This window comes from Poecile atricapillus, chromosome 3 (genome assembly GCF_030490865.1).
Source record: "Poecile atricapillus isolate bPoeAtr1 chromosome 3, bPoeAtr1.hap1, whole genome shotgun sequence".
Lineage (NCBI taxonomy): Eukaryota > Metazoa > Chordata > Aves > Passeriformes > Paridae > Poecile > Poecile atricapillus.
Window position 1 is genome coordinate 101,705,248 of NC_081251.1, and position 144,179 is coordinate 101,849,426.

General features: G+C 40.8%; 2 protein-coding genes and 1 long non-coding RNA gene across 5 annotated transcripts in view; 2 read left to right on the forward strand and 1 right to left on the reverse strand.

Moving 5' to 3' along the window:
* Positions 1 to 24,878: 24,878 nt before the first annotated feature.
* On the forward strand, positions 24,879 to 38,842 carry MSH6 (mutS homolog 6). The gene is made up of 10 exons (XM_058834190.1): positions 24,879 to 25,145; positions 26,382 to 26,584; positions 28,982 to 29,154; positions 30,311 to 32,849; positions 34,151 to 34,416; positions 34,962 to 35,079; positions 37,211 to 37,300; positions 37,817 to 37,971; positions 38,137 to 38,336; positions 38,686 to 38,842. The coding sequence occupies exons 1-10, from the start codon at positions 24,925 to 24,927 to the stop codon at positions 38,765 to 38,767; spliced, it is 4,047 nt and encodes a 1,348-aa protein (XP_058690173.1). The 5' UTR covers positions 24,879 to 24,924; the 3' UTR covers positions 38,768 to 38,842.
* On the reverse strand, positions 38,809 to 109,065 carry FBXO11 (F-box protein 11). 2 transcript variants are annotated; one of them, XM_058834192.1, is made up of 23 exons: positions 108,659 to 109,065; positions 74,404 to 74,531; positions 74,209 to 74,290; positions 68,463 to 68,604; positions 67,113 to 67,242; positions 66,023 to 66,106; positions 65,802 to 65,934; positions 60,664 to 60,770; positions 60,463 to 60,574; positions 55,443 to 55,549; positions 55,218 to 55,355; positions 47,111 to 47,328; positions 46,714 to 46,799; positions 46,538 to 46,632; positions 45,337 to 45,459; positions 45,149 to 45,234; positions 44,682 to 44,758; positions 44,424 to 44,567; positions 43,427 to 43,537; positions 42,147 to 42,254; positions 40,739 to 40,847; positions 40,225 to 40,323; positions 38,809 to 40,145 (listed from the first exon to the last, which is right to left on the reverse strand). In XM_058834192.1, exons 1-23 carry the CDS (start codon positions 108,768 to 108,770, stop codon positions 40,016 to 40,018), a joined length of 2,661 nt encoding a protein of 886 aa, XP_058690175.1. In that variant the 5' UTR covers positions 108,771 to 109,065; the 3' UTR covers positions 38,809 to 40,015. The 2 variants fall into 2 exon arrangements, with proteins under 2 accessions (XP_058690175.1, XP_058690174.1); XM_058834191.1 differs by having other exon boundaries at positions 68,463 to 68,607.
* Positions 109,066 to 129,501: 20,436 nt separating this feature from the next.
* LOC131577806 (uncharacterized) overlaps positions 129,502 to 144,179 on the forward strand; it is a 16,959-nt gene continuing 2,281 nt past the window's right edge. For both annotated transcript variants that reach the window (XR_009277283.1, XR_009277284.1), the window contains exon 1: positions 129,502 to 129,564. This is a non-coding gene — a long non-coding RNA (uncharacterized LOC131577806). The remainder of the gene's footprint in view (positions 129,565 to 144,179) is intronic.

A 144,179-nucleotide genomic window follows, 5' to 3' on the forward strand; every position in this document is an offset into this window, starting at 1 on the left:
GGGAAGATGAATCACTCCATCCCAGCGGCAATAATGCTTAAGGAAGAACTTTTCTTGCTTTCTAAAGCATCACTTTCAGTGTCTAACTAGTTGACTTCTCACTCCTCAGGGGGTAGGCCTGGTAGAGCAGATGCAGTTTAGGAGTATCTTATTTCTCCTGGTTATTTTAAGTCCTCCACCTTGCAGGTCTCTGCCTTGGTCTGGTAACCAGAGTGGGAAGGGAAGGAAAAACTGCTTCTGGCAGCAGAATGGGAGGAGAGTACGTGCTGTCTCCTGCCTTGCAAAGTACAACAGTGTTTCTGGTAAGAGTGTGGGTGTCCACAAGTGACTGCTGATGATGGTCTCTGTTGGAGTTAAAAACATTTTTCAATTTATGAAAAATAGCAAAGTGCCTGGCAATCCTGAATGAGTCCCACACAATCTTTTGGGGTAAGGCTACTGTAGTTTGTACTCTTCACAAATACAAGTGGCCAGAAAAAAGTGTGCAGGGATGTAGCCCTCTTCATGTGACTCAGAGCTTTAAATCTGTCCTCTTGCTTAATCCAAGAGCTGTGATTGCAGCACAACACTTTGCTGGCAAAGCACAGCTCTGCTAAAAGCAAGCTGCTTCCTATAGGCCATTCCATGCAGAGAAATCTTTTTGGAGATCTTCTTAAAAGGTTAGCAAAAGAGATCCACTACTAACTTCTGATTCACAATACAAACCCACGTTACCTGCTATGCAAATAATTCCTGCCAGGCTATGTTTCACTTCAGCAAAGTTTAAGAGCAAACTGTAGCAAAATGAAATGATTACATTACATGCCTCTGAAAAACAAGTTCTTCTATTTGACCAATAATTTGGTCAAAAAATTTATGACTGGTCAAAGTCTAGATTTTCTGGCATTGATTCGAAACCAACCTGAACCTTTGTGTGTCAACAAGTTTATACAAGGTTGGGATTGGTGTATGGCATCTGGAAAAGCAGCATAATTTAGCCCATTCAGCTACTTCTTTTTGTAAGTATGCCTCATATTTTATAAAATGTTTTCATTGTAGCCATTGTGACACCACAGATGTAAAAAACAAACAAACTGGCTGGAATACTGGAACTGGACTGAGAAAACCCCAGGACTTCAAATGATGCTTTTTCTCTTTTCTGTAAGTTACTGTAGATATCTCCTGTCCCATATACTCCTTGCTGCTTTTCAGCACATAAAGGTAAAAATGTGAAAAATCCCTGTAGTATATTAATTCCATTTTTCTCACCGTCCAAAAACTCTGAAGAGTCCACTTCAAAATGTTCTGTATTTTGCCTGTGATAGTTTCAAGTCCTTGCTACAGGATGCTGATGTCCCCAGTCCAGTATGAGGAGACAGTAACCCTGCAAACAGGAGTGCTGCAGTTCCCTGCCTGTCATTAGTACATGTCAACACTTCATTAAACTGTCCAGAGCCTGAAGCATAAGACAAATGGACTTGATTCTGCAAAACAAGCAGGAACAAAAGTAATCATTTTTCATCCTCTGTATTTTGTGGATTAATTGGACAGACATTCAACTGAGCGGGGTAAGAATCTGAAAGGACAAGAAAGGCAGCAGTTTAAAATATCATATTCCTACAGCTGGAAGTCGGGTGTCTGTGATCCATTAGGCCTTGTAAAGGCTGGGAGATTGATGTTTCCTGGCATGGGCCATGAGCTAGCCACCTCCAGACACCCTGGGAAAATCAAAAGCTATCATGAGGTCCATTAGCTGCAAACTCCAGTCTGTAAGGTCAGGGCTGAGGCACAATGGATACAAGAGCGCATGAGGCATTTAAATTGGTGTTCCATCTCTTTTGTAGACAAAAGTCGTCAATTTCTGGTGATATTTCTCTTGCTGAAAGCCATTCTGTATCCCTGAGTGTTTGTGATTTCTAAATGTAAATGTTTGGAGCTGCTGAATTGCAGTGGTGCATTATCTGTGGGCAGAGAGATCAAGGCATTCTGTGGAAACACACTGACCTCAGATCTGGGGAGAGAATAAGGGCAAGAGAAATGAAGCAGAAAAAGAAGCACATTTATGAACATAATTTTGAAAATGTAGAGCTAAAATAATATTTTGTAAAAATTAATTTATTGCAGACATTGAACATACTTTTATCAGGTTAAGAAGGAAAAGAAAATCAAGTATAGGGACTGAGCTTATTTTTAGTGTACAGGAGAAAGAGAATCTAGCAAAGAGGATAGAATTGTGGTAAAGGGATGCCAGATAATAGGGAGTGAACACAGAGGAGAAAAAGGATAATTATCATCCTGCAGCAGAAAATGAACCTTTGGGATGACAGGTGTTACTATGTAGGATGGCTCAAGCCTCTTTATCCTGTTCAAATTCATGAGTGACCAAAACCATAACTTGTTTGAAGCCATACAGTGTTCTCAAAGGAAATCTAAAGTACTATTTCATTAAAACTCTTGGCCAGTTTTTATTGGCTGAAAGACGACCTGTTTTTCCATGTCTACCTGATAAAACCTGGTTTTGACCCTTATTACCCTCCTAGACCAACAATACTACTACTGGTGCTTTAAAACACTGGGTGATGAAAAAACCTGAAATAATCAGAGTGAAAAATACAAGAACACTGAAAATCAGTGTGTGTGTGTGGGGGGGGGGGAATGCAGCTTAACTCTGCAACATTTTATGGGGAAAGAAATTGTTTAGGTAAAGTTAAACTAGATTTTCCTGAAAATCACAGATTTATTGCAGGGAGACAAAAATTGTTCAGAAAAATGGTAACAAGTGCACAGTCTGTGACTGTGAGATCCCAAAGAGATGCAGAGCTCTTTGGTCCAGCCATGTCCCACTTCCACCCCAGGGCACAATATGGGTATCCACCATCCCAACCAAGAGCAGAAAGCTGGGTGAAGGTGCAGGATTTCCAGATCTAAACAGTGTTGCTGTGTCACGAGAGAATAAGATCTTTTTTTTTTTTATCTGCTTTGTTCAAAGGGCACCATCTCATACTGTATTTCAAAATCGATCTTCTCCTGCTCTGCTTGCAGAATTTCCACCCTTAACACTGGAAATATTATAAACAAAGGCTGAGGAAGCACTCATGGCTCTAGCTCCCTGCTAAGTTTTCAAAACATAGACCTTGCTTCTTGAGAAAATGGGAGCTTTTTTCCCAGTGCCTCTGGAAATATTTTTTCTCCTGAATCTCAGTCTACTTAGAGACTGGAAAAAGACCCAGTTGGGCAAGACAAGAAAATGCAGCACCAATAGTCACAGAACTACAGCAGGTATTCACAACCATCACATAGGTTTCAGAGAGGGAAAAGCTTTCCACTGCTAGAAATTATCTCCCAGAATATTTTTATACGTTTTGACGCTTTTGACAAGCGTGAGACTAACCCTAATAAATTACTTATGAACTCAGACCTATCAGAACTCATGCAGCAGCTGTCTGAGAATCTGAGAAGGGATAGCAAGCTCCTGAACAACTGATTTAATTGAATGCAATTAGGGACTAAGAGGTATCAGATGCATGCAATCATATTCTCTCAATTTAGAAATTCATATTAACAACTCTCAGAGAGCATTTTCAGATTTGCTATTTGCTGGTGCTCAATTTTTTTGTGTGCATGAGATTTATTCCTGGGATACATCTCATTGTATTTAACCAGCAAATTCTGCTTTATTGTGTTGTTATTTATTAAAATTCTCTTCAGGGAACACAAGCCAGGCCTAGAAAATCTGAAGAGCAAGGGAGTCTCTCTGTCCAGTGGAAGCTACCTGAAAGCTAAAAAATACTTGCTTCAAGAATTTCCTGTGAGTATAAAATGCAATCCTTAAAAAACATGTTTGGGCTCATTGTGTAAGTAATTTTCATGTGTTAACTACATTTATTTGCTCTGTCTGACACATAGATTGATTACCAGCTCTATCTCCAAATTATTTTGGCACAAGTTGTGCAGCACCCTTACAGAAAATATAGTTTGAACCATATTATGAACTAAAATGTTGGAAGACCTAGTAAGTAATTCCTTCTTAGCAAATAATAAAATAGAAAGAGACATCAGATATTTACTATAGAGGACTATTATTATTTCAAAGCTTATTCTATAGAAGCAAAGTATTAAGAGAATTAGACCTGTTTGGCAAAATATTAAATCAAATTACTTTTCCCACCCATAAAATTGATTTTTTTTTTTTTTAGGTGATGATGAATCTACCTTATGTTTTACATATTACCCATTACAATTTCTTTAACCCATGTCAGAGGGTTTCTGTTTAACAGAAATAATTAAACTGAAATTACTCTGTGCAATGCAGAGTAAAATAAAGATAATAATTTAAGAATCTGAACATCAGTTTTGGCAAAGTCAAGCTGTCAGCACTCATTAAGAGCAGGCTGGAATCTTAAAGAACCAGAGAGTCTTTCTAAATAGAAAAAATTAAACCCCACACTTTGGTGAGTGCTTCCTTGGTGGGGGCCTGCGTTTGTCAGCATCACACAAAGACAAAGGAGAGCGAACATTGTGTTCCTGGAAACCTTCATCTCTTGCTTCACTGAACATGCCAGACAGCTTGAGCTCTCCACACTGCTGGGTATGCCCAGAATACCATCCATAGGTAGATTGCAAAGGAAGGCTTGGGCTCTCTAGAATGGCATGGAACTTCTATTCTCAATGTTGTCACAGAGTGTGAAAGGACAAAGACCATCCAGGATCCCTAAGAAGCATCCCCTGTGAAGGTGGGACCATCCCATGGCTGCCAGTCTGGTGTTCCTTGAAAAACTTCTGGAGCATCTGAGCTGATACAGTGGGATGCTCACATGAGACACTACCCAGCTTTTTGCAGTCCCTGCACTGTTTAAATGACTTACAGTCCTGTTGGCTCTTGCACTGATAGAGCTGTTCCTCTATAGGAACTTTTAGGGAATACTGTAAATCCTTCAGTAATTTTATGGTCAAAGCAGTATAATGCAGTTATTTTGGGCTCCATCTCACAGTTCCATACAATCACATCACATTCTGCATTTTCATGAAAAAGAAATGGCAAGTTTCTTGCCCTTACAGAAAGCTTTAAGCTTTAAAATATGAAATTGATGCAATGTCATCTGCCTGAGGGCCTGAAACAAGAGCTCTAGAGAGACTGATGCAATGTGATATGCTTGAGAGCCTGAAATATGCTCCAAGGAGTGTGAACTCCTGTATGCAACTTCATTTCATATTTATTCCTGAATCCATGGTCCCAGCATAGCTAGTGACAACCATCCCTGCAAAGAGCAGTGAAAAGGTAGGAACAGATAATTGTGGCAAGCCCTGCCTACTCACTAAATCATTGTGCCCTGCAAATTAATGTAGGCATTACAGGTTACCCTGCTGCTCTTCCTTCTTCTTTTGCAAAAAATATGAAGAGGCTTTCATTTTCCACTGCTATTTGCTCTGGTTAAGTACGACCAGGAGTGGAAGGCTCCTGAGTACCGAGTCATGGAAGGCTCATTGGCAATACTTAAGGGCTCTGAATTATTTTATTCCAGCCACCACGTATTGGGAATGTCATTTAATAAAAGGGTGTAATGAAAAGTAATGTTGAAAGTTCATGAATGTTGCATAGCTTGGTAAACTGTTATTTTTCTGTGTAAAGAGCCCTGGAAGTACCCATGGGAATAAGGGAAAGCTGAATCTGTCATGAAACCGTGTTGAACAATTAGGCACTTAAGGCTAGCAGCAGAAAAAACAGGACTCTGCAGAAAAGTAGGATTAATGAAAGCCATTCTTCCATTTGAGCCATAATGTTACCAGCCTGCTTTACTCCTACTTTATAGAATTGGCTCTTCTCCATTTTTTAAACTCAATTATGTGATATAACTGAAAGCATCATCTGGTCTTTCGGTACTTGTTACTATTTTCATCTGTTAAATCATTTAAGTATTTTTGTAATTAATGAAAGCTTTTAAGTGGGTTTTAAGTGGGGGGGGCTCTTTAGGCAAAGCTGTTGTAATTGCTCAGATTCTAATCAGCTAATAGTAGTTGGTTTGAATATTTGTGATCTGACAGTGTATTCTCAAGGGAATGAAAATGTGCTTATTTCTGATTTACTAGGAGAAACCACGACATTTAACTGACTGAGGTCTCTATCCTACAGTGAACTCCGTATAACCTTTGGTATACTACTGGCTTGCAGAATAAAGAAAATCTTAACAGGGAGTTAAAAGGAAATAGAACTGAAGGTGGGAGTCATAGTAAACCATCTCCAATACAAATAGAAACAGAAATATAATTATATAATATAACTATATGTGAAAGCACTTCTACTTCTCCGTATTTCCCTCTCAGTAGCCCCATTTATCTGGCTACATTTCCGAGGAAAAGAAGCAGAAATAAAGAGATGCTCAGACTTTATATTTTTTTAGGAAATAGGGGAAATAAATTGACAAACAATAGAAGCAGAAAGAATGGAGAACAGCAGTGTAGGCTACAGCCAGATTTGCTGCTGTTAGGTAAGAGGTTACTGTTGGAACTCTGCTCACCACCTCCCCCTCAGTGTTACTGCCTCTCCAAGATCTGCAGGCGTCACTGAACATGCAGATTTGAGTTTTGTTCTCTGACTTCAGGGAGTCACTGAGTGTGTAACCCTGCCAGCAGCTCCAACGCAGCACTGCTGCAGGGGCAGGAGCACCCACCCCAGGATCCACCCTTGGGGTGGCAGTAACCCCAAAACCCCAGCTCAGCTGCCAGGACAGCACTTCTGACCAGCTACACTGGTGTCACGCCAAACCCACCAGATTTTTACTACTGTAATAAGAGCAGAATGTGACGCATAAAAGCTGCAAACAGAACGGGAACGAAAGTGCATCAGTTTGGAGGAATAGGAAATGAAGGAGAAAAAGTTAAGAGAAAAAAAAATGAAATGAGACAGAATCTGGCTCAGATGTATAAACCATCTGTAGTGTGTATCAGTGTAGCAACAAAGATCACAGAAGCACAGAAGCACAGAATATGCTGAGTTGGAAGGGACCCATCAGGATCATTGAGTCCAACTCCTGGCCCTGCACAGCTTTGTCCAAATGCTTGTTGAACTCTATCAGGCTGGTGCTGTGACAATGTCCTGGGGAGTCTGTTCCAGCACCCAGCCACCCTCTGATATCTGATATCCTGATATCTAACTTCAACCTCCCCTGACACAACATCAGGGCTCGGGTTCTGTCACTGGTCACCACAGAGGAGAGATCTACAACAGTAGAAGCTTCAATGACAGATGGAAGCTGAAGAGACAAGATCAGTGGTTTGTTTATAACCAAGGCTTGCTCCAGGGGTTCAAAAGGTTCCAGGTTTCCAGAGAAGTCTTTGGCAGTGACCTGTGCTGCACAGGTTGCCAGTGAGTCTTCCTGTGCAACTCAGGTTTAGAGAGACTTTTTTTAACCTTTAAAGCTATAAGAAACACTACTTTTGCCAGATAAATATTTTCTAAGATGGAGCATGATTGTGCAAAGCAATCCTGGCTTTTTTCCTGCCTGAGTATGGATCTCACCATTTTGTCAATAAACCGTGAAATCCCTCAGTTCACCCTGCACAGAGGAGTGTGAATGTAGGTGCTGGGGTGACACACTGAGAGACCACTTGAGCATGAGGTCTTCCAGTTGTGATGCTCTCAGGATACCTGTTTCAGTGGGAAAAAACAACTGCTGAGTGCTCTCTCAAGAGCCAGTTGAAATGTGGGAAGGTGCTTAGCATAGAGCTAGTCCTCAGCACAGTAATCCTATAAATCCAAATAAATTAAGGGAATAAAGAGCTGTTTTTCATGGCTTGAGAGCCCCCTGTGGCTGCAGAGTTGGCAGCAGCATCTGACTTCATGTTCCAGAAATCTCACAAAAAAAATCTTTCTGGTGGAAAAGCGAGGCACATTAGATCCCTAAGCCTGGAACACATATTTCTCATTATAAACCCTAGGGGTTTTTGTCCTTTTTTGCAGGCTTGTGGATTAGTTTTGAATGTCTTACAAAAACACTGTAGCTTAGTCCTCCATATTATTGTGCCCTCAATGCATACTTGCTTTTTCCTCCTACAGTATTGGCAGTACTGGCACACCATAGGCAGTCAAAGCATTTGACATTGTGGGTTGGTTTTTACACCAAGACGGAAGGAGTCTTGTGCCAGCCCAGCTCCCTTCTGCTGGAGTTACTCTTTTTTATTTATTAAGAATCAGTATACTTTTCAAATTGGCTTCCACAGTTATGAGCCTTTCCAGCACAGCACAGCTTTGAGATGTCATTTGGACTGGGCTGGTGACTCAGACAGAAGTGTGTCTTTGCTAATTCACAGTTTATTCTGTATTTTAAAAAGCTCCACAGAAGGGGCTGTCACTGTCTGTGAGAAGAGACTTCTGAAAAGTGACTACTCACTGTCATTTCATGACTTTCACACACAAGTAAAAGGCGTGTTCTCACCTCTATAAAATAAAGGTAACATGAGAAAGCTTTAGACTGTGCCCAGAAAACCTATGAAGATGAACAACTACTGTTCTCCCCACTTTTAAAACCCCTTAATCTGGTACTGAGCCCACCCTACACTGGGGTGCCAACTCTACTGAGCTACTTTTAGTACTGTAGGGATTGACCAGACCTTACTGAAAATGTGGAATACAAGAAGAGAGGAACATCCTGGCTGGGTGCCACTGCTGGGACTATCCAGACCAAATGCTGGGTCACCAGCAGTGACAATAGGATAAACCCTGAAAGTACCAGGGCCTGGGCACTTTTTTGCAGCACATTCCTTCAGTGCTCACTGTAAAAAAAAAAAGCTGTTGGATTTGGGTTGTCCTGGTTTTAGTTAGGATAGAATTAACTTCTTGTCAATGGATGGTACAGGACTATGTTTTAGATTCAGAAGGAGAATAATGATGACAACACACTGATGTTTTGGTTTCTGCTAAGTCATGTTTATCCTAAGTCAAGGACTCTTTTTTTCCCCCCCCCCCATGCTCTGCCAGGGAGGAGGTACGGAAAACAGAAAAAACTGTGAGGGGGCATAGCTGGGATAGGAGACCCAGACTGGCTAAAGGGATTTCCACACCAAACATCATGCCCAGAATATAAATATAAACTAGGGGAGTTATCAGAAGAGGGAATGATCTGCATTCAGGAATGGGATGTGGCATCAGTCAGTGAGTGGAGAAAAATTTTATTGTGCATCATTTGTTTCTTTTTCCTTCAATTTTTAAAGTCATTATTAATTACTATTTTTATTATATTTTACTTTGTTTTCAATTATTAAATTGTTCTTATCTCAACCTTAAAGTTTTACTTTTGAGTTCAGACCTTGCTATGGAACAGCATTACATCTTTCATCTCTTTTAAACCCACCTCCTGTTAGTTTCAATTAGTGTTCCTCAGCCCCACATTGCACAACTTGCTGAATAACAGTTCCCTGTCCAGCTTAGAATGTCTTTGTAAACCTCAGCTACATCCCACTCCTCCTCCTCTCCACCCCAAACAGCCCCATTTTGTTCTTTCCATGGAAATCAGTGGCTGCATCCTTCAAAAGCCTCACTTTTATCTGCACTGAAGTATATCTGCCACCTTTTTGACCTTCATCATCTGCCACCTTTTGTGACCTTCATCATCTGGGCCTTGTTTGACTGCTAATCTCCATAAACTTGGGGATATTAGTTCCACCAGCCTTCCCAGGTTAAGGATGAAGACGTTGAATAAAGCCTGCCTCACATCAGGTTTCTGAGAGAACTACTGCTGACCCTTCTCTGCCCTGAAAATGGCAGTTTTGACTATCCTTTTTGCTTCTTATCACATAATTAGACTTCAAATCATAAAAGCAACTCTCCTCCAATCCCATGGAAACCTATTTTTTTAAATACCTTTTCATGAAGAGTCTTGTCAAAGGCTTTTTGAAAACGCAAGCACACCATGTCTACTAACAGTCTTTCCTGTAATTCAAAAATCCTCCTTGTCCTTGTAAATCATCAACACATGGGGTTACCACAAGAGAACTAAGCCCACTTGTCATTTAGTTTCAGAATTACAAGCACCTTTAAGTTATATACTTTCATTTCTCAATTCCACTGTGTAAGGAATAGTCCAGGTTCCCCTCCCACGTGGTGCACCTGCAAGCAGAAGGTGAGTGATAGATTCTCTTTTGTATATTGGCAGCTCAGAGAATTTCTAAAATGACACCTAAAGAAGCAAATATATTCTTTGTTTCAATAAAGAAGTGGAACAAATATATGTTTAAGGGGGGATTATTTGAAGTCTAGTCAAAAGAGAAGTCTGGTGTTTCTGATCGAAAGTAACAATGATTTTAGGTCAAACTAAATAGTTTTGAAATAAAATACTATTTTTTTTTAGACTTTAATATACTTTCGTGCCATCTTAAATAGTCAATTCAAGGCTAAGCATTATTTTATAATGAAAAGTATCACACCTCATTAAAATATATTATATTAAAATAAACTTTCAAAAATTTTAGGATGTTTTCTGAATTTGTTGATAAAGCTTATTGGGCAAAATACTGATCAGGATTTACAAATAATTCCAGTTGAGCCAAAAGTGCATTATCAGCAAATTAATTTTTTTGTATGAAAAATTTCAGCAAACTTTATATACAGATCTCCCCATTTGTAATCACAAAATTCTGTGTACTACAGTATCATGTGTGCTGACTGAATATCAAACTACAATGCTGTAATTCATGCACAAATAAGTCTAGTTTGAAAGTAATTCACACTTCTTCCTCTCCAAACTGTATAAAGTCAGACTTTCAAACTGCTCCTCTCACACACTCACTGACACCTTGCTCATTTTGATCCATGCTACAAAACTGAACTAAGTTGGTGATTTGAGGTTCATAGGGCTGGAGCCACTCTCATGTGGAGACAGACTGAGAGAGCTGGGTTTGTTCAGCTTGGAGAACAGAAGCTCTGGGGAGACCTTAGAGCCTCTTCCAGTACCCAAAGGGGGCTACAGGAGAGCTGGAGAGGGACTTCTCACAAGGGCAAGGAGGGTCAGGACAAGGGGAGTGGCTTCAAACCAAAAGAGAGTAAAATTAGGTTTAAATTAGATCTTAGGAGAAATTCTTTACAGTGAGGGTGGTGAGGCTCTGGCACAGGTTTCCCAGAGAAGCTGTGGATGCCCCACCTTTGGAAGTGTTCAGGGCCAGGTCAGATGGGCCTCTGAGTAACCTGGTGGAAGGTGTCCCTGCCCATGGCAGGGAGGCTGGAACTGGGTGATCTTCAAGGTTCCTTCCAACCCAAACCATTCTATCATTCTATGGATTTGCAGTAATTAGTTTTTAGATGTCAATCCTCTTAAAAGCAGATTTGTTTTGTGCCATAACTGTTTTCCTGTCCTTAAATCTGAAAATTCCTGGAGTGGGATTTATACCTGAATATACCTCGTACTACATCTAAATATTGAAAATTTTTACTTATGACATCTTAGAAATCCAAGTTACAAGAGGTTACCATCGATACTCCAATCAAAAAGTCAGCCAGAAAGAGGGATTTGCACAGGGTCTAAGTGTGGTAGAAAATCACAATCAACTATGTATGAATCACTCTTTCAGAAGACAAATGCAGGTACTTAGTGATCTAACCACATGCCTAAGGGAAATTTACATGCCAGTGATGTACTCTCCAGAATTTAATAATGCATATGCATCATTAATGTGCTATTTAGCAAACCTAGGGAATATCATTTCTCAGTCAGGCAGAATTTCTCTTAGCTTCATTTTTTCCTGTTGCCTCGCACTGCAATTCAAAATGAACAATCATCTAAGTTTTTTACTTAATAAGAATTAATTTCAAAACATTTTTAGTATTCATAGGGGAGCTCTTGCTTATCACACAGCAATTTGGGGATATATCGAACAGTACAGATATTAACTGACTTACCTTTTAGCCAACAGCAAAAAGACTAGGGAAAGTGGGGACAAAAAGTTAAGGATGTAAAAATGTGTAAGCAGGGGAAAAAAAGACCATTTCAGTATAGAAAAACTGAAAAACATTTAGAAGAACCGTGCTTACTGGCAGGATTTGAAAATACCACAACAGGGATGCTCCTCCTGCAAACTTCTTTACAATACTACGTAAATTTGGAATTTTCCTAAAAAAGATTACAAAAATCTGCAATATTACTCTTTTGGTTGAATTCATTCTTTTTTAACAAAACACTGGAAGAGGGGGAATATTGAGCAATCAGGCTAACCAGTACTCCTAGTGTGTTATATAGTATGCATATATATATGTGAGAAAACCCCATTTATAATGTCCTGTAAAGGACCTCAAAATCTTTTCTATTTTTTTGATTCTTAAATGTCTTTAGAAGTCCAGCTTTTGGACGCTAAAGCAGAAAAAAAAAGAGAGAACAAATATGACTGAAAGTCACTGTATTTACATGATCTGTTAGGGATGGCGATGGTGTGGCTCCCTCTACTGCAGCATCCTGGATGGCGTTGCTGGTCCCTGCCTCGGTTCCTGGCTTGGCTGTGAGAGAACAGAAGCAGTCCTTTTAAATAAAAACAAACCGACCAAAGATTACACCAGCAGGTTTTTGCTCACTCAGAAACAGCTTTATGATTCTCTGGAGTAAGTCACAAAGACATACCTCATTTCAGGCAGCAGGGCTGGCAGAAAGGCATAGACACCCTGCTTAAAAGAGACTCAGGTAAAGCTGGAGCCTTGTAGCTCCTTTTAAGGCAGGGAGGTAACTTAAGGAGAGATGGGGTATTCCTCCGGAATCATGTCTTAAAATTCCTTTCCCTCCTGCTTACACTGATTTCTCTTCTCTTTTTTCAACTACTTCTCTTTTTCTCTCCCATGTACTGATTCTTCTTGTCTCATTTTGTGTGTATTGGGGTTTTTTTTCCCCCCTCCATTTATTGCTTTGGGTTTATTCTTTTTTGATCTTTTGGTCTCACCACTTCTTTATATGGTAAAATGGTTGGAACTGAGTTGTTGTTTTTGTGACAATAACATTGACCATTGCCATAAAATCCTTAAAGTGAAGAACGCACTGGCAGCCCAAAAAGAAACTGGTTCAGCATCCTGATGCTGCATTTTTACAGTGCACCAACACCATAAAAATTAAACACGAATCACATTCTTTCCGATGAGAGGAGTATGCTGGAGCAGATCTATGCTTTTACATGTGCCCCATCTCAGTGTGACCTGATGTCACATCCCTGTTCTACACAAAGCTGCGTTGTTCTCAATCGATCAGGTGGAAGCAAGAGACTGAGGACTGGGGGCTGCAATTAGATCTGATGTGAGAAATGGTTGAAGGACAATTGGCACTTTTTTTAGGCAGATCTGCTTGAAATCAAGCAGTAAATTTAGACCTGCTTTGCAGGCACCAGGAGTGATTGCAGTGCTTGTGCAGGAGGTCGCTGCTTGGTCTCTCTGCAGCAGTGACGCTGTGGAAGTGCTGTTGCTCTGATCTTGGCACTATCAGTGAACATCTGAGATTTGAGCTTGTGTCTGACTGTGTGGTGGAAATAACTGGCAGTGGAGTTGATCACCTCCATCTGAAGCAGGTGCAGAAGGTAACAACCATCCAGCTGGTGGATGACTGTGAGCACTGAGCTCTTGTGCCCCTCCAGGCAGGCCCATTAGAAGATGTACAGCTGCCCCCTCAGGCTCTCGCTGCCTACAGGTACTTCCCACAGCTCAGTGGAGAGTTAATGGAAACAGACTCCCCTTTGTCCACCCCTGGAAAGCTGCTCTATTTTTGGGAAAGAGAACTTTCTGAATTTAACACCACATGTCTGTGTGTACAGACACTAACCCATACCCATGGGCACATGCAGCAGATGCACCCCAGGAGGGTGCAGGACTGTCCTGTTGTGCACTGCCACCTGCACAGCTGCAAGTCTCAGGGCTTGCTTTTTTTCCATTAAATTCACAACAGATGGCACCTTTCTGTGAAACCCCGTGTTTAAAATCCCCAGGATTGCATGAGAATTTATTTGAAAGGAAGGTAAGTTCTTGACTTTCATTCTTCCTGGGAAATGTTTGAAAATTAGACCATTCAGCACCTTGGACTGAAAAATCACCAGGCAAATTTAAAAGTTCATTATATTTTAAAAACTTGTTATTTTTTAATGCCCAGAGTTGGCAATGTAGCATAAGTCTGCTGTCAGCTCACAGATTTTACTTAAATTAGATACTAAAGGACTTCAGCAGTCCTTACAAAAAAAATATGGGCCATCTGTTACCAATGAGTTTCTTCTAAAATTACAAATCTCCATTGCAAGCGTGCTGCCCAGCTGTAATTGGCTGTGAGGTAAGTAAGCCACCACCTGAGGGCAGAAAAAGACAGTGAGGAGAAACATCACCCAGAAAATTATCAGAATTTACTGCATCTATTTAGTCATTTTCCAACACAAAATGCTTCAAGCTAATGAAATGCATTTTCCATTCGCAGAAAAAAAGACATGTAAAAATATATGCATTAAAAAGTACCAATTCAATGATTAATTTAAGTGTGAAGCAGGATTTTCTCTGAGAGACCCCGTGTTAAGATTTAAGGAAGAATGTAGGAGGAGACAGCAGATGCTCTGAGACAAGTGAAAATGATTGAGGTGTACTTCTATTAATACAAAACCTGCACTGTATTATTACTATGAACACAGGATGTTCAAGACACGTGGAAACAGACAAGTCAAGCAGCGATGTGGGAGTCTTCCGGCTGAAGCTGCCTTCCTGAAACTAGGAATGAAAGAGAATGTGCCAAACAGAAGACCATTAAATGTGAAGCTAAAAAAAATAGTAACGAAAAGGAAGTGAGTAAAGATGAGGCCTTGTTTCCTGGTAACCCTGTGGATAAGTCAAACTTAGTGATAGAGATTATACCTTAAATTATGCATGAATGAATGTCACAACTATAAGCTTTAACTTCTGAAGTTCAGGCAGCACTGACAGCAGCAGACTTGTCATGCAAGTAGTGTAACCTCCCAACCACTCTGTCAAATTTGTGAAAAGGAGAAATATAGATATTTGCTGTCTGGCACAGACACATGAACTCCCATTTCTAATGAAGATCACAGTTCACAGGTTATAGAATCCCATAGACAAGATACTTATCATTCATGGCTGCAGCAGTTTTGTTCACAGAAAGATAATTATCCTGCTTCAGCAAAAATATCAAAAACCCTCCAATTTTTTCAGAACTATATACATTGTACATTTTTGGTTCCTGTGTTATACATACAATGAATAGAGGTGCTGCCCATCATTTTTAACACCCAGCAACGTTCTGCCATAAGGGTTAGTTGGAGTCAGTTCTGCAGAGCAATGTAGGAATCCCATAGGAGCTATGGGGACTATTCCTTGGATGAGGAGGAGTGCCAGCGGGGTCATCCAGTATTTGAGGGGGAGAGCAGCCTGCATGGGGTCTGGATCACACCAAGGGGCTGCCTAAATGTCAACCTCAAGGTGTGCACACGAGGACTGGCTGCACAGCCTTCTCAAGATGTCACATAGCAGGCTGCCTGCTCTGTCCTGGCAAAAAGCCTTATATGTGTCTCTTCCAAATTCTCCACAGGAAAACAGACAAGAAAGTACTGCACTGATCCTAAAAATGAAGCTTCAAATAACATTTTTGCTCAGTGCAGACCACCAGGGCTGCAACTGTCAGTGCAGCACTGCAGAGTTCCATGGTGACACAATTGTCACTGGATCATGACTGGATTGTTGGCTTTAGCAGGCAGTTGAAGGAAGGGATGGAGGAGGACACCTTCTTATATTAGCTTATTTTAAATATCAATCAATCAATCAATCAATCTTAGGGTTTTTTAGATAAAAGAAAAACATGCCTGAGAAAGAATATCATTTTTAGAGCTGACCTATGGAAAGGATTAGTGTATTTGGCACTGTCCCTAATTTGTCCTCACCTGAAATGAATTCAGTTTTAAATTCTCTGCCTCTCCCAAGGTGTGCATGCCTGCTGCACAAATAGATCTAATAATTCTGTACTGTAGGCAAATTGACCCCGTGTCACTCCTTGCCTCACTGCTTCCCCAGCCTGCTTAATTGCCATATCATGAAACAGCCTCCATCCGGGTACACCTCATGTATTTTTATTCTCTTTTTACCACTACAATAGGAGATTATGAGATTAGGAGATTATGAAACTGATTGCAGGTTGTAATATAACTTACTATGTACCAAAACAATTATACTAGTAACTGTTTTCAATAATCATTATTAGGGACACACTAGAAGTACCAACTTTAGTATCTGATGCTTTGATATTTTTCCAAATATTAAAGCAGTATTGAAAAATAATGAACTGGGCTTTATGTTCAAATGTGGTAGTATCTGTCTGCAGGGATGCTACTGTTTCTGTTGAGTTATGGTGGTCCAAACTTCGTGAAAAGTAGGAGGGGAATGAGGACAGATTGATAACCACCTACAGATCAACACCTTACAGCATAACATTGTCCTCACGTCTGTGAACAGCAGCTTGGTGGAGAATATAATATTAGCACCCTGCATGGCTTCCTTCTCAATGAGAACAAAAAGAAAAACAGCTCCAAGTGGAGCTCTTGGCAGGGGCTGGAGAAGCCTATAGAGAAGAGTTACAGCAAAAATTAAGTAATGAGAAACCTTGTGTCTGTAGCATGTGAAGGGAGATATGGTGTATGCAGCAAAAATAGGAGATAACCACAGGGAGTGTCCTGCACTTGTGAGGGGTGGCAAAAAAAAAAAGTTATGGACAGGAGCAAGTGAAGTAACACACAGAGCACTGCCATGTACAGGAAGGAGAACAGATTTACCATTGTGGGGATGAGGAGGATGAAAGCCCTGATAATTCCATGGTGAGCTCTCAGCCTCCACGTTTCTCCTGTTCTATAGGGGAATATTTCCTATATTCTACCACACTCACAGGGGAAGGATCCCTGCTCTGCCTTGGGCCAAGCATGACTTGTTTCAAGGAGAGGTCATTAGTGCCACCTCAGAGATCTCAATCCCTGTCTCGCTGGAAGATTTGTGTTATGTGGCTCCCAAGCTCATCTGCTGAAAGACAACGTGATAGTGAAAACCAAGCTGCATTAAAATAGCAGTGTTATAAAACTGAGGCATCTTAACTGCCAGGTCAGAGAAATGAGTATTGAACCAGCTCCCTAGGGCACCTACAAGCACACAGGCAGTGAATTTCATGAAAACAAACTCCTATTAAACTTTTGAAATCATGTTGTGAGTACCTCTGCCCTTCTGCCCTCTGTGCTGCTTTACAAGCACTAACCCAGACATTATGGGGAAAATTCATTTCTAGACTCACCTCAGCTGTCACAAGCTCAGTGTATGCATGCTTAAAAATAAAGTTACATAACTACAAAGCTGCTAACAAAACAGAAACTTCAGGAAAGAGACCTCTCAGAGCATCTGCACAAAGAAGCCTGCAAAAAAGGCCTCAGAGTAGTAGTTCTAATGAGCTATTCATTTCCAGTAGGATGACTGGTTACCATTTCCTTCTAAAAGCACTCATTCAGAAAAGGCTCATAGTTAAACTCTCTCTCTTGCTAGGAAAACCAGTTATCCTCTGAGGTTCTGAGTCAGAGGATGGATACCATGGGGACAGGGCTCACTGGGAACAACACTCCTCCAGTGTGAAACTTAGAGCATCATGTGGTAGCAGAACAGGCCACCTCTCCCCATGTCACCTCACCCTTGTCCCAGCCTGCACCCGCATCAGAAAAACAACTTTTGGAAGACATTTCCCCAGATTTAGTGCTGAAGTCACTTGGCAATAGATCAGCTCCACATAAGGAACAAAGTTATAGATTTAAAAAGGAAATAAAAAGCCTCTTCTTGTTTTTTTTGCCACGTTTTAATTAGTTTTAATTAGTGGGAACCAATCTTCCTTCGACTCTCCGAGCAGTACCTGGCAGGGATGCAGGACTGAAGCATTTAATGTGGCCATTCTGGTTCTTCATCACCAGGCTGCTTCCCGGTTGCCTCTCTCACACATCACCAATGCTGACAGGTGACGACTCTGGTGCAAGAGGACATCAGGAATGCAAAATACAAATAATTTCTTCTTGCAGCACCGATTTACTGATTCAGTGCAGGGAAAAAGCTTGAAACCTGCTTAACCCTATCCATCCAAGCTCAAATTTATGTCCCCTGCCCTGACAGCTGCAAATATCTCATGGTATTTTATTAACAGACCATTGCCATTATCAGTCTTCACAAACCTTTAAATCAAAACTCTGTTTTCCACAAGAGATCATTTGATTTAAACAGGGATTGACTCAAGGCAATTCAGTGTCAGGTGCTATACAGGTCAGACTGATTGCAGTTGTTTTTTTCTCTGGATTTGCAAGTTATTTTTTCTTTGCAAATTGAAATTATCAAACTGTATCAGTGAAAAAATCCACAAGTGTTCATACTATTAATAGAAGTACAATAAAACAGAAGGCAGGAAACAGGATAACTGTGGGTGGCTACTACACTTTGAAATAGCAGGAGCATCTTGAACCCAACAAAATCAGCAGATGAATGTTCTTGTTCTGTGGGAGCAGGATGGAATCATGGAAAAGAGTTTGATCATCTTCAGCCCTGGCCCATTTTTATTTTGATTCCTGCCTTTTTTTTCGTTTCTGTTTTTTTTAGGACATTCTATTATTATGATCTATACCATATCACATGAAAAACATCCAAATTGGAGATGCAGTCTGTCTGCAGTTCTGGTTGGGAATTAATTTCACAGGTTATGTTTAGACTCTTCCTGATTTTTTAACTCCTGTTTCTGGTAGTTCTGCTGCATGCTGTTCCAGCAGCTCTCATCTCACTTCAGATCTGCATCTATGAGAAGGTACAATATAAGCAAAGCATTCTAAAATGTCATTTATTCAGAAAACTTACAATTCCATCTCTTCCTTTTGGTGCTTTGTCATGGAAAAGAACCCCAGTTTAAAGGTTTTAGTCATACAGTCACATTAAAGGGACCCTAAATAAACATGCAGTTCTTGCCTCATTTCTCACTGCTGTACAAGCCCTTCTAAAACTAGTACAAGGAATCTGCCTGTCTGCAGACATGCAAAAAAGCAAGCAAAGAGGAAATTAATCATCTTCTGCTGCTAAAATAAAGATGGTTTCTCAGCCCAATTACAGGACAATGAGTTACTGCATGAAGAGTCTGATTTACGTATGCTGGATGCTGACAAGTGGTAAACTTAGCGCTGGGGAAAAAATGCCCTTTAAACACACTTTTAAAACACCCTACGTTTTTCCTGGCCTATACAAAATGAGTGTATTAGAATATGTGACTTTTACCAGCCTACCAGGTTGATTATATTTAGGTCAGAATGCCTCAATACTCACAAATATTTTGTCATGGCCGTATTTTCCTAAAACTTAACATTTTCAGTGGTTGCCTTATTTGCAGTGTTCACCTCATGCTTAAGTTCTCCTTTGGAGAAACGTCTGAGGAAGGTCAACATTGTCTTCAGGACTGTCTATATCAGCATGATGAAACTGTTTCTGTGGATTGTTCCACCACAAGGTCTAAGATTGGCCTGGCAGCGTCTGCCCCCGAGGTAAGGCCTGCAAAGCACTTAGGTGAGCACCTCTGATCACCTCACCTCTGTGGAGACCAAAGCAGCTCAACTCAGCCTCAGAGAAAGGACACACATTCCTCAGATGAAGCAGTGGACTCTTTGCACCCCCCAGAAGCTATTTGCATTCCAGAGTTATTTCACTTTTTTTTTTTTTTTTAATAGCTACTGGGTGTTTGCAGCAGCCACACAAAACCAGTTAAATCCCATGATCTTTGTCCACAGTCATTTCTTGTGCCAGAAATGAAAAGAAAAAGTATTAAAAATTTTTGAGAAAATGGGTTTAGAATAAAGGAGAAAAGTGAAAACCACTACATTTATCACAGTGGGACAACTGCAAAATATTGGGATGATAAATCTTAACAGTTTTGCTCAAAGTGAGAAATTCTACCTATAATAGTTAGGCCTTTGGGTTTTGGGTTTTTTTTCTCTCTCTTTAAGAGCTTTCTGTTACCTCTGGAAGCAAATTTGTCACTCAGCTCAGCAGACATATAGACAGGGGTAGTGCATATAACTGGTGCTTCAAGCACACACCAAAGTGAAATTTCCTAGACTGCTCTTGACATTAACTCTCACAGATAACACTCTCTTAGCAAATTTTGTCTGAAGAGCTTTCAGAAGTTTGATATCAACATTTTTTTTGCCTTGAGGACCCAGCCCCTGCCTGAGCTCCCTGCAGCTTTGCCTGCCTGTAGCCCTCCCTCCTGGATTGACCCTGGATCTGATCCATGTCCTCACCTTGTCTGGGGCTGTTGTGGTGACCAGCACCCTGCTCCACCCACACAGCTCAGTGTCCATGTGGAAACCAGGAATGAGTGGTGTCCCTCAGGCTGGGACCAGTGGTATTTAATACCTTCAACAGTGACATGGATAGTGAGATCAAGTGCAGCAGCAGCAAATCTGCAGATGACACTAAGCCAAGTGGCGCAGCTGAAGTGCCTGAGGGACAAGCTGATGTCCAGGGGGACCTGGACAGGCTTGAGGCCCATAAGAGTCACATGAAGTTCAACAAGACCAAGTGCAAGGTCCTGCACAGAGGTCAGGGCACACCCCAGTACCAACATAGGCTGGGGGATAAAGGGGTTGAGAGCAGCTCTGCCATGAAGGACCTGGGGATTCTGGTGGATGAAAGATTCAATGCTGTCCCTTCCAGCCCAGGCCGTTCTGTGATTCAGATGCTGGAGGTCTGCATCAGCTGGGTCAGCAAAGGCTCTGCCTCTGCCAGGAGCAGCCTTGCTCCTGCTGCTCCCTAAACCTCCCCAATTTGCTCTTGACTGTACCTGGCAACTTCAAGAGCAAGACCTCTCACCTTCACCCCTTCACCCCTTCACCTGAGGAATGAATTTTCCTTCCTGTTAATGTATCTTCTAAAGAATATTGAGAGATAGCAAACAGTACAGAAGATGAACAACCAGGAACCTGGCCTCAAGAGCACTTTGCTATTCTGTTGTAGTTATTGTTTTAATTATTCTTCTTGATATACATGACTTCATTTTTTTTCCAGAAAGATCTCAAAATTATCTTGTTAGCCTTTTCCTTATTCCAGCAACTAACAATATGGAAATTAATTATTCTAAAATCTAGATGAAAGCCTATGTATAGGAGAGGGTCACTGTATAATCTAGAAAACCTAGGTAAAGCCAAAGTTGTTTGTTTCAAAAATTTTGAGGTATTGTCTTCAAAAAAGACAAATCCTTGCCATTTCCACTTTCCAGAATGGAAAATGTTCAGAACCACTTCGGGAGCTAAAAACCTTGGTTAAGGGCTGTGTGGGAGTATATGCGTATGCATTGTCGGGGAAGAGAGGAAAAGAATTATGATAAATACAGTATTTTTTGATGTACAGATGAGTTTTGTGTAAAGTCTGCACTACAGCAACTTTTTAATTCCCAATGGCTTTCTCTTCAAAAATAGGAAATTTAAAAAAAAGGGAGGAGGACAGAGTTGTTTGTAGAGCTTTCAGTAATAACCTTTTGGAACCTATCAAACAACTTCAGACTTCAAACTTTTCATGTTTTAATTATCTACCCCATTGAGATTGGCAGAAAAACAAGTAGAATTAAGTATTTTACTAGGGAGAAGATGATGACTCTGTCCTAAAAACCCCCTCAGCTTGAGTTAGTGTAAATGGCTGTACCAGGCACGAGTGTGGATGGAGATATTGGCACCAGGAACAAACAGGCTGAAGAGAGGGGATGTGTGTTGCCAAGCAGTAGCACCTGAGTGTCTGCCAAGAACTGATAAGCTCCAGAGACTTCACAGTCCTGCTGAATCCACAAAAACTGATAAACTGAGCACAGACACTGCCAAATCTGTCCAAATCCACTGGCATCAGCCATGGCTGTTGTACAATGCAAACTACATCCACCAAGGCTGCTGTATGCAAAACTACAAGACTGTCTATCTGTCATATCTATGGATATGAATATATAAAACACACACACATATATAAATGAAAAAAATAAAATCGTCTGGAGGGACTTCCTGACCATCCTGACACATCAACACACGCCTTGGCTTTTAAGTAACTTGCTGGGGTTGGTTTCCCACCTCCTGCTCCACCTGTCAGTGCAGATGTTTGTGAACTACATTAGGGAATAAATGCAGTGTGTAATGAGTCCCTTGCTATTAATAACAGCATAACAAAAGATATCTGATAAATGCTGTTGTGATCTGTGTTTCCTCCAGCCCGATCCCAGAGAAAAGGGGATATACACCAACGCATTATTGCAAATTTAAATTTCTACATTTTTGTGGATATCACCTTAGCAAGGGTGTCTGATCCAGACTTCCTAAATTACAGGCTTAGGTATATTTCCAGTGTGCCATTTTTCAAGTGGCTGTCACCATAAGCGGAGGCATGCCCAGACACAGACACAGGGACACCCCAGATCTGGAGAACTGGTATGGAATGGGACAAATTAAAAACTTGACAAGCCCCGCACCCAAGCTTCTGGAACATGTGGTCTGTAAAGTCTAAGGATCACAGTCCCTTCTTGACACAGTCACAGTGTTGCTAAATCAGTAACCTGTCCCTCCTCTAGCAGAGTCACCAGGACTGACTCATGCTCCTTCCCAGCCTGAAGAAACCCCAGGGCAGCCAAACTCGACCCCAACAATAAAATGGCTTCTGTGCCACTTGTACCATCTTATCTCAGGAGGCCACCAAATTGAGATGACCCTTCACGTTTTCCTATCATCTCCAGTCCTCATATGAACAGACAAGAGTCATTTCTAGGGAGAATCCACCAGGAGTCTGTTCAAAACAGTCTTTATCTTTAAAACTGGAACTGCTTTCAGCATTTGCCCAAGTTTTTCCCTTTCCTGCCTCATCCCATCTCCCTGCTTCTACATGCCAGACGGATGAATCTGTAATTTTCCAGAAAAAAGTTAAATTGTGTTGCCTATTTACATCAAATTTTGACAAAAATTCCCCACCCAAACACTTGTGCAGGTACTGGTTCTGGTGACTGTTTTTGCTAGGAGCAACACCTGCTGAGGGGGTAATCCTGCAGTGTGTTCCAATTCCAAGCACTTCACAGGCCACGTGCAGAGGAACCCACTACACTTTTCTCAGGAAAATAAATGCCTCTGTTTTTGTACTTCATTTTGAGGCAGAGACCACACCAGGTTTTTTCTGAATGCAACAGATGACAAGTTAAATGGAAGTTATGCTTTGATGTTAAAAGGAAATAGTTCTTTTAGAAGGAACAGACCTTCAAAATCTTTCCGTATCAGCTGGATTTGCAGGACCTCTTGTGGTTAAAGCCCTAACCTGCAGTTCCACGTTTTTGCTGGTGATGGGAGCGCACCTGTGGCTTTTTCTCATACAGTTGTGCAGAAAAGGGGGCTGTGGCTTGAAATGTTAAGCAGCAATGTTTAGTGGAAGGAAAAGCTGTGCTGACTGGCATCTGGTGACAGCAAATAATTTTTCTGTGGATTTAAGCTTACAAAAATAAGTTGTTAATTTTGGTACGTGCTCCTGTATCTCAAGTGTACCAGTCAAGAACCATGAAATGGAATTGTCTTAGAGTCACAGAACCTCAGAATTCCCCGAGCTGGAAGGGACCCACCAGGATCATCAAAGTCCAGCTCCTGCCCCTGCATAGGACAGTCCCAAGAGTCACACCATGTGCACCATGTGTTATAATTCATCAGAAAACTGCTTTTAAAGGACATAGCCTCACCAATTAATATGCAAAAAGCTCCCAAAACTGTAGGAAGAGATCCTGTTTTTTTGGCTGCCACTTCTTAGCTCTGCTGTGCATCTGTCAGTGAAACCAGCTGAGAAGTGGGGCCAGCAGCTGCCCAAGCTTCTTCTCTGGCCACATACCAGCCTCTCCTTTTCCCAGCACAGTGCTGCAGGGCAGGAAGAAAGTTGTCTGATGCCAGTGCATCTCTTTCCCTGAGGATGTTTTTGTGAGAAGGCTCCAGCTCATGCCACCACACCATTAACCATAACAAGCACTGTGTGGACACAGCCACCCAGTGGCCCCGTGGCAGGCAAGGAACGGGGTTTGGAGGGCAGTAGCTGTTGTCCCAAAATAGGTTCTTTGAGTTGGTATGCGAGAGGCCAATCCACACAGAGCTGAGGTATTTGAATTATTCACAGTTCTGCACAGAAAGGGGTGCTGGGTGGCAAAGCCACAATGCCAGCATGACGACTACCAAAACCTTTCACTATTTATACATTTTAGTAAACAAAGGCATTAATATTAATTGGCTAAAAGTTACATGGTTCCCTTATTAATTAGTATTCTGCCTTCTGCTTATTAATGATTCTCTCGCTTCTTCTGCTAACTAGTCCCATGCTAAGACTTTCTCTTCTCTTGGGTCCGTGAGTTGGTGAGATGGTTGCCACCATCTTCCCCTGCCAGAATTACCTTTGACCCAACTGGAGCTGATACAGCAGCTGCTGGGTTGTCTTTTTGGTTTTGGGGTCCTGCCAAATGTCCCTGTGGCAAATAAATTCTGCGTGCTTTGTGTCCACTCTCAGCGGTGCATCCTTCTCCCCAGGCATTGATAACCTTCCCCGAGGTCGGAGATCACCTCGAGCCCTAAACCTTAACCAGGTAACTCTACCCACAAGTAATTTGGCTTGTGTTCGTCACTCAGGGATTGCTCGTTAGCTGCTGTTTCACGGGATAAATCTCCTTTCCCGTCGATTAGGCTTGAAAGCATACGAAGCTCAGACATGACAGAACGTCCTTTCTCACGGAAATGTTAAGCTATTCCCCGTTCGGCGCCAAAAGGGACAGACGGGCTGGGCCGGGAGGAGCCGGTCCCTCAGCCTTTCCCGCCAAGGCTGAGGGGGGCGGGCCCGGGGCGGGGCCAGGCGCGCGGGCGGCGCGGGTTTGGCGCGCAGGGCGGCTCGCGCTTCCCGCCGCGGCCATGTCTCGCCAGAGCACCCTGCTCCGCTTCTTCTCCAAGGCCACGCCGCCGCCGGCGGCCGGCACCGAGCCCCGCACCGAGCCCCGCCGCCGCGCCTCGGGGGAGCGGAATGGCGTCCAGGCCGCGGGCAGCCCCCCGGGCGGGGCGGGCCGAGCGGCGACGCGGCGCGGCGAGAACGGCGAGAAGGGCGCGGGGGGCGGCGCGGCCGCCAAGGCCCCCAGGTACCGGCGCGGACGGGAGAGGCCGCGGAGCGCGGCCCGCGGGAGGGGAGGGGAGGGGAGGGCGGGACGGAGCTGCAGCTGCCGGCGGGAGCGGGACCCTCGGGATGTCCGTGGCGTTGTTCCCCCGTCGCTGCCCCGGTCCCCGCCGTTCCTTGGCTGTGGTGCCCGGCTGGGCCCGCGGGGCTGGCCCGCAGCGGCCTGTGCTCCCGGCGGGATAATGGCACACCTGCGAGGTCGGGGTCGTGCGGCCGGGTTTTGCTGTTTGGAAGTAGTGATGCACTCGTGTCTTAAATTATCTTTCCGTGCTGTGTCATAGAGCGACGCAGTGGGTCAGGTTGGAAGATACCACAAGTGGGGCACCTGGCCCAAAATCCCTGCTCGGGCAGGGTCACCCCGGAGCACATGGCACAGGATTGTATTCAGACAGTTTTGAATATCTCCAATGAGGGAGACTCCACCTCTCTGGGCAATCAGTTCCAGTGTGCAGTCACACACACAGTCAAGTTCTTCCTTGTGGTCTGATGGAACATTTCTGCCCTTTGTCTCTTGTCCTAACTCTTGGTGCCACCAAGGAAAGCCTGGCTCCATCTTCTTGGTAGCCCCTCATTTAGATCTTTATATATAGAGATGAAGTCCCCTCTCAGTCATCTCTTCTCGAGGCTGAACAGGCCCAGCTCACTCAGTCTTTCCTCTCAGGAGAGATGCTCCATTCCCATAATCATTTTGTTGCCCTCTGCTGGAGCTGCTCCAGGAGCTCCATGTTTCCCTCGTGCTGAACGCCGTGATGGCAGGTGCCCCACATGTCAGCAAATTGAGGGCCACAGCCTGCAGGAGACTCCCAGCCCAGGGTGCCCAGAGAAGCTGTGGATGCTCTATCCCTGGAAGTGTTCAAGGCCAGGTTGGATGGGGCTCTGAGCAACCTGGTCTAGTGGCAGGTGTCCCTGCCCATGGCAGGGGGCTGGGACTAGGTGATCTTTAGGGTCCCTTCCAACCCAAACCATTCCATGATAAAGCTCTGTCTCTGTGGGGATCCAGCAGAACTTGGAGGAACAAATCAAAAAAGTTTAAGTGGTGGTGGTGGTATGGAAGAACTGTGTAATCCAGGTTGCACCCCCTGGGAGGCTTCCAAAGATCACAGGAGGGCAAAATGCTCAGCAGCAGTGTGCAGTAACATTTATGAAGAGAGCTGTTCCAAATGTTAGTGTTCCTTAAATGACATATTTGTTGTCTCTGCAGTGTCTCCTGTGAGTATTCTCCAGGGGACTTGGTGTGGGCCAAGATGGAAGGTTATCCCTGGTGGCCGTGTCTCATATACAACCACCCCACTGAAAGGACAATAGTCAGAGGAAAAGGAAAATCCACTCGTATCCATGTGCAGTTCTTTGATGACTGCCCCACAAGGGGTTGGATCAGTGTTAAATACCTGAAGCCATATAAAGGTAAGAGATAGAAACAAACCTGTTTGAAATGGAAATATGCCACGTTTTGGAATTACAAGCTTGGAATATAGGCTATATTATTCTCCATAGAGAAAGAGCAGCAAAACCAATAGCAGAATTAAACATGTTCTGTGCTTTGTAAGTGACAAGTTTTTGAGGGTTATAGGTACATTTGTGTTTATACAGTTCCTGAAACATAAAACAGTAAGCCCTTTTGTTTATTAGATCAGAACAACTAATTAAGCAAACTTAAAGTTTGCTAATGTTTTAGAGATATTTCCTTTTTTTTCTCCCATCAGGGTAAAAATTATGTAAAAGATAAACCCAGTGTTTCTACTTTAAGCTCTGAAATGCTTAAAATATTACTAGTGTCAAACGTACTTTTTAAGCAGCAATTTAGGAACTGCAGTATGTCCAGAATTAAAAGGCTAGGCCCAGGATATTGGGTAAATAAAATTAATAAACACCAGTATTTCTTCTCAGCAGTGCAGCAGTTTTGTAAATAAAGTATATAACCTGAGAACTGAGTGTTGGTGAGGGCAGTGTTTGTAGTTACACATTAAGAGTTGGTGTTTGTGCTACTGAAGAAATGACTTGGCTAACTAGTGAAAATCAAATGTAATCAAGAGTTAACATTTTGCATAAGAAATCTCACCTTTTTAGTAATGATAATCTGTTTCCCCCTTTTTTTATAATTTTACTGTTGCTGAAAATTAAATCACTGGCTCTAAATTGTCTTGTTAGTAAAATACTTCATATGTAATACAGTATTTCTGTTGCCTCATAGGATTTTCTTGTGTCACTGAAAAAAGCTGAATTTAAACCGTTTCTGCCTTTTTACAAGTCAGAGTTCCATCTCATGATCATGTAGCCACATTTTGTCTCCTCTTTACTTCAGTGTACTGTACTTCAGCCAGTTTTAAATTAAAATGGTAATGTTATTACCATGAGTGTTAGCATAATAAATCTAATTTATTGCAAGTAAATTGGTCCATGGTAATATTTGTCCTTCTTGAAATTATTTGAAAACAATCAAAGTATTTTAAGAGCTTGTAGTTCCACTTAGAAGCAAATAAAGGTAAGGGGAATTAATCTGTTTACCAAAAGAAAATTGCCAAAAAGGAGTTTCAGCACAGATGCACAGATCAATCACAGGAGAAGTGTTGAATGCAGAACAGATTAAAAATATTTAAAATACCTGTTTTGCTTTAAATTCAAACAAAAAGCATCTTTATACACAAAGGAAGAGTGTTAGAGTCTTTGGGTAAGGAAATGGAGACATTTCTTGGGTTATTTTTTTGTACCTGAGTAAATGCAGACAGCACAGGGCCAGAATTGTAACAGGTGGGCATGGAGAAGTGGAAGTGCATAGCAGTTGGTTAAGTGAATATGCAAGTGTTGGCAGTGTGCAGCTCAATTATATATGAGAAGATTTTTTTCCTGATGTTGTTCAGTTGTATTTAATATTAATGCAAATTATTTTTAGACTGCCTCCTTGCATTTGCTAATGTGTTGCCTTTGTGCTGTAGAAGCAGTTACTTGTAACTCCCTGCTTTGCTACTGCAAACTAGGAGTTGATTGTGAGCAAGAATTTTGATTGAGTTGTTTCCGGGCTATTTGGCCTCCTCCAAGTCCATTGCCTTTGTCTGCCACTGGTTTAGAGCTGAAGATTTATTCAGTAGTGGTGGATGATGGGAGTCACAAGAGTGGGAAAAAGGACCTGAAATGAGTCTGTAGATTGGTTGGCTTTGGGTTTGTGTTGTGTGCAGGTGGTGGCAGGAGGAGCTGTGGTGCCCAGGGGCTGTGCAGGAGGATGTGGGAATGGAGCAGTTATTAATAGCAGGCTTTGTTCACTGCCCTGCAGGGTCAGGCTGAGTGGCCAGTGTGATTGGCCATCAGCTAATCTGGCTAATGAGCTGGGTGCCTGGCTGCCCTTAAAGAAGCAGTGTGGAGGCCAGCAGAGCTTTGAGGTCTGTGCCATAGGTGGCTTGTGCCTAGAAAGTGAAGATAACTCCAGCTGAACTTACCTGTCATTGGTAAAACAGCCCTGTGATCTCAGTCAGGTCTGTGTGCTGCACAAAGTGTTAAATTCAGCACTAACAACAGGCAGTGTGAGGGTGTTCAGAGCTCAGCTTAGGAGTGCTCACATGTGCTAATGAGTTACAGAAATAGGCAGGCATTTCATTTGTGAGTGTGTATACTTTCCCCAGGGGTAGTTTATCAGGCTGAAGGAGTGGGGGGGTTGCTGTATTTAAGACGTGGTGGGAATGAGTGTAGCAGCACAGAAGTTTCATTATCCAAGTAGGAATGTTAGTTGTCTGAATACATTTAAAAGTGGACTGGACACTGGCTAAATGCTAGACTGGCATCAGTTCCTAACAAATCTGGTTTTTACAGGTTCATCAGATGGAGAAACTATGAAGGGAGGTATGTTTTACAGCACAAAGCCTGAAATTAAAAGAGCCATGGTGCTGGCAGATGATGCCATGAGCAAAGATAAAACCAAGAGGCTTGAACTGGCAGTATGCAATGAACCTTCAGACACAGAGGAGGAAGAGGAAGAAATGGAGGTAAAATGTTTCTTAATTGCTGTAATTTGCAGAAATATTGCTAGAATTTAGAAGCTGTGACTTGGAACTAAGCGTAGAATGTCCTGCAATTCTCTGGTACAGTAATCACAGCTTATCTCCTCGTTAATCTTGCACACATATGTATCTATATGTCTTTTTTGTACTGCTTCTGTGTTGTCAGGTCATATGCTGGTCTCTCATCTTTTCTAGCTGGAAAGACAAGTCTCTTTGGTGTTCTGTATGGTAAGGACTGACGTCAGAATCTACTTAACTTTTCTGACTCTTCACTCATGACTCTCTGGTGACCTACTTTTTCACTCAGAAATGCTTTTTTTGGTGCATCATTTTATCTTCTGTATTTATTGTTCATAGTCCAAGTTGCCCTAAGTTTGATCTAAAGTTTTAGTGTGTCTTAATGCATAAATTTTTAGCTTCTTGACTATTCATCTAAGGCATTAAATTGAACTTTTGGAGTCCACCCTCATCTTGTGGAGTAGCATTAAAATACCAGTTCTTGCACTGTTAACACCAGTCTTGGTGGAGTAACTAAAAAGTGATGTTTTATTGTATTGTATTCATGTTGTGTTGATTCAGCTATTATTTCACTAGCACCTTATGCCTTGGAATAGATTTCTTTGGAGAGGAATGGTATGAGGAGAGTGTCAGCGGGATGGTGGTTTCCCTTAGCTCCTCATCTACCCAGTCTCCAGTGTGACAGTGCCCTGAGGGACAGGTGCCACTCCAGGCATTGTGTCACGTGCAGTGGCACTTTGTACTCATTACAGACCCTCCACTGCTGGTTTTCCATTAAAGTTTGAGGCTGAAAAAGCAAATAATGGAGCTGCTTTTCTTTCTCCTATGCGTGCCATATTCTTTTTTATGTAGTTTAAATGCTTTGTTCATCAGCATCACCTGTGCACAGTAATGGTTGAGCCTCTAAAGAACACAAATAAGAGGAATTATGCCACTGGCCAGTAGCAGTTAGTTATCCAGAAAAAACCTGAGTTTTGTTAAGGTAGATGCAATTGGCTACGGCTCTGCTGTCTCTTGCTTGAAGCATCATAGGTACTGCGTTACTTCACATTTTTGCTCTTCTTTATGCAGCAGTATCTTTATAGCCAGAATTATCTACAGACAAAATAATTTCTTTTTCCAGGACATGAGTGAAAATGCATCAGGCAACAGTGAAGACTGCAATAGTGAGGAGGATGTGAAAAGCAATAAGCGAGCGATGAGCAGGGACAGAGCTATAAAAGCCAAGAGGAGGAGAGTGTTGGATTCTGACAGTGACCACGATGGCTCTGATGTGGAGTTCAAGCCTGATGGGAAAGAAGCAGCAAGCAGTGAGGAAGCCAGTAGTGGGGTGGATGAAAACGAGTCTTCTGACACAGAGACAGAGAGTGTTGCAGAGAGCCCTGTAAAAGTCCCTTCTAAACGAAAGAGAAGAGAGGTGAAAAAGCCTGCTAAAAGGAGTAGCTTGGGAAATGAATGTTCTGAAACGCCCAAAAGAGCAGCAACAGTCTCCTCAGAAGCCAAGTCTAAACTGACATCGTTTGCAGCACCTGAAAGTTTTGAATCTCAAGCAAGTGCTTGCAGTGGAGGCACTAGTGGCTTCTCAGTGTGGGAACATGAAAAGCTTGACTGGCTGCAAGAAGGGAAGAGGAAAGATGCGCACAGGAGGCGTCAGGGTGACCCTGATTACGACCCCTGTACTCTCTATGTGCCTGAGGATTATCTCAACAAGTGCACGCCGGGCGTGCGGAGGTGGTGGCAGCTCAAAAGCCAAAACTTTGATGCTGTGATTTGCTACAAGGTTGGAAAGTTCTATGAGTTGTATCACATGGACGCAGTCACTGGTGTGAATGAGTTGGGCCTGATCTATATGAGGGGCACCTGGGCCCACTCAGGTTTTCCAGAAACTGCCTTTGGCCGATTCTCCGATGTCCTGGTGCAGAAGGGCTACAAGGTGGTGCGCGTGGAGCAGACAGAAACGCCTGAAATGATGGAAGCGCGCTGCAAGTCAACGGGCCACTCCAGCAGGTTTGACAAGGTGGTGCGCCGGGAGATCTGCAGGATCATCACCAAGGGAACCCAGACCTACAGCGTCATGGACTGCGACCCCTCTGAGAACCACAGCAAGTTCCTGCTGTGTGTGAAGGAGAAGGAGGACTCGGCCGGGACGCGCGTGTACGGGGTCTGCTTTGTCGACACCTCCGTGGGGAAGTTCCATGTTGGCCAGTTCCCAGACGACCGCCACTGCTCCAGGTTTAGGACTTTGATAGCTCACTACACCCCTGTGCAAGTGCTGTTTGAGAAGGGAAACCTGTCTGTGGACACACAGAAGATACTGAAGGGCTCACTTGTTTCTTGTATTCAGGAAGGGCTGACCTCAGGTTCCCAGTTCTGGAGTGCCTCTAAAACACTAAAAGTCCTTCTTGAGGAAGGGTATTTCAAGGAGAAGCAGAATTCTGAAAATGGATGTTCTCTGCCTTCAGTAATCAAATCTCTCACTTCAGAGAGTGACTCCCTGGGATTAACTCCTGGTGAAAACAGTGAGTTAGCTTTGTCAGCTCTTGGGGGCTGTGTCTTCTATCTCAAAAAATGTCTGATTGATCAGGAGCTGTTATCACAGGCAAACTTCGAGGAATATGTCCCTGTGGATATTGCTGCTGCAAAAAACATGAGTTCAAGTAGTTTGTTTGCCAGAACTGGCCAGCGGATGGTGCTGGATGGAGTTACCCTGATGAACTTGGAAGTCCTGCAGAATGGAACCAATGGAACCACAGAAGGTACTTTGTTGGAAAGGATTGATTCTTGTTGTACACCATTCGGCAAGCGACTACTGAAACAGTGGCTCTGTGCTCCGCTTTGTAATCCTAAATCCATCAATGATCGTTTGGATGCTGTCGAGGACCTCCTGGCAGTGCCAGATAAAATGTCTGAAGTCAGTGAGCACCTCAAGAAACTGCCTGACCTTGAGAGACTGCTCAGCAAAATTCACAGCATTGGGTCACCACTCAAAAGTCAGAACCATCCTGACAGCAGGGCCATCTTCTATGAAGAACTCAAATACAGCAAAAAAAAAATCGCTGACTTTCTGTCTGCCCTGGAGGGATTCAAAGTAATTAATGAAATTATTGATCTCATGGAGGAGGTTGCCAGCGACTTCAAATCCAGAGTCCTGAAGCAGCTGGTCACCCGCAAAGCCAAAAATCCCGACGGCCGCTTCCCTGACCTGAGTGCAGAACTCACCAGGTGGGACACTGCCTTTGATCACAACCAGGCTCGGAAGACAGGAGTGATTACCCCAAAGGCAGGTTTTGACCCCGATTATGACGGAGCACTACAGGATATCAAAACTGTCGAGGAAGATCTTCGCAAGTACCTGGATAAGCAGCGCAAGCTGCTCGGGTGCAAATCCATGCAGTACTGGGGGACAGGCAAGAACCGGTACCAGATGGAAATCCCAGAAAGTGCTGTATCTCGTAACCTGCCCGAGGAATACGAGCTGAGGTCGAGCAGGAAGGGCTACAAGCGCTACTGGACCAAGGAGATCGAGAAGATGCTGGCTGCGATGGTGAACGCCGAGGAGCGCCGCGACGCCGCCCTCAAGGACTGCATGAGGCGCCTCTTCTACAACTTCGACAAGAACAGCAAGGACTGGCAGACAGCTGTGGAGTGCATTGCTGTGCTGGGTAAGAGCTTTGCCTCCTTCTGACACACAGTAGAACTACCCATGTGGTGATGAAATCTGATCTGAGGAAGCTTGTTGCCAGCTCTTAACTTGTCGTTTGAAAGCTCTTGATTGTGGTAAGGGCTTTGATAATTAACAGTGATTCCCTGTTTCCTTCCTGTGCTAAATAGCAGTTGCTGGGCCTGTGATGTTTGCAAGCTCTTTCTCCATTCCTGTTGTGTGGTTGTAGATGTGCAGCCAAGTTTTTTTCTCAGTTCAGTGTAGTCTGGTGGGCCTCACTGCTTCCAGAGGCTTGTGTGTGGATTAGTAGCTTCTGATTAAACGGAGGTATAAAAATCTAACCTCTAGGCAAGCTCCTTTCCATCTGAGCAGGATGCTTTCTGGGCATCCTTTAAAAACAAAAGTGCCCAGTGTCAAGCCTTGAAGAAGGCAGTTACTAAGAAGGCTTCCGCAAATCTTCCTTAAATTTCTGGGATAGAACAATCTCTTGTATTCCCCGTTCAAGACTGGCATACTTCTGTTCTATGGATTTTCTGCTAACATGAGGCACTCAGGGATGTCTTTGTTCCAGGGAAAAATGAAAGCACTCTCTGAATGCCACTAGAGCAGAAAAGGGAGGGCAGGCAGGGAGTGTTGGCTGGGAATGGATTTGCTGGGAGAGCTGGGAAGCAGTCACATCAGCTACACCACAGCCCAGGGCAAGTGCTGAATTGGTTCCCAGCAGAGAGGAATTCAGTGTCCAGGCTCAGCTGTGTGTACATAAAGCCTCTAAAATCATAAACAGTCTCATTGTGTAGGTGATCAGCTTTTAGAACCTCAGGGCTCAGCTAACTGAGGGGTTTTGTGCTGCTGTTTTCTGCTAGACCAACAGAGTTAATAATTACAGTTTTCCTCTGGCAGCTTTAAAGCAGAATTAGGATTCTTCACAAAGTAATTCACTGTCACAGAAGCCGATTTCCTCCTATTTGTTCTAAATGAAAAAACAATGCAAGGAAATTGTATTTTATACATATACTTTTGAAATGAAATAATGTGGATTTTAAAGACTCTTAAACAAAAAAAAACTATAGGGGAGCATTTTCACCATGACATCTGTAGAAATCTGGAAGGAATGAGGAAAGACACTGTCAATATTCCCACCTTTTACTTGTTCTGGAGTCCCTCTTGGGTGTTTCCCTTATGAGGAAAATGGAATAAAATAGAAAATTGTTCCTACAAAATTGCTGTTCAATGAGTAAATGAATTCCAGTGTATGAAGAAATTTGAAAGCATGACTGACTGAAATTTCTCTTGATTTTGTAGATGTCTTGATGTCCCTTGCTCACTACAGTCAAGGTGGTGATGGACCCCTGTGCCGACCAGTAATCCTGCTGCCTATGGATAATGCTCCTCCCTTCCTGGAACTTCGAAATTCCCGCCATCCGTGCATCACAAAAACTTTCTTTGGGGATGATTTTATTCCCAATGACATTGTAATTGGCATCAAGGATGAGGGCAGCAGCAGTGAGGCTTCCTGTGTGTTGGTAACTGGCCCAAACATGGGTGGCAAATCCACGCTCATGAGACAGGTGATTGTCACATGTTCCAGGGCACCTCTGGGGTTTGGGTAAGGGAATTACAGGGCCTGGCTCTCATGGTGTCACAGGAGGTCCCAGAAGTGGCCTTCAGGCTGTGGAGCAATTGCACAGGCTGGTAGAAAATGCCCATGTTCAGACAGATTTTCTGCTTTATGGAGGGATAAGTTTTATTTGTCTTAGGAGAGGTGGTGGGGAAAAAGTGCTAGAGTACCGTTTATCTTTTTCCAGTGACTTACCCAGGACTTGGCAGCAGCTGGCAAAAGATGCTTCTGCAGGTTGGACAAGATGAAACTAGAGATCAGCAGGGAGGTTGCTCTATAAACACTGCTTGCTGTGATAATTTGTGTTGTGAAGGCTTTCAGAGTAGTTCCTGACAGAGATGATGATGCTGCAGCCTGGAGCTGTTAAAGCAGCAGGGAGCTTTATGTACTCCAGTCCTTGTTTTAGGGGAAACACAGCTTCGTGCCCTCACTGTGTGTGTGGAACTGAAGCTGCAAGCACTAGTGCAAATGTGAATGTCCCTGTTTGCCGTGCAGGCTGGTCTCCTGGTGGTCATGGCCCAGCTGGGGTGCTACGTGCCCGCGGAAGCCTGCAGGCTCACGCCCATCGACCGCGTGTTCACACGGCTCGGCGCCTCCGACAGGATCATGGCTGGTGAGTGTCTCACACACAGCTGCACAGAGGGCTGCTGCCACCAGTTTTCTGCCCTTGCTTCCAGTGGCAAGTTAGAAAGGGGATAGTATTTTGCAGGGAGAGCTGGGCACTCTTATTCAGAGTGGAGACAGGATTGTACTTAGCCTTCATTTTTTTCGTGTGTCTGTCTGATTTTTGACAGACTCATGGGATCACTTCCTAATGAATTTTAATATCAAAAGCCTAAACTCCCAGCTGGATGCAAGTCTGAGGAATATCTTTTTGTAGAACTGATTATATTCTACTCTCATCGATACCTTTTTCTAAGCGTTCTGGAACAGGACAGTGGTGCTGGGACAGCTGTTGCACAGGAGTTGTTTTTGTAACTTCTTGCAAGGACTATAGAAGTCCCTTGTTTCAATCAGAATGCCTTATGTTTGAAATTTGATTTCTTCTGATGAGGAAGAGAGGCAGATGTCCTTCTTGGAAGCAGTAGTTGACAGTTCTTGGAGTATTTTTTTCCTTTAATGGAGAGGAAGACATAAATGGAGGAGGACACAAAAAGTGAAATGGTAAAGTCTGCCAGTGGTGATGGGCAAAGTGCCACTGGGCTAGAATAATAAAATGATTGTTGTGGTAATAGTATCACTGCTCATTTAAGGAGGGCACAGATTTTCTGTGATCTCTCTGCTGAAAAATGTGGGTCAGTGAATATGAAAGGAGTTAAGCCCACTGAACTTGTTGCACAGAAGGAATTTGGAAATGAATCATTCCAAGTTCTTAATTAAAAAAAAATATTTACACTTCCCCAAATCAAGGCTTTTCTTTGCAGCTAGAGAATGTTAAGGCTTTCTTTGCTCAGCTTGTCTCCATTTTGTTTAATTTCACTACAAGAAAGAATCAAAAGTGTGGAAGAATACTTAATGCTTATGGTAGAGATGAGAAGGGCCCTTCCTTCATGAGAGATGGTCTAGCAAAATGAAGCTATTTTCAATTTTTTTTCAATTGACTGAGAACTACTGATTGTGAGGGTGAACACTGCACAGAACGAGCTCTGAAATCTGTTCTTGATGCATTTGTTTGCACACTGTGTAGATAGGAAAGTACAGCCAAAGCTGTTCCACAGCAATTACTTTGGATGTCAGCAGGACTTTTATGAGGTTTATTTTTTCAATAATACAATTTTAGGGCTTTATTTTCTGAAGAGAATAAATGGTTATTAAATATTGTTAAAAACATATTAAATCCTGGTAATTTCTTTAAGTAAACGCAGAAAATCAGAATTGGTGGACACCTGTTAATAATTCATGTTACAAAACTTATATTAGAGCAAAGCAGTGCTCATGCAGCATGAGTACAGGAAATAAATGCTTGCCTTTAATGGAATAAATTGCATTAATGCCTGCTACTTGTGATTATTTGTAATGATCCCCACAAAGAACAAGTAAATCCTGATTTTGTAAGTGTGACTTTATCATGTGGAAGGATGTGAATAATTGTGTACTTCTGCTCATAATCTGCTAAAACAAATTTCAGGTGTAAATTTCAAGCCTTGTATTATCTGGATTGTTGAAACTCCCACGAGATGCTTGAGCCTTAGCAGCAGAATATTGCTTTTGTCATACTTCATTAGAGGAGAACACGTACAAATAAAGCCTTTATTATCCAAATAGTTCCCTCATGACATCACAATCACAACCAAACCAGTAATTCCAGTCTCTCAGTCTTTGATTTTCTGCTTGTTTTTTTTACTGGAAAGCCACACACACCTTTGGCTTGTCCTGTGCATTTAGAGCAAGAAAGGGACAAAAATTCTCCCCATCTTGTAGCCTTTTTGCTCCACTTTTTGTCCAGCTGTTAAATTTGACTGGTGCTGTTAAAAGTAATCAGGTGTGTTGGCCTGAAAACTTAATGAAGTGTGCTTGTGCCTGTACCTGTACTCTAAAGGAACCTGTTTTTTCTGGCAAATGGGAACCTGCTGTTTTCACACCGGAAATAAAGTGTCATGGTTTTGTTCACCTTCAGTTTGCTATTGAGTTTCACTTTAGCTTAATCAAGATCCTAGTGCAGATTAAATGAGGTTTTAGTTGTGGGTTCTCAGATCTTTGACTACTTCATGGCCTTTTTTTTTTTTTTTGCATTTCCTTTAAAGGTGAAAGTACCTTCTTTGTTGAATTGAGCGAGACTTCCAGCATTCTGCAGCATGCAACAGAGCATTCCCTTGTTCTCGTGGATGAACTGGGTAATGAGACTATTTTGTAATAGATGGAAACTAAATCTGAGGGATGAAAAACTGGCTGCAAAGTTTTTGGGCTGTCTGAATAGCAACCAAGTACACAGGGCCAGTTTCATCATAATGCTGCTGGTGTTTAACTGGTGTCTCATGAACACATCGTGGGTGCTCTGGGAAGTTGTCACCACCTCCCACCCCCACTCATTATTACCTTTATTTCCAGCTGTGGTTTCCTGCTTTTCCTTTGCATAATTACTTGCAGCAAACCTCAGGAGAGCAAAAACATCTTTTTTCTGCAGTGCAGAAGAGGGTGATTGTTACAGGGCCAATACTCAGGTCACCTTTCCCTGATGCTGGTGGCTGTCACCCCATACTGCTGTGTTTATCTTGTGCACAGTGGGGAGGGGAACAAACAAACACTACAAATGCATTGCTGCATTTGTTTTTAGGGTGTCTGTCTCTCCAGCAGCATTGACTTTACTGTGTCCCTCCGAGTGTGCCAAAGCTGTCCCGTTGTGTCCCCAGGCAGAGGCACGGCCACATTTGACGGAACAGCCATAGCGAGCGCGGTGGTGCAGGAGCTGGCGGAGAGGATCCGGTGCCGGACGCTCTTCTCCACTCACTATCACTCCCTGGTGGAGGACTATTCCCACCGCGGGGCCGTGCGCCTGGGCCACATGGTACGTGTGTGAGGATGGGGCTTTTCCTGCTGGCATTTCTCCTGCTTTTCTGTCCTCTTCTGCCCTAGGAAACGGGTGTTTTGGGAGCAGCACATGATGCCCCATGCATTTCTTAGGCTGCAGGTCAATATTGCAAACTCTGACTTGTGACTTGCTCTTCCCCAGGCATGCATGGTTGAAAATGAGAGTGAAGACCCAAGCCAGGAAACAATTACGTTCCTGTACAAGTTCATTGAAGGAGCCTGCCCAAAGAGCTATGGCTTCAATGCAGCAAGACTTGCAGATATTCCAGAGGAAGTCATTCAGAAGGGGCATAGAAAAGCTAAGGAGTTCGAAAAAACAACCATCTCACTGAGAATATTTAGGTAAGGCCCTGGGTTTCTGTATCTAAATTGCAAATTGCTTATAGGAGCCCATGTTAGTATTTGGGCAGTGGCTTTTGCTCAGTCACAGCACAAGGTGTATTTACAACTACTTTTGTGAACAGCAGATCTTCAGAGGAAGGGAGGGAGGTACGGTGGGAAGGCAGATATTATGAACACTATTTTAAGCCTCGGGTCACTGCCAGTGTGAATTTGCATTTGCACACAGAGATGCTGGGGGGGGGGGGTCTGTAAAGGCTGGCAGCCATGTCTGCTAAAGCTGTTGTAGGAGTGGAAGTGTTAAGCTCTGCCCCTCGGTGTCTGTGTCAGTAAAGGTGATTGTTTTTCTTAGGTATCTGTGCCAGGTGGTGGATGGAGCGAACACTGATGCAAACGCTGTTCAGAAACTCATGGTGATGATCAGCCGGCTTTAGGAACTCGCATGGGTTTCTCAAGAAGGTGGGAGCAGACAACATTATGATCTAATAAACTTTATTTTTTAAAAATGACCATTTTTCCATTGTCTTTCCTAGGAAATTAAACCCTTTAATTCATACCTACCCTCTACATAATGGTTATTGAGTACTCCACAATATATTAAGTCTAGATGTTATGGTACATGCATACACTTTCAGGCTGTTGATTACCCACTGTCACCAATACACATAAATGGAAAAAAGCTATGAAACTGTATAGGGCTGTATATATACTTGTCTCAGCTTCATTAGAGCAGGAAATTGCTGTGATTTCCAGCAGGTTATGTAAGTAATGTCCAGACTGTTCAAAAAAAACTATGAACAGAGTAAAGTACAAGACTGTTTTGAGGAGACTTTCTACTGTGTACTTTAAAACATAGTAAAATTTCTTTCACAAAACTTAGTTACATGGGTACTTTGTTTTATAGTGCATTATAGTCTAGGAAGTCTCATTAAAACACTTGCTTTTCTTTCTTTTGTTAGGGTGGTTTGAGTACAGACTATTGCTGGGGCAGGGGAGGAGATTATTCTAACTTCAGAGGACACCAGAAAAATTGCTGGATATAATTTAAGATTAGTGTTTTCTCTTTCATAGAAAGAACGTACATACTGGGACATGAGTACAGTTACAGCAAGTCTAGGTGTGCTAACAAAACAGGACACATTCAAGTACAATAAGATTTTTTGCTTGAAATTAGAAACAAACTACATGAGATTAAAGCATTAAAATCATATTTCTCAATCTGAATAAATGTTAAAAAATCAAAAGAAATGCAGAAGTGCTAGCTCACATTTTTACCATGTTACAAAAGCAATTGGTACCCATGTCCATAAAGGCAGCAACAAAGAATGCTGCTTGTCTACAGAATAGTACTACTGCAAATTGGACTGCGTTTCAATGCTACTTGTAAAAACACCAGCTCTCAGAAGTTGGTATCTGTACAAAATTGCAGCTTATTTTTCTTCACTTCTGTCCCTTCAAAGTCTTTGTTTACACAGTAATGCTAAAACGCCCAGTTCTGTTATCCTGAGTCAACATATTGCCACTTTCTTTTTTGGTAGGTTGAGCTCCATAGTGTCAACACCTCACACATCCGCTTTAATACAGTCTCTTTCTGCAGAAATGGGCAAGTGTAACTTCCTCCAAAAAAAAAGTTTTAATAGTTATGATATTAGAATGGCAGGACTTTCTTTCTGAAAAGGAATTCAGTTGTGCTGCAATGTATTAGATTCTATAGGTGGAGCAGAGTCATATAGTGTATCTGTATCGTGTGTAGGCTCTCCGGCGAGCGTACAAGGATTGGACAGTGTTCCAGCACCACAGTCACAGAAAAACCTACAACACAGAGAGACAGCTCTTAGTGGCCATTCCCTCCTGCTCTGGGAGCAGCCCCATGCCCTGGCTGGAAACGTACCTATCATGTCTAATGAATTCTACGTCGTGTCCTTGATGGCACTTCTTGATGCAGTTCACACAGATGGCATTACGGTCTGTGGTGTTGCAGGTGTGACATCTGGAGGGAAAAGCAGCACGTTAGGCAGGAGCCAAAACCTGACCAGCTCTCAAGGGAAGTGTTCCAGGAGGCTGGAGGGCCACAAATGCACTGAAGGAAAGAGGGTGCACAGGACTGTAAAGTTTGAGAATTTTACACAAACTTGGATTTCACAGCACACTTTTTGTTACTTGAGTCACAAACACAGTCGAGCTGTGGAACCCCTTGGGCTCAGGTTCACAGAAACAATCTTTTCCTCAAGCCCAAAGCCAATTCCAGGAAATGGGAACTTGTTAAATCCTCTTCTGTTGCAGCTGAGGAAAAGCACACATTTGTGTGTTCACTGACACCCAGCAACTGTTCTAGGGGCCTTGCTGGAAGAGAAAGGGGGTTTATTGGAAAGCCTTACTATAGGTGATGGGAAAGAACCTGTTACCTGTAGAAGTCATGCATCGGGTAGCTGGTGTAGCTTGAGATCTTATATAAACACTGGCCTCTACTGACAGCTTTTTCTATGGCATCTTGATTGTTCATAATTTTGTTATCTGTTGGGGGGAAAAAAATCCAGGACTAATCACATCTGGATCAATGACCTTTTTTTTTTTTCTTTTTTATTTTTTTTCCTTGAGGCATTGAAGCAAAGGGCCCATTTGGAACAGTTAGTTGTATACCTGCATTTCAATTCTGGCATTCAAGAATATAAAATCCTCAATGCCCACATGCCTAGTGTGCCATGCACTCCTGAAGCAAGTAACACTGTTCCTCTTTGCACACCTGGCATAAAATACCTGATAGCGTCCATTTAAATACTCTTTTTGAACTTGGCTGTTAAATGCTTAGACACACACAAGCCTTCCTAGCAGGTGTAAGTTTTCTGCTGAGGAGCCTGAAACCCAATGTTTGAAAGCCTCACATTTGCCATAAGGCCTTTTACACATCCCTTAGAAAGAGGAAAAGGATGACTCTTTCCCCAGGAAAGTTTAGGAATAAGGCACTTTCCATACAATGGAAGTGGAAATTAGGTCTGACCAGTTCCAGTACCAGCTCCAGTACAAGATGTGTCCAAGGCAGAGCGAATTTGATAATCCCTCTGTTACTCAACTACCTGATAATCTGTCTAATCTCAAAGTGCACCTCAAAAAGTTTTGCCCACTCCCAGCAGCATCAGAGCACAGAGTGATGTCATCAGGAAGTCCAGGAAGCAGGGAGCCAGAGCTTGTTTTTTAAGAGGCACAATCATCCACAGGAAAGGGTTTAACAGCTACAGGCAAGTATGTAAAAATCCTGAAAACCTTTTTTTTTAATAACCTCCTGGAGCTATCTGGCACTCAAACCACCATTCTCATCTCATCCAATAGGATCCTGTCTCATGCACACTTCCCCACTATACAAGGGAATTTTATGTATGTGAACTGTTCATATTTTCTGAGAAAAGTAAGTGTTCGGAATTGTGAATGTTCATGCTTTTAGATCCTTTAAGCCAAGTGATGCATGTGTCGTTACTGGACATTTGTTTTTTGACATGAGAGAAAAAGACTTTCCATTGTACTAACTCAGAACTGGAGTATGAGATGGCCCAAAGATCAAGAACCAGTTCAGAAGGAATTTTGAGACAGAAGAGCTGATCACAGAGTTTTAATATGACAACAAAACTTTAAGTTACCTTTGAATGCATCTGTTTGTCTAAAAATCTTAACACAGCTTAGTGTGGCTCATTACCTTCAGCTGAAACTTAGTCACAACTCTGCTTAAGGTGGTACCAGCTCTGAGCCACAAAGTTCCATATACCCAAGACCCAGCACTAAACAAGTGACCAAACACAAGCCAGGAGGACTCAGGCTCACCTTTCATCGTGACATTGACACCAGATGCTAGAAATAAACCTCCAAAGCGGTTGTTGAAAATCTGATTGCCTTCTAATGTTGCAGTCGCGTGATTTGTTATTTCAATACCTTTAGTGGGTCAGGGGAAGAAAGGAGAGAAAAGAGAGTGGCAAAGTTAAATCCCTGGTGGTTGTGCATTTGTACTGTGCTCATAATCTACAGCTTGGTTGGTTGGTTGGGATTTTTTTTTAAGCCATCATAAACTCAAGGGGAAGAAAGGAAAATAACATGGCTACAAAAATGCACTGTAATTTGTTACAAAACTGAGGTTCGAAAGCGGCTGTTGAATCCTTTCAAAGAGCTACAGCTGGCATGCACCGTTTCTGGGAGGAACAAAACTCTCTTAGTTTATCTGATAATAAAATGGTACTATAATCATGTTTATTTTCAAAGGGGATGTGATTTCTGGGTGCTTAGAGCTGTCATCTTCATGTACATTTGAAAGTTCTTGTGCACATACCTTACCCTTTTAAAAATATCTTTTTTTAAAAGTTCTCAAGGTGGGCACCTAAAATTCATTTCTTTAATTCTTAGCTTTTATCAGTAACCCGTGTCTTCCAAGTCATTTGTCCAGGACTGCTCTTGACAGCAACCTATCCTTCCCCCCCACCACACTGAAACAACACCTTTAGAGGCTCTTCTCAGAAAACTTGCTTCTTCTGAAAGAAAGATGGGAGAAAACTCAAGAATGCAATTTTAGTTGAAATGGAATGGAATGCAAGACGTATGAAACTGTGATGATTAAACAGTAAAAGTGCAAAAAACCACTGTTAAACATTCTTCATCTCTTTTGGAGAAAGAAACATTCATTTTTACAAGTTTTCAACTTTGTGGAGTGAGAAAGTTGAACTTGAGATGCAATTCAAATATCTTTAAGTGTGTATTTGCTCCGTTTCCTAGGTTTTAAAGCAGTGACAAGATATTCGTACCATCATCCAGCACATCAGCTATGAGTATGTCCTAGACAACTTTACCAATTGCCTCTAAAACAAAATAATGAAAAGTATTTCACAAAAAAATGTGAAGACAGAGTATGTGTCAGTTCCTAACATGCTGTAATTCCAAGACTGCTGAAAATACACCCTGACTACAATTCTGAATTCCCAAATGACTTCTGGAATACACTGAAGGATATCCCAGCCTTTTTTAAAATGTCTGAACACCATGGGGTAAAGAAACTCAAAGAAAGCTTTCGGAGGAGCTCACTCCAAGCTTCCAAATTTGATTTAAACAGCACAAACCTGCAGCAAACCCATCGAATATTCGGTTTTTCCTTAGCACAGGGTGGCTATTGGTGCTGATAAGAACACCAGCTTGTGCATTCCTGAAGATATCATTCTCTTCCAGAAGACCTATGACAGACCAACAAATGTTACATTTGAGCTCAGGAGCGCTTCCTGACCTGTAACCTTCCTGTGGAATCTTTTCAAAGGATCTTATGTGTCATAATCCTGCTAATAATTCCTTTCATTTGGAGAACATGCACCAGTAGCACTGACATCAGTGATACCAGTTTAAAGTAGTTCTCTGTGTATAATTTTGGAAGTGTATTTTTTCAGTACACAGCATGGAATTTGCAATCATAGGCACCACTACAGAAAACTAAGTCTTTCTGCTTTCCAAATTTTTCTTTAATTTTTCTAACAGCTCTCTCTTCTTGTATTCTGACATGAGCAGACTGCCAAAGCCAAGCATTTTTTTGTTATAGGACAGGATTACTTTAAACCACTGACTTAAAATTAAAGCTCACTAAGCGCAAGTGATTATCTAAAGAATATCAGAAGCTGATATCAGGATACACAAGAGTCAGGGGATTTCAGACAGGGACCACTTCTGAATTTACAAGTATGCAAAAGATTCCTTAAAGATCTGTGGGTTTTTTTTCTCCTGAATCTAAACTGCTCAGGTGCATGATTCTGACTACATGACTTGAATTCAACACTGTTTCAGTCAAACAGCAAAGCTTACAAAAGCAAATGGGATAAAAGTACTGTCCTAAGCAGCAATCTAACATTTATCTTGGATGAGATTAATTACCTCTCTGTCTCCCACAGATTTCAGTATTACTAATGTAATTAAGGCTAAAAAGCATTAGGGTATGTTCGCTATAACTATTTTATCACTTTGGAAGACAAGAGCTATGTTTCTAAAGAGCACTTTAAAAAAAAAACACTGCTTAAACTGAAATTTAACTCTTATCCAGAACATTCAGTTAAAAACAGTAAGGGAAGAAGTTACCTCTTCCCCCATTAAATATACAGATGCCTCCATCTCTTCCATCATGGATTTTATTTCTTCTTAGTGTAGGATTACTGTCTGTTTTAATCCATACACCAGCCATTGCATTATCAAAAATTTCATTGTCTTCTATAAATCCAAGCCCTAAAATTCAAGGAAGGGTGGAAAAAAATAAAATCAAAAAGTGTAATAAATGAGAAGATAATATAACACCACAGAACACAAACAATTCTGGATAAACCGGGAAAAATAACCTACCAGAATTATAGACAAGAATACCACCATTCTGACCCCCCCAGATCTTGTTGCGTCTAATTTTGGGGTTGCTTCCAGTTCTAGAGTGAAATGTAAACAAAGAAGTCATTTAAAAGTCTTTAAAAATAAGTAATTTATAGTCATTTACTATATCCCAAGGCCAAGCATCTCAAACACCTCTAAAGAAGTGCCCCATGGATCTCACAGCTTAAAAATCTTACTAAAATATAGCTCTTTCCAAACATGCGAACGTATTTTAGCTTTACAGACTTCAAGGGCCACACATTCCAGTCAATACCCAGGCAGTATTTGTGGTAACTTTCTTGTAGGTTAAAGCAGAGGGTGTTCAGATGTATTAGATTTCAAAAAAAGTTATTTTTATAAACAAAATGACAAGAACAGCTAAAAAGACACAATAGAGCACATAACAAGCTACGTCTGTTTTGGCATAAAATCAGAATAAATGTTACCTTATCTGAACCCCTGAGTACATGTGATTATAGATGTCATTGTCTTCTAAAACGCCATGTCCATTGTCATAAAAATAAACTCCAACCTAACACATCAAGAATTATATTATTAGTTCCAAAGTAATGAGGCACAAAACCACAGGACTTTCTTTTCTGTGGCCCCCTTGTAACCGCAGAGCAAAACTCACTTGTTTCCCACTGTGTATTCTGTTTCTCCTCAAGACTGGAGTGCTCCCTGTTGTCACCCAGACTCCAGCCAATGTGTTACTGTAAACTTCATTTTCCTCAATCACACCTTGTCCTTTTTCATGCTAAATACAAGACAGTTTAAGAGTTAAGAAAGCCTGCCAATCACCAATACTCTTTTTCCTCCTGTACCCATCCCTCCCACCCCTGGCTTCTTTACTGTAGCAAAGTAATTCCTTTCCATTTGAGTCAGCTTTTTCGCTTTTTTTTTTTTTTTTTAAATAACAGCATATCATGATTTTGAATATTTGCCATGAAACAAAGAATACCCTGCATGTAAATCACTCTGTTTCAAGGCTCTGCAGTGTTATTTGTAAATGTCTGGCTGGCTGTTGGTAGGAGAGGTGCCTCCCCAGTGCTGTGCACTCACATGAAAGCCCTGGCTTGTGGTTCTTAAACCTACATCCAGCTGTGTCCCCCAGAAAGACAAAAAGCTGGCATGGCTCTGAAGGTCACCATCCCCACCACATGTCTGGGCTCAGAGGTCAAATAACCATTTTCTCAGTCAGGGGAAGAAGCTGTTCTGGTTAAATTTACTCAATGAAGAGATGAAGCTGCACACTTGCAGCTTAGATAACCTTAGATAACCTTTGGCAGAAAGACAGACATATTTCTGAAAATCTGGTATTGCTTAAGGGAACCTGACAGCTCTTTCAGTTCAGTTAGCAGAGCCCTTGCACACGTTGGGAATTGTGCTTTATTTCCCACTTTTTCAATACAACAATTGCAATTTCTATCATCCTGAAGGCAGTAAAAAAAAAATAAAAATCTCTGAGGTTACTGGTAAACACATTACACTGCAAAAGAGCTGAACAGGTTTGTTTTTTTTAAAAAAAAATATGACATACTACTATGAAAACTAAGACTTTTCAAAAAGCTTTCAACCAAGCAACAATAAAATTCTGTAATCTATCCCATTTTAAATATTTTACTCTGTAATAGGAATAATTTAATGGCATTCATAAAAGCCTTCATCTTTTAAATAGTAGCACCAGCTTCAGTCACTTACCATGAACCTGGTTTATAACATAAGAAGCTCATGTATTTTAAGCACAAACATTTCACATAGGGTACATTTTCCCCAACATTTCTAAAACTGAACACAAGTCTGTGCCTAGGTCCTAAGTCCTAGGCTGCACTTACTACATAAATTCCTCCATGTTGACCATCATGAATCTTGTTGTGTCGAACGATGGGACAGCTGTTTGTTCGAATCTGTATTCCTGCTAATGCATTACCTGTCAACAAAAGTGTTATTTAATACAACTTACACATTCATTTTTCTCAGAAATCAATATGCAGCAAGAAAATCAGCTTACCATAAATGTCATTTCCTTCAATAAGGCCTCTTCCATCACCAAAGATATAAACACCACCTTGATTTCCATTAAAAATTGCATTGCCCCTAAGAAAAAAAATCAACATTATGAAGTTATTCTAATACACTGTACAATACCACATACGTATGTAGTGGCCAGGACTGTACCCCATTCAGATTTAAAATAAAGAACTTATGTTCTGTTGCTTTCAGAAAGATTTACCTCTAAGTGCACACATAAATTAAAAATGCAGTTCAACTGAACAAAGATATTTTATTTCTACATATACAGGAGCATTTACAGCTCCTCTTAATTAAATTAAATTAAAGTACACCTATCCCATCCCCACCAAATCCTCTTCTTCTACATAGTAAAATAATAATGAGGAAAACAATACCTTATTGTCGGGTCACTGTTTGAGGTAATCCAAACACCTGCAAAATTGTTTGCATAGATTTTGTTCTCTATGAATTGTCCTCTTCCTTTTTCATGCACATAGATTCCTCCAGTCTGGCCGTGATGGATTTCACACCGCACAACTGTTGGGTTGGCATATGCTTTCACTTCAAAGCCTGCTATCCGGTTTCTATGGATGTTGCAGCTTTCAAAATAACCCTTAAAATATAAAACATGCAGTATCCTGTAAAAGTCCTTTTTAAAATGAAGGTTATTCCCTCCTCTCCCCTTGCTTTTAAATTCAATCCTCATTTAAAAGGAAACAGTACCAAAACTGACAACATGTAAGTACTTACATAGCTTATTAAAACAAATACATAATTTCATTTTTCCAAAAATAAAATACTGTTTCAAAGATACTGTGTTTGCATTGCTATTTATGACTACTCACGGAATACCAAGAAAAAATGGCAACTCTAGATATAGCACATTGAATAGGACTCAGTATCAGGTTTCCTCAGCAGCTCCTAAGGATCAGACTCCTTTCAAAGGCCATAATGTCCACAGGCCCAACACAGAAAGGACAGTGCTATGGAGAAGACTACCTGCTTGTTTTCAGACCAGGAACTATATACATTTGGCAAAAAAATATGATTTCTTTAGGAAGAAGTGTGCTAAATTTCTTTGAAACAACTGATCAAAACAACTAATACGAATGTGGGAATTCAGGAATTTTTCTAGGGTTGGATTGGTCTGAGTGGCCAAGTGGTACAATTTGTTCCTTTTTCCCTTTTTTAAAATGGTGTACACTGAGACACTGTGACAGTAGTGACAGATCTACACCACAACTCTATTTGAACAAGACCATTATAAATATTGCTATGGGCAGGGGAAAAAAAGGCCACTGCACAAAGCCATCCCAGGCACACTCCTTCCATGCCAACCAAGGAACAGCACCATGAACTGGCCCACCTGGAAGTTCATCTGGCAATATAATTGTTTCCTGCCTGATGATTTCTCCAATTCTACTTCCAGGGCTTTGCTAAGTAACTGTGTCAGTTCTTGCACAGCATTTTCCTGATGTGGTCCTAGAACATTTTAATATTCAAATTAAACCTATTCTTAAGGTGAACTTTAATGGTATTTCATACCTATTTTGCCCAACTAGAAAAACAGAAACTAAACTGAAAGACAAGAAGCATCTCTTATTAGAGATGGTAGACAACTACCAAGTGATGTGCTGCAATTTGTGGATGGCTTACATGCAAGCGCCTGAAAGCTCCAAGACTCTCTCCAGCAGGCAACCATTTTTCCTGTAGCCACCTAAGTTAGTTACTTAGACCTGCTCATCATGAGACTTGTTATACTTGTGCACTAAAAAACCCAAAAACAAACCACAAAAAACTAAACAAAAAATCCCCCACAATTACTGCTACCACTCAGAGTAACTGGATTCCATGCTTACATGATCTACTACCAGGAATGCTTCAGGCCTGGAGTTTCTACTACCTATCAGGTAGAAATTGCTCAATTTAGTGCCAACCTAGGCAGTCAGCACCCTGTTTCCACTGTGCTGTGAATTCCTATGGGACTCCATCAAGCACTGACTACAAGAAAATCAGAAATACATCCAGTTTAACAAGGAAATCCAGACAGCATACTCTTATCCCTACTCTAAGGACTGCAGTCAGGAAAGGCAGCGCATGGATTAAAGATTCTGCAAAAAAGTATTATCCATGTGCACAGCTTGGCTCCTCAGACTCCTCTTGGTAACAAATAAAGTCAAATGGAAGATGCCTACTTTCTGTAGTTTTTTTCAAGAACTTTGAAGAAATCCAATCCTAAGTGAGTCAAGATGGTTTCAGAGCTCTCAAGGAAGCTACACACTAAGAGACATGGGAATCCAAAGATCTCCTCAGAAATATGCCTTCATGCCAACAGGCAGTCTTTTGACTTATCCTGAAAACAATCACTTCTTGTCCCTAATTTTCACTTAAAATGAAGACCTCAGAGAAACTCACCTAAAATGTTAATTTGGTATATAAAGGCAAGCCTGATTCTCCTGATGGAATATACAATTTAAATTAAAATATTACTAAACATGATCTGACATATTTTTAATTACTTCACACGTTATTCTCAGAGTGCCAAATATGTTTTTGACTACACCACCCTGATGAAAGGAAAAGGGTATTTCAGGTGTGCTTCATCACAGTCATTTTGGATTCCAGGCAGAAGCTGCAAACAAACAGAGCCTTTCACATGTGGCCTGCAGGATCTCCACAAGCTTCAGCATGCACCAGTATTTAACCTGAAAAATGTTGGACTGCTGTAAGCCTTTGTGAAGGAAATGTTCCTCCAAAGGGGGAGAATAAAACAAAAGAAATCTGTATTTCAGATTCCTCCACAAGCCTGACTAGTGGGTTAGAAAGTCAAGGCTTTCTGCTGACTAAGATCCTATAACATTCAGTATCCATGAAGAGAAACTGTATTAAAGAGCCCAGTCCACCTTAATCAGCGTCGGCTTAAGCTAAAGGCCTGGCTTTGAGTTGATGCAGTTAAACCCAGTGGATTTCTGCATCTGTTGAGACCAAGTCTGACCATCACCTGTGTGCATCATTGTTAAACTCAAGTCAGCAAGACCAACAGAGCTGCTGCTTGTCAGAAATGAATGCATTTCTACCGTTCTGAGCAACCAACTCATTCCACACTTCTTATTTCCTATGCCTTTGTTTACTATAACATTCTCTGTTGACACCTGCGACTTTTTTGGTCCAAATTCATTCACCCCCTAGAAAGGACTAATACTGACTTCAGTCTTTAAGATGTCCCGAGGCAATCCCTGGTATCTTTTCAGCCACCAGAGGCATTATTCTGCCTTTGAACTACAGCCTCTCAAAGAGGTCTGGTGATGAACTTGTGGATCCCAAAAAATCACACAGGGCTTCAGACAACATTTTGTCTCTGTAAAGTCAGTATTTTTTTAAAACAAAAACTGCATTTCCAAGTATGGAGTTCCATGACGCATTATCCACAGGGAGCACCAACACTGCTAACACCAAGCTCACTGCCAGCTCCAGCTACAAGTTACCACCATCAGACACAGCCGCTCCACTCAGCACACTCGAGCTGCCCAACCCTTATGCTCTGTCCAGCTGTTGGGCAGCTCAAGGCCAGATCCTTCAGGGAGACTCTGCCAGGCAGCTATTGAGGTCAGGCAGGTCAATACCCCTCCTCTGCACAGAGGGACTGCAAGCCTTAAATTGCCTCCACCTCCTTCTAAGAATGGTTTTCAAGTGTGCTGAGTGTTTGACTTGGGCTTTTGTGGGGGTTTCTGGTAATAATTTCACAGCTAACAGAAGAACCTGGAGGGGACAGCACCAGACAGTGCCAGGATTGCTAAGGAAAAAAAGGTCCTTATGATTAATAAGAAAAAATAAAGCATGCCTGTGGAAAAAGTATTACAGTCTTACACAAAACTACCAAGTAGCTTTCTGCTTGAAAACCCTAAATATTAAGAAGTGGCTCTGTATATCAAATTTATTTACAATCCCAGGCAGAGCATTAGCTGTGGACACAAAATGACAGCTACACTGACAGCATGCGTGGGCAAGAACACTTCTGCAGCCTGGTAAGATCTGAGCAGGTAAAGGAATAGGAAACAAACATCACAACAATGATAATGCTGATGTCCCCACCTGGCACACACTGTTCAGAAAAAGATGTGATCCTGCACAGCTGGAAAAACTCAGAAAACTTTTTACATCAAGACTGATTCAGTAACTGAACTTGGATGGTTTTTTCCTTTCTGCATGTTGTCTAATCTAACAAACACAGCTTTGAAATGCTTTAGAGTTAAAACCTTTAACTGATGAGATTTTGTTGCTGCTTTTCTTCTCAGATTTCTCTGCCCTTTATTTCTAAAAGGGTGCTTTTTTTTTCTCTCTGTTTTGAAGATTACGTTACAGAAACACAGAGGCATTTCATATTAGTTTGAACAACACTGTATTAAAAGAGAAAAGATATACTTGTGTAAGAATTAACATTTCCCAAATATTTATTGACTCTGGTATTCCCAATAGGGTAGGGGAAAAAAAAGAAAAAAATTTTTAAAAAAGGACAACAGGGAAACAAATATAGAAGAAGAGTAACTGCCTATTCTTACAAAAATTTGCCTTCCAAACCCTGGAAGGGCCCTTATTTGGGAGTTAGTGCATTTTATGAATATTCAAATACAACATAAAGAAAATAACATCCAAGATGCAAAACAAACCCTTTATTTTTATGCACAGCAAAAGGCAAATTGAATTTTTAATGTAGTCTGTATAGAATCTGGCATATGCTTAATTTTTTTTTTTTTTGGACTTTATATATACTTTTTTTTTAAATTATCTGATTTGTAGTATTTAGAAGACAGAGATATAAACAAGGCATGATTAGCCTTAGACCCTTAGATCAACTTAGACCCATGCTGCTACACTTTTATTTCATCAGAAAGAAATCCCCCGAGCTTCTCATTTGGGGACAATGAGAACTGTTGTGCCTAGAGCTCAGCTTTAAACTGTAAAATTATGTTTATTCTTACATTTAATTGGAACTTCTCTGTTGTTTGCATGCAACTTCAAAATACAATTTATGACAGATGCCTGGTAACTTATCTCAGGCACCTGAGTGGTCAGGATAAGGAACCCACGGCTGTCAATGCCACACTGCATTTTTAACGCCAGCTTGTTGCGTATTTGTCACAGCACTAAGACAAATGTCAGGATATTGCCAGTTTAGAAATAAAAGGTTGAGTTTCTACAAGTATCAAAACACAAAGAACAATCTGAGAACATGAAACTGAAAAACAAAGCACTCTTGAACCTTTTGGAGACAGTGCTCCAGCACAGAAACCCACGGGAAAAAAACGTGTAGGGTAAGAATTCAGCACTGGAATGCACTTATCTCACTTCACAGTTCCAAGCAATAAAAAAAAAAAAGAAAAAATACAGAAAATATCAGAAGAGAAGTGAGAGAAGCAAAAATACAAAATCCATTAATTTGTTTAGGAATATAGGACTTGTATCAGAAGGATACCACGTCACTTTGTCAGTTAACAAGGCTATAAGTATTGCCAATGATGTAATTCCATTGACTCTTATCACTAGACATGATGCAAATGTAGAAGGTGTTGCCAGACTCTGAGACATGGGGGGGCTGAATCTTTCAAAGGAGTTTATGACTATGAAATATTTCAATAATATTTGCAGTTGAGATAAATATTATTCATTCTCTTTCATGTGCTACTGTTTCCCTTAAACAAAAGAGAAACATTTATTTCCATTCCATTTTGCTTGTGATACCACACTGATCACAGCTCTGAAACAGGCATTTCATCAGTAAGAAAAAAGATCAAATACATTTTTATTTAAAATTAATCAAGTGAATTCAGCCTAGCTTTTTAATTTTTTTAATATTTCAGTACTCATATATTTAATATTTATACTTCAGTACTTAAACAAGAAGCAGCTCCTACCCGGACTTTCCAACTAACCCTCAAGCCTACACACAGACACCTCCCCTGCAGGAGTTGCTAAAGCACTTCCCTTTACCAGTTTTTCTATAGCTGAAATCACTTCATCCCATGTTTCCAAGCCTGTGTAAGTCTTGAAGGGATGTACAGATATATGTATCCACTGAAGCAGATTAGAAGTGCTTGTACAGTATGTTAACACTGCTTAATGCAGTCCAAACAATGAGATAATATAAACCAAAGACATCTGCCACCACTCCTTGCAAACCAGCCAAACAACATCATCTCTAGAGAACAGAAAATGATGTAAAGCCATCCATCACAAGAGGGCTGCCAGCAGGGCATTCTCAGCTGGTGCAATCTTGCCCAACAGAATAAGCCCTCAGGATGTAACTATAAGAGTGGAGAAGAGGCACCTACCCAAAGAATCCCACCGTGCTTCACCTTCTACTAGCAAGATTTTATGCTGGCGGCAAAAACAGCAACCCTGTTTGCCTTCTACTGAAACCAGAAAACTACAAATCCAACAGCTACCACTAGCACGACACTGACCTTTTATCTCTGCCTCCCCAGCACCCGGGGAGGGTGAAAAAAGGAAAAAGGCCTCGCTAGATTCCAACCACAGTGGATTTCATGTTAATGCTATTTCCCATCTGCCAACTCTCATCAAAAACCTGAATAGGTCTGGGTTAGAACTTGTTGAGGGTGCACTTGATCCCACTGTCTGTATCACTGATGAATGGTACAGTACAGACCACTGAAAGACATGATTTAGCCACCGGCATCTACCCCCTGGATGCAACTATCCAAACAATTCCTCATCCACTAAGCAGTCTATCTATCGAACCCACATCTTTACCATTTAGAGAAAAGGATGTTGTAGGGGAATGTGTCAAGACCTTACAGGAGTCCACTTAAAAGACATCCATAGCCCTTCCTTTCTCCACTGATGCAGTCACCCCATCACAGAAGGTCACTGAGTTGGTCAGGCAGGACTTGTGGAGCCATGCTGGCTGTCACCAGTCACCTCCCTGTGCCCCATGAGCCTTAGCACAGCTTCCAGAAGGAGCTGTTCCATGATCTTCCCAGGCACAGAGGTGAGGCTGACAGGTTGGTACCTGCCAGGGTCCTCTTTTCTGCCCTTTATTCAAAATGGACACAATGTTTCCCTTTTCCCAGTCACCAGGGACTTCACCTGACTGTGATGACTTTTCAAATGGCATGGAGAGTGGCTTGGCACTGACATCTCACTGGGTTCCATAGACTTTTGTACATTCAGGTTCCTCAAGCGGTCACAAATGTGTTTCTTCTCTTACAGGGAGTGCCTTTGCTCCCACTGTCCCTGCCTCGAGGTTCCTCCTAAAGAGGTGTGGGAAGATAGACTGCCAGTAAAAACTGAGGCAAAATGTTGTTGAGTGACTCAGCCTTCTCCTCATCTCTTGTCACTGCTGTTGCTCATGGAAGGGGGGTGGGGTGATGTGTTGTTTTGGTTTTTTTGCCATCCTCTTCTGAAAGACATACCTGCAGAAGCCTTCCCTTCCATTCCTTGCCTTGCTAAGTTCAGCTCCATCCATGCTCTGGCCTTACTGACCCCATCCCTACACAACTGGACAGTGCCTGGACTCTTCCCAGGTCACCTGTCCCTGCTTCCACTGCCTGTGCATTTCTTTCTTGCCCAACCCAGCAGGTCTCTTGCCTTCCTTTCTTGACTTCTCACACCTGGGGATCAAGAGCTTTTGCATCCTATGTAAAGCATCCTTAGAGATCTGCCATTTTAAGAGTGCCTAAAAGAAAACTTCTTGTTTTGCCAGCTGAGTGTGGGGAATCGGGAATTTGCCGTTCAAGCAGGAAAAACAATCATTTGGCACTCTTTGTTAGACATACAGAATATTTTCCTGAAACAAATCAGCAAATCATCTTTTATTTCAGTGACAAAAATCTATTCTATTTCAAGGGCTATGAATGTCATTTCTCACTACTGTACATGTACTTGGAAGTGATGAGCTTCACCCCACACAAATAAACACATTTATGAAAGAAGGTCTGAATTCTGATAGAAATTCTGTGTCAAATTCCACAACTAATTCCCTGCTACAGAAGTCCTCTTCTTTCCAGAGAAGGTGTACATACCATTTCAGAGTTTTAACATTAAAATAAGGCTAAGTCTCCACGAAGCATGTTTTTTTAATTTCTAAATCATCTAGCACCTTATTTTTGTTCCATTTCAAAGGGAAAAGAATGAAGTATAAATGTAAGCCTACAGTTTACACCTTATTTCAAGAGGTATTTTGTCACTGCAGCATAATACAATGTAACACAATGCCAATCAATTGCAAAAAGCTTGCTTAAACCTCTTTCAGCTAAAATTGTCTTCAAGGTGAAGTCTCCCACTTAAGGGCAAGAGAACAACAGTAGGCATACTTTAAAGTATATATTAATGAGAAAATGCACATTTTTAAAACACATTTTCCCAATGACAGGCAAAATTTGAAGACTTCAGTTCTACAATGTGTATTTCTTTCTTCAAAAAAAAAGTATTATACTGGGACTGCTGCCTTCTTTTGGTCAAAGAATGTAATCAAATATAGGTTACCATTCCATGGTCAAAAGTGAAAACGCCAACATCACGTCCGTGGTGAATGTGATTCCGTCTGATAATGGGATTTCCATGGTTTTTAACCCAAATCCCTGCTAACGCATTATTGGATATCTCATTGTCCTCATATATTCCCTGAGGAGAAAAAAAAAGTAAATTAAGACAGGAATCAAGAACAGTAAACAACTTTATCAAAGTAAAGAAATTAATATGGAAAATTACCTGTGCGTGGTCTGTAATATAAAGTCCAACATTTTCACAGTCGCTGATGTTACAGTGTTTAATAGTAGGACAAGCTCCCTGGCCACTAACACATACTGCAGAGCCAACTGGAAGAAAACAGTACAGTTACCATAGCTTCAAAGCATAGTGTATTTATAAATAGTCTGGCAGTGCTTTCACAAAAAAAGTTAGTGTGAACTGATATTTTAAAAAGATCTGGTGTGCAGAGAGCCAAAGCATTGCAAGCCACTGGCAGAAAAACACTAATGTCATCATTTTGCAGATGCAAAAACCATGGTAGGAGTTGCTTTAAAATCACCCTGCCAAGGTTAAACAGCTGCCAGGACAATGGTTTATACAATAATTCATGCTTATGAAAATTTTCACTCATTTATTTCCCCGTGTTAGCCCCACCATATACTGACTGTTCATAGCAGAGGACAACAGAAATCTAACAAATTTCTCTGCTAATTACTGCCTTGTTTTGCTTCCCTTTAAATTTTCACAACTCAGTACTTTCAAGAGGCCAAACAATAATTTTGTAGCATACAAAGACACACTGCCTACCCGATATTCAGCAGGACACAGATGCACAGTCTCGAGTACAGAATAAACATCAGAAACCAACAGGTCTCTTCCCAGCTGAATTACAAAACTCCTTGAATTATTTCAGCTACCATACCATAACTCAGAAAATAAATATTTTCCAGGAAACTAGGACTCAAAACTGCTCAGGACTTCAGCAGATCAGCTCAATTCCCTGAACTCCATGAAGTGTGACAACATGAAATTCCACAGCCACTAAAATCAACAGTGATTTCTTAAAGGCAGGAGCTCATCTCAGGGAACCTGGCCTACATAACACACGTTCCCCACAATTAAACATCACCAAATAAGCAAGACAGTACCTGCTCTGTTAGTCAGTTTTTATATGTCCTTCTAGCAAAGCACCACAAAGACTAGGCTTAAATAATTAAAAGACTCATTTACAGAGAGCTTATTTTTTTTTAATTCCTAAAGAAATTATTTTGATTGTCTAGTCTGACCTTATGAATAATACAGGCTATACTAATTCCCTGAATTAAGTCCTGCTTCAACTCCAGTACCAGGAACTTCAGCACATATCTTGTAGAAACATATTTAAATTTTGATAACTTTATGATTTCCAGCAACTGAGAAACCAGCATAAAGCCTGTTAGCTGGCTAGAGGGCCATTGTCCTTTTAATTTACACTTTAATTGCTCATCTGAATTCCTCCAGCTTTGGCACCCAGTTCTCTTTATACCAGTGTATGCCATACCCAATGCACACACATGTTCAATGCAAGCAATGTGCTCCTTCAGCTTCCTCCTTGATAAAGTAGCAAATGGCAGCCACTGTGTTTTTCACTACAATCAAAGTTTTCTGCTTTACCTTATATGACTTTTCATTGAACAGTTTCTAAATTTTCCAGCATGTTGCTATGGACACCAGAAAAGAGCACTTGATTCTCAAGCAGGACTAAGAAGAGGCGTTAACACAGTCTCTACTTTGACTCGGGATTCCCACAGGTGTAACTAAGGACCACATCAGTTCTTTTGGCCACTCGACTACATGAGGGCTCACATTTAGCAGTTTATCCACAGTGACTCTTTCCTAGCTTTCCAGGAAAGGGGTCTAGCACTTAGAAATAGGAACAAAACCAAGTTGCATGTGCAACTTTGCACTTTGGCAGACTAATGTGAGTGGTGTTTGACAGTCCACCTACCAGGAAGGTCACAGCAATCCATCCTCCTGGTTATTTTTAAGATTGTAGTTATACTACATTCATATTGTATCTATAATACTCAATAGTAAAGTCCTTGTTGTTTACAGGTCTCGTTAATATGGATCTTATTTCTCTGGATATCTTCAAAATAAACACCAAAAGCAGCCTTTACAGTTACCCTGAAAGTTATTTTTCATTTATTTCGTGTAGGTTCTGGGCATTCTGTAGAACTCTAACTTTTAAGGCACTATGTGTTGATGTCAAACATTTTTCAAGGATCTGTGTAATTATACTGAGACTGCTGCCTTCTTTTGGTCAAAGAAAGTAATCAAAATGCTAACAGTATAATGCAACCACTGTAACTTTCTGTAAATACATACTCATTTGATTCATCATACATTTTAAATTCTTGATTGACGAAACCCCTGCATTTATACCTCATCATTCTACCCAGGATCAAGAGACAGTACTCCTGCCATACTTCATCCTGTGTAGTCTTGCCCCTGCAAGACTTGTCCTCCTCCAGGGACAAAGACCATCTCATCAGGGTTTCAAGTTACCACTGATACACAATAGGAAGCCAGAGAACTTCTTGGCCAGTTCTTTCTGAACTCCTGCATGATTTTAGAATGTCTATTTTTACAGCTGTTTAACCTCATCCACAGTTACTGTCAAGAGTGGAACGTGTTTCATTATCCCTCTAGGGGATGAGGGCATTTATCATTCCTGCCTATTCTCATTAAATATGGAACAAAAATTACACAACACTTCGCCATTCAAATTTTTCCATTCTATGATGGATCAGCATCACTGCTAAAACTCCCTTTGTTCCCCAGATTAAGACACAAACACTGTCTCTTTTATATAGATGTTGCATCTTGTCTTGTTTATCAAGTTCTTTGTGGCAGTAAAGTTGTGTGTTTTTATTTTGGAGGGAGGTCCCCACAGTTTCCTTCAATCCCTTATTTCCTATTTGTATTAACTGTTAATAACTTCTTCTTTCTTCTGTTTCATAATTGCTTTCACTCTCCTTCCCCTATCTCTTTTTGTGAAACTGAGGAGCTATGGATTTTTGAAGCCCAGTGTGATGTTCTAATAGCGTACCTCTATCACATTTTGCTTATTTAAATGAAAGCAATCTTTATTCTGACTCATTTCACTGGACTTAAGTATTGATTGTTTGAAATTGGTCCTTTTGGAGTACAAAGCACATGTACTACTGGTTTAAGCTTTATTTTGTTTACTTAGAATATAATGATTGCACACACTTTAGCAATATTAAAATTTGGAAAAAAAGGATCATTGCCATCCATTGATGGCAATGATTATCCATTGAGGTGAGGACTTACAGAGATTTCTTCGACAATGGATGCAACAGAACCTCTAGACTCAGGATCTTGCAATTTAAACTTTATTTGAAAATATTTCAAAAGATGCTTTGGATTGGCAGCAGGAACCTCCAGCTAAATTCACTTGCACCTATACACCTCCCATCTTTATACATGACATACATTAAGAACTTTACATATGACATAATGTAGAAATACTCTTTAATACAACTTGGACATCTACAGAAAAGGTATCAAGCATTTTTTAGGAAAGAGGTTTTGAATGCCTATGGTCACAGTACTTCAGAGATGTCAATTATCTGGAAACAGTAAATGCCTTTTCTGGCAGACTGCCATTCTTCCTCCCTTTATGCACAAACTCAGGACTTCCTGAGCAGGTAATAGCAAGGCTTGGTAGGATTAAAAAGCCAGTAAAACTTGGTAGTTAAAGTGATGACAGTAGAGCCTACATATAGCCTCCAAAACTGACCAGAAATTTTAGTTTTGGAGAAGAGAAGCAACAATTCAATACAGTAAACATTCAGAAATCCAGAGTCTTGGAGGAAGCAAAACTTCAACATTCTCAGAAGTGGAAACTGGTCATAAAAAATTAACAAAACTAAATTTTCATAAACAACTTGCACAAAAATATCAGGATCTAGTAGCTTATCTATAAGCATGCTTCAAAATGAAGTCATGCAGCTCTTCAAACTGTTTTAATAATCAAGCTGAATGAGGTCTTATCTAATTCCTCTCACGGGCTGTCAGGGTCCCCAATATTGGTATATGATATGTTCCAAAACACCTATTCTTTGTATATATTTGAGCAGCTCACTGTCCTTTGCTCCTCTTTTGTCATTTTTAACACTTCCAAGTATTCGCTGATGTGTCTCAAATAAAAGAGATCGTGATGCAAAGCACAGAGCTGCAAAGCATAGAACTGCCTTGACCAAATGCAGTGGTTTAATAGCCCAAAACCTTCAAGAAAGCACATCTTCCTCTAGAAGGCACCCACCAGGAATCCTTCCACCATTCTCATCATGGTTCCCTGCAGTACTCTTCACAGGCAGTACCAGAAAAATGTATTTTTTATATATAGTTGGAAAACCTTTGTTCTTTTTCCTTGCCTTTATGTTGAGCTGAGCAACCCCCATGCACAGCCTGCTGCACAGATCCACTCCCTCTCCCTAGCTGACCTTTGGGAAGTTCATATGGCCATTTCCACACGAAGACTCACTATTTTAATCTTCCTGAACCTCTTCTTTCTGACACTCCACTTCATCTGTCTGTGCTCAAAGATGTTCAAGTTGCCATGTCTTGTGTCTAGTGATTCCAAACTGTCATGTCTTCCTGCCAGTGACTAAACTGCCATCCAGCTTCTCACTTCCAGACACCGACCCCTTCTTTCCACACTACCTAGACTACTGATTTTTCCCAAATCAGGTGGTGTAAATTCCTCATTGTCTCTTGTGAAATGAGTCTTTCAAGGCTTCTGCCTGTAAAGCTACTACTCATCCCCTGAATATGTCAAATCATTCCACTCAGAAGTGAGCTGAGCTTAGCAGTTACATCATGTGACTGTTTAATGGCATCAATCCCAACACTGAATATCACAACAAACCAAATGAACAAGTCCCATGTGTAACCCCTTCAACTGCCCCATCCTGCTGGCTACAACTCTACACCAAACCCAGGCATGTTTATTTAACTGTCACTTCTCAATTTCAAACCAACTGCCCGAAGAGTCCAAACAGATTCTAACAGAACACCAAGTACACATTATCACAGAGGTTTTGGACACAAAGAAGTCACTCTAATAGTGATGCTCCAAGGCAATTAAGGCTTGCAGACCTGTATTGAATACCTGCATCAAAAAATAAAAATATGCCAATAGTAATCATGCTCAATTTGTTGTGCTTCTTCAAACAATAAAAAGCCCACTAACCTGTGCAAGTACTTCGAATAATACAGTGATCTATAATTGGACTGCAGTTCACGGTAATCTCTAAGCAGTGGTGTGCATTGTGGTGCTGAGCAGATTTGTCATCAGGGTTGAACTGAAAAGGAAGAAAACAAATGTTGTATTTAACTGCTCAGGCATTAAAATAAGTTTTTTGTAAGATCTGCTTAAGGGTGAGAGTCTTACCCTGATTGTCATATATCCAACATAGGCATCTTCAGAACCCTCCATAAAAACGAAGGTGGAATCTCTAGTGTTTTCTATTATAACTTTATCTGCTACTTTTCCAGGTGCTGCAAAGAAAGCAATTAGGAGATCTTAGTTTATGCCATTGAAAAAAAATCCTCAAAATACTTACAGAATTCTGTTCAAAGCAGCAAAGGAAAATTAACACTACTGTTGGCACATAAATAATCTTCCTGTCAAAAGGATCTTAAAAAAGGAAGTTTCAAAGACAATGAAGAAACTAGTCTTTAACTAAGACAATCTGGCACCAATTTAGTAATATCTAGTACTTGTGAGAAAAAAACCTCCTCTTTTACAAAGCTAGTTTTTTACCACTACTTACAATGAACTGAACAACAGCTTAAACATGGCTACCAGGCTAAAGTCAGTTTAGCTCTGTTCCAAGTACAATTTCTTCTGGTATTCCAAACCCTTTTATTGATGCTAAAAACATACATTCCATCACTGACATGAAGCACTATTTACTAATCTGCTCATGACCTACAAGTGACCTCCCCACACTTCTCAAATGTCAGATTCAGAGTTTTGAATTGGTATCCTCATTATTCTTTATGAAAAAAACCCCAAATCTTACTGAATTAGATTGAACTATACTACTGGTAGTAGTTACAGAAGGTTACAAAGTGGTTCACTTGCAAAATGCCATAATGTGTCATTTGATTTCCCCTGTTACCAGGGAGGCTAGGCTGGATTTTTTTACCCTTAATCCAAACGCAGGTGATGTTTACCTTGGGACCGCAGAAGCCAGCAGAGGGAGCACCAGTTAACCTTAGTCAACCACTCGAATAAATTCAATGACGCTCATTCACAAGCAAGATCATTTGTCTGATTCAAACCTGCGCATTAAACATGCAAGCCAGAAGCAGCCTTCCCTCAACACACCAAATACAAAGGTGGAAGTTTCACATACTACAGCAGATAACTTATCTGTGATAGCATTTTAAACTGTTCCCAACTCAACACAAACATGAGCAGATATTTCTCCTAAATTCTGTATTTTATTGAAAAGCCTACGCACAGGATTCCTCATGAGCACAACCTTTTCTGTTGTCTGTTGACATTAGTACAGACAAGCGGTGTGTCCTGTTCTTTATCACTCTGGCAGAAAGGTGTCAGTCAGAATGAAGCAACACTTTACATTATTATCCCGCTTGTTCTCACTATCTAAAAGTCCAATCTCTGCTTTCATTACTGCAGAGCTGCAAATATTTTAAGGTAGTCTGGCTCTCCTCTACACCACTACTCACTTAGTACTAGATAACAACTAAAAGAGGCTTTGATGAGGAGTTGTGTCATCACATGAAACAGATTTCTGTGGTTTGGGAACATTTCTATATATTCACCATGGAGCAAATGCAGTGGCATAAACCATGTGTTTCAGCACATGAAAAGGAACAGCACCACAGTACTGCAGGTGAACCAAACCAGGAAATAAACGGAGCCCCTAGGAGGATAGGAGAGCCATAAATCAGTATCAGAACTTTCAGGGTGGCACAGAAAAACTGCACTTCACTGAACACTATTAAACAGAGATTTATGGAATTGTTTGTACAGCACTTGGATCACGTTCTCTACGGACACCTTCCTCTCATCACAAGAGTTCCTAAACAAGTAGTAACTTCTGAGTTGGGAAGGTCCCAGAATACCCATTATGGAACATGCTTGTTAGGAAGATCACTGCACTTAGATCTCCCTAGGAAAATAGTGAAGACTTCCTTAGGCATTAGTTTCATTCCAAATGCACCAATGAAATTCTCTGCAACATTCTAGTGAATCTTCGCAAAACCATCATTCAGAGAAATATCTCTATTTCAGCTGTTGGCTTAGACCATTTTATAATAAAGAAATCAGTATTAGAATTGGGAATGGAAGAAAAGGGCCACTACTTTTGTAATCAAGCAAAACACAGCTCCCAAGAAGTCAGTTTGCTGGAACCTAAGGGAGTCATGTTCCCCAGGATCAGAATTCATGCTCTGCTTAAGGACCTGGATAGACCATTTAGAAATAATGAACAGAAAGCCTATAGTAAGGGACTGTCTAAAGAAATATGAATTAACTGGATATTGCCTCAGAATTATTTAATTTATCATAAGGAGTAAAACAATTTCACTTTTCCCTGCATTAGAAGACAAAAAAATCACTACCTTCTGCAGGAACTGTGAACTAACCTGCCCAATTGTACGAAGCAAAAACCAGATACTCTTTTAGATCTTACAGTCTACAAGATGTAAACCACAAAGGTCTAAACCAGTCCAAAATAAAGCTTTCAATTCAAAGATGCAGAATGAGTATTTGAAGAACTCAGGCATGTGAAACTACTCTTGCACTCTAAAGTAAAAAAATATCCAATTATAATAGTTTTCTTACATTTTAGATTTTTCCACCCTTAAAATGCCAATAAACATTCTTACTGGTTTTACTAATTCTTTTTTTCTTGACTGAAGGATCTTTTGATAATCCATTTTCACTTACTTTCACCTTATTTAAGTCAAGTGGAAAATAAAGGGAAAAAATGAAAGCTGTAGCTCTGAAAATACACATTCAGTCAAGATTTCCACAACATGTCTGTACAACTGCTGAAACTCAGCAACTGGGAGATTTTGTGTCTTGAGTGAGATGAGCATTCCATGGAAGGCTCCTACTCCTGCAGCAAACACACCCCCTTCTCCAAACCTGGAAAATAGAATTCTTTTTAAAAATTCAAAGGTATTTCTGTTTGCTGAACCAGATGCAACAGTTTCCTTATAGAACCTCTCCTCTTGCCTCTTTCTTAGCAATTCAGATATGCCACAGTACTAGTAATACTTCCAAAGTCTTCCTTCTGAACCAACTCCTTCCCTCAGATTTAGGGGAAGAAATAACCCCAAAATTAAACAGAACAAAAATCTCAGAACACCAGGCATTATTCTGTAAGAGCAGTAAGAACATTTTGTTTATGTGACCAAGCAGAAGCTTCTTGCAAGCTCAAGGTATGTTAAGCTGCCTTTCTAATAATGTTGTGTTTCTTCTGAAGCCAGAAGAATAAACTATTAAAGAAATTTGAGTAGAAATGCAGAGAGATTTGGTGCTGCCTTAATCCTACCATTCTGAAAAGCATGCCAGACTGAACAGAGAAGAGGTAGTTCTCCAAGGCTTAGTGGTTCACTTTAATTTGTTTTCTTTTCCAGTCAAATGAAAATTGACTCTCTCTACAATGTCACTCACCATTCAGTGGAGAAAGTCTGAGGAAGTGAAGTCAGCAGTGCCAAAAACTGAAATATAAATACATCTAGCATTGCTGGATTCCTCTTGGAGGTTTTGCTCCCCAAGACAGCTATTCTATTACAAAAATACACAATAAAGATCCCTGGCTTTTAAAGGTCTGTACTTAAGATAACTGTTTTTCTGAAAAACTTAGGTTAATTCCAGAGGAAGGGAAAGCAGAAAAGTTTGGCTTTTCAAAACTTAAAAAGAGACAGAGAACACACAGAAGATTACCCAGATATCAATGATTTCATTTCAAGTGTCATGAAGCGACTAAGAGATTTTGTATCTTAGGACAGTGCTAATCCAGTTTCTCTGGATTTTAAACACTTCATGAATATGACCTGCCCTCTCTGTACTGTCATACTCTCTTCTGTGAAACAGAAGTTCAGAGTTTTTTGTCTGTGGCCAAATCTCCATTAGCAAGCACTAATACAGGAGTGGTACCACAGAGGGAACCAGTGCTGAGGAACAGCCACCCCCAGCACATGCTGCAGGACAGGGAGGGGAGGACAGACTGACTTTGCACTAGACCTTGCCAGATCCCTCTGACTGAACACACACTGGCTACTGAAGGGCAGTAAAAGTGTTCCAGGAACATGTCTCTTGAATTAGTCTCATCCAAAAGGAATCCAGTTTGTGCTGCAAAAGCTCTCCACAACACAGACCAAAGCACTGTAAGAGGGTATGTTCAGAATGTTAGCTCCAGAAATGTAGTCACAAACTGACAAACTCACATACTAACACAGCCACATCTTGCGGATCTGTGGGGACAATTTTTCAGAGTAACACAGGAACAATCTGACTGCATTGCTCAAAACCATTCTCCCTGCCAAGGCTGCAAAACCCAGGCAAGGAGTGCCAGAACAGTCTCACTCAAGAACAAAACAGTTGGTATGGAGAACAGATAAATACCCGGAAAGAGAGACTTTGCAAAACAAATAACATATACATACAAAACACACCCATCAAAACAAACAAACCCCCTGCTCCCTTTACAAACAAACAAAAACCCCAAACCTACCACCCTCAATAATACCCACAACCCAGTAAACCAAACCCACCCAGAGAGACAGCTTCTCAGAAAACACAAACAGCAGGTAATTCACTTCTGGTTCACCACAGGAGCAAGAGATATGAGACCCCTTAACCAAAATCTCTACCAGACAGTAATACTGAATTCCTACCCGTTGTCATGCTGGTAGGAATACTGGGAATTAGCATGCTCCTAGTAGTTACAGGAAAAGCAAGCAGCTCCACAAGTACCACAATTTGCAGCTTGGTATATGATATTAACTTCCTAAACCTTTCCTATTCTCCAAGTCTTATTTCCTTCTCCATAAAGGTTCCAGTTCAGAGGAACAGTTGGCAGAGAACAGAGGAAGAACCTCCAGTCTCAGAATCTCTCTGCTGGATGCTCTCATTTCCTTCCTCAAGATGGAATTATGATACTGAAGAAAATGGGACACATACTAATTTGGGCTTGTTCCCGCTGCTGGATTCTACTCTGGAGCTGGGTTTTATATATATATGTATGTATGAATGTAAAAATTTCAAATGCAGTCCTATAACTGAATAAGCTTTCTGGCAGATTCCGTTTTTTTTTTTCTTTTAATGAAATAACAAGATAAATTAAGTTATTCTGAGAACTAGCAAGCAGACAACAGCATTTCAGCTACTTCTGAGTTAGTAACACTTGTACAAAAAACACTTATTTGCTAGGCAGATGAAGAAATATGGGCATTTATATTGGATATTTAATATACCTGCGTATCATGGTAATTAAGGTGGCAATTAACACAAGTTTGAGACAGTGATGTTCCCAGTTTACATACCTGCACCAATCATGGTGATTGGAGATTCTATATATATCCATTCATCAGTATATATACCAGAGTGAACAAAGATAAGTCCATCAAAATGAGCTTCTTGAACTCCACCAAGAGCATCCTCAATGGTATCATAATACTAGAAGGAAAGGAACAAATTCAGAGTAATGCCCATTTCCATTTATATAGGTATATAAATATTTTTAAGAACTGCTATAGAAACATACCAGCATATTTTCTCTTCCTTTGTATCTTGTAGGATTACTGTAGAAGTGTTCAGCAAAACCTGGCTTTACATGTGCTCCTTTGTACTGAAACAAGGAAGATTGCTTGTTATAAGCTTACAGACAGGTGGGCCTGAATGCACTGCTAGGAGATCTACTAATTCCCTAATTAACAAGACATTTGCTGATATCAGTTTGTCCCAGGAAGTAAGCAACATATACCGACCTCTAGGCACACTATCTGAAATGGCAACACCAAAAAAAAGTGAGCCTAAGGGAATGATCAAGCCAAGACTCCCAACTCCCAGCCATAAGCCTCAAAACTGACTGAAAAAGCTTCATACACCTGAAACATTCCACAAGAATTGCACTTACTTCCATCTCTTGGTTCTCTAGCAGCTTGCCACAAAAACTGCATTTATATGGTGAGGAAAAGAAATTCCCATAGCTTCACTAGTGATTGAATACTAAACAAAGAAGCCACGTCAAGCATTTCTCCTCAATGCACTTCAGAAATTCGTTAACCAATAACACATGGCATTGTGTGATACACTCAATGTTTATTTGCCTTACTTATGTCTTCCTAGTATCATGCCCAGCTATTCATTCAATACCTTTGGAATTTTGGATTAGAGGTACAATCACATTCCTTAAAGATGATTTGTTTACCTCCAGTCAGGCCAGCTGTAAAGCACTGTTTAGCCCAAGTGATATTACCAATAAATGTTTGGTTCACCAGAGGAAGATGCACACGAATCTGATAACCAGCACACACACTGGTTTAGTAAGACATGACAACAGCATCTTTCCCATTGTCATGGTCTGAGACTCAATCTTGTACACACAATTTCAGTGACGCAAAACCCAACACAGCAGAGCTGGATACTCAAGGATTCCACTTTACCATGTGCTGTCTTCCTGAAGTGTGCCTCAAAACAGGAAATAACTTCTGAATTCCCCCTACTGCACAACACCACAAGGATCTTAAAGTCTAAACCCAAGATAATTACTGTTGTCAGCCAGATTTCAGAAGTTGGTGTTTTTACTTTTATAAATACCCATAAATTTGAATATAAATGAATAAAACTGTTACCAGCTGCTGGAAGCTTTCTTTCCAGGGATTTGGATGTTCATATTCTTCTGGATTAATCTGATAAAATTTACCAGGTTCAGGATGCATCATTGGACGAGTGTACTCAAATACTTCCATATATAATCTTTTCCTGAGCAAAAAAGAAAATCAATGCGTTTCTGATTACTCTTCCATTTTAGTATAAAGCCAAAGGCTAAAACCTGGGGGTTTTTTGAACAGAATTTGCCGGTGACAGTGACTATGACTAAGATCAGTACCTGCCACTTAAAGCCAAATTTTTTGTTGTATTGACTTTTGTGTTTTTCTGACAAAAAATTTGTATGTGTTTTACAATCCAAAAGTTTTCATGAATAAACTTAAGCAGTTACACTATTTGTGACTCAAACTGCGCATTAACTACAACAGCATTACTTTAACACTTACGAAAGCTAGTAGCAGAAGTATAACAAAACTGAAGACCAAGTGTGCCACCACCTCTTCTCCACCTTGTCAAAAAAAGACTGAAAAAATGCATTCACTGAGAACAAGTGATGCACTGTACTCTAAAAAAGTTCATCAGTGAACAAATTACAGTGGTTTAAAAAGAAAAAAACAGCACACAGCAGTTGGATTTCTTTTCATTAGTGCCAGAATGCAAATAATTGCAGTCTGAGCCTGCTGATATTAAGCCCAGACTTACAGGATGCCACTGAATCACAGAAGTTGTAATTCATCTGACAAGGCATCCCCAAAGCTGTCTTTAGGGCAGAAAAAAAGGGGTAGTTCTGTGATGTTATATTCTATTATTTTTCTTTTAGTCTTAATCTTTACTTTTAAAACAAAGCAGCTTAAGAAATCTGTTGGGTTTTTTTCCCCTTATAAAAAATTACAAATTTAGTTCCCATTTATTCAAACTCTCAATAACCCAGGGCTAGAGCAGACTCATACGGGGAAAGTATCCAACCATTAAACAAAACTCAAACAAAACCCCCATTTAAGTAACACTAGACAAAGCTTGCATCTAAGTTGAAGAAATGTTTTGTTCCTTCTGTGTGAAGTAACACAATCTCTGGAGTAGCCTGAAAAAGGTTAAAGGGAGAAGAAGGAATGGCAGCTGAAGGAACTGATTTCTTTAAAACAGGCATTGTTTAACTAGTATGTACGTTACTAGAGAATCAAGCTTTACTGTTTAATACACATAATCAGACATTCATAAGTAACAAATAATGCTTAACTAAACCAGACATAATAAAATACAACTGGTTTTCCTTCAACTAATTGTAACCAGCACTTCAATTTTTCTATTGTACTGGCATCTTGAGCAGCACATCTAGTATTTCCCAAGATAATGAGGAATAGCTTTTCACTTACCACAAAATTGGATCATTAGCCAGCTCACTGAAGCGTTTACACACACAAGCTGCTCTACAGAGATCCTGCTCCAGCAGGTAGGAGAAGATCTTTAGAACCACTTCATCTGGCAACTTCTCCTGAAGATATTGTTCTGCAGGTGCTGCTATTAAACAGTAATCAATAAAAGGTTATTGATGTACTTAGTGAACTCAAATTCTGACTGCAAAAGATTACCAACTTGTCACTTGAAAGATTCCTATTTAAAATGCCAATTATCTCAAGGCAGACTTTTTTTAAAGCTTGTTTCTTCTAAAACAAAAGGCAAAAAATCTGACAGAAGTCACAGATTTCAAGTCCTCTTTCCAAACTTCTTATTTCACCTTTTCTATTGGAGGAATCATTCTGCAAACAAGTGCAGATGTAAAGCAGGCTACTGTGCATGTTCCAGAAATGCTGGCCTCTCAATGCTATATTAGCTTCATTGTAGTTCAATTAACCCACATTATCCATACAATAATAATAATGCAGTCCCAAAGCCAAAATGTCTGCAAATGTTTTCAAACACAAAAGAATTTAATCAGAAATAGGCACTGTCTGGAAAACCTACTAGGAAGACTTCCTTGTTCTCCCACGATGAACACTTTAGAGAAAGAGGACATCTGGGATGTAGGAAACCAAGAGCCATCAATAATTCCCAAGTCTCCTCCTTCCACTTATTCCCATTTATGTTCTTCCTTTTAAAATGAAAAATCTAAACCAGAAGAAGTAGTCTTGCCAGATGCATTTCTTCAGAGAGGCTGGAGAAAGTTGTATTCCCATGTCATTGTGCGGAGACAGGAGTGCACTTTGTTAAACCCCTGCTCATGGGCACATGGACACTCCACACACAACAGTTCCTTTGGGAAAGCCCTGCCTGCAGTTGGCATTCTCACCAGACCCTCCTGGGGCAGGAATCCTCAAAGCAGGCGTGTTCTGCTTGCAAAGCTCACTTGTTTGGCTAATGCCTTCAGGATCCTTTCAATGATCCTAAAGGCACAACCACACAGAGCAGCTCCCTAAAGTTTAGAGGATCCGTATGCAAGGAATTAAAAGTTTGTGTCTGCTAAATTCACAGCACAATTATATCCATGTAATGCCCCTCACATTATTTTTTGTCTTAGAACATCTAAGCCTAAGGAGCGGCAGGACTGTCATTTTGGCTACTACAAGAAGCTTCCTGAAGTGACCTTAAGAAAAATTACTGACTAAATATGAGGGAATAACGTTCTGAAAAACAGAATCCATGTGAGATTTCACATATAAACAAAACAAAATAAACAAACAGCCCCAGGATTCCCCTGGGCAAGGCAGCACACAGAAATGTGTTATTTCCAGCTGTAAGATGGAGAAGACAGGAGCTGCAGTCACCAAACCGTGGCTTTTTTATCCCTTCTTAAACTGGGGTCTACAGACCAGATCACCAGAACCTGTGTACTGTGACAGAAGTGATTACACCTGTTTTTCCAGGGTGTCATGCTTACATCTCTAACCAGACCAGGTAGTAGAGATTCTGAAATACGCCTGAGATTGCAGCACATTCCCTGCATCTGTTCCTTATTGTGCCACCATAAGAATGTCCCCTTAGTGATTCCCGAATACCAATTTCATCTCAGATGCCATAGGGATATTTATGCAGTTGACAACTCACAGCAGTATCACAGTTTACAGCTATAAACTATAGGTACATGCCACTTCAACCAACAAAAATCTATGCTGTGCCAAAGTGGCAAGTGCCATCATTCCACATGGCCACAGCTATTTGCTCCCACAGTATCCTATCCTCCTCCAGATTTTTTTTATGATCAGCTCCTTGCAGTAGTCCACTGCAAGCTACAGAATTGCTAGCATGGGACACAACAGAAGAAACAGGAATGAATGCCCAGAAGTTGGCCAAGACAGTTCTCCTCTGCAACAGCATTATTAATGGCAGATTACAAAATTATTTTTATTCAAGAAAAAAAACCAAAACAAACCAAACCAAAACCTTATGAGCCAGGCTGAAGCCAGTAACTTGGTAAAACTTAGGAAATGCAAGTAGTCTGGAAAGGCCTTCTGCTCAAGAGACACCTGGGGAGCCTGAAGTCTGAAGAGCTTAACAGCAGCATGTAAGGGAAACATGGTTGGGCATCACCAAAATATGTTACATGCACTATCAATGCTGGTTTTTAAAAAGGTTTTTTTCTGCTAGAGACATAAAGGGTCCTCCCTGTGTCAAACAGGCAGGAGCAGTTCGTTCTACAGTCCTAATTACTCTTGAAATGCATCACAGGGTAATTGGACATTGCTTCTGAATTAATCTTTTTCTGGTAGCTTTCCAGTTAGATGTAGTCTTCTACTGTCTTACTGAAAGCTGAAACATTATACTGCAGATGCAAAACAGTAAATCCTCCCAAGTTTTCCATGGCCTCTCTTCTCCTTTTAACACACAAATCCCTAAGGCATACAATTTAAGCAGTTACTTCCATAAACAACCTGCAGGGTTTTTTCTTCCTTTATCTATATTAGGACCTTGAATAATTTTTTATTGAATGAGGAAGCTTGCTGATATAGTGCCTTCCCACTGCTCCGAAGTTCACTCTCCTGTTGTCCTCCCTAGGCTCGATTTCAAAATTAAAATTGAAATCCAGATGTGCTTCCTTACTGCAGGCGACAAGGACTAACTTTGAGAAAGTGTCAAAACACTTGAAATAAAAATAATAAAAATTTAAAAGCCTCGATTAACCTTCTTGCCCCTGCAATTTTTCAAGTTGTATGTATTTACTTGGAAACTTAGACACTGTTTTCAAAATGAAGATGATGATTTTACAGGTGTTTGCTATCCTTACCCAGCTTTATTCAAAATCCTGTAGAAGTGAGCAATTTAATTTAAATTGCCCTTCTGCTAAATTAAGCAGAGATTGATTTAAGATTTCTCCACTCAAATCACTGATATAGTGATAACCAGGTGAAATTCTCCAGTATAATTTGAAAAAGGTAATTTGCTTCTAAATGTGAAGACTTCTCTGTATCCAAGAGAGACCTACATGCTTTTGTTCTATAAATCCACACGTCACATCTTGGATGTCTTTCAGTAATGTGTCAAAGCAAGGATGTAATCAATGTGTTCTTCCTCTCAGTTTACAAAAATGAGCCAAAACAGTTTTAAAAGGCTTGTCTGGCCACCAAATCAGAAGCATTTATATGCTCCTACTCTTGACAGTTTCATACCTATTGATGACATGAAGGTAATATACAAAATGCATACTCATATTAAAAGAAACCCAACCAGTTTTCCAAATAAGTGTCAAAATCAGACAAGAATAAAAATAAAAATGAAGTGTGAGAGGTCATCACCAATCCTAATGTAATCTGACAGTTGAACTACTCATGATTTAGTAAGAGTTAATATACTGCACATCTGAAAGTCAGAAACACAGCTAGTTATGTCATTCAGTTTCCACAGGATATGCATGAAGCTAATTCAGTTTCAGTTTTGATCACTTAGCTGATAGGGACTAGCAAAGTAATACCAAGACAAAGAGCAGGGAAAGCTGCCTGAAAGTGAATTCCCTTCTTTGTACAAAGACAAAGAATGCCATGCCAAGAATCCAAAATTGTAAATTGTCTTATATGGTTGCCTTTTTTGTCCATTTTAGTGGAGAAGATGGAGGCAAATAGCTTTTGCTCCATAAGGACGTATTTAGTAAAAATCTTTTCTTGTTAAGAAACAGAAATATGTCAGAAACATAGCATGTATTGTTCTTGGGAAAGTATCTTAGGAAATCATCTTAAGAAATCAATAGGGAAAAAAAAAATCAATTTAAAAAGTCAGTAAATTCTGTAAACTTATGCATGTTCCTAGTGTACAGAACAATCAGTGAGTGAGCCAGTAACCTCGAGTCTCAGTATGTACTGCAAATCCATAGTTCAGTGAAAACAGAAATTTAAAACAGCAACACTCCCAGCAGAACTAACTGAAATCTGTATTAAAATACACCTTTTTCCAACTCCTGGCTCTACTCCAGTTGGAAACTCTAGTTGACTGGCATTTTTCCTTTCAACTTAGTTGAATTTTCCTCCACTCAGAGTCTGTACAACCAGGAATGGTTTTCAACCAAGAAATTTTCCTGTACTTTTAGTCCCACATGCCTTCATTTTGCCTACAGTTCTAAAATAAACACCTGTACATCTCAGATGACAATGCACAGTAACCACTCATGGCAATCCAAAGTCTTAAATTCAATCACAACAGCTATCATTACCTATGCCAACAAAAATTGTGAGGTGAAGAGGACTGTGTTAAAATAAATCTCACAAGAATCAATAGTCATACAAATTTAGAGGAACCTCTTAGAAACTCAACAGGGAGAATAAAAAATAACTGTCACCCATAGTGGGAAAGAGATTAATAAAAAATGGTTTGAGGAGGACATGCCTTTCTTACATTGCAAAGTGGTTTGAACACAATCTTAAAAGTAAAATTGTAAAATCACTGTTTACAATTCCTCTGTTAATTCCATGCTAGAGAAGCCTCCCGTACTTTCCCCACATGAGCTCAAGAATCTAACAAATGGAATGCGCAGTGAAAGCATGGAGAATTCCTCTGGAAATCAGTGTCATTCATGTTGGAAAGTTACACATTTTCACTAAAGAAAGGAGGAGACTAAAAGCACAATGACGAACACAGCAAAAAAGTGAATGAAATGGAAGTAAAACTAAGAACTGTCAAGAGAAACAGAGTCTGTGACGAGACAACTCTACAGAAGGCTCCAGAGAACAATCAGGAAATGAATCAATACAAAATTACATACGCTTATGTCCAACTGGTTCTGGCTATTTCAAGAATATATATCTGAAGTTAAATGGTTCCTAAACAGCTGCTGAGATTAAGCATTTATCAAAGAGGGAGAAAATAAAATGAAGGGGGAAAAGAGATCTAAAAAGACAAAAACTATGCTAAAGAGAAAATGAGAAGCTGGAAAGAGCAGACCTCCACAGAAGCAATGAAAACAAACCCAAAGCCTTGTGCCAGCTGCTCAGTTTTAATTCACAATATTAAGGGAGATGTGGACTAAAAGAAAAAAAAAAAACAGAAGCAAGAAAAGTAGGAGAAACCACATCGATGGGAGCTGGCAAGCGTTGGTGTTGATTTTCCAGGCAAAAGTGACAGCAGATCTCCTGAAATTGAAGAGTGTGTCAGGAGACAAAAAAGAACAGAAGCAGAGAGATTGAAAAACTACACAGAAAACAGAACAAGCAGGGGGTGTGTGCAAAGAGCTATGTACATTATGTATGCAGATATATGTTTTTTTTTATTTACAAACACACCAAGTCTCTCCCTTCTCTCCACAATGAAGTGCTATGATAACATATCCAAACTACCCCTAAAAATGCAATAGAACAATGTCATCAATATGAGAAATGGCAATTAAGCATTGCAGTATTATTGCTCCTAACAGTAGCTTAGATACAACTACACAGCACTATGAGAATAAAAAAAACCTAAAACACGCCTGCAGTGAAGCAGACAGAACAAAGGATCACATTCTGAAAATTCCAATTAAAATCATGCTACCAAATTTCAAGTCCAGAACAAGCTTTTAGGTTTGTTTTGGTATTTTTTCCCCACTGATGTTTCTTAGTTGGAGAACACACAGAAAAATACTCTGGGGACAATGTGTGTGGGAGAATGTGTGACGTTAAAATGTCTACTCCTTCGCCCCTTTTTTTGTACAAAAGTTATTACCTGATAAATCCTGGGATTTCCCAGATACTCTAGCACGTTTTGCTCGGTGACCAAAGTTTTCAGTAGCTGAAGTAGAAGCACCCTTTAATGAAACCAGAATAAATTCAGGCATTAGAAAACTTAAGAAAAATACTAACTAGTTTCATATTCTTGAAACAGTAAAACTTCCTTTACAATTAAAACCAAAGAAATTACCTCCATACTGCTCTTTGTAGGGCAAGCTGTTCTTTTAGGTAAAAGAGTTTTTCTGCGAAGTTGGTATGGACTGTTTTGTGCACCAGGACCTGATTCTTCTGCAACCATATCTGCAGGCACATCATCATCTGCAAACAAAAAAAAATTGGTAATTGGAATTGCAGTTTTGCTTTGTAACAGGAAAATGCTACAGAAATTTTCAGGTATGTACATAGTCAGGGTAGGGAGGAAGTGCTGGAGAACAGAGAACTTCTATTTAGAAAAAAAAAAAAATCAGAATATCACAACATACAAATCTAAGTTCCTTCATGTGTACTTTCTCCATACATACACAGGATCTACACCAAAAGCAGCTTAAGAAAAAACAAACAATCAAAAACCCTAGGTTTTCGGTTTCTCTGCAAGCATTTAATCCACTATGCTAATTCAATCACCTCATCACTTCAAATTTTTTACCTAACACTTATCAGCAGAATGAGGAACACTGAAGTGTCAATTATTAACTAAATGATATCAAGAAATCCTTCAGTAAACATAGCACTTAGTACAAAACTCAAGACTGAGTTTTCCTCAAACATTTTGGGAATACCTCAGGCCAGCACACAAAACCTTCTAAAATGGAAGTAGCTTTCAATACACATACATTCTCTTCACCTAAATTACACTTGAAAAAGTAAGAGCATATTTTCTCCCTGCCCTTTAAAAAAGAAGTGCAGAAAGTGTCATGAGTATAATTTTAAAGGTTTTGATTCATTAGTTTCAATTTTCCCTGTTCATATATTTATGGAACATACTTGAAATAAGCAAGAAGTAATTACTCATCACTTCATGCCCTATAACTAACATTACATTATAAAGTTGCAAGAATTTTAAAAAGGCCAGAACAAAAAGCATCTAGAAAATAAATTAAAACCAGCTCCACTTAAGAAAAAGGTATACTTTCTGCAGATGCCTAACTGCAAGAAAACAATTTTGCATTTCCTTTTCATTTTAATTGCCTTTTTCTTCTTAAACTGGGCAGAGTGTGATGTGCAAATAATAGCCATAAAAACAATGCCACAGAGCCAGCAGTTTTTCTGAATATATTAGGTTGAAGAGATGAATGTTAAGAAAAAAATACCCACAAAAAAGAACTCAATGCGCCACCAATAAAACTCCCCTAGTCTTCCAATACTACAGTAGTATTGGAAAAAAACCACAAAGCAATAAAATTCTGAAGAGACTCACTTGCATTTCAGTATCTTAAATTCATGATTTTCCTTAGGGCTTCTGGTTTGGGTTTTTTTTTTTGACATAAATTACAAAACATCATGGTTATACTGGATTACACATACCATGCAGCCTGAGCTGGTACATCAGTAAAAAAAAACAAACCAAAACCCCAAACTATTTTCCCCTTCCTTAGCAGATATTTATAAACTGCAACCTTGCCATGTACCATTAGAAAACACAACACTGCCACAACATTCAAATACCCGACAGATGTGCGAAGATGAAGTTCACTGGTGATGCGTACACGGCCACACAGGCTCGTCAGAGCAATAGAGGAGAGCTTCATCAGCTCATTAATCCACCTGAAAATCAACCTGCAAGTACCTCAGTGATCAGCCTTCAGCCAGCCCAGCAGCTGGTCCAGCTCAGCACAGCCACAAGACCATGTGACTGGGAAGAACCACCAACAGCACAGGTTTTTAAGGACAGAAGTGAACTGTGAAATTTCAATCAAGACCCATCACTTTTAAAAAGAGAGCCACCTTAAAAACTTCACCTAGAAGTTGGTTCACACACCTTGCCTGCTACTCACATCTGACCACTTCACTACCTAGGAAGGGTAAGTATTTATGAATTATGCAAAAAGCCTAAAGGACACTGAGAGATGAACTACAGTAAATTTTCCTGTGAAGGCAGGTCTGGCCCAGCATGGGGATCACAGCCTGTTGGAGGTCAGCAATCTCAGAGCAGACTCAATGCATACTCATGGTTCAGTCACTTGGATTTACCCATTTCTTTGCATCTCTGATCAAAAACACCCTCTCAATTTAACAAGGTAGGCAGAAGACAGAAGCTGCTACAGGAGAGCTCACAGCCATCCCTGGCACACCAGAGCAGAAAAGCAGCCGTGGGTGTGAAGCAGACCCTGCCAGGATGAATTTAGGCACCATCAGCCCCAAGGTTCTCCACAGCAAAACACCCAAATGTACTCCGACACTGCAGCAGGGATCGATTTTGCAGCCCTTGTTTCTATATTAGATTTGATACAGTACCGATGATTACTCTTGCTAATTTCCCCCAGAAGCTACCTGGGGACTTGGAGCATGGTGTCTCAAGCCGCCCACTGCTCCCCTATTTTGCACAGAAGACACAAGATCACAGAACAGCTGGGCTTTCCCTCCATTCTGGATGGTCAGTACCACAGTTCAAAACTGCCACAGGAAACACAGCAACACCACAGTAAGTAAAGATAACAGCAGGAAAAAAATATAGATCTCTCAGTAGGTGATGGAACCTCTATCAGGTCTTCAGAAGAACACCCATGGGGGCCACAAAGGACAGAACATATTGCTGCTGGAAAGAGACAGCAGAAGCATGTGGGGTAAAATGGAAGGGAAGGTCAGTTTGGCTGATACACTGAAGGACTGGCTAAGCAGAAGAGAAATACATTCATTTTCTTGCAGTGTGTTTAGGAAAATGGCAGGAGTCCCACTAAAAGATCACTTTTCTAGCACAGATGACAATAAGGGATATGTACACACTCACAGCAACTATCAGAAGAATTAAAATCTTCCTTTCTCCATCTGAACACCACCAAGGAAGATGAAGGAAGGGTACCATGATGCCTCTCACATAAGCAGTTTTTGTCACACTTCTGAGGGGCATATGCACAGATTTCTGACACTTCAGGATTAACAACTGATCCTATTTTTCCACAGATGCAGCCGTTGTAGTTACTGCCAAGTGAAAGAGTACCAGGAAACCTGAAGGTCAAGCGATCTCTTAGAGCAGTAGCCTTGGTTTTAGCCTTCCAGATGCTCCTGGTAAGCCCTGAACAATCTAAAGCAGCTACACTGGGAGCCTTCAGAGAGATGCTGCTCACAAAGTAATACTTCAACACTGCACACTGCCTTTCCCTGAGCAAGAAACTCTTAAACCAGACTCCAAGAGCTCTATTTTGAAAATCCTTCCCTAAAAAACACTTCAACATACACTTGCTTTAGAGCAGAAATATCTGTTTTAAAATACAGAAGCTCAGTGCCTCCAAAATATTTTGGAAAACCCCATTTTAAAGTGTAACAGTGTCAGGCAGTAACATACATAAAAACCATTATAATCACATTTGTTGATGATAGAAGCATAAAAGTCAATAAACAAATTTGGATGAGTGCATGTGTAATATTAATATCATCATACAAACACCTGCTGAAATGACTGCCAGATGCTGTCACAGTTTTAACCAAGTCATTATGTTTGCAGTTTTTAAGAGATTAAATTAAGCTGAGTCTGCTCTCAAATAAAAATATTTACCCGAATATTTTACGCCAATTATACTGTACAGTAAGATAAAATAATTTCAAATAAAATCATGTTTACTGAACTTTGTGACTCTGAGAGGTCAAAACCTAAATTTAAATTAAGAATTATCTCATCTGATAGTTCAAAATTACTCATGAACCTGAACTGTAATACTATAAGCTTTAAGACCCACAAAAGACCAAAAAGGACAAATACTTCCAGGAGTAAAAGAGTAAGAAAAATCTGCCATTCTGGCAACTGCTGTTAAGAGTGTTTTGCATTTCCACAGATGCTGTGGAAGTGAATACATTAAAATAAAGAAAAAAAAGAATTATACAATTGACTTCTTTTGTTCCATGAAGACATAAGTTACAAAGAACTGACAAAGTGTTGTCAAGAGCTATTTATTTAAAAATATACACACCTAGGTCATTTCTAGAGAAAATTTATCATGTCCAGGACATCTTTTCCAAAACATGTGCACACGGCTTCATTTCTACCTTAAATGCATTCAGGTAATATTTCCAAAAAGCATCATAAATATAAATGACGACTGTACAGTTGATAAATTCTTTAAAATAAAAAGAAAAAAAAGCTTTAAATTCCCCCAATAGACTCATCATAAAAAAAGAAAAAAGGGAGAGAGGGTCCCAAGGAAGGCAGTTCATATGCTAATCTGTAGGGTTTGATCACTTAAGTTTTCACTCTGCAACATCACATTTTTGTGATGGTTTTCTCTACCTTCCCCAAATGGGGCAGAAGGAGCAAAATCAACCAAAGAAAGATTTGTAACCAAAAGAAGCAGAGTCCTGGGGGTGACACAGCACTGAAATTGCTCCTGCAGGCTGGGGGAAGAAAGCAGTGAAGAACATAACCAACCAGTTTTAAGACAGGAAAATCCGTATCAAATTGAGAGTAGATCTAAAAGAGCAGCTCTGAAAAATAAAGTTAATCCATCCTGAACCTATCTGAATTAAGCCATGGTTTGTCTTGCCCATCAAACATATTTTAACAGGAAGAGTTAATTAAACACTGCTTTAAGTAGAACCAGTACAACTTTAGAACTAAATAATAAACTATTGAAACAAACAAACAAAAAATCCAACACTGTCCATCTTCGTAACTAGAAGAAAACATGAATTAAGCAACTAAAATGTTAACTGATACAGCTCATTTGCTCTGGATTGAGCTCATCTTGCCATATAACTGCCAAAACCCATATCAAGCATCTTGCCAGCCTGTGAGATGACAGCTCAACTACTTGATTGGATCCACTTCTGGATTAGAACAAAATTCCAACAGTGAAGAGAGGATGACACAAGTTTAAGGGAGTAGAGAGGAAGGTACTCCCAAGAGAGCTAACAATGAAGGTAATTAACTTATAGAACAGAAATACAAGGCAGATCTGTATTTGCACTTACAGCAACATCTCTGCAACAAACTGCAGACCCAAAAAACAAGCAGAACACACCCACTCAAAATTTTTCTTTAAGGAGCAAGTCTCTGGCGTGAGCTGTTAAATAAATGCATGTATCAGTAGTGTGACTGACACTCATCCTGTGTCCTTGAAAACATTCCTAACAAGTGGCTGACATCTGAAAGCAGATACAGTACCAAAACATGAAAGATACTCAATATAGAATTTGCACATACTGCTCTGTATCTCAGAGCAAAGGTTTCTCACACCAGTAGAGGCTTACCCATTGATTCCAGGCAGCATTTAAGGATTAGTTTAAATTATGGGTGGCTTAAGGTTGCTTTTGAAATGGAGACCATTTTCTTTTGAGAGCTATCTGAGGACCTCTCTGAAGAGAAAAAAAACCACTAGCTTAGGAATACCACACCCAAAAAAGCAAGTGAAACCCAGAAACCCCCACCCAAAGCAAACAAAAATCCTCCAAAACTGAAAAAGATGACATGCAAAGTTCACAGAGCTCAGATCCAACATGTCCTTAAGGCAGGAGCATTGTGGTGATCATTTACCACTTCACTACAGTGGACTTGGGGGAAAAAAAAAAAGTCCATAAAAACTACAGCTACTCCATTTTATGTTGAATGCTAAAAACATGGTATTAAAATATGGATCTGCAAACTCATTTGCTACTAACATCAAAGATACTAAAAAATACTGTGATACATTTTTTAATTATTATAGAAAGAAACCCTGCAGTATTTTCAAGCGTTATCCAGAGCAACTCAGCTCACAGAAAAGTAAAATCTAAAAGGTAGTAATTTTGTGTAAGGTTCTGATGGCACTGGTCAACAAGAAGGATTAAGCTCTGACTAGAGACGAAGCTGTCTGGAACTGGAAGAGACCCTGCAAGACAAAGATTCTGAGCCAGAACTGCTACTCACAGTAGCAGGCTCTCAGATTGGAAAGGGGAGAGACCTAACATTAAAAATGTATGCTTTCGTAAAGACTATGGAAAGATCAGACTTCCTGAACACCATATGGAATAAAGAGATTCTGCCTTCTGGGAAGCAACAACCAGACACAAAAACCATTACTGACTACTAGGATATTTTAAATATACACACAATTTCTTATTGACAATAAACCAAAGACATACAAAAATATGCAAAGCACACTGTAGCTTGTAACAGTTTATAAAATAAACAGAAATTGTGTGAAGACTTTAAAATTTTCCTGTATGAATTTATTTCTTAAATTGAATGAGAGGAGAAAAATTATGCTTAAAGTCAAGTACTTGTATATAGCGAAATTTAAGAAACACACACACACCACACCACCTTCCACCCAAAGAATCAAACAAGCACCTTTTTTGCATTTAAACTTTAAGCTTTTAAACATCAATACCCAAAATAAGACATCTTATTACTCTCTCTGGAAATAGGTCGTGCAGTCATGATGACCTAAAAAGAGTAAGAATAGATCAGACGCTCAAATTCTATCTGTGTTTATCCAGAAGCTCATGTTATTTTGCAACATATTTAGAAGTCTTTCCTACAAGAAGAAAAGCAACTACTTCTAGCTACACAGAGAGTTTCTTTAAGTTATTTCTTAATGTCATTCTCAGATAAAAATTAATTTCTGTGAAATCTTAAGAATCGGATCTTTTCTTCTCCTCAGCACATTGTGATGCCCACTACGACAACCTTCACACAGGTCACTCAAACCAGACAGAGAGACAACACCCCCTCACAGGTCTGCAAGGTCAGCCAGCACCCCCAAAATGCTGCATAGGAAAACATGGCTTACGCAGCAAGGCAAAAACTTAAGTTCTTAGAGCTGGCACAAAACAGACTAATAGAAAAGGAGACAACTGGGAAAGATATACTGGCTGCAAGCCCAAAACTTGTCCTCATCTATATTTCTTAAAAAATTATCAACAGTTACAAATAGCTATTCACATCTTTACACTTCACTCCCGAGGGAGCCCACAGTCCAAAACCACCTAGCACAAAAAACATGTATTAACACCAGTTTAAAAACCCTTCATCTACTACGAAGAATACAGTCCTTTTCAGAAGCCAGGATCAAAAAGTGATAATGAGGATTTGATGAAAAATTCTGGTTTCTTTCTACAACCATGCCCCCAAAAGAAATATTTAACATCAGGTTAAAGACTGAATTTCTAAAAAAAAATCATTAACATGCACATTTTTATTAGACATTCAGAATAATTGTGCAAGTACCTGCACACTTGAGCTACTTGTTAACTCATTTTAGAGAGGTAAGAAAAAGACCTCTTTCTTAGTCCAAGCAGCTCTAATGATCAGCACTAGCATGTAGAACTGATAAACTAGAATTAGAAGACAAACTTTATTTTCTAGTATTTTTTTTAATTACAATGTTTTCCCAAGTAACTGTGTTATAGCACCATCTACAACATTTAGCCAAGTAATAAACAACTCTCCAGGTGGCTGCTGCACAAGTATTAAGGGAACTTCCTGCTTAATAGGCAGCTTGACTTCTGCTCTGACAAGCTTTCATTGAGAAGGGACAAGGAACCCTTTTTGGGTACATTCCTCATCAAGAAAGCAATACTTTCCAAGCTGTGGCCTTGCTGCATGGTTCCTTGATGCTGCAGTGAAAAAGCTGACCAAGTAGATTTTGAGGTTCAGAAATACAGTGCTAAGAGGCTTTTATTGTTACATTTCTGAACGACAATAAGTAAAATCCACTATTACTACAAGATGATTTTTTTTTTTTCTATTGTGACAACTATATTCAAGACTCCAAGTAGGACCAATTAAAATTTCTACCTGGCCAAGTTGCTTCATTTGTCTGGGTAGTCAGATTACCAGTCTCAATGGTCATCTCCCTCTCTGGCTGAAATACAGCAACTTTCATCTCATTAGAAAAACACTGCCAGTGAGAACAACAAAAAACAGTGAAATAGGTTCAAGTATTGCCACTTGATTCTGACCAAGAAGATGCTTCTGATCAATCCTCATACTTCAACTTCTCGAAGTATTTCGAGGTGCCTGAACAAAGAGGTGAGAACGGAACCCTGTGACTACACCCTAGGGAAGTGTCTCTAAAACAGGAAGGGCTTATAGATGCTCCAATAGCAACACCAAAGTCACCAGAACATGTAAACAGAGGAATTGTGGAACCAGTCATTGGTACTGAAAAAAAAAAACAAAACCAAACAACAAAAAGGGCAAACACAACCCTTACCAAAACAAACAACCAAGCAAATAAAAAACATAATAAAAAAAAAATTCAACCCAGAGAACTAGCTTCCATGAACAATGATGTCAGTCAAATGGCTGGACTTTACCAGGATAAAAACCAGCCTCCAAAACTCAGGAGAAAAATGTTCTAACTAGCTTATGTAAAATTAATAAGAGATACTTATTTGTGAGGACAGATTATTTCTAATAAGCAGAGAGTAGCTGAACTATGAAACAGAAACCTTACCTTCTTTAATTAGACTAAGTCTGGATATACTTGATACCAATAGCTCCAGAAAAATAATTAGAAGTTTGTGATTTCCTCTTTGTATTAACTTCTGGCAGCAATTATTTTCAGCCTCACCTCCTTTAGCACTGCTGAACTGAAGAAGGAGCAGGACACTATTAATTTCTTCTCTAGCTGAGTTTCTGATATCTTTGAAAAAATCTGGGGCAAATCTACAGTCTGGGAATGAGTAAATCCAATGACAATGCAGAGATTTCACTTAACACATCTAGAACTTCCACTTCAAGTTTTCTACTGATCCATTTACAGAAATTTTCTGTGATCCATGGGAAACCAAGAGAAACATGGCTCCTCTTGAAAGAGCAATAAAACAATTCACTAGTCTCATTATGAATTAACACCAGTGCAGCTATTCAAGCATAACCCCTGTAAAACACCATCTCTGGGCACCATCATTTCACCTAATTTTCAGGAAATGAAAGCCTCCCACAGATTTCGCTGTCATGTGCCACATCTGCAGAGCACTGTTGTAACACAGGCAGAAAAAACCCCCGTATCTCCTGCTACTAAGTGTAGTAGCAGATTTGGAGATATTTGCCATGCAAAGCCACCTGCCTTCTGTGGACTCTCCATCAGAAGTGACTGACATCTATCAATACATTGGCCCAGCTGAAACCTCATTATGTCAAAGAGCAGTTTTGATGAACCTTAGGAAATTCCTGGTTTAGTGTTTCAGAATTAAAAGAGCTTCTGAAATGCCTAGCATGACAAGGAAAGGCAGTCACAGATCTGTCTTGCAGCAGCAAAAAGGCCAAGGAAAAAACCAAGATGAAAGTCCAGACAGTTCTTTTTGTGTGCTGGGGTACAGTTAGTATTATTTCCTCTAAGAAAGAAGTAAAAGGAGGAAAACTGTATTAACAGTACTTTTCAGCTTACTGGGTTTGGCTGGCTTTCTTCCCTACTGTACCAAGCAAAGTTTCTAAGCTGACCATTAGTCTATCAAGAAGCAGAGAAACGCCACAAACAGTCCAGAGGAAAAAATACAGACCTTGTAACCTTGACAGATAGCTGGGAGGAAAACACACCTTGTGCTAACACTCCTCACAATTTTGGATGTTCAAGAGGCATGTCTCTAGAAAAAGACAACTGTGCAAACTGAAAAAGGAAAAAAATATTAAATCTGCTCCCTTTTTTGGTTATTTCCCCTTACTACTACTCTGATATTAAACAAGCACACAATCTTTCTCCTGCTGCCCTAGTACTACAATCAACACACAGAATTTCACATGTTACAGCTGAAATGAAAAAAATAAAACCCAAGGAAACTCCAGCACATACACCCCCCCAAAGAAACTGTGAAATACCACTATAAGAACACAGTAACTCACAACAGTATCCTGAAAACATAAATATATTAGACTGGAAAGGAAAAAAAAATTAAAAATCGTTAGCTCCTGCCAAATTATTTCTCTTTTATTCACCAAAAAGACCCCTTGTTACAAGACATAGTTATTTTTAACCTTTCAAGAAAGGCTATTTAATGAAAATAATACATTAAATGTGTGTTATTATGTCAGAAACATGAACATGTAAAAAAAGGAATCCAAGCACTTCTTATCCTTGAATGAGTCAAAAATATGTTGTATCTGACATACATCATAGTAAGGCTGAATTTTACAAGCCTAACTGTAGCAAGGTTTACACACAGTCACTTATCTGATCCTTACTCTGAAAACTTCTCAATGACTGCTCCTATTATTCTGTTCCTTAAATTACCAACTCCAAGGTGCCTGTCAAGAGCAGGAAGGCATGGCTCTGTTTAGCTTCAGGGAAATAACTGAGAAAACAACGTGTGGAACCCTATCAAGTGCCAAGTATCATCAGGGTGCAGGAAGAAAATACTTATTTGCTAGCATATATGTTATTAAGACAGGTTAAGAAATCTGTCATCGAACTATAAAACACTGCAGTAGTCAACATCTGATTCAAAACTAAATTTTTTAAGAGCTACAGTAAAAATAAAAAATTGCTGACAACACCAAGTTCTGTAGGACTAAGGGCCTACCTAAACCCAAGCTGCTTTGAGAAAAAGTAAATCCTACATAGAGAACAACTATAATTATTAAAATTTACTCTGGGAGATAAAGGCTAGATAGCTTTTCTACCAACTTTTATAGTATTAATACATGATTTAAAGACAAATTGGAAGAACAGGATCATCTGTTTTCCACTGCTGCAAAACAAACATGAGCAAAGCTGGAAAGAAGGTTTTGTATTATATGTTCAAGGAAGTTGCAGCACAGGGAGGACACTGCTCTTCCTTGCCCTGTAGACTAAGGATCGCCTAAACACCCTGAGCTAAAAGTTATTGCTCTTGGATATCTGGAGGAAAAAAAAAAAAAAAAAATTACATCCTGATTTTATGAGAAAACCACATGGCATAGTTTTGATACATTAATCAAGTCCTTACCTTTTTTTTTCTCTGCCTTTAAATAGAACTTTTTTTAAACTGGGTTTATTTTTACAGACACACACTTCTTTTTTTCAAACCTAAACACTGTGAATTCTGCACACATTAAGTTATCCAGCCCATTCCACAGCACTGCATAACCAACCACCCCACGACACTCAGCTGGTTTTAACTTTCCTGTTTTCAGCTGCAAGGAAAACAGGCTGTCAGATGCTGACTGATGATGTACCTTTGCCATTAAAAGCAGTATTATGCATTAAATGCTGCATCAATGAACTTCTAAAAGCTTTTTTTAAGTAGCTATTAAATTTCTATTAGTATTTTCTATTAACACTGTCATTTCACATTGTGAGGAGCTGTTATATATATGGATACATAAACCCATGCATATAGATATATAGATATCTCTAACAGCTGTATATATGTGCATTCAAACTTAGAAACATGCTTTTAATGAATAACTCAACTGATTTTGATACAGGAACTCTGCTTTTGGTAAAACTTCAGAGACTAAAACACCAACAACTATCAAGGTATGTGGGTGGTAGTGAAGGGCAAAAAGCTGTGTATTTGGCTGTTCATGATGTCGTTTGGTAATTAATTACACTGACTGCAGATATATTTTTCCTGATAAATTCTGAAGTTAAATGTAATAGCTGCATAATTTAAGAGTTTCCAGAATGAGACTTTTTGCAGTGAACACTCTCAAGTTTAAAACCGCAGATGATGCCCTGTATCTAATGAACTATTTTCAACTACTGACAATTTCATTTAAAAATAAATCTAGATTCTTTTCTTAGTATCTCTCAGCTGTTTTTCTTATGATCCCAATTTGACTAAAGCTCTGTTCCACTAAACAATATGGAAATGCCCATCTAAAAAAAAAAGTCCTTATAGATTCCTCCTTACCAAAAGGAGCAGATGCTTATTATTTCCATTTCAAATTTATTCTTAACAACATTAAGAGGAAATAAAGTTCAAGCAGACAGAGTAAGCTTGGTTACCTGAGAGCAAGTGTAAGTTACAAAATGGAAAGAAACTACTAATTTTTTTGGTTTTGTCAAAATTGTCCAGAAACACTGAAAATTTTCAATAGGGTTGGTTTTTCCTCTTCCACAGTCTTTTATGTCTAGTCTTTTTGTATACCTACAGCAGAATCCTGAATTTTTCATTTCTTAAACAGGACCTCCTTCTCATGCACCTGAACCCAAATTCTGGATATTCACTCATTTTAAGACCAGACAGAAGGGGGGTTTTGCCATTTATTCTGTCTCCATTTTGAAGGTCTGAGCCACCACACTTCCTACAAATTTGTAATGCCTCAGTATGATAAACTACTATTCAAAAAGATATTTTAAAATCATGTGCATTAACTGTAAAAGCTGTTTGAACACATGCAGCAAAAAGCAATAGGGAAACAGTATGGTTGAAGAAGAGCCCAGTAACAGCCCCCTCCATCCAGACTCTCAAAGCCCTTCATTACACACAGTAATCCTGCGTTGTGAGCCATTGAAAGACAGATAGAAAAAAAGACATTAAAAAATAAACCCTATGCTAAAGGGCCACAAGGCCCTTAAGCGGTTTTAAGAGGAATGTTTTTTCTCACTACGCCAAAAAATCGAAGATAATTTAGAAGTCCCACATTAAGATGGTCAGTTTTCTCCTTTCACATCTGCACAGTTCCATCATTATCCACTGACCTCAAATGTTTTCTCTTGGGTATCTACACCAAGCAGTGTATTTACAGACCAGGACACTTTGGAGAGTCAGTAGACAAAACATATGCAGAAAAAAAGGGAATTTATGATAAACTTATTTTCTGGTCATTTTACTACATTTCCCAATATTTTTTCCCAAAGAAAAATTTAAAAAATTTAAAGACTGATTAGAAAGTATTCAGAAATGTCAAGATGTGGCGTGATAGCAGCCCCGTGGTGAGGTTCCCCTTCATGCCTTGACTAGTGCTGACTACCCCTTTACCCCCACATTCCCAACAAGCCTATGCAGTTTGATCTTGTTCCTTTCAGTAATTTTTAGTGTTGATGAAAAGTTAAACATGTACAAAATAGAACTGTAGCTATGTGTGTATGCAGAGCTGTCAAGGCATTCTTCTGGAGACAAATTTGATATATACACAAAAACCACACTTTGTGAGAGAAGAGTCACAGGTGCGCAGACGTGAAACAGTTCCAAACACACTGATCCACCAGAACAGAAAAACACCCCTTGTTTAGCCAAAGTAATTTTACTAAGTGCATCAACAGACTAAGTGAGTCACAATACCTTGGTTGAACAGGGCTACCATTTCATAGTACTAATTTATTGTGGTTTTTAGGTCATCTGACTATAGCCTTAAAAAGTTGCAGGAATAAAGAGTATTAACATTAAGAAGGAACATCATATTACAAACAAGACAGATGGCCAACAAACCTTAAGATAAGTTTTGTATAACCATCTTATAGATAATTCTTTCTTCTCAGGACAAACTGCTCAAATATTGAAACTAAAAACAAAGACTTCCTTGGCCCAAAGCACTGCAGAAGTTCACCGACTTCACAGTTGTACACAAATAAGGTGAGAAAGCATTTAAGCACTGGAAGGACATCAGAAAAACACTGCCATAAGGAGACTTTTTTTTTTTTTTTTTGACTGTGAGGATGACTAAGCAGCAGCACAGGTTGCCTGGAGTTTGTGGAGTCTCCAAACTATGTGAGTCCCTTCCAAGAAGGCCATGGCTTTGTTAATGCAGCAAAGGCACCATCAGAGAACAATTCAAATGCCACTTGATTCCAGCATTCTCATCAAGTAAATGCTCTCCCATCACTGCTCAACATACCAAAACCTCAAGTATTTACCATCCAGATTTCTATTACAAGGCCTTACCATTTGCCTTCACTGAAGCTCCAATCCAACTGTTTTGCTCTAAAACATACAGTTGTAGTACTCCAGTACTCCAAACCCTCAGCCCATTTTAACTCTGCTGAGTACTCCACACTTCTAAAAATCCCAGACATTGTGACATTAGGACAGGAAGACAGACCATAGTATTTTCAACCATACACATGTAAAATGCACTCCTACATGAACATATTTTCCACACCAGTGTTCCTATGTTGTCAAATAATCTGTATCAAAACATGTTTTGTCAGCAAAAACTTATTATGAAGAAATACTATTTTAGGTTAAGTCAAAGCATCCTCAGCACAGCAATTTAAAGATTTGATTAGAAGTACTAAAATATAATTTGTTTAAATAACAGAAACTCCCTCCTTCTCTTTATTTCCCCAATCCTTACATTCCTTCCCAACTGTCAGACTCAGTTTCATTTCGTCATCTTCCTGGTCCAGAGGTTTGAGAGGAGAAAAACACCACTGCTGTGCATTTTGACCGCAAGTTAAGCTGTAAAACATCGCAGGGCCCTTCAATACACTTGACCAAGCAAGCGGGACACCACCAAGTCTTTATCTGTTTGTTTTTCAACAGTGTTTTTGTAAAGGGAGAGCAACTGATAGGGTATTGTGATAGAATAATGTTTCTACAAAATTGAATGCTGATAAGAAACTGATGGAAACATCCTTCCTTTTCAGTTTCTTTAATTGTATCTACAGAAAAAAATTCAAATAGGTAAATCTCAAAGCCAGTGAGTAGAAATTTTAAACAGAAGGACTCAAGCTGCTTCTCTCCTCACCTTTCCACATTAAAGACCAAAAGGTAATGAGGTATTAGTGTTTACCGAAGACCAGCAGGAAGAGGTAAACAAACCACTGCCTGTGTGATCTTGTTTACACTGCTCAAATGTGGTTGTAACTGAAATAAAAGCTTTGATTACAGAAGATTAATCCCTTACTGCCAGAGCTGAGAAAAGACAAACTCTAAGACATCCATGAGACATTCATTTAAGAGAATGAAGATTTCAAAATCTGCACTGCTAGGGCGGTAGAAGAGCAGGGGTAATCTCCACTTCTGTTCAGAAGTGAATCCTCCCAGACACAGTGAGTTGAGCAGAGGGCTGTGCCCAGTGAGCTCTCCCAAGGCTTGGAAAGGACTCTGGGGCATCTGCAGCAAGCTATGCTCCCTTCCTGCTCCTCCTCTCCCTATCTCATGCTATTACAGTCATTTCTGATCACACCAGGATGAATGACATACAAGTACCACCTACTTAAGGGTGATCTTCAAAATAGTATCTACGCCCCTCACCCTACATCTTTCACCTGGAATGAGGTAATACTAACACTATTACCGTAAACCATCTTTGCACCAACCGGTGAATGTCCTGCTGGTACAGAAAGAGATAAACCACTTTTTCTCCATATTATTAAGCTCTCAGCAGTTACAAAAATAATTTTTTAAAAAAAAATCAGTAAGTGCTACTGTGCCAATTCATGGTTTCAAGGATCTTTGCAGCTGTAAATTGAAGTATGCTGGAACACATGCTGGCTGAACACACTGAAAAACTCACCTGCTAGACAAGATCACACCAGCTAGAAAGTCAGAGAATTAATACATTCTACCTCCTACACCTTCACTCTAAATTACAGTCAATTTGCTAAAAGCGAAGCCACACACAATCACTCTCCCTTACAAAGTATGTTCCCAAACTAATGAATCTACAGGCTGCACTAAGATGGTTATATAACATCAGCAAATTGAATTTATTTTCCAGGCCCTATTTTCTGTCAGTCTTTGTAATCATCACCTCCGTTTCAGCTTCCTTCATCAAGTCATCCTGTCACAGTTTCACCTGTTCTGAATTTACCAATCTGACACACCTGCAAACTACTCAATTGTTCCATTGTTATTAATGTGCAGGAGCAGCTGGAGACACAGCCAAGTCAGTCACTTCAAACACAGCAGAGGGGAAAAAACCCAAACTTACCCTGAAGAGCTCATGGACACAGTTGCAAGCAAGACTAGAACAGGAGAAAGGAAGACAACACAGAGGCGAAGTGACTTTGTTTTCACACAGGCTTAGACTGGTGTATTGACCGTGCAGTGCTTTGGGGTTACGTGAACAGTGTTCACGTCTCTGTCCCTGCTGGCTTAATTACAGCCATTCCTCCTCCAAAGTGATAATCAGGGCTGAGATGATGGCACATTGTTTAAGAAGTCTGCACTCAAAAACTTGCTTGAAACTGCTGGAGCTAAACCGGAACTGGCTGCTGCCATCTTGGCACACTCCACCTGATTAATGAGTTAAAGGATTAACATCTTTCAAAAGTAGGTGGGGAGGATTTAAAAGACATTGCTGCTTATATTCTTTCACCTGCTGCTTCTTTCAGACATCACTACTGTAAAGCAAGGGTAGAAAAGGTATTTTCTATTAACTCATTTGAATTTAAACACTACTGAAAATTATAGGTGAAAATAAAAGAGAATCTAGTGAACCACAGTTTCCAATATTTGACCTGAATTACTTTACCTTGTGTTAGCACATAGGAGGAGATCAGTACCAAAAGTCCTTAATTTCATTTAGCACACTTATTGCACATTTTTGTTTACTGAACTGGACAACTACACAGTCACACTCGTTACTGTGCAACTGAAGCTTTCATAGAGCAGCCACCTCCTCCCTCCAACCCAAAGCTACCAAAACCATCTCAATGCTGCTCCTGTGCTTCTGAAACACTATCCCCAAAAGGGCTTTGGGCAGCAGTTAAACTGGGAAGAAATAACACAGCCCATAGCTTCTATCATCCCAGTTAAGGGCTGGGCAAGTGGGCATTATCCAAATGCTGTGAATCCAAAAGCCTGCAGCCAGCACAGCTAGAAAGCAGGCAACAGAGAAATACACCTTGAAAAACCCTGTCACTGTACTGGAGTTGCTTGACAATATTTTTTTCTTTAGATGTCAGAGCATATGCCACCACTGATGACTAACAAGTAAGGAACACAAAGAAATTCTGGTGCATCAGTCAAACCATGGTTGAAAAACTATGAAGCCTGACATCAAATCAGGCTGCTATCTTAGATGTGTAGTACTTAAGAGTCAGTGAATTATTTCATGCCAGTGCTGTGTGCATTTCTGATACTGGACCAAGATGAGAAACAGGCCAGTGACTGAACTATGATGGAACGAATTTTTACTTCTGTATGGTAGACAATAGACACTCGTAGAAGATGGATGTACTGTACTACCTACAATGATATTCTGGGAAAATATGATGGTAGCTGGAATGTCCAGTTATCACCAGAAATCAACAAGTAAACAAAGCCGAGACATCGCCATAGAGATTAATTTCCCTTAACAGATCCCTCTCATTTGCCACACGTAGAAAAATATTTCCAAAAAATTATATTCTACTTTATATCTCAGATTCTTGAAGGACTTACAGGAGGTCCTGTCTTTAATGGAGGCAAGTTCAAGACTCTTGTCACATAGCAAGAGCTACACATGCTTGCATACATATACTAGCTAATTAAAAACAAAATAAGAACCAACCTTAAAAACTTAGAAGAATAATTGTCAAGACCACTTTATCCTGCTCCTGTCTTTTCATGTTTCCTATATAATTTAGTCCTAGAGAACTGCAGTGCTTCAGGGAACACAGGTCAATGCCAACTATTCAGCACCAACCTACTACTAGCCATCACTTCTAAACAGAAGAGGTTTTTTTATCGACTATCTAGCATCTTTACCTTGAAAGAAACCTCTGAAGTGTCTAAGTGTTCCTAGAGGAAAACCTTGCATGCAAAGCATCTACAGACTGATGATCCTGTCTTTACAAAGCCACTCCACGTCCACCTTCTCCGCAGACCAAGGTCTACCATGGGACAGCAAGACCATAGATGCAAACTCAGAACAACGAATCACAGCAAGTTTCAAATCCTACGTATGTGGAATGTGCAAGACACTGTCCATTTGGAAGCACAAAAAGCCCCCCATTACACAACTACATTTACGTAGTCTGTCAGATTTGAAGTGCCAGCACAGACACAAGCAGATTCATTATCACTAAAGACTCAAAAGAAAAGAATCCTTCATGAGTTGCTCTTGAATCACGAGCATTCAAAACATTTCTAACAAGTGAAATATATTTTGTGCACTCAGCTAGAAGTATGCCACAAGGATCATGAACACATTTAAACAAACTAAATAAATGGGTATTTTTCCCCACTGAACTATACAATACTTGTCAACCATCAAGTACAGCATTTTTACATCTCTGTTCACTGTTTTTCTAGAGGCAAAACTGCAATATTTTCCACATTCTAATATGTATCAAAGATAGTTACAAGTGCATTGAACTTTGCTATGTTTCCCCCTGTATTTTGGTTGAGCACACAGAGTATTAGTCATCTTTGTTATATTCATGCTAAACTTAGCTAAAAAATTGTCTTAAGATGTATTCTAAGCAACTGTCAGATTGAATTCTTGACATGTTTATTCTCAAACTATGGCTAATTTAAAAAACAAACTGTTCATATTCTATAGGTTGAACAAATAAACTTACACAAAAAAAATGCTAGTGTATTTATTGAAATAATTTGTTCACATGTAATTTTATAACTGTTTTGCACAGAATACATATTTTAAGAGTAATTCTTTAAAATACTGCAGTATGTCTCATCATTCTGAATTTAATCAAGAAGTTACCTACAGCAACCTTTACTCATTTTCCTCCACATATACCAGCATCCATCCTACATCCAGATGCTGTAAATATGGTGTTTTGAGTTAATTTTCTGAGGTTTAGTTGATTACTGAGGTTTCTTCACAAACTTGTATTTTGGTAGGAACAAGTGCTGCTTCCAAGAACTTTTACCTTAATTTACAGGGGCAATCCAGCAATCCATACTCCTCAAAAAACATAGGCACTCTCCAGAAGGAACAGTCCACAGGCAACTCCATGCCTCCAGGCAAGAGGCTGTATAAGCAACATACACCTGTCCCTTTTAATTAAACATACAAAGAAGTAAATCATGCAGGACCAGAATGAGCCCTGGTAGAAATAGAGTACAGAAATAACAAATTAGATACTTTTTGATCAAGTGCACTAGTCAGATACAGTTATCAGAACAAAAAAAATTAAACATTTATAACAACCTAGACTGAGAGAGTAAAAGTCATTTTTAGAACTCAGACCAGATTTACTGCCAGGCAGTAAACTGCTGAATACACATAATTAAGCACACAAAACCAGTATTATGCTAACAAGACTTTAAGAGCAGCATTTAGGTGAAAAAGTAAAACCATCTTTCACAGCAGCAGTCGCTTCTGTATTCCCAGGGCAAGAACCATTTATGCTATACATAGTGCCATCTATTAGTCAGAAAATGTCATTATTCCTGGGAACAAAGTAAAGAGCTATGAAATAACAGATTTTGAAAAGTTTGTTAATAACATTTCACACTTGAGAGCCAGAGCCTTCAAACTTAAGAAGAAAAATAAACCATGTGCATCTCAAAATTAAAATCTAGTTTGGCTATTTAAGCGTAGATTTTAAGACAAATGAAAACCCTTATTAAAATATTTTATGTTGTTTAGGAAATAAAGGGAAAAGGAGAGAAGTTTTCACTTAATTAGAAGTAATCAGTTGTGGCTGAAGACCTGAAAACCTTCAATTATAACAGTGTTGGGAAGAAAAATCTTATAAAATTAAAACTTCTAGAACAAACACAGCAATAAAACTGTAAATTACACAAGTGACAAAAAGATCTGTTTTGTGCCCTCAGTGGACAAATACAGAGGTGTAATCATCTTTAGTACAGAGCAGTTAAAAACTAATTTTCATCTTTTATAAAGCCAAACCTTACTGCCAACTTGCTCACTCTAAACTCAGAAGACTTCTGGTTTCCCAACAAAGAACAGCCTTGAGATAAAAAGGAGGGACCAAGTCCCACCATCACATTCCTCCCCACTCAATCACAAATGACACTGGAGACTGGAGGCACGTGTGTATTAAAACACAAGTTAAAAACCACTAAAAAATACTAATACCAGGAGTCCACCCCTGCAATGGGACAGGCTCGGAAAGGAGTTCCATACATAAAGCTGTCTCTGATGTGTACCTATTGGAGAGCATGGTGTTGAGTAAAGATCAAAAGCAAGGCAACTAAGTCATGGACTTGAACATCTCAAAATAAAGACAGTATCAGGCAAGTTCTTTATCAGAAATAATTATACTGGAAGAAATTTTCAAAGTGCCAATGAACTTCATTTTGCCAGAACAAACAAGTACAATACTTTATCAGTGCCCTTTCAGGATAATTGTAACATTTTATTTCAAGTCATTATGACTTTATTTTTTAAATCAACTTTGAAAAGTAAAGAGAACCAAATATAATTTCCTGCAAATCTGAAGCAATTATTAAAATCAAATGTTTCCACCACATCTACAAGCAAAAAAAGAAAATTGCCATCAAAAATTTGCTTTCCTCTAGCAAACAACATAACTTAGACAGATTACAGAAAATTTGAATTCCAGACTGTTCTGAGCTGTATGTAGCAGTGAGGGGATGCCCCAGACATGTTCTATCACATGTTCATTAAACTCCAACAAAGGGTAGAAGCCCTACCACTTACTCCTACACTGTGAAAGGCACAATCAACACTGACAGATTCTGAGACCAAACTATGGACTCATACCAGAGCAAAGTCAATAAATGCATGTTGCACATATCCCCTTTAACAATCTCTGGTCCAATGGACGGAGAAGTTGACAGAAGTGGATAAAGCACCCATATGCCAGGTATCATCTTTATAAACGCTCTTTTAGGGCCGCCAGTAGCAGGATCAAGGTAGAGCAGAACATCACCTGTATAGCCCAGATTACGGTTGAGTACTAGGAATCCATTATTTAAATTGTGCTGCTTCCTAGCCTCTCGCCCCAGCACATCAGCTGGCTGTACAGGATGACCAAGTTATAGCAGTTAGACTTATGCCAAGAGCCACTGTAAATGCTGGGCTCACTAAGAGTTTCCAGAACCACTCAAATATTAACTTATGCCTAGTCTTGGGAAGAAAAAAAAAAAAAAAAAAAGCACCAACCACCAAACAAAAAGAGGGAGCAGTACTTCCCCTTCTGATAAAAATATTCAAAGGATTTCAAATTAAAAGCCATATACTGTTTGACTGACAACTGCAGCGTTTTCTCCAACTATTTATTTTCCCAACAATTACCCTCTATAAATTCACAGTCTTCCTCAGATAAAATGTTAACGATGTTTTTTCCTCTTTCTGCAATGTGCCAATATGATCAATACCATTAGGAGTTTCCACATCCTACTCAGAAACCTACGATAAAGTTTCTAAAGAACCAGAGCAAAATCTCAGTGTTTAAATCTTCCACATGATCTGTAGGTCATCTCTCAATGCACTTCCTTCGGTATTTGTGCTTTCACAATGTCACACTACATTTTAGTACAAACGTATAATTTTATCATGCCATACATATGGTTCAGTGCACCCACAAGCACACCTATGGCTTCACAACTGTCAAGATGATGCATCTCAAAAGCACAAAAAAGAGTCTGTAAGGGCACAGAATGCAAGTTAAAAGAACATTATTTATTCTCACAGAAATGCCCACTGTTCCTCTTGGGATTTTTTTAAAGTTAATTGCGCAAACAGTTAAAACAACCCCTGCTCTCTGCCTTACCCACAAATAAGGGCTTTGACTGACACACACTGGCAAATAAAGAAAAAAAAAAAGTCTGCCAGGCAAAGCAAGCCTCAACCCTGCCAGCTGCCCTTTAGAATGGAAGTTGTTGCCCCAATGACAGATGGCCATACAGCTCACGTGGCACGGCAAAAGCAGCTCCAGTTTTCAGCCCAGCATAATTAAGCCAACCAACTGCAACTCTCCTTTACCTTCCTTCTTATGCTGCCCTGAAAGATTAAAGCACCACAGCCATTCTGAGCTGTTCAGTGGTCCTTGTCTTGAACAAGGATCAGCTGGGAGCACAGGACAAAGGACAAACAACTCCCAGTACATGCATCCAGATTTTAGCCTGGGACAAACTGAGCACTAATGAAAGTTCAGAAAGAAAACAGGTATTGTACTAAATGACACCATGTGGTTCACAACTAGAGTACCAACCACAGGAACCCAAGGACATCACGTGCAATTCTTTGCTTTGCCACAGACGTGGTTCCATGATAAAGATAAAACAATTTAAGTGTATAATACTGCCAGTAAGGAGGGTGCAAACCTTTTCCCACCAGCTCCCACACACAATACCCAGTGATTGTACAGGTACACAGTCATTAAAACAAAGGAAGAAGCAAACCACTGAGAAAACCCCTTTTGGTGGCCATTTGCAATCACACTTAATCACACTGCTTAAAATATCAGTGAAACTGTGCCTACAGACTTCCCTGGTGACTTTGGGCAAGTTATGCCATTTCTTCGCACTTTCGTTTCCCACTGCTGATTTCAGAACAATGGTACATCAGCACATCCCAGGTGTGCGATGACAGCTACAGACATGACTGAAGGCCTGCAAGACACAGAGTTCTGCAATACAAATATCCAAACAAAGGGGATCCTTTACCAGTATCTGAAATTACTCTAGGCAATCAGTGGTGGCAGAATAACAGGTATTTCCCCATGTTTATTGCAACTCCAACACAAGACCTTCAGGCAGAAGGGAAGGATTGAAGTTGAGTGCACTGATTAGTATTCTTTTTACATCACTGAATGCTTAAACAAGTAAACTCTTAGCATATATAAGAGTAAGGACTTCTGTGAAAAGATCAGTAAGTCAGGAACCTTCTGGACTAGAAACTGCTCATTAGTCTTACTCCACCCACTGCAGTGCTGCAACTAGAAATACTAAAAGAGGAAACAAAGAACCACTGAATTGCTCCTCTCACTTTAAAAATTAAATATGCATACACGTATATAAATCTACTCCTAAAAGAAAAAGAAATTTCTTATTTAAACTCTTAAGGTCATTAAGCCTACCATAGTGACTGTCTCCAAGAGAAATTTTATCTAGATGGGAAGATTTTTGCCAGCTAGGTTTGCAGAAAGGGATACTTAACAATTGTCTCCATGTATATATAGTGAAAAGTACCTGCCAGAAGGGAGGAAGAGGCAAGCCTTGGGAGGAAATATATTGCTTATATGTTTTCATAAAAAAGGAGCAGGTTGATTTTTTTCAACTGAGCAAAAAACACAAGCAGGACACCACATTCTTAAACTTTGCTCTTATGATCCCTTTACGCTTTCTCAAACCATATGCTGATTTCAAAAGCTAGACAAATTAAAATTCATTTTCTCTAATGTATTTGGCCATTTTTGTAATACTAATGAATTTGGGGAAAAGACAAAATATGTCCCAGAAATCTTAAGGAAATCTTAACCAGGCTCGGTTTCCCCAGCCACCATAATGCACACACAGCATTTATATTACTGCAAAACAATCTTTCTGCCAACACACGTTACAAGAAATAAATCTTAGTTAATGTTTAATATGTAGTACATATACATAATTTTAGTGACTAAATCTGCATCAAAAAATCATAAAGACAATAAGAAAAGGAAATGGTCTGTTATTACTATTTAAAACTTGCTCATTATGAAAGTGGTAATTATTTCTACCATGCAAGTGACATGAAGAGTTGAAAATTTCTGCCTTTCACAGACTATCTGCTAATAGAGGTAGCCCAGAAAAATGCTTAGGGCCAACGTTGCTGATAGGGAGGAAACACTGGGGTAACAACTAAAGTGTGTTTAGTCTGAAAAATCACTGTGCCCAACTCACTGTGATTCAGGTAATATTCTTGATTTGACACAATTGTGCAACATTTCTAGATCTTACGCGCACACAAAAATATACTGGCAACTCGCAGCACTCTTTGTGATACTGGTCATTGAGTCAACTGAAATTACCGAAAAACTATGCATGCAGTCTGCTGGGATTTACCCAAGAACATGGCAATGAATCCATTCTCAGTAGCAATGGGTAACAGGTATTGTTTGGCAGGCCTTTGAAAGAGAGGAGTTAAAAATCATGCTTTTTCCCACACACTACCTACTTTTAACTTCCATTGTATTAATCAGCATACGAGCAACCCACAGCAGATAGAAAACTTTTTCTCAAAAAAGTTATCCAGAAAAACAGAATGAAAAATTAATGAAGTGAATACGAAAACTGATCTTGAACTGGAACACCACATACTATTGAGATTGAAATTTTAAAATAAAAATTTGTTTGAAATTAATTTGCAGTTCTTCTCTTTCTTTTCCCCACATTTTTACAAATTTCAACATTAGTATGACCAATACATTTTCCTTTAAACTTACATATTAAAGTTAGGTTGTCTGCAGAAAAATCAGAGTCATTTCACCTCCTTTTCTGGCATTTAAAAGACAATTTTGGAGGAGATGGGGCTGTTAGCAAACATTACTTCCTGTTTAGACTTTTAAAGTTAACAAGCTCAGATGTTCAAGCATTATTTAGCAAAATGGGATTGCCAACATCACATTGACAAGGACTGTGATGAACTGATCTTCAGAACAGAGCTTCATTAGACAGACACCCACTGAACCTACTGGAATATGCTTTTTTCAGTTAATTAAACCTTTCAAATTTAGGTAAAATTTGACAGTGATAAACAACCATACTGATAATGTCAAGTGTATCAGCAGATTATTGATCACACGCTGCTGATCAATGAAGAGAAATTTGGCAAGATATGAAAGGTTCTAAACTTGTTATCAAAGGCCGCTTGAAGTTGCTCGGCTATCACCTATTATCACAATCACACCCATTCTTCTTCTAGTCATCCTGACAGCAACAGTAGCCCAAAGCACTAATCCTCTCTCCTCCCACTGATGCTTAGCTGGCCAAACAACTCTAGTGTTGAAGGAGGTTCTCTCAACAGCAATTCGAGGCATGTACCTTAGAGGCTCAATTATTGTAGAGCTGTGCGGAGATTTCAAAGTGGAACCAGAGGAACCTCCAAATGGATCTCAATATAAGAGGGGTGAAATTAGGTGATTTTTAAGGTCTCTTCCAACCCAAAACAGTCTGGGATTCCATGGAAAGTGGTACTGCCACAATGGAAAAACCACTACGCACTTTCATACACTGCAATCACCCTGGAACTTAGGTCTTCCAAGGTCCTAACAGATGATGCTCAGCTATCTCTTGTCCCTACCCACAGTCTCAACTTGGACAGTTGCAGCCAACAGAGGTCCAAACAGAGTAAACTCTGGTTTATTTTGAATAACTGTTCTTCAAAGACTGTGGATGAATATCCAAGAAAATGGCCACAGATCTTACCATCTTCAGAGAAAGGTGAGGCACCACATCTTGACGATTAATGTAACAACCATCTAAGACCTGTAGTCCTTCCGCCAAGACGGCGACAATTGAAGGAAATAGTAAACATTAATTTGAGCAGACACTACACACAATTTACATTGATGACCCAACAGCATTTGGGTCACATTTCTGGTCTCTTGCTTTCCCAATCATCACGAAAGGCTTATTTAGCCAAAAAAGCATTCCATTTTATCCTCAGCTCTTAGAAACAATTATTAAAATCTGAAGTCTTCCCGTAAAACTTCTGGAGCATAATGCTCTTTCTAAAGGTACATTGACAAACTAAACTTTTTAAAGGTATGTTGATAAACTTTCCAACTACTTATTTCTCACAGGATTACAGCAAAGTCTGCACCAAGATCTATGTCTCAAATTCCAGTTAAAGAAGAAACTTACACATTTCCTCTCACTTTTCCAAGTACAAGAAGCTTGGGAACTGTAAATTTTACCCAATTATCTCCTAGAAAAAACACTTATTGACCAAATAAGAGCAAAAAAAAAATGGGGAGGATACTTTATATACACACAGGGTCAGTAATGCAGTAATTAAGTAAGGAGATTAATCTGTGTAAGAAGAGGAAATGGAACAGATTCAATTGACAGCTCTGAGTTTCTCTTTGAGAGCCTTAAGAATTCAGTAAGGCAGCAAGACTGGGTAGCTGTATCACACTACTGAAAAATATCTTCCCATAAGCATTTAAGTAGTATTTTAGATTTTTAACAATTACTGATGAACCAGACTGGACTGGATTTTCTGTTGCAAAATCAAATTTCAAATAAGAACTAAGCACTAAAAGGAAAATCAATTGTTTTACCTTTCATGTCATTTCAGATCAAATTCAAGTGTCATCTGTAGTAAACGGGAATCTTTCTTTTAGCAAGGATTTCAGTAGGCTTTGAATGAGAACATTGAAAATTGTTACTGAAGTGTTAGAATTATTTCAATTACCAAGCATCGTTTGAAAGAAGCCAAGGTAAAACGTACTTCAAAAACAACAAAGAAGTATACCAAGATACCGTGAAATAAACAACTTGTTTCATGTGTTTTTAAATGCACTAATAAGGCTTTGTATGTTCTGCTGATGGAAAGCACACCTGACTATTGTAATATCTGACTGATTTTCAGGATAGCAACTCTGTAGGATTTATTTCTTCAGCAAGGTATGTCTCAAAACCGCAGCAATACAGAAAATTGGTGAAGTCCTCATCCTGCTGTTGCACAGATACAGCCAGACTCACTGAGAGACAGAAACTGCATTATTATTTTAGCCAAGGCTCTTTAGCAGGTCTAACAATCCACATGGAGAAGGGAGTGCCTTGCAAGAGCATAATGAAAGAGGGTCAAGCTAACTCAAATTACCTTCCATTTGCCACAGGCTAAGAGCATACACATGAACAATTACTGTGAATCAGACACCACAGATCAGCTGACATATGGTAACCTGTCATCCTATGATAACCTTTCCAAATACAAAGATAGCTTGAAATTTAGACCTGCTGTAGAGGTACAACTCTCTCATATTCAGAAAGCAAGACACTAAACCCTGGAACCTTTGCTTCTGGATGTGTAAGCTGAAAACAAGCAACAGAATAGAACCCACAAATGACAGCCCTTAAGGTAAACAGGCTGTTTCCAAATACTACAAACCGGGATTACCAAAAGGAAATAGTTACTGTAACATGACCTATTCATGCTAACCAGCCCTTCAGTATAAAAGCATGCGCGCAGCATGATGACCATGAGACTGCAAATTCAGCTCTTCTGCTGGTGTGGACAGTGGTTATTCAAAATAAGTATAGGAATTCCAAGTACAGTTGTTGATCTGGCCTTGTTGCCATGCAGTGGCAATTTAAACTAGGACAAAACCCAAGCTTTTGTTTCCCAACCCCATTCCCAGGAGTGCTCTTTTCTCTATGCTGTGTGTACCTACCAATCTCAATGCAGTCAGTCAGCACAGAAAAAGTAAGGAAAAGCTTTATATACTCTACCAGCACTAGACTGACACTCACATGGTACAGCTGAATCAGTTTTTTGGAACACAGAACTGGTTGCGCAAGAAGATAAACACTACTATTACTTTGATACTGGAATAACAGTGATATCCGGTATGTATGGGAAGCATATCTATACTTCTATGGAATAACCTACATAGAATCAAGGTACAGCTGCTCAACAGAAACAAAACTAGGAGCCTAAGTGACAAGGTTTCCAGGCAGAGTTCAACTATGCAGCAGTTTGAGCTCCCAGAACAAAGCAGTGCCTGAACTCTCACATATGAGACATCTGAGGGACCTGACAAACCTGGCAACAGAATGGAAACTGCAGGTTTCTGTTACAACGAACAGTAGATTTCATTGTATGTCCCACAGCACGGAGCAGAGCACAGAGCCCCAGCAGCCTTGCAACAGCTCCTCTCAAATACACAGGACTAGCACCAGGCCCTGGGGAAGGCTCCAATCCCACATGACAGCCAAGCTGATCTAAGGCTGACCTGCAAGGGCAAGGGCCGTCCCATTGATCACCAATTCTCTTAAGCACTCACCCAACCCTGCAGCTAGATAGCTCCAACAGCAAAACCAGCAGGTAACTACTCTGAGTGTTTTGGAGGCTTGGTTTCTGTGGTGATATGGTTCAGGGAGCTAAGGGTGTCAAAGCAAGGCAAAAGCTGAGCATGGAGTTAGAAGCAGGAGAACCAGGACAACCCTTTTATCTAACAGGCTCTACAATTACTTAGCTCTCTTGGAAAAATGCAACTAAAGGAAGTATCCCAGAGGAGAGCACAAAAAATAGCTCCCAAAAGCCTACTGAAAGATCTCCATGTTTTATAAGTGTTCATTGCTTGTTTATCCCAGCTTCTATCCACAAATGAATAGTAATTTTAAGAACAGGCAGCAGTATAATCAGGAAAACTGTTATTGAAAGGAACTACAATAACTACTATTCAAGCTATCTTTTAAGAAGGATTCATAGATTTTAATCACCTCAAGAAAAGTTCATTAAACTTTCTAACAGGAAGTACAATACACATTACAGAAGATGCCTCTAAAGCATTTTCTTTACTTGAGGGACCTACATCTAGAACTTACTCTTTTCTTCTACAAAAATTTAAAAGCAATAATATACTACAAAAGCAGAACTTTGATGTTCTGTATTTTCACTGTATGTTTTAATTTGCTTTCTTTCCCTCCCCCCTCCTTGGCCCCCATTTCACAAGAACTAAAGGACTCGGACTAAAAGCCTAGATAATATTCAGATACTACAGCTCGGTACCATGAACAAGAATCACCACGTTTTGCTCCCATTCCAATCCAAATGCTTAATGCAGAAACATCACACAAGTAAGAAACAAAAAGAAATACTAATAATCTGAAAACATGAAAATATTAGGTAATAACAAATTCAACTGAACAAACCTTCCATTTTCTCAATTCCTGTTAGTTCAGACAGTTCACCTCTGCTTTTATTACCTATACATTGCACAGCTCTAGTTTAATTTTCCTATTGTGTCTGTTGTAATGTGTAAGACTAAATATATTTAATCACTAATCAATACAAAGTTAGAAACCTTACAGAAGCACACTACCTCCTCCTCCTAACAGATCAAACAGTTTTACAGGCACAGCTTGCAAGAGGAAATTTAAGTGTTGCCACAGGTGATGCACATTAACAATGCACCTGGTGCGTCCTCCTTCCAGTTACCCCAGGGACCCAGAGGAGTGTGGGCCAAAGGAGTTGTCCTGGCTGCAGTGGCATCCCAGGGACTGCCACCGTTGTGTATGTGTGTGCTCAGTGTGCTGAGCAAACACATGGCACAGCAGCGGCTCTGCACAGGCACTGCACATTCAGCACTCGCGAGGCACACCAGGCTCACCACACTGCTGAGGGAGCTGCCCATGGAAAGCAGGCTGCCAGCCTGACCTTCCCAGGCAGCTGCTGGGCTGACAGAGCCTTCCTAGTGCCCCAATTCTATGCATATACATCAAAGCCTCATATCCAGTGCATAGAATGTTAATTTATGCTCAACAAATGAGATGCTTCATGCCTGCACACCTGCAGAAAAAGCTTGACATGCATTGCATAGCTTTGGTCTACTCTGTGATTGTCCCAGGAAACACCAGAGGAAGGAGGGGGGCACAGAACACAACCTTCCCCCAAAGCACAAAGATATAAAACAGACTCATGGAGGAAGCTTCATTATCTCTTAAATCACTGGGCTCCTAGTTTTTGTAACACAGAAAGTAAAAAAAGGTTTGGCATTTCTGGGAAACTATAACTGATGTTAATAGTCTTATGATTGACTAAAATATACAAAAACTATAGGCAATGAACTCTACTGTGTATGCCAAGAACAAATACACTTGATTTTGATCTCTCCAAATGAAATAGAAAGCTTTAGTATAGGTTTACACACTTGTCCTAAATGAAGGACAACAAAGGTACTCTGATACTCCTTTGTATTCCTAATACAGAATGAGGCTTTGAGAAACAGAAGTTGTACGTGAAGAGCCATGTTTATAGATTCCAAACTTTAATCTGTAAGGTAGACTTTGTAAACCATTGCAAAACCAAGAATTGTATTTCCATGTGTGAATATATCTTTTCCCAGCCTATGACTCACTTTCAAGAAATAGAGAAAAGCCTTAACTAGATTTCTTTCCATGTGGAGCAGATGATGCCTGACTTGACTTCTTGCCCTAAGGGATGACCCTACAAAAAACTAAAACCCATTTAGATGCTTTGGTGCAAGTCTGTGCATTTGCTTCAGAATAATTCAATTCAGTTACTGTTACTGCCCTACACCTACCAAATAAGCCTTTTGGTGAATATACTAAAAAAAATTATCATATATAATCATGCATGTGCTTACACACATACACTTGAAACAGAGCCAAATAAAGACTCCTTACCATTCCTAAGATACTTATCTCTACATTACAAAATTCAAACGTTGTGAGCAAGCACTCTACTGGAGCTTAGTTTCTACACGTATGTTTTACAAAGCCTAACCTACTCTTTCTCCCAGTACGTCAAGCTCGTGTCCCCTATACAGACAAATGACTAATTCAATTACCTTGTGTGCTGACAGGCCAGCTGGTTGCTGCTTCTTGGCATGGATAGAGGGTGAGTTATAAATGTCTTTCCCTCATTGTCTTCATCCTCTGCCCAGCCAATAGTTCCCACAAAACTTAAGTTCACACCCCTTTGTCAACTTTGGCTGAAACGAGCTAACAAGTTCAGAAGTTGCAGAGTGACACACACACTGTATAGGTGTACGTATGTTGTTTTCACTGGAAAATAGATTGGGACAAGGAGGGGAAGCAAACTTGCAAGGTAGGTTTACATATTACATGTATTAAATTTGCCTCAGCTCCAAAAGTATTGACCCAGCTTAACCCAATCTCAATTGGAGCTGCCACAGTTCCACCACACCCACAGGCGTTCAGGGTTATGCCTTCCCTTGTAGCAGCACTCGTGCCAAAAATCAACCTGGGAAAAAAAAAAGTCAGTGTTTGGCGCAGGCAGCTCCGGAGCCAGCTCCCTGCCTTGTCACATGGACACCGCCACCACGTAACAGCAGCACGCAGCACTGTGGCAGATGCAGCTGGGTACTTATCAGCACACAGGAGCCGACACTAAGAGCACTTAATTCTGGACATGCAGCTCAGAACCTCATTAGTACTACATCCAGTGATGTGCTGGTTTTACAGAGGCACATTCACTAATGGAGTTATTATTTTGAGAAGAACAGAAACAACAAAAAAAAATATTTATATGATAGCTCTGAGGTTGACAGTTTCAGCTGCATTCTGGACAAGATCTTTTGGTCTTTTAACTAACTGTCTAACCTTGTCTTCTTCCTAAAACTAGACAAACCTATACACTCAAGGAAGGAAAAAACAGCACTATAAGCAAACATGGGAATATTTAATCATAAACATAACCGAGTCCAGATTTCCTTTTGGGTAGATCTTTGTCCTAAAGAAAATGAAAGGACATAGCTATTCTATATCCTTCATGTGGAATTGCAAAACCACTGAATAAACCACTGGTAACCCCACTGGAGACTGGGGAGCGACCAGGAGGGAGTAGGTAAAATAGAAGTAAAATAGTGTAGCCAGAGTGGCTAATTTAGATGGAGAGAGGTGTGAACAGCAGAGCATAAGGCAAAATATCTTGGGAAGTGTATCCTGATGACATCTTATCTTGGCTGTACAACACAGTGAGTCTGGGGGAGAAAACATTTCATCTGCAATCATTTATGATCTCCCTTCCCCACTAATCAAAACACAGATACACAGGTATTGTTCATCAATGTGTAATATAAACAGCATGGTTGTCTACTCATTAGATTTGTTCCTACTACAAACATAAAATGAGAATCACTTCAGTATAAAGCACAGCTTTGTATGATTCTTAAATTCTTATAAGGAACCTTTGAGAAAGGATTTTTATAAAAGCATTTTTTCCCAGTGATCTCTTTATTAACAACAGGCATCATAACTTGATTTTTACCCAGTAGTGAACCTGTAACAGCTGGTACTCAGTTGTAAAACACTGTCTACTTACGCAGCATTAAATAATAAATAAAGCTCAAGACCTAGTACATGTTTTACTAAGCAATCTAATGATATGAAACAAGAAGTTCCAGAGATTAACTGTGAGCTGTATTATCAGCTCTGTCCCATGATATCTGTGCTTATAAGTACACAGCTGTAATATGAAGGAGGAAAGAAATTAACAATAACAAAAAATAATTTCTGTTCAGTCACAGCTGCAGTCACAGTATCCAGTAAGAGGGTTTTTTTAATGAAAATTTGAGTTCAATATAAACCCTTTCCTAATAACTTATACTGATTCCTTTGTACAGCCTTTTTAGGATGACCTACATTGCTTGGGAATAAAGGTGAAAAAAGTCAACACTTATTTGCATGGTACAGTCTAACCCCAGTATATTGGCTTTTAATTTAGCAGCATTATTCATCAGCCTTTACTGCAATAGCCCTGCACAAAGCGATCAAAGTCACAGGTAATATTGAAATCACCTTCCAGATATAGTGGATCAGACCTTGCAAATCCTGAGATAGAACAGAAACTGCACTAGAGACACCCCAAATGTAGATGGAACACTAATGACAAAAAAACCTTAATGCTGTTGATACATTCTTGGCCAAGTGAGACCTAGCACAACTGACCTTCAAAAATGTAAGGAAAAAGCTAGCAGTGATCCACATGGAACAATAATTTCCACAAACCATGGAATTTGATTTTGTTATAATTTGAGTGGTCAACAGCACAGAACAATGTAAAAAAAAAAAAAAAAATAAAAATTAGGTGACTCTAGAGTTCCAGAAATGTCAGAGTAATACAAACACACTGCAGCCTCACATTTTAATAAAGTTTCTGCCTACATCTTTAGCAAATTAGTAACATATGAAGAGTGGCAGTCCAACGTTAAACTGAATAATCACTGCATTTAATCCATAAGCACATCATTCTGGATGCCTTTTATAAGTTGTATTTTCATCTGTTTAAAAGGCACAGTAAGCCATGCGGTTGAAAAAAAATCCCCATATTCTGCATATGGAGTATCGATGATGAAAACCCTCGGTGCACGTCTTTGAGAGGAAGAAGTTCTTTTTGTTGTTGTTGTTGTTTTGCTTTATTTTCTGTGTTGTTGTTTTTCTTTTAAATGTCAGTATACCAGAGAAGTAATTTTAATCATATAATTACTTAAGATTTTGGAAGGTTTACACAAGACCCATAATTGGGCATAAGACATCACATCCTCTGGTTATATACACAGCAATCTGGTCTGGGTAACATTCTTTGCTCTGACCAATGTGTGCGAGGGGGGGCGGGGGAAGGAAGGGGAGGGAGGGGAGGGGGGAATGGAGAATTAAAAATACTTCCTCAGATTAAATTTTCTTTACTTCATTTACTTAAAATGTTCTGATTGCATAAAATGCACTAAAATATTTATCGCGACGCATCTCCGTAGTTAAAATACCTTGTTCTCAATGTGCTATCCTAGATACTCAAACAAAAGACATTCAGCTGACAATGAAGCCTTTTCTTTTTTTTTTTTTTAATTTTAAAAAGGCATTTGTACACCTAAGACTGCACCAGGGATCAGTCTCCTTTATCACGCCGGAGTTGTGACAGGTAATGCATGAAAAATTAAAATCCAATCCACCAGATAAGACATGCAAAATGTCTCCTCCAATCCCACCCCCATCTCGCCTTAAAAAAAAAAAAAAAAAAAAAAAAAAAAAAAAAAAAAAAAGCCCAGCCACCACCAGCCCTGCACATTCGGAGCACACTCACAGTGGCACCCCCAGAGCCACCACTGGGGCGACAGCGACAGGCCCGAGGGGCCGCCACCCCCGAGCCCCCCCGCACCCCGCTCCGGGCTCCATGAGAGGCGAATCCCACCTCGCCGCTTCCTCATGCCCTCACACAATGGTGCTTTCCCCCATTAGCTCCGAATTGTCAACATTTTCACACTAGGCCCCGGCCGGGCAGGGCTGAGGCGCGGGCGGCCCGAGCCCCCGCTCCGGTCCGGGGCCGCGGGGGCGGTGTGGCTGGGGGGGGATCAATGGCCGATGGGCCGCGGCCCCCCCGCCGGCGCTAGAGCCGGAGCCCGAACTGCGCAGCAGGCGCGGCGCGGCGGGCCCGGCCCCGCGGAGCCTCGGCCAGACCCGGGGCCGCCGCCCCCGGACACCATTTCGGGGAAGGTGCCGCCGCAAGTCGCCCGGCACCACCGCCTCCCCCCTCCCCGCAGCCCCGCGGGCGCTCTCCCCCCGCGCCCCTCGGGGGCCCGGCCCGCCGCTCCCCGCGGGGAGGCAGCGGTGTCCCCGGGGGGCGAGGGCAGCTCGCCCGCTCGCGGTCCCCGGGGACGGGGCGGGGGCTCGAGGGGGGTGTCCTGTCCCGAGGGGCCGCGGGCGATCGACTCCCCCCTCCCCGGCCGGGGAAGGGGCCGAGCCCCCGCCTCCCCCCGAGCCGGGGCAGAGCCCGAGCCAAACAAAGCGCGGCCTGAGCGGGAGCCAAGGGTGAAGCAGCCTGGGCTTTTCCTGCCGGTCCCCGCGCAGGGCGGGCCCCGAGCCCGGCTTACCCCGATCCCCGGCGGCGGCGGCGGCGTTGTTCCTCTCCTGCTGCTGCTGCTGCACCGGGCGCGGCCTGGACACTCGCCTGGGTCTCCTGTTGGCGGCTCGGACCGAGTTCATTTGCCGGCTCGTGTGGGCGGCGGGAGGGGAGGGGGGGAATCCTCCGGCAACCGGTGCCTCGGCGGGGACGGGGGCGCTCGGAGGGAGCTCCGGGGCGGCCGCCTCGCAGGCGCGGGCAGCAGGGAAGGGCGGGGGTGAAATCTCTGGGCGCAGGTCCCGCCGCCGCTGCCGACTCGCTCGAAGGCAGAGGAGCCGCTGGCTCTCCCAGCGCTGCTGTGGGGGACGATGGCGCCGCGCCCCCCCGTCCCGGCCCCCGGCGATCCCGCGGTCCTGCCCGGCTCAGGCCCGTCGCTGCTCCGTGGCAGGAGGAGCCATTGACACCGCCAGGGACGCGCTCGCGAGCGGGCGGCCGTTGGGCGGCCGTGCTCCGCCAATCACCGTGCCCCACACAAACGGCCGGCGCCAGCGCGGCCAATCCTCGCTGCCGTACTATCGGTGCGCGGGTAGGGGAGGGGCGGACGGGCGGCGCGGCGCGGGGTGGGGCGGCACGGTGCTTATAAAAGGCCGGGGCCGCGCGTGTGGGGCGGCAATGGCGGCGCTCGGGCCCGGCTGTGGCGGCGGCGCCCGTGAGGAGCCGGCGTGGGAGCCCGGCCCGGGGCAGCCCGGAAGCCGCCGGGACCGCTGGCAGCGGACGGGCCGCGGAGGGACCTGGCAGGCTCCGCTCAGGCTGTGTGTGATGAAGGAGAGAGGGCGGGTGTCCGGCGACGGTGCCTTGTTGTGGTGCCGTGCGCCTTGGTAACCCTGCCTGGGCTGGGATTAGCTGTCCTGTGGGTGCCGGCTCGTTTCGGTTTCCTGGCTGGTTCTTAACCATTTTTTCCCTCTGGGTTTCTGTATATTCCTTGGCCGGTGTGCCCACTCGTGTTTGTGCTACCTTTTGCTAATACAACGATAATGCTCTTTATTTTGGGCTTTAGTCAAGCGTATGAGGCTTTTTCCTCCTTTATTATATTTGTTGTGTTGTTGCTCAGCTGATGGCCTCAGAGCAGGGGAAAAAAGTAAATGAAGTTAGTTGTGGTCTTTTTCCTTTTCAGGAGTCACGTAATAAAATGGATGGCACAGCAGAAGCAGTAAGGAAGAGGTCTTCTCTTTGTAGGGTTACTCAGGAATCTGCTAATGAAGGTGGGTTTGTGTCGAGTCCTACTTAAATTGAGCTTCTGGAACCAGGACCCTTGTCTATGCCTGAAAAGCAAAAGAGTGTTATCTGGTATAAAATGTAAATAAATGATGGTAATTAAAAACACATTAGGTAGAACCTTGTTTCAGGCTGACAAATGAAGGTATAATATAACTAAAGGAAATGACAGCTTTTAAAAAGGAAAAAAGCTTTAAAAACATTTATACTTGAGATTCTAAAGGAAATGATAGTGACATTCTAATTCTCAGCTCATATTAGACCAAATATAAAAGTATGAGAAGTCTCAGTTAGTTGTTAAGGAGCATTTTTTAGAATTAACATTTTGTTGCCTTAAAGAATGTCTGGAGAAACAGTGGAGGATGTTTATCCATGTCTAAGGGAAGTAATTCTTGCCAACTTATATTAGAGAAAGAAATAATGAAGTCAAGTTCCTGTGAGTAGAACTTTGTAGGGAAAAAGAACATAAACATCAGTCTGTTTGGGGCCAGTTTCTGATTACCTAGATTACCAGGTTACTGTACTGAACGTTCTGTAGATCTACATAGTTACATGTAAATATCATTAAAGTATTTTTATTTTTCGTAGTAGCATTGTGAAACTCTGCTTTAACTCTTGAATGGGAAGAATAACCCTACTCAAGTATTATGCTGACCTTACTGTGTCATGATTAAGGACTTTTTTCCCCGCATTGAAAACTTTGAATCTTTAAACTGACGTATTTCAATTGTTTGAATCCATTTCTGTTCTGCTGTTCTAGCTGTGCTTTCTTCACCAAGCAAATTAATTTTTGGTGTCACAAGATTACCTGAAATTGCTCAGTGTAGGTATACTCCAAATTTTTAGTATTCTAAATCTTTGACAGCTTGGTCAGGGATGGATGACAAGCTAATTTTCACATAGAGCCTTCAAGAATATAAAGGTTCTGATAGTAGAATAAGACTTTATTTAATCAAAGCAAACTCTAAACTTCCTTAAATAGTCTTGAACTAGTTTGAAACTGAATGGTCTCTTGGCCTACAAAAACACTTTCTGTAATTAGCTCCTTAAGGTCCAAGATGTACTCTCACTGACAACCAGAATACATAGAGGGAAATCTATAGTAGCTATGCAGAAGTTTGAGTTAAATGCTCTGAGTTGATACAATGAGAACCTCGTGCTGAATAACACACACTTGATTCAGTTACTCAATAAATTACTGGTGCAAAAAAAAGTGATTCCTGTAAGTATTCAGTGTTTGCTTACAAGGCATGGAGTAAAGAAATACTTGCAGTGCTCTTGTCTGACATTCTTGACTGTGCTTTAGAAGGCCAGACAGTAGAAAGCCTGAAAACTCATTGTTCTGGTTTAGGACTGTGACATTATTAACTGAATCTCTGTATCTCTTCTCATAGCTGTTAAATGTATCCTGTCTGGGACTTGTTCATAATTTCAGGTTTGTTTCTCAGTCTTTAAAATATTCTGCTTAGCCATCTAGTGTCTCCATTGCTGCTGTAAAGCCTCTGAGAAGGAAAGCACCATTCTGTGATGGAAATGGCACTGAGCCCAAATTAATAATTTGGGCTTCATTGTATTGACCACTGTGGAGGTGCTTTAAGCTATCCTGTATGATGTGCTAATAAGACATTCCTGAATGTGGGTGTGATTTATACAGGCAAGATAATTTTGCCTTTGTCAAGACAGCTTTTTCTTTATTTAAATTGGGAAGAGAGGGAATGGGAAGTGGAGCTAAACTGTACAGTGATCTTTTTGCATAATTGTCGACAATAGAAATGCTTGCTGGGCTGGTTATGTTGGCCACAAATCACCTTTTGGTGACCCTTGAACAGCCTCACATTATGAACAGAAAGGTGTAAGACCTGGGTGAAGAGCTTGCTTGGAGCATTTATAGCATAAGCAATTTGGACAGAGTTGTCAAGTGCTAGCTCATCATATTCAGACCATCTTCTAAGCTGCACTGAACTTCAAATGCATGTGTATTTAAATGTTAATGATAACTGGTTCTCTGCTTCCTCCTGAAGAGTTGGCTGTTGCTTTGAAGAGATCACTTTCCTTCCTGCATGGAGGAAGAGATGCCACAGAGTGCTTAGTGATAACAGTAACTTGCTAGTTATGTGTTAACGTAGAAGAGTTAGAGATGAGGCAGTTTCATAGAGAGATGTAGTGCAAGTTGTGGTGAAGGGGATTCCTATGCAAGGGTGATGTGCAGATACAGAAGAGCAGCTGCTTTGAGTCAGCTGGTTTTCTCTAAAGTGAAGACAGTTAACACAAGTATCAAGATAGCAAATCAAGAAGAGATTTTCTAGAATCTCAGAGTATTGCTGAGAAATTAGAGGTGGTGGGGTTGCAGAATAAACAGGATTGGGAAATTACTATGGCACAGTGTAAAGTGTTAAATCAGTAAGGTTGATTGAAGCCAGGCTGTTCTGCAGGAATCACCACTGTTTTATTCTATTTAATGTATATGTCCACTAGCAACCTGAAAAGCCTTGCTTCACAGTCTGTTAGAACTATGCTTTGAATGTGGGACAGATTCATTTAAGTTGTCACGATCCATGCTTACCCTGAAGACATGGGTATTGCTTTAAGAGTTGATCAAATCTAGGATAACAGATTTCAATGAATCTGTGAATTACTTCTAAGGGGTTCACAAAATATAAAGGACAGACTTCAACTTGTATATGATGCCCTAATTCTTTATTTAAAAATTATTCAGAAACAATAATTTTGAAAACTGGGGGGAAAAAACCAACAAACCCCCCTACTGAATTGATGGTTTTTAATAAAGTGCAAATGCACAGTATTCTCCTTACTTTTTGCTTCCTAATATTTGTGAGAGAACAAGAAATATTTTGAGAACATGGTTATAGTTTATTACACAAAGCCCACCACAGAGCCTTTAGCTGCAGCTTGTGGATTTGAACAAGAAATACAAGGAGTCATTTTTTTTTATTGTGTTTTTTAATCGATTCAAGTGGTTTTGCAAAGGAACCACATGTCTCTCCCTCTCTATGGATGAAAGTGAAGCAGAAAGGACTGAAATGACTTGTCCAAGAGCATTTCCAGGCTGTTAACAGGGCTGTGAACAGAACCCAGGGTACAGGAGTACTTATTTAAGGCTTTCTGCATGGTGCCATGATACTGCTTTCAGAAGTAAAAGAATTTTGCCTATTATTTCTAACCATCTCATATGCTGCTAAAATGTCCCTCGACTAAAAATACTGCATTGAAGATTTGGGACTGACCCAGTGTGAATTTCTGACTTGTAGCTCTTTAAACTTGGAGGACTCCAATCATAAGATTGGAAGATGTAGGCCTTTCAGAAATAGCTAACAATACCTAGAACTGGTTGAACATGCTTTCTGTGCAGCTCAAAAATTCCCATGTCATTTTGTTGCAATGTATCTGACCCTTAGTTCCTCTTAATTGTGTTTTACAACCCATCTCGTGCAGCTAGAATTATCTCACTCTTGCAAAAAAAGATTCTTAAATCTCTCCTCCTTTTACCTGGATTCCATGTCTCCTGAAATCCAGCTTGATGTTAGCTGACCTTCCTGGGTTGCCTTCTGGGTGAATGTCTGTGGCTGGGATGTTTTCTGTTGCTATACCAACCTGGTTTCTGCACTAAAAATAAAGACCTCAGGGTGGGGAATGTGTCTTGTTTCCTATAAGCTCACATGACTGTTGCAACATGTTTATCTAACATGTTAATTCTAATTCTGCCCTAACAAAAGTTCTTTGGAAGCATGAGTGGTACTTCAGTTCTCATTAATATTTTTTAATAAAAGCAACTTCTGAAAAAAGTCCTGGAGGGATTGTGTCTGAGTTTTAAAGCATTATTAGCTGCCTTGGTAGAAATTTCATAGCTAGATAAATATCTACACAGCTGCCTTCTGGATTTTTTGGAAGTATGTTCGGGGAGGGAGAGGGAGTATGGAGTTGTTTCAAGTATGCATTCTATATTTTCAGCCCATTTATCCTGATAATATCCAATGAAATCCCCAAACATGGTCCTCTGGATTGTACTGAATTTAGGTGTTTTAGATAGTCTGAACTGATACAATGCTTAATTTTTACAATTAAAATAGATTGGGTATAAATCCCATAATTTTATGGGTGGCAAGACATTATTTTGACTTGGTGGTTCTCATTCACTCAAGGTTTGCTTCTTGCTGTTCATTTTCAGTCATGCATGTACAGAGATCAAGTGTGGGCTTCACTCAGTTGTTATTCCTTGGAGCCTACTTTTGTTTCGCACATTGTATCAGCAGTATGTCCGTATGATGAGTTCTGTCTTCAGAGCTGGGGCTTTCTGCCCCCCAAATAAGACTGGTGTGGGTGTTATTTATACTGCCGTAGAGAGGATGCAGCTTGAAGAGGTCTTTCAACATAATGAATTGAGTCAGATCCCAAATGAGAAATGTTTACAAGAAGTACATCCAATACTCCCAACTGGAGAAATCAATCATTTAATACCAGGAGGCTGGAGTTATATGAGGGCCCAGCTCCAGATTTAGACCTACCAAAGGAAAAGAATGGCTTCTTTATGAAATTTCTTGCTGATTTGGGGGGGGGGGGGGTGGTTCTTCCCTAAAAATATCTCAGTGGGATTCTGAGCTACTCATTTTTACAAAGTACTTGTGTTCCCTGGCGCTGGTCTATCCTAGGCCTGGAGGGGCAGGAACAGTTAGGGACACTTTGCTTCAGCTTTGTTATGAACAGCTAAATACAAAGCAAGTATGAAGAATCCCAGTCTTCATTTTCCATGTGTCATAACAGTTAGCAGCATTATAGAGCATCTAAAAGTGGGGTGCTTAAATGGGATTTGGTACCTCCATACAGAGAGGGGTCAGCAGTGAGAAGTGATGCTGCTTTCAGTCCTGGAGGCAGGAAGACAAAGTGGTCTCACCATCAGCATGTGAATGCAACTGCCTTCATTTCAAATCTGGAGAGCAGGTGGGTGTGGGTTTTATTGGTACTGACAGTTTTAACCCTAGCAACAACTGTTTTTGTTAACTGGTGGGAACAAGTTCTCCATGGTAAAAAGAGAGCAATTACAGTTTTTCACTTTGCTGCCTGGTAGACAGATGCCATTTTAAATGTCCTGCTTCAAAGCTGTATCCTTTTCTACTGTAAGAGTTCTCTCAGTAAAGAAAGATTTGACCCGCCCAGGAAAAAAAAAAGTGTAGCATATTGTGTCCATATGTCTTGCCAGCTTGCTCCTTTGCTAATTGGAGCAGGTAGAAGAGAGGAATTTAAGTCCTTTTTCTCCATCTTCCTATCTCAGGTGGACCTCTTGGTTGTGCCCTATCTGATAAGTGGGGGTAAGGTCTAATTACTCTTATGACCAAGGGATATTTCGTCAGAAAGCATTTTTGGATGCCCTGAATAGTGTTTTACAGTTGGGGTCCAAGTTGCTGTTGCCCTTACGAAGCAATCCTGCTCTTCACAGTTAAATTTTTGCTGCAACTGCCCTGTACCCTGTTCTGTTAACCAGCATTGTTAGGCAACACAGTTAGGCAGATCAAGGAGGTAAAATGACCACAAACTAATCCAGCTGAGGCACAGCTATTTTTCAGACATGTGCAACAGTAGTACAGAAAAATGGTGGGAAAGGATGGCCCTTATGTGAAGGAAGCTCGCAGACAGATTTGCTTGCTGTGATCCTGGAAGCATGCCTTTGGTATTTCCCTGGGCCTGTGGGTGAAAGTCATTCCTAATTAGATCTGTTTTATTGGAATGCTCTCAGCCGTAGCTGTGCTGCTGTAGGACCTGTCTGGGCTGCTGCTGAAGCCCCATGTTCTGCTCTGTGGTTGAGCTGTGCATCCAGGCAGGTGGCAGCACGAACTTCAGAGATGACCAATTTGGGAGCACACGGCGAGTAGAGACTTTAAGCTACGTAATGACTTTAAGCAGTTAATTTCTCTCTGTTGCCACGTAGTGGTGATGTTGGTTGTTGCCTTCAAGGAGCTTTGGACTTCTGCTGCTGAGGGCATGTGACAAGTAAGTTGGCAAGAAAGGTCTTACAGACCAGTACCTATAGGTGACTTTCTCCAGAGCTGCATGGTTTATCCAGTTATCCACATGGTGGTGTTTGCTTCTATTTATCCTCCATTTTCCATGTACACATTTCTACACCTCAGCAGGGTCAGCTAATCAACAACAGGAGCTGTTTTCCTAGGAATAACTGACAAAATGTAATACATTTTAAGGGTAACATGCTGCCAATATCCTCTTTTGAGTCTACTCTGTTGTCATCCTAGGTTATTCTGTATCTAGAAGATTTTCCTATCCCATCTTTATCACATCAAAGGCTTGGTTTGATTCCCCAATGATCCTGTTTCCATGATGAATCCCTAATGTGTCAAGTTTTTTTCATTATCTTATTTTATGCTGATAAGCAGACATGGAGGATAGATCATCCATTCAGAAGAATGTGTGTATAAATGAGATCAATGGCACTGTAAAACCCTCTCTACCAACTCTTGGTCATGAGCATGAGTGTGATCTAGGCCTTAACAAAATTTATATAGCATATGTAAATGCACATTCACTGTCAGGACAGCTTACAGAACAACTGATTTAAATATGTTAAATAAAATCTGGTTTTCCTCCACTTGGCTGTGTCCAGTACTACAAACTCAGATTTACTGAGTCACTGAGTTCCTGAGTCTTAAATTTTGTTGCTGAAGTTTTTACGGGTTTTTTTCACAGCAAATCAGAAAAGAAAAATGGGAAATCAAGATTATTGTATATTTTCAAGTCTCAGCTAAGATGAGAAGGAAAACTTGAGTAAGACTAGTGTAATATTCTAGAGTATTTTCCTTTTAGGAATTGGATAAAGGGAAGTGATGTCTCTACACTGTTTTATGCAAATAGATTACTGACTGTCACTCCAAGTTCATGTTCAACATCAGTAGAGAAGCTGTTACTCTAGAAGTTTATAAATGTTCAATCTTTATTGTTTGTTTTGTAATCTTTGTTTCTTAACAGCTCATCCTTGTCTTTGTTTTTTATCAAATTGGTCATCTCATTACTCTGTGATTAAATGGATGGCTTTATCCTGTAAGCCGCCTGGCAAAACCAGGTGTATTTTGATACAAGCTGGGTTTTTTTCAGATTGACATCTGTGTACGTGGCATTTCTTCTGTGAACCACTTCAGGTATGGACTAGTTAATAGTTGTTCACAACAAAAAAACTCAGGCATTTTAGTCTTTTTTTTTTTTTTTTTTGTAGTGAGGAGGAAAACTCAGTAGAAGGAAAAGCATCAAATCTAATTTTCTCTCTCTATGCTCTATTCCAATGTGACATTAGGTGCAGTAGTCAGTGTTGGGCAGTACTGGGCTGTGGTTGCTCAGTGCCAGAATTTTACATAGCTCTGAACATGTTTGGGTGGAAAGGAAAGGTCCAGCTCTCACAATCACCGAGTTTCCACAGCCTGCATGATCATCTTGACAGGTCACTGATTCTGTTGCACCACACTCTGTTGGGCTGTGTGTGTGCAGCATTTCCATACTCAGCCTGTGAGGTGTGGAAAAAGGTGGCAGTCCAATCTATGAGTCAATTTTTGGAGGTGTGGAAGAGTAGTCAGTGAAGGAACATAAAAAGGTGAAGATTGGGGAATGGAATGTTTGGCGTTGGTTTTAATTAGAAACATCCTGTTCATCACTCATATGTGAGATAAAAAGGGAAGAATATCCAGTAATAGTACACTGAAAGAGGAAATATCTGTATTTTAGTGAGCAATTCTAATGAAGCTGCCAAGTATAATTGAAGTACAGACCCTATTCCAGCACTATTTGCCTTATTGTAGTGTATTGAGTGAGAGTCAACTGGCATTGTATTTATTCCTAATCTTTCTGCAGCTGATGACTTTTGTCTAAAATCCAAAGTACTTCAGCACTAACTCAGTATTAAACTTAGCAATTACCTCTATCAGCTAAAAGATAAATACAGCGCAACCAACGAACCTTTCTTTCATAAACCCGAGGCTTCTTGTACCTGTCCCCTCAAAAAGGTACAAAGATGGCATTTGTACTGTGACCTAGAAGAGCAAGTGTGTAAATCAGAGGAGGAAGAGAAGCTCAGAGCTGAAGGTTCTTTAGGTTTGGGGTGGGGGGGGCTTTGTTCTTGCGAAGGAGGAACCAACCACTGAACTCCTCTGCTCACGTTCTCCTGGGTGTGGTGCTGTGACTGACGAGAGAGGTATGTGCTGCCCGTGACTGCAGCTAATCACCTAGAGTGACCTCTGGTCTCCCTTCCAGCAAACCAGCTGCACTGAGACTGTTACTGGAAATTAGATTAAAATCTGCTGCTCCTGGATTTGGTTAATTAGCTGACACTACCTTTAAAATACTTTTTAGAGCATTTGGACAGTGATGTGAAACATGCATCACTTTCAAGGCTTAAAGCTTACTAAATTAAGTGAAACAATCTGAGATCCTTCCACATGTCAAAGGGAAGAGTTTAAGAGGTTTAAATTCAGAGTATTCTACATTATAAAACTTAACAAATATCAATATAAATGGGTACAAGTATTCCTTCCACTCTCCGGTTGATACAAAAGACTTTCCTCACTTTCTATGAATGTATCTATGTAGACTGAAGCTTCCTTTGAACCAAAAATTTTTTTTTTTATTCTGATTAAAAAACATGTGAAGAGATGTTGCAGAGTAAATAACTTTGAATTACCATAAAGCTGTGACATATCATACCTAAAAATAGTGGTAGAGAAAACTCTTAATTTCTAAAATTTTTCTAAAATATACAGAAAGACATTTTTTACATTCCATTCAGGTCATCAAATTGTAACAAGCTATCATACTACAATGTAAGACATAAATTTTAAAAGAATGAGAAGTGCAGGAAGTTTGAATGATGCATGACCGTAAATTTACTCATCTTTTATATAATGCCTTCATGAGGTGCTGACATCTTCAGTACATTAATTGTTCATAATGAATACTCTTGCATAAAACATTCAAAGGTAATTTTCTGAGGCCAAAGAATGACTAAAAAGTTATTCACTAAAGAGCAATCAATAATCTGTATCCAAAAGAACACTCATGGGATGTGAAATAAACTGATGTAACAGGTAGAGAAGTTTGCATATATAAAATAATCTGCCCTTTTTATAGGTTTGATGCCCTAAAACAGAAGCCACAGAATTGGGTGAACTGGTGTAGAGGCAAAACCATTATGTTCTAATCACGTTTCATTGAGGGCGAGGAAAAAAAACAGCGTTGGGCAAAATATCCATATCTCTTGTGGCAGAGATCCAGGAGATAGCCACGTCTGCTGCAGGTAATACACAATTGCTTTTGTGCTGTATACTTCAGGATGGATAATAATAATAATGGAAAATATGTTTAAAGAATATACTAAAATATCAGGAAAATAAATTAATTGATTTATCAGGCTTCTTCCAGGCAATAGATTTTTAGCAACTTGTCAAATATTTCTTGGCTCTTCTACCCTCACATAAGATCTTTCCCTGGTTCATAAAGAAAATTAATGTGAAATCAATAATGGTGTTTAAAAATTCACCAAGCACTTCCCATCCAGTGAAAGTCTCACTTTCAGAGTGCCACTAATGCAACAGGCAGAGTGGGAAAACCACACAGGCTTGACCTCAGTGGTTAAAACAGAAGCCAGTGCAGATGGAAGGTGCAGTGAAGAGATGCTTTCAGAAAGAACCAGAAGAACCTGCCTGCTTCCTCGCAAGAACAAACCTCTAAAAAGAGCCACTGTGAGCATCAGCTTGCAAAAGTATTGTTTGAAGATGCAGTCAAGATGCTATGCTGGCTTCCTGCTAGAAGATACAAAGTGTCCTGAACAGCAACAACAAAATAAAAACAACAAAAAACCCAACCGGCCAAAAAAAAAAAATCACGTAAGAGTGAAAACCACAACAGAAAAAAAAAGAAATACAAAATGTTTCCTCTAGCATCTTACAACCCTCCTAACTGCTGGATTTCAGACAAGAGGGGAACCTTTGCTACTTCAGGTTGCTTCATTCTACTCCTGCAGAAAACCTGGGATCATAGTGGAAATGTGAAGAAACAAGCCATAAATTAGATTTGTGTGTTAGTTTATATTTTTAATAAAAGTACAGAGAGGAGTACTACAGTCCATGCTGGGTTTTGTGCCTGTATCTGCATTTAGATGATTTCTCTGGTAAAGGAGATACACTGTAGTTACCATTTATGTAAATTAATACAATTGTAATTACCCACAGTTGCCACATTTGATCTGTGAAAATAAATAGGATTTGTCAGGATCCCCTCTTTGCCCCGTTCCTCCCCATAGTAATTCAGAGCTGTTTTCCAGCTTCTTGCACAGGGTTGTTCAGCAAGGGCAGAAGGTGAAGTGCAAGTCTGCAGCCTTTGGGGGTGGTGGTCTCTCCTGAAAGGCTGATATACTGAGCTGCTGCATCCAAGAGCAAATTTCAGAGTTTGCTCAATACTGTCATCTCCAGGCACTCAAGCCCACATTCTCTTCGTGGTATTCACAAAGATATTAAAATATACTGCTTTATTACTCATGGTGGTATCTACTTTTGGGGGTTCACATGTGTCACACCTCCCCAGGCTTTTTTATCTGACAGAGTTAAAAATTGTTTTTTCTTTTTGGGTTAGAATTCAGGTTCACATGGAAGCACTTGACTCCCAAACTGCATCTTCAACCAGCAGATAGGAGATGCACGATAGAATTGGCAGAATTGCAGTTCTCTAAGCACTTTTGGAGACATATGCTGCTTTTCCCACTCCTGGAAGTAGTCCCACAGATGTCTCATGATTACTCACTTGAGTCATGGTTGCAGAGTTGACTTTTTGGTGGTTTGGATTCCCAGATTCCTGCACTATATATTTAATAGAAGAGCAAATTCTGACTGAAGACCTGCCCGGCGGTGGAGCGAATAGGTTTAACCAAAACCCAATGTTTTGAACGCAAACTAAACGGCCTGACGGCTGAGCACGCTGTTTGGTGGAAACGAGGCATCCCCGAGGAAGAGGAGGAGGAGGAGGAGGAGGAGGAGGCGATGCGAACAATGGCTCTGGGGTTAGCGGTGCTCCGCGGGGCCCTTCCCGGCGCCGGGCAGCAGGTGGCGCTGGCCCGCGCTGCGAGAGCAGCCGCAAAGGCGGGCAGCGAGCCCTCCGGCCCACAGCGGAGGGGATTGCTACAGCCACATCGCTCTGGGGACCCTGCGTGCTGGGTTTCTGGCTGAGGTTCTCCCAGGTTCATCTGCTCCGTGGGAGCACTAAGCCTGTGCCTAACTGGGTGCTGCAAGGCTTTAATATCTAGTGCAGCAACAGAAAAATGGCTTTTGTCCCCCCCTCTTCCCCCCCCCCAGGTGTGCTCTTGCTGTTAAATGAATTATTACATGCTGCATGTAGACAACCCGAGAAAACTTTAGTTTGCTTTGTCTTAAAAATTCCATCAGCTTGGTTTGTTGTATTTTCTCTTTTTTTGTGGCTTTTGTTTTGTTTTGCTTTTATAATGGAAAAGGAAAACAAATTCTGTCCATAACAGTCCTTTACAAACTTCAGAATATTACACATACCCTGAAAATGGAGATTTAAAGATTCATTGGATATTAGAGATGGTCTGAAAATTATAAGCATTTCTCAGTGCTTTCTCTTTAATTTTTCACAAAGCTTCTTGAACATTTGAATCAACTGACTCTAAGTCAGTTCAGTTTTCAGGCAAGGAGAGTTGTTTTCTCTTTCCTCGCTGGTAGCATTTTTACAAGAAGTGAGGACAAGAACAGGCAGATGGAAGGGGGGAAAAAAGTGTGAAGGAATTGTAACATTAAAATCTTTAAAACTGCATTATTGGTTTGCAAAAACGACATTAGTTGTGTAGCTCCTGCGTCTAAATTACGGTATGTTTTTAAAATGCCATTTTAGTTTTAAAAATTGCTGCATTTATTCAGAGACTGCTGAGAATGAAAAGTATTGATAAGCTTTACTAAGCATTTTCATATGGAATCTATTTTCAGCCACATACCAGAAAATGTCTTTGTTATTTTTTTGAATGAGACCCTAATCTCGGAATGACTTTTCATTTATCAGAGCCTTTTAAGTCTGCTATTGTGTTTCCAGTCAGATCCTTTCCACTCACTTCTTTTTTCCTGTGTCAGCCTCTTACAAACTTGCCATAGGGCAAAGTTCGCAGTTATTTTCCACAGGCACAAGGATTTCCCCTCTCAGGGGTGCACTTGGGCTTTATGCAGTGGAAGCCAAGCACAAATTAATGCCAGCTCTAATAGTTTGTGATAAAGTTTCTTGTGGTATATAATACTTAATAGCAAACCCTACAATTTTTGATTTAACTTGTTAGCAATTCAAAGGCTTTTGTTTCTTATGCTGTTTAGTCAGATGAAATGGCTTAGTGGTTTTTTGCATCACCAGCATTGACATTTGTGTCTGTGTTGGTGTTCTTAGTTAGTGCTGTGTTGGTTCCCACTTCAGCTATAATTTAGTAATGTTCAGATACCACTTTCTAGGAAAAAAAAAAGTAAGTTCTGGCATCTGCAGTTAAGGAGTTGGAAAACGTGAGTGCAGTATGCCAAAAAAATCCCTGAAGAAATATAATTGACTCCTTTTAAAATTTCATTATTTTTCTGTTTTGTTTTTTTTTTTTGGGGGGGGGGAGGGGAGGAGGTAAGGGGTGGATTACTAATGTTGTAGCACTTCAATTCCCTAAAATATATTTATTTTAACCTTTTCCAGGGTGTTCAGGTTTGGTTTTGTATATTTTATGGGTAAGAAACAGCTGAAATTCTCTGAAGGGGTTAAAAAAAAATCACAAAACCTGTTTGTTCTCTCCTAATTCACTGTTACAGATTTTATGACTCCTGGTATCCAGAAGGATTTGTGTTCCTACCCTTGACAGAAACTTCCACCTCCCCATCCTTCTGCAGTGAGGCTGTGCCAGCCGTCAGCCTGGCTGCCATCTCCCACCCTCCTGCATCTGAGCAGAGCTTTTAATCAGCCTTGGAAAGTGCTCTGCTGACCCTTCCCTTCCGACAGAGGCTGATGTTCAGGCTGTAGTTCCTCCTATCAAACGTGCTTTAGTGTCTCTTGCTGGGCATTCGCTGCCTTCAGCTGGAGCTGGGACCAGCAGTTGTTTGCCTGTGTCAATGACCAGCTACCGACAGGAGTGAGCAGAGGATGCCTGGATCAGAGACAGAGCCAGAGCTGTCCTGCTTTGTGGCACCATGGGCCCAGATTGCTCAGTAATGTTTTATCAAGTATCAGCGTGAAAAAATAATCAGTCAGGTTGGTTAGGTAACCTAACTTATCTGTTAGGGGCAAATAGACATCTGCGTCACAAAATGCAAGCAATGAGCAAGAAATCTGGGGATTTGTGCAAGTTCTGGTTTGGAAGAGCGGGGCTGGTCAGAGCCAGCTCCCTGGGAATGTGGCACCAAGGAACCAGTGCGGATCAGCCGGGGCTCCAGAGGCCTGCAGCCAGCACAGCCTGGCTCTGCTTCCTCCTGACACCCAGAGGCGACCTGTGGCTGATTCCCTTCCTGTCTTTCCATCCTCTAGTCTCCTCCTGCCATTTGATTGCTTTGTCCTGTTGAAGTTGAGCTCCTGGGCATGGGGGAGGCTGCAAATTCCATTTATTTGGTGTGTGTGAAGCCCTTGGCACCTCCGGGCTGGGCCTGGTGAACATCTCCAGGCTGCTGCACCAACAGCAGGTGCTGCTAGGAATAGCAAAGGCAAGGAGTTGTAATAGAGTGTGGAAGGGGGAATAGCTTGCCATTACTGATGTCAGGTTTAGAGTAAGAACTGCATTTATGTTATTACTGATCATCCTCTGGAGAACTGTAAGCGTCTCCCTGGGTAGGGATCCAGTTTCTGCCTTTACCCTGTATAACCTCATCAGTTTCAAAACAAGATTTAATGACATTAGAGCAAATTGGCATTAAGGCAAGGGATTTTGTCCAAGGAATTCAGGTTGTCTTTACTTATTTTTCTAAGTATGTGGCACCAGAAGGATCATTGAGAAATTTACCCAAACCAACCTTTCTTCCCAGCTCTCTCAGGTCCAGCTTGTGTCACCAACCTTTTTCCCTATGCTGCTTTCCATTGTACTAAACATTGTGTAAACACCCTCTGAAACATCTTATCATCCTTCAGGATATTTTATACTCCCTTTGCTCAATCTCATCCAAGCACAAGGGACAATTGGGTGGTCTGATTGTCAACTGGGAACTTGGTCAGCTCTCCTCATATTTTCAAGATTGGTTGTAGATTAATAATTCTTTCTGGTATTTCTGTAAATTATAACTCAACAACAGACAAGTATATATGGCTAGCATTTAGCTTTATGCATTTCCCTTCCTTTTCTGCAACATTTTTCATTTCTGTAGTTTAGTATGGGTACCTACTTGAATGACAGATTGTGTTTGGAATTCCTGAAGGAGTGATTTAGGCTACCCTACTATTGTTTTCTTTGCTTGTACTTTAGCACTTTGAAATTTCTGCACTTCAAGAAAAGGAAGAAAATTCCCTCCAGTACGGAACTGCTTAGATTTCATCAGTAGTCATTTAGTGTTTCAGTCAGTGCTTTGTCTCCTGGTAGGTACAACTGCTCTGTAAATGTCTCTCTAAAGTCCTTCAGGACACCTCCTAAAAGAATGTGGAGTTAATATGACTTGCAAATTGTTTTAAGTGATTTGTTTATTGGGTAGCCCGGGCTTAGTTCATTCTCCTTGACAAAATGTAATCAGTTGCTTTGCATCATTCCTCATAAGCTGCAGTTGGAATATTCTTTTGTTTTTCCAGAGAAGGCTCTGAACCCTGACCCCCAGCAGCGCTTTGAAGTCTTCCCTGACAGACAAAGATGAAGCTTGAGGTATCAAAATGTCCTGGGAGGGACGTGACCCTTCAGTGAACAGGGACCTGATGGGGTGGGCTTGTTGCACAGGGCTAGAGATGGGGAGGAGGGGTATGGAAGTGTGGCTGCTCTGGAGCCCCTGTAATTGCAAATTGTTGCTGAAAGCAGGGGAGAAGCCAGGAGGGTGTGAGGGGCAGTGTATCATTTCCTGGTGTCATTGCAAAAGATTAAGATGTATGCTTTAATGGGGGAAGGGGTTTTATCTTTGGATAAATACACATGGATGCCCATGTGTTTCTTGGGTCTAAAACAAAACAAGTAGATTTCCACTATGGTATTGTTGAGGGTTAGGTGGGAATTTTTACCCATTATGTGCTGGGAAACCTAACTACCGGTACTTAAGGGTGCTCACAAAGGACAAAGAGAAGCCGGGCCCAGGGTGGCGGGGAAGGGGGCAGAAAAAGGAGGGTGGGGACAGTTTTTGGCTGGCTTTTTCCTCGGCTTCGGGGAAGAAGGACGTTCGTGCGCTGGGTCGCGGAGCTGCTTCTTCTCCTTCTCCCCTCTTGGTTGGTGGCCTCGCACCCGCTGTCCTGCCAGGCATCGCCGTGGAGCTGCTGATCCACCTCATCCACCAGCCCAGGATCGCAGCTCGTCCCTGCTGTCCCAGCTGACTGTTTCCTCGGAGCCTTGCAGGAGCACCGGGACTGACTGCCCGAGGGGTTTGTGAAAACAAAGCCTCTCCTCCATCCCGTCTCAGCCGAGAAAGCTGTCCCGGGGTCCCTGGTTCTGTTTTCTTGTTATTGCTGTAGTTATTGTTTGTTTGTTTACCTGGTTATACTAGTAAAGAACTGTTATTCCTATCCCCAGATCTCTGCCTGAAAGCCCCTGATTTCAAAATTATAATAATTCGGAGGGAGGGGGTCTACATTCTTTCATCCCAAGGGAGGCTCCTGCTCTCCCTAGCAGACACCTGTCTTCTAGAACCAAGACAGGTATTTTTATTCCAAGAGAGACAGTGGCTTTGATAAGCAATGAAGAAACAAGGCTTACTGTGATTCTTCCTGCAAAACGTTCAGCAGAATAAATAGAAAGTATGGAAAGGCAAATAAGAGGTTGTGATATAGGAGAGGATTAATTCAGATCACATAGTAGATGAGGGTGTTCCCAAAGTTCAGGACATTCTTTTAGGAACATCCCCACATAAAAGGGAAGCGTCAGATGCCTTAACCAAACTAAATCAATCTTCATGACATGACATGTCTGTGGGCATTTAACATCCTTGCTGTAGCACCTTTGTAACTGCACTCTCTTGTTGCATAGATGTGTCCCAGGCATAAAAAGTTGAAGAGATAAACATTTCATCTTTATTGAAGCGTAGGCTGTATGAAAGATGTTAAAAAAAAAAAAAAAGACCCTGGGACTTTTTTTTTCAGAGAGCCAGAATACATGAGATAATGTCAGAGGTAAAGAAAAATTCTTATATTTGCAGTGAGAATATTTCAAGTGAAACATTTCCATCTGAACCTAGGAAAAAGACAGAGGAATGATAGCAGCATATTTCTTGTCAGAGATCAGCTGTCAGAATGAAAAGATAATACTTACTTAATGGCATCCAAAATAGAAATTCTCCAGATCAATTTGCACAGTCCCTGTAAAAATAACAAAAACAGAAAAAAAAAAAAAAAGAGTAATTAAATACTTAAGAGGTTTGCAGTGACAAAATGCAAGATGAAATAAGGCTCTGAGAGATTAACACAGAACAGTTATTTTGCCTTTTCTCTTTTTATTTTTCTTCCACTCTTCTGCTTCTTCTTTTAATTTTTTTTTTTCCTAAGGCATATGTTAAGAATATTTCCAGTGAGTCATTTCAGACAGGTTGAGGAGATATCTAAGGGAGCAGCCTTTGGTAAATCAAGTGGGATCATACAGGTAGAACTGGAATTCAGTGGCCTAGGCTGAACATCCCTTTGTAACTGAAAGGCTTTGCTTGCTCAGTCCCACAGATGCAGTGTGGCAACAGGGATGTGACATATTGCTTATTTAGGGGCACGTGCCAGAAATTGTGAAGGGCAGATCAAGCCTTCTGAAAGAAAATCAAACCAATTAGAATATTCTCTCATGTTTAATTACCTTAAAACTCAGTCTCTTGTTTCTAGAAAGGAGTGCTTGTGGGAATGGAAGTACTTGGATACCAAATCATCTTCTAAACCATTTGGAATTCACTCTGATAAGAGTGGTTTTTGACAGAGCTTTATTTTCAGCTAAACTCTAATGCAAGGGGCCAAGAAATACAAACCTGTATGAACTGAAAAGAGGAAAATCCTACTGGTTTCTGATAGCTGTATGTTGAGCCAGTCATTGGAGTTACTACAATATCTGAACATCTCAGTCTTCAATATGTGTCACTTCAAAACTTCTATAGAACTAAAAGTTCTTTTAAAAGTCAAAACCAACTTCTTAGAAGCCACTTAGAATGTGAGAACCCATTTCTAAGAAGAGTTTGCATGCATATTGCATATAACGGGTGAAGATATATTGCAATATGCTGGGGGTTTTCTGATTTTTTAATTTATAAAATGTATTTTTCCCAGGCTTACAACCAGCACAAAATCAAATATAAAACTCACCTAATAAGCTGATAAAAAGCAGAACATCATCCATGACACTTCAGTCTGCCAGTTCTTATATTTTTCACCCACTTACGCTGTTCTCAATATATCTTTTTGCCTAGGGAAAAACACAAGATTTATAATATACCAGGAAAGAAAAAAAATCTAGTTCTTACCAGGCTAAGGTGAAAGCTCCAAGTAAATGGATTATCTCCCAATGTATCCTCGTCCATGTTTATTTTAGTCTAATCTACTCAGATTTTGTATATTTTTAGAGCATCCTTCATCATCATAGTATTTGATCATTACCTCCTACAGACCACATATGGAAAGAAATACTCTGATATATGGCTGGTAGATATTCAGGAACAAACAGGAGTCCAAGAAGAATAAGCCTAGATGGCTAATGACATCTTTAATACTTGCAAGCATTTGCTCAAAATGCAGCAAGTTCTGATTTTGCTTCAGGAAGATCCACACCTGAAGCCTGAGTGCTGCTGGATAATCAATGAGGAGCCGAACGCACCCACATTTTTCAGTTCCTCTAAAGCTATAGTGGAAACCTGTAGCTGATCTTCTGTGCTGTCATGGGATGACTGGGTGGGGAAGAGCCAGAGGGGGAGATGGGTAGCTCAGGTGATACAAATCCCCTTGGCTTATGTATTTAATAAGGGGAGCAGGAGGAGCATTTGTGCCTTGGCTGCAGGAATACCTGTGAAGCAGCTCTGAGGAGGCTCAGTCCCACTCACAGAATGAGCTGCATGGAGCAGTTGTGCCCAGTTAGGATAGGGGGAGAGAGGTGCAGTGCAAATCCACAGGAACATCACAAAATAATTTTTAGGCCTTGCACGTTGTTGGCATGAAACTACTGTGAATGTATCCTGCCTTTTCAATAGGCTGCGCAGGGCTGGGAAAGAAACAGCCCTATCTAGTAATTTCCTTAATGAAACCTGAAAAAAAAGATGAAGTTGGACTCTGTAATGCTATGCTGACAAGTGATATAATATTCTTATTCATCTTTTAATCCTGTTCTTTCAGGTGTCTAATTTGGTGCTTCCCCTATTAACTTTCTCATTTCTTCCTGTGCGGTACATCAGAGGTCACTGTGCCTCTTGTCATAATATTTCCAGTTTATAAGAGGGCAGAGGGAGCAGAAAGTAACTACAAGGTAGTTCTGAATCTTTCATCTTCATTTCTAAATCCTGTAATTTCTTTAAAGTACATACTCTCCTTCTTTCTTACCACCAGAAACAAGAACTTATTTGAATGTCAAACAGGGCTTTAATGAATCTCATAAGATAATCATAACAGCAGCTGTCCAAGTTAGTTTCTTTTAAAAATTCTGTATGATTTCACTTATGTTTTTAAGTGTTAACTCGAGAGTTTCCCTTTTTCTTCCTCTCACACATCCCTTTGAAAACAGGGATGTTAATTTACTAGTTAATGCCTTTTAAGTGCTGCTTCACCTAAGATACTGAACACGGCTCCTCAGATGTGCCAGCTGAAATGGAGCACGTACCATTGAGGAGAGAGGCACTCAAATAGCTGATATTGCAGTCATGACATTGCTGGTATAAATATTTAGAAATATCTTGAAATAACATTAGTTACCATTCAGCAAAGGTTGGCACCCCTAGAATGGTGATTACTGAATATTTTTATGCTTTACTAACTTGGTTCAACAAGGCCTAAAGGGTATATTTTCCCCCCCTCTGAGTAAGCACTGAGCACATGCAGGGTTTTTCCTGTACTCTACCTTTTAAAAGTCTCTCCTACGAGGAAGGGCAGGTGACAGTAAGCTGAAGTTTTGTTGACTCTTCTTCTAACATCTGGGTGTCTTGTGCATCGTTAGCAGATGCTTATGCCTTTCTTTGGGCATAGAAGAAGTCTGAGGGTGTTCTAAATTTGAATCACTTAACTCACACATACATCCCAGTCCTAAACTGAGGATGTACAGCCAACATGTAAGGCAGTTACTTCATGTAGGAGTCCTAGCCCAACATCTCTGTCTGCTTCCCAAGTGACAACTCTTAACGCCAGAATTGCTTTAACGAGAAGCAAGGCAGACAGCCAGTTTCCAGGCTGTTCACATTGCCTCCTCTTCTCCTGAGCCTGCCAAGGTACAAAGTCCTTGCATAACCCAAACACTGAACAGCAAGAGAGCAGGTCTAAGAGATGGGAACCTGCTTGCACACTGTAAAGGTAACATTAGAAGACTTTTGGTGATGCTGCCCGTGACAATGTGCCTGCTTATCTGTTAACAGAAAACGTAATTGCAAAGCTTTAGCACTTCACTTCTGGCCAGATTTTCTGCAGCTGAGCTCTTACCCTATTTATTTGTTTCTGCAAAACAGGTAGGAATCAGCTTCTTCATAGTGCATTGATACTGTTACAATTTATCTTTAAAAATTTTTCAATGTGTATAGTGACAGGCTAGTTCTCAACGATTTTCATTCCCAGCGTGATCAGTTACACAAATGGAAAAGTTTTTACTTCATGGGGACATTTTGTACTTTATTTTGCTTCCATCAGTTACTGAGGCTTCACCCTGATGACTTGCAGGGCATCCCTCAGGACTGCTGTGTTTCACACATGCTTTTCTCAGAAGAAAATAAGAATTTAGTTTTTTTCTCTAGTGTCTCAGAGCTGGCTGTCTCTAGTCCTACTTCACCTTTTCCCTTCAATTGTTTCGATTGATTTGCAAGTAAGATGCCACTAGTAACATAGGAAGGCTGCAGTCACTTCCAGCCTGTTCTCAGCACTGCCTACAGACTGATGCAAATTGGCACATTTAAAGCCTAGGCAGACAGCAGCTGTGTAATCCAGTGGCATTTCCTTCTAAAATTTTCTGCACAGAAGAGGAGCTTGAAAGGAAGTAACAGTTTGGGGAGAAATCCAATTCCAGCCCCAGAGGCAATGCTACACTAAGCAGTAAATCTTCTTGTCTGTGTCTACAGAAAGAATAAGGAACTCCTGGCTTGCTGGCTCTGTCTCTGCAGCCAGGGAGGAGCCTGCAGACTTGCTGCCCCACTCTTCTATATCTGCAACCTATTTGACCATGCTGCAATTCCCTGTCAGTGCACGCTCCAGGTTTTCTTTTCCACAGAAACTGGGATGCTGCAATGAAGGAGAACGGGAGAGATGCTGTGTACCTTATTTCAACCTACCATGGCTTTAGGACATGAGCAAAAAACAATACCAGTGCCAGACACAGCTCATTTTTTAAATTTTTTTTTCCAGCTTGCTAGGTATCCAGTAGTTTCAGGGAATCAGACAATGTCTGATGTGAAAAACAAGTTCAAAAAGTCTGGAAGCATCTAATTCATGCAGAAAAGTACCTACTAAACTGGGGGAAATAGAGACTTAAAGCTAGTCAGTGCTGTAAAGTCACAGACACTTAAACAGCTTCAAGGTAGCAATGCCTCCCATCTAATTCCAGCACAGTCTGTCTTTTGGCTTTGAAAAAGCCAGTGTGAGCAACAGTCACTCACTAGCAGAAAACACCGGCATCTATTGTGCCTGCACATCAGTATTGGAACGATGATTTCTGCATCGTTTCATTCCTGAGATCCCACTGGAGTTTTTTTGCTGTTCCTTTTTAGTAAGAATAGATCTACTTCTAAATTTCTCATTAAAACCGTGTTTTTGATCAAAAATGCAGTTTCTGCCACACAAGCAACTCTAATGCACTAACAACTTTCATCAGGCAATGTAAAAATAAGTCTTGCATTTAGGGTTGCCCAACCTGAGCTTACTGTCCCTCAGCCTGTTGAGCTGGAAGGTAGAAGGCTGAATTGCTCCCCTGCCATCCTCCACTCTCCCCATTCCAACAACTGCTCCAACACAAAACACGCTTTTCTGGCTTGGCTGAGTCAAGGAGATTGCTGTAGGTGGTGCGTGGCAGTGACATTTTGGGAGAAGGAGTCCAACGTAGGAGGCCAGACCAGAGAGGAGACACAGAAACACAGGCTGCAGCTCAGGAGACATGGTTTCCCTGTGCAGCAAGATGTAATTTAACTTTGAGCTGACTCAAAATAAAAGGCTGAAGGATTTTTCTCTCCCACCTCCCTTTTGCATCACATGGGTATTTTTCTCTTTACCGGTATCTTCAGGCTTTCAGTTCCTCTACCCAGCTACAGCCTGTTCTGCTTCTGGGAAAATTTGGGGAAAGGAACTGCAAATAGAAAATACGTCTCCTTGTTTCTATCCACCTCTTCCCTCACATGCTTTGGTAAAAGGAAAGAGTGTAGATATTGCATATCTTTTTTTTTTAAGTCCAGATTCTTCCCTTAATGTTTTCTCTAGTGGTTTCAGCTACACTTTTTTCTTCAAGAAGAAATAAACTAGTTCACATTTAAAAGTCACAAACTGTGGCTTCCATTTTGTCAAAAAGGCTGGGCTTCTTCCAGGTTTAGAAATACACTTAAATCTGCCAAGTTTTGTCAAACATTACCTTCCCTTAACAAGAAATATTCATTCTTTTTGGATTAAAGAGAGAGAGGAGAAGCAACCATTCAAGTGCCTTTTATAAGAGGGAACATTCTGTATTTTCTTGGGTGCAGACATGGGGGAGGAGGAATATGGAAAGAAAGGGAAAAAAAAAAAAAAAAGCAGACAGAAATACCCAGCTGAGGGCCAATCTGAGTTTATAACTGGTATCAGATTCTGCCAGTCTTACTCATGTAGTGCAACTCCTATTGATTTCTGGGGGTTCCTCACAGGGTAAGCTAATGTTTAACATAAATAAAGGTTACTGAATCTTGTTCTTGAGAAGCAGGGGTCAGGAAGCTCTTATCAATTGAACTGCTCCATTCCTGACTGGCAAGCCTGCTCAATTCAGGGTTAATTGACTGATTCCTTAAAGTGGAAGTGTTGTGGAGAAGCACAATCATTGCCATTTTTATTCATTCTGATGTGATGTATTCCAACTCCCTCTCCACCAGGTCTTACTGATCTGGTGAAGGAGAATAAAAAATCTTTGCAAAATGATCTTGAATTCTGCCAGATATTCTTAGTTTAAGTTGTCTGGTGGTGCAAGATCAGATAGTGTGAAAGACAATAATGCACACATTTTTTATTCCAGACTAGTTTTTAAGCTTGTGTGATACAAACCCGTCATTGCTGCTTGCTCACTTTTTACATCAACCTTTGCTATCTAACCCACTCCAATGTGCAGGAAAGAAACCTTGATTTGAATTTTACCAAGATGCCATATTTCTAAATGATGCTCTGGAGTGATTGGCATGGAGTCTGGATTCCAGGGCCGAATGCAGTAATGCTGCCAGGAGGCAATGTTGCAGACAGGGGCTACAGCTGTGGTCTCTGAAGGGACCTGGCCACTCTGTCCATGTATCCTTTCCCTGTGTCTTGCAGTGCTTGAAGGTACTAATTTCTCCAAATTTGCCTCTGTTTATTAATGTGTTCTGTCCTTAAAAATTCAGTTTTTTAATATAGTAATGTGTATTCTCTAGCTGAAAGATTAATCACAAGGCGGTGCTTGAGGTGGGAAGGCTTTTCCAGAGAGGTGCTACATGTCAGCTAGTCACTCTTAATGGCAGTTTCCAGTAGGTCCCCTAGCTTTTGGAAGTGACATTCAGCCTGACATGTGCCAGCCACGCAATCTACCAAACCCTGCAAAGTGCAAATATTAACATAAATGCATATTAAGCTGCTGTGTGTTAGCTCTTAACTGAAATAGAGTTGGGGTTCCAGCAGAGGCAAATAAATAGCATTGATTTATACTGCCTCCAGGATTTGGCCCATCACCATCTCCTTATACAATTCTTGCAGGAGCTACAAACTAGATAAAGGCTTTTACTGGAACATGGCAAGTAACTGTATGTTCAGGCTGACTAGTAGTAAAGCTGTGGAATCTTTCTCAAAAATCATTCTGCTGGATAGCTGATTCCTCAGGTAAGAGCTACTTATTTAGCTAAACCCTCCATCCTGGTCCTGCCTCTCAGGTACATTTTCCTTCTCAGCTATCCCTTGGAAACTGAAGTGGATTCTGAAGAACATCTGTGATGATCCAGGGGATCTGTGTGTCTGGTCTGTCTTTTGGAGGAGGTCCTGAACCAGCTGCACCCTGGCAGCATCTCACTCCCAGCCTGCCTGTATGGACCAGGGGCAAAAGCCACTCCAGCACTTTCTGAAAAGCTCTAGTGTTAATGCACAAGTGCAAAACAAAGCAAAGCATGTGAAATAGCACAGATGCTTCCAGAAAATATCACCCTTCCTGCTCAGAGGGGGTGTACCTGCTCTGTGCCCACAGTGTGCTGGGGTAAGGCCCATGTGCTGAGCACCCTGTGTGCTGTGGCCACCCCAGCAGCTCCAGTCCTGAAGGACTGCGGGTGGTTTCATCTGTTTAAAAAGCTGATTTTGTTTGTAGCATAATTTGATGGCAGTTTTCTTGGGTGTTTTTGCCACTCTAATAAGTATGCTGTGAGTACATCTGCAAGCATTCATATGTTAAGATAAAATTACTGGTGGTGCTCATCTCCCCCTGTGCTACTGCTTCTACCTCCAGTAAATGCTTGTGTGCCTGCATGCCTGTGTACAGACAGATGCATGTGCACAGCACCTGATCCTGCTTCTTAATTATTTTTAGCCCAATTCCCAGAGTTGTTCTGCTTCCTGCTGATGAATGGGAAATTCTAGTAGTGCTGTTTCATTTCATTTCATTTCACCAGCCTCTCAAGTGTAGAAATTATGGTAAATTTGAGAACAAGTGAGATTAGATTGATAGTTACACCTCCTTCTTTAATTAGCCAACCATGGGATCTGTGGAGATGAGGGAGGGGAGTAAGAATTTACCATGGTGAGAGAGCTGGAGGTTCTTTCTTCTCTGTCCTTTCTCTTTCTTGTCCGTCTGTTCTCACTGACAGTAACCCCTTTAGTGATGCGGGGTTTATTTACAACTGCCCTGACTGTGCTACATCAATGGTTTCCCTGACCTTGGCTCAATGATTATGCAACGGAGCGTTGTAAATTATCTTGTCACCAGAATCTCTATTTAGGCAAGTATAATCACTTCCTTGTAAGATCCCAGGCCTGGTGTACAGAAACAAAAAATTCTACTGCATAATAATGAGTGCAGCGCACTGTTAGGGATGAAAAAGCCCCTCTGCCATATGGAAAACTACAACATACTGGCGCTGGGAACCTGAACGTCAGGAATTGGTGCAGAGTGCTTAGCAATCTTTGGCAAAAAGGTGTAAATTACTGTCTGTAGCTGTCCCATAAAATGCAGCACGGAGCCTCTCTGTGCCTCGCTGCAGTGACACTTGGCAGTGCTGTGATCCCTCCCTGGCAGCGCTTCTGCAGGCTCCATATTGCAGGGTGCCTTCTTCGCCTTATTGGCTCTCGGATCAATGTGACTTGCAGCCTAGTTTTTCCACACCCATGGCAATAAAACATGGAATGCTGGCTCTTTGCGATGCATCAGAGGGGCGGTGCGGAGCGATCGCATTCTGCTTGCTCCTAGCAAATGCCATTATGGAGATGAGGTATCAAGGGGCCGCGTGGCTGCAGGTGGCTCTGTGCACACGTGTGCTCACTGATTCCTTCAAGGATATGTGTCCTCGCTTGGCTTTGCCAGCTGGGCTGCAGGGGATGTGACAGGGATGGGCTCTGATAGGAGTGGCTGTGTCCGGCGAGCTCGAAGCAATTTCAGATGCAGCATAGCTGCTAATGCCAAACCTGCTCCTGTGTTTGCTTCACTTCAGCTGAGAGTTACACCTTCCCTTCTCGTATCTCGGAATGATGGAAAATGTCCCTCCCGTGAAACACCCCTTCAGTATATCTCTGGACCAACTCATCAGCAGCTTCTCATTTCTCCCTCCAAAAACCTTGAATGTAAAACCTTGGGCTGCTGAATTATTATTACTGTATCTGGGGGAATTGCACTGTCTTGTTCTTACCCCAAAGATTTTACAATTAGTCCTCCAGCACAATACCATCTCCTCTCCCTCTCCATAGTAACAGGGGAACTGTTATTTCTGTATATTTGTTAGGAATGTAGTTAGCATTCACTGAATAAACTCAGAAAGCAATATTTCACATAGAATAATTATGAATATGTATTTACTTGAATAAGCTGTTGATTTTGCATGAATTCTCCACACTGTTTCTTAGGCAAATATGCTAATGATTGATGTGTGAAAATTTACTTTATTTTAGGCTTGTCAGACTAACTAACACAGTGATCCAAATCCAGAAAATTGTTTCCTTACGCCTAAGGAACCATAACAATTACAGGAATATTCCAGGGAAGCTGATTACTAATACATCAAATGCTTCTCTATGGATATGATGATTTTGCAGCAATATTTCCAAACAAAATTTACTTTGCTGCTGTCTCTTGGTATTGGTATTCAATCAAGTCCTCATGGCTGTATCAGCTGTGCCAGGAGACCAATGACATTAGAACCCTTTTACACAGTGCCTGTGACAAAACCTGGGCACCACACCGTGGGCAGTGATGCCAGTGGGCACTGAAAGGGGCAGTGCCAGAGGGCCATGACCATCTCAGCAGGCACTGGAGAGCAGTGGGTGGTGTTTCCCTGAACTTCAACAGGGCTGTTGACAGCCTCCTGTAGTACCCTGGCTGCTGAGATGGAGACAAGAGGACTGAGCGGGAGGATGAGTGGAAAATTGACTGGACCCCAGGGCTCCAGGGATCCCATGGAGCAGATCAGAGTTGAAATAGTGACTGGTTACTGGTGGTGCTCCTCAGGGTCCACTGCAGGACCTGATATTATTTAATGTCTTTCTTAAAGCTGGACAATGGAATGGGATGGAACCTCTCCAAGTTCTCTGATGACCGAAAGCTGGTGGAAGAGTCAATGCACTGACGGCCAGGGCACCGATGAGAGATGGCAACTGGCTGGAGAAATGGGTTGAGAGAAACTTCATGAAGTCCAATAAAGGCAAATGCAAAGTCCTACATCCATTAAGGAATAATGTCCTGCAACAGCACGGGCTGGGCTTGCTAGAAAGCAGCTTTCAAGGCAAGACCCAGGGGTCCTGGCAGACAACAAGTTTGGTGGTGAGGCACTGGCACAGGTTGCCTAGAGCCATTGTGGATGCCTCTTCCATGGAAGTATTCAGGGTCAGGTTGGATGATGCTTGAAGCAACCTGGTCTAATGGAAGATGTCCCTGCCCATGGTGGAGGATTGGAACGATGTGATCTTTAAGGTCCCTTCCAACTCAAACCATTTTATGATTCTGAACTGTGTCAGGTTCAGCAAAAACCACCGAGATGCTCAGGGTGCTGGAGCATATGGAGTACAAGGACAGGCTGAGAAATCTGGTTGTTCATCTGGAGAAGAGATGGCTCAGGGAGTATCTAATTTTTCTCTGTAACTACCTAATAAATGGTTATAGACAGGATGGAGCCAGACTCTTTAGGGGGTGCACTGTGAAAGGCAAGGGGCAGTGAAGCTGCAGCAAGGTGGATCCCAGTTAGAAATAAGGAGAAAAACTTCATGGTAAAGAAGATCAAGTGCTAGAATAAGTGCTCAGAGAGGCTGTAAGCTCTCCATTCTTGGATATACTCAAAACCTATCTGGATAAGGCCCTGAGTATCCCATCTCACTTCAAAGCTGACCTTATTTTGAGCAAGAGTATGGACCAGACATGAAAGCTGCTTTCCAGCTTATTTTATGGGGAGTTTATGGTGAACACTTCTAGTGAATTTTGCACTTGGAAAACTATTCCTTTTATCTGTATTTTGGATATCTTTCATGTCACAGTAAATTTCACCAGAAAGGAATCCAAAGAATGGGAGTTTTGCCAAAGAAAATGAGTGCTGAGACTAATTTGTATCATGACAGTCTGGCTATGAATTTATAATTGTATCACTCTAAGCCCAGTCTGGTTCCATACCTACAGTTCTCTGTAGCCGAACATTAATCACCAGCTTCTAGGGATGAAAACCTTCTGGAGCTTGTGGGGGATGCAAGCTGTGCCCTTCAGTGGGCAGCCACAGTCCCTGGCTCTGTGTTTCCAGCCTGCCTGCCTTCATTGAGCAGAGGTCTGGGTCTGACTGCTCTTTAGAGCAAGTGTCAAGGAGCCAAACATGCAGTCTGAGTGTCTCCCACATCAGTTGCATGTGGAGAACTATGCAGAGAACTTCCCAGCTGTCCTGAGTGTTAGTCATCAGGAACTGTGCTGTTAACATTAATGACACCAAGATTTCACAGTTCTCTTCTCTTAAACATGTGCATTCAAATCCTAGAGGCAATGTTTAATGCAAAAACAAGTTAAATAAGCAGGTTTGCACAAAAACACTACTTTGGTGCATTTCTTTTCGAAATGTGAATGGGATTTTGCTTGCAAACTGAATTTAATTTTTCAGTCCTGATGATAAACCTGAAACAACTGTCTTGATGTGAGTCTGTATCTGGAGGAGCATGCTTTGCCCTTTGCTCAACCATTTCAGTGGCAGACCATCTATCAGAGCATCTATTCTTCCAATTCTCTGGCTGATGTGCTCAATGAAGCATACACAGAGAAGTGCTCCATATTGTTTAAGAAGCTTTCTTAAGCCCACAAAGATCATTTTAATCTCTGTTTGTATGGCAAACAAATATGTAAGAGGAATTAAACTAGTGGGTAGCTGCATGTTACAAGATTTTTTAGCATTGCTCTATTAATGTGACTGATTGAGTACAAGATGTGTTGCTTGCCATTTCCTGGAATAAAAAAATGAGCTGTTGAGTCTTAATGTGCTATTCCAATTATGGTTATAAAATACTGAATCAAGTCTTTCTTTAAAAAAAAAAAAAACATAAAAAGAGAACCATTTGGAATTAAACAGTTCAACAGAATTAATAATGATTCCAGATGGGCCTGTATTTGGCACTAAGAAGTGTGTGAAAGGAAACATTTTCAACCAGAAGCTTGAATGATTTATAAGAGTTCTTGAGAGATTTTTCACTAGTAAAGATGCCCTTTCAGCCTCTGCACATTTGGAGCTAACAAAGGAAGTGACACTCAGTGAGTGAAAATCTTGGCATTGGTGAAAAACACACATATGTTCACAAGCAGAAGTGCCTGAAATAGCACAATTAGCAAAGCCAGGTTCTTCACACACTCTCAACTCCTTGTTTCCCTATGAGTAAAAGAGGAAGAGTAGCATTTCCTCACCTTGAAAAGGTACTGAAAATAGGAAATCTTCTGTGACTGTGAGGTAAATAGATACCATGGTGCTGATAACTGCAGCAATATGGTGAGAATAAAAGCAACTTCTGCTTGCAAGTTAAACCTTTTCTTAGGTCTAGGAGAGACAAGACACTGGGCCAAAAAGAGAGAGGTCTAGGTTTGACAACAATTATTTTAGTATCTAATGTTGCGTAGACTTACAAGCTTTTATCCAAAAATGAACACTATCTAATGAACTGACTAATTGTCTCCCTCTTCCATAGCATTCCTGTTATAACCACAAAGTATTTAGCAGACATTTAACTCTCTGAAATGCAAGTCAGTAGTTGGAATCAGTGAAAAAGTTAGCATTGAGTGGTCAATCAGCCTCTTCACTGGTCACCATGATTCATGGATTATAGGAAACAGAGAAACAAGGAAATAGATTACTCACACTTGATGTGTTACATTAAATCAATTATTAATAGACAGCTGGGTATCTGACTGCCTTGTAGTCTGTTATGAACTTGTGGGAATGATGAGCAGTAAAGTAGAAGTTAATAGACTGCCCCAAACCACTTTTTTTATCAATTACAGTGTTAGCCTGATGTCAGTTAATGGAAATGACTGAACTTTGCATCCTGCCTCTTCTGTGATTTACAGCCCATTCCTTGATCAAGACTTTAGGGAGGATGTCTTTTGCAGGGGGAGTGGAAATGACAACATATGGCTTCTGTCTCATATTACATCTGTTTGTAACCTGCAGATTTGACTTCTTTTCTTCCTATAAAGCCTGAGAGACAGCCCCTCCTCCCTCTGCCCCAGTGCAGCTAGATCCCAATGCCACAGAATCTTTCCTTGCCAAATTCCACCCTTTTATTCCAATGTCCCTTTCCTTTATTTCACCACTTTAACTCTTTCTGTCTGCTAATGCCAGTCTTTCTTTGCACATAAGACTACCCAATTATTCATAATTTCTGGGCCCTGGTTCAACAAGTCTGTTTGGAGATGATAGTTGCTCTGCACAAACAACTTCCCTTCATATTGGTGGTCCTGAGGCTTGTATCAGGCTCCCAAGAATTTATCCTTTTTAATGAATAAATGGCATTCTTATTTACTTGGATTGAAATGTGGAAAAATTATTCCACACACAAGTGATTGAATTCCATATCTTCCTAGACTCATCATGTGCTGACAGTCCCATGCCTTTATCCTGTGACTGTCATGATCCTTGTTCTAATTTAAAGGCAGATGCACTGTGATCAGGAATTTCATTCACTAATTCCAATTGTTGAAAATAAACAAAAGTTAGGCTTTAATGTTTCATTTTTAATTGCATCTTAGTGGTTAAGCAGTGTATCTCTACCTTCTATTAATTCTAAACTTAAGAAATACTGAAACTGGTCCTTTCACTTCCTGAATTTTCCAGGCCTTCAGTTTTTTCCCTTTTACAGATACATAACCTTGGGAAAAAACCAAAATAAACCCAAACCTTGCAGGCTGCATGTTGGATGTAGGAGAGTTTCCGTGTTGTCCATGTACTGTGTGCTCTCAGGTTGTGCTCCCTGCTCTCCTCTGCTTCAGTGCTGTGAGCACAGGCACAGCTTCTCCTTCATCCTCACCATGAATTTATCCCTTCTAAAGGGGTTCACAAGGTTGCCAAATTCCTTCTTGTTCTTGCCTGTTTTGTGCTCTTTTGCTAAAAAAGGTTGGTAGAGACTCTGAGCATGTACTTTTTCTTTTCTCAGCCTTATTCATCACCCTCTGTGGAGTGAAATGTATCATGTTGTCCACAGCTCTGTAACTTTTCCATTCATCCAGTATGTTCAGATGAATCTGACTTTCTAGTGTTTAAACCAAAACTCATCCAAGCAGATGGAAAAATTTCTAATTCCCTCTGTTTCTGGGATTCATAAACTTGGCTGGTCTCTGCAAGTCCTTGCACCTTTTGTATAATTATTTATAACTTTGCAAAGTCATTTGGAAGTTTTCTAAATGCTGCCCACGTGAAATATCAGGGCTTTGCACCTCCTCTGTGGAGCTGTTGATGAGCTAGAAAACTCAGAATTTTTTTCTGCTGAATAAAATAATACTAAAGATTTGGAGTTAATGTTGGGCATAGGCAGGCAGAGCAAAGCACCAGCAGCTCTGCCTAGGAAATATAGGGAGAAAAGCCAAACCTCATAAACATTTCCTTTCAAGGAAAATAGGTTTTGAAACAATGTAAATAAAGACATTACCGAAAACGTGTTTTTCTTCTAAGACAGCACCATCCAGAAAGGATGATTTTTTTTCCATTTAGGAAATAAAGTCTGCGAAAAACTATCAAAATCTATCAGAAGCAAAGCAATCTGGACAACAGTGGGAATAATCAAATTAAAAGTAACTTTTTTTTTCTTTTTAGAATTGTAGGAGCTGTCTGTGGGTTTTTGTTTTGTTGATTTTTTTGGTTTTAATTTTCACTTTGAAGGCTTCACTTTCTTCCAAAAGATCAACACAATTTTCAACCTATGCTTTTGTACATGTTTCCATAAAATAGCAGATGCTAATGCTAGCTTTTATTCACAAAAACAGTTTCAGAATTGAATGAGCCACTAGGAAAAATGCAACCTTGTTGCTGCTCCTTGCTAAGAGACAGCCTTCCTGCCTTTTTCCTGACCCAGCCCATGATAAAGGTATGAGTTGGAACTTGAATCCTGCAAGACCCTGTGGCAGGCTGGATTATTCACTTACTGATAGCTGTGTTGTAGGAGTGTGACACAAGCTTCAGGTCTGCACCTGCACGACATTACTTCATTTTTGGATATATCCTCCTATCCTTAACAACTCCTTTCAAATCATGAGAGGCTTTTATCCGTTCCCTACTGATTGGGAAAGGAGAGGGCAGTTCCCAGCCCATTCCTTGGTCTCTAACAGATCCTTTCTGCCCGAGTGGCAGGATCCCAGGGAGAAGAAATTGAGAGAAAAGGCTGTACTTCTAATGTAGATCCTGGGTCATTAAATAACTACCAGGGCCTGCAGGCACACAGCACCTGTGGGAAAGAAAAAGCTACAAACCCAAAGTGACTGTTTATAGGTACGATTTTTCTTCTTCAAAACACAATTTTGCAGCAGAAATTTCCACTAGAAAGTGAAGCTCACTTCTGCTTTCCCAGTTGCCTAGGTGATTAACATGAGACAAACACAGTTCTTCCTATGGTTAGTCTTAAATCCTTAAGACAAAAGAGTTTTTTGGCTTTGTGTTGCAAGACGCGAAGGTGTTTCAAACAGCCGGATTTCGCAAGAGCCGTGTCCTCCTCCTGTCCCTTTGCTTGTCTGGCATTTGGGCTGTGAAGGTCACTCCGAGTCACTATCTGAGCACCCTCCAAGCTGTCTTAGGGCCAGGAGGGGACACTGTCCCTGGGGGCAAATTCTGCGGGTGTGTGCCCGTATGTAAAGCTCCCAGTAGTTAAAAATACCAAGCCACACGCAATTAACTTAAGTGCCATTAACACCCTGCAAGCGCCAGAGCGACAAGAGGTGGCTGGCCGTGAGAAAGAGCAGATTGCTGGGCTGGAAATCAGAATAGCAGGCTTCTGTCTCTCTGGCGTCCTCAGCAAACCGTGCAGCTCTGGGCTCGTCATTTCTAATCCTCCTGCTATTCTTCCTCTGCCGTCTCTGTTTGGAGAGCAGGTTCTTTGTGACAGGGATGGCTCTCCCCGGCTGTTTGTACAGCGCACGGCACGACTGGCCCTGCTCCCCATGGATGGCTCCCAAACACAGAGCCTTCGGACCAGGCTTCTGCTGCAGAAATTATCCTTTTGATGGTTCAGAAAACCCGGTTCTGCTGTGTTTCCTCTTCTCCTTTCTAAGGATTTCAGGCTGCTCATAAAGCAGCATCACCAGGAGACATGGAAATGCTGCTGCCCTTCTGTGACAGATCAGGAAAGAGAACTACAAAAAATATGGAATCAGTTTCTCCACCTTATATAGACTTTTTCTGCCCCTCTGTCCCCCAGTTCAGTGTCACAAAGAGACAAAATCTTTTTCAAAAAATTCCCCGCATGTCTTCAAGGTTTTGCCTCCTGCTTCCTCTCCCTCTTCCTGGGCTGGCAGAAGCTGCCACATCTGCAGATATGTGCTTCCTTTAACGTCTTCACTTTCTTCCATGATTCTCTGCTGACCTCTGGAAACTCTCCAGGGATTACTGGAGCAAATTTTAGCTGGGGAAAAATGGTCTCTTCTTTACAAAGGCAGCCACTGAACATGTGTTACACCTAATCCATGCTGAGGTTATAAACACCTGCATCCACCTATCCCTATTTACCTACAAATTAGTTTGTTTGTTTGGTTTTTTTTGGTGAGATCTCAACATCCACACATTGATAGTAATATTATTTTTTTTTTTAAATACTGATTCATTTTTTTTTAATTGGGAAACAAAATAACATTACCACCCTTCATTTAACCTCTCAGCTCCATGGCAGAGGAGACAAAATGGCACAGGATCTATTCTAAAGATGGGCAAATAGAGGTGAGGGATTACAGCACAATTTGTCTGGCTCCTACAGAAGTCAGAGATGAGGCTGGGGGGATTAAGCTGGTGGTGTGCTAAAGTAGTCCATCACCTGCTTGCTATCCAGGAGGGGAAACCATTCTCCTTCTGGCCAAAAACTTTCTATTACACCGCAGAGCAACACAGAGACCTGCCCTTTCCATCCTGTGCATTGTTCATGAATTTGAAGCTGCTTCAAAAAAGGAGCTTTTTTTCTTTAAAAAAAAAAAAAAAAAAAAGAAAGAAAGAAAATAAAGAAAAAAGAGAAGAAGTTATTTCAGACATGTTTCCTGGGTTGTTGTTTGTGTTTGATGTTTTCAGCTGAAGCCAAGTGGAACGAAGCAAATACAGCCCTGGCTGCGGTGCTCTGTTTCCCTGGCTGGCAGGGACACCTAGTGGGTAGGACAACGTGTGCTGGTGAAGGCAGGAGAAAACACGCGGTCTTGACTTCCCACCAAGGGCAATATTTCATTTTCTGAGTCATGGTAGTGCCTAATTGATGCTCATGTTATCCTTTGGAATTAGCGTGGAGTCGGGAGGAGTTTAGAGCCAAACCTCCTTCAAGGAACAGAATGTAATGTGAGAAGGTGATGTGAGCAGTGTTACCCAAACTACTGCTAGCAGGAACCACTGCCAGCCTGGCGTTTGTGCAATTGATTCTTTTGAAGCCTGTTACAGTCATAATAACACCTACACGGGCTCTGTGTGAGAGCTGACTCGGTGGTGGCATGATTCATCTCTGTCTGCAGTTACGCATTTCATGGGGTGTTGCATTGGGGCCACTTTTATTCTCTTGCAGACACCTACAAAATGACATTTACTGCTGCTCTCAGTGGGACAGCTTCAGCAGGGAAAACCAGCAGGAAGCTTAAAAAGAACAGGAGGGCAGTGTGACCATCTGCATCCCCCAAACCAGCAGGGCTGTTTGGAGCCAGGGCCAGGCCCAAATCCCTCCAGCCTCCTCACTGCTCACAGCACAGGTCAGGCTTTGCTGGCCCTGTCCCTCAAGCTGTTTACCAGATTGGATCCTTGATTGCATTCCCTTAACTCGCGTTTTTATGGGAAGAGATTGTTGAGTAATTTCTTTGTTTCCATTGTGGGGCTGTGGACAACTTTTTCCTGGCCTCTTCCCAAGCACCT

What these genes read in the sequence shown, in the direction of transcription:
- MSH6 (XM_058834190.1), top strand. Translation starts at nt 24,925, where the DNA reads ATGTCTCGCCAGAGCACCCTGCTCCGCTTCTTCTCCAAGGCCACGCCG. An exon ending in ATACCTGAAGCCATATAAAG is followed by an intron (nt 26,585 to 28,981) that starts GTAAGAGATAGA and finishes TGGTTTTTACAG; the next exon opens with GTTCATCAGATGGAGAAACT. An exon ending in TGTTCTCGTGGATGAACTGG is followed by an intron (nt 37,301 to 37,816) that starts GTAATGAGACTA and finishes TTGTGTCCCCAG; the next exon opens with GCAGAGGCACGGCCACATTT.
- FBXO11 (XM_058834191.1), bottom strand. Translation starts at nt 108,770, where the DNA reads ATGAACTCGGTCCGAGCCGCCAACAGGAGACCCAGGCGAGTGTCCAGG. An exon ending in AACAGTGACCCGACAATAAG is followed by an intron (nt 46,800 to 47,110) that starts GTATTGTTTTCC and finishes TTTTTTTCTTAG; the next exon opens with GGGCAATGCAATTTTTAATG. An exon ending in TGAAGGAAATGACATTTATG is followed by an intron (nt 46,633 to 46,713) that starts GTAAGCTGATTT and finishes TTTTGTTGACAG; the next exon opens with GTAATGCATTAGCAGGAATA.